The following is a 144179-nucleotide window of genomic DNA, read 5'->3' on the forward strand; positions in this document are numbered from 1 at the left end:
TTTGGTTTTAGTTTTACTCAAGCCACTTTCCCCCACTACAATCGCCTTCTTTTCTCGGTAGCTGCACATTTTTATGGCGAAAACAATTTAATTGGCTTGAGACAAGCGCTTTTCCCGTCCCCATTCGCTTACAATGTCACCAAAAATTCGTTGGATAAGAGTTTGATAACATTTGAATTCCGGATGAGTCATCTATCGGATTGACTTCAGTGTAGGCGGAAGAAATAAAATCACTGCAAAGTAACTAAAAAGTTGCCAAGCCATCTGAGCACTAAAACTAATCTGAAAGAAAATCGAAAAAGTTTTTAAAAACGAAGTGGAATGAAAATTAAAACAGAGGTGAGAAACTGATGGTTGATCAATGAAATGATGAAAAGTTTTAAATGGAAGGGTTTTCTGGACAGGTGTGCATGTTAGTTTAAAACTACTGTTTAATACTTTTTTTAAAGTAAATTAAAAAATCCAAACATTTCTATCTATATGCGTAAAATGTGTTTCGTACCCTCCCTATTCAACTGCGTAGCATTTATTCAACAGCTAAAATCCAATGGATTTTCAACAATATTTGGAATACTCTACATATTATTTAATAGATGTGAAGTAAATTATCCAAACATTAGTAAATTACTTGGCATTCCTACCTCCGATTTCTGAATGCCCAAATCTAAACTAAAGTGCACCTTAAATCCTTTTCAATATTCACATCCATCTGCTTTTTGTGCACCCCTCCGATGAGTCAGATGTCGAGTCTTAACTTTTTCTTCGGGACTCATGTCCTCTTCCCTTAACCCTTTTGAGATCTTGACGTTGTCGTCGCTCCTGCGATCCAATGGCACTTAAGACGCCAGAACTTATTTCCATTTGGTTGGGCAATTATAATATTTTGTGTGTCTCCCTCTGTCTTCGGCGAGGAGCAGAAATGCGTTTACCTTTTTTACTGCTGATTTGTGTGTTTTGCCTCTTGAATTTTTCGCAACCGGCTGTGAGGGGGAAAAACGTGGAGACCCAACGACGTCTTAAATATAATATTGACATTTCTTTTGCAACGCTTTTTATTTGCGGGTGGTTCGGCTGGTTTGGGTGGTTTGGGTGGCGAAATATGGAGGGTGGTGGTGGGTGGTGGGTGGCTACTTCAGTGGTTCCCAGCGGTCTGCAAACTTTGACTTACACAGTGCAAATAATTATAGACATTTTTGGTGGGGAAAGTAAAAAGGGTTAAGTGCTTACCCAAACGTTTTTTGGTCTGCACATTTTAATTTTTTTTTTTTTTTTCTTTATTTGGCTCTTTGCGGGAACTGTCGCATAATTTGCTTTGAATTATTTAAGAGCTCTCTGGACCAGGACCAGCCGTCCATGCCTAATTAAAAATGCCATGCGGCACTTATAGCTGTGCTGGTTCTGGTTTTGGCTTTTTTTTCCGGCTGCCTTGGTTTTCGTTTTGTGGGCATGTCTTTCATACTTTTGGGTTACTCACCAGCTCGTGCAATCAATCAATTAGCAGATTCCTGGACCAGCGACCATGGACCCAGAAACCGCATAAAGGTACACAAGCCCTGACTCATCGAACACTTTCTGTCAATAAGTCTGTCAGCGAGTGATCCGCTACATTCGCGAAATTCGATAAGAGTTTCGCAAACGTACGACTTTAACACGGTTTTCTCACCAGCTTCGTTATACTTTATTCAATCGATAATTAGCCTGAATGGGTCCGCAAATTTATGCATGGAATGCAAAATGATTTTATTGTTTCGCTGGAAAACTTGTCCCCAGCCTCGGCAGCACTTCAATGAATAAGCCCCCACATCGACTGCTCTTAAGTTGCTTCGCACTCAGATCTTGAATTATTGTTATGATAATTGTGACTCGGAGCTGCGAAGTGGAATTGTCCAGCTGCGTGTGTTAATTTAATAAACACATTCGTTTGCTTTATTTATTTCACATTTACTTTAACGGCGGAAATGCCTTTTTGCAGAGCAAAGCTCATAGATTTGAAAGCCATGGTGAATCACAAAAATTGTGCGAACCTGTACCACTAAGAACTTTTTTCATTGCAAAGATCTTAAAATATAGTACACATATTTCATATTAATAACAATATACACACCAATTACATCGTACATAAATTTCAAGTTTTACCCGAACAAAGATGTTGCTTTTAGTTTTTGAGCTCCTTATTATTTTTAAGGATAAGGGAAAGTGCCTTGAAAAATCCTTGCTATGAAATACATACATTTCCCCTTTATTTTATTTCTAGCAGTGGCTAGATAGTGAAACCGTTTCTGTTGCTTCAATTAAATTGAGTGAGTTTCCTGCCAGCTGTCCAGCTGCATACAGCTGTCCTGCTGACCAGCTTTGCTCATCCCAACCCCATCCCCATTCCAATCCCCATCCCCACATCCCCGCCAGAAAGAGTCACCAGCTGTCCAGCTGGTCGAAAGCTCCATTCCCAGCCGTGCTTACGATGTTAGCCCTGTCGTCTGCGACTTGTGTTTTGATTTTGACAAGCCTTCTGCCAGGACTCTCCTCGAACTACGGCTGTTTGTTTAGCCGGTCATCTGGGTGGGGTGGGGTGTGGTTCTGGGATGTCCTCCGGCCCATCGGATCCAACATTCTGTCAATGGTGAGGAACAGCCAGTGAACCAAAGCCAATTGTCAGGATGACAGACATGTTTCTGTTCCTGTTCCTGTTTTGCTTGTTTGCCTGCCTGTTTGTATGTTGTTTGCTGGCTGTTGCTAATCCCCGAATGCAATATACCCGTTCCATTGTTTGCCGGGGTGTCATGTAGCAGATTGCGTTGGCCAGAAATTATTTACAAATATTTGTAAAAATTCTTTGATAAATTATGCGACTCTCGCCATTCCCTCCAGCTGCTGGTGTCCCGCAAATATGATTGATTTATGGGGGATGAAAAGAGAGGTCCTTTTTGGGGACATTGCTGTGTGTGTGTGTGTTTTTGTGTGTGGACCATGTTCCCCAGTTGATTTGTTCTAATACCAGGACCAAGGTTCCCTTAAAACGACCAGACGCGCTTGAATGGATCCCATTCGATTTTCAGTTCGATTTGGATGCCCATTCAGCAAGGAACAGTCCAGTCCAGTCCAATTTTCGTCCCGAATCCGGAGACCAGAGCCCGATGACGAGAACGACTCCAACACTCCGGCACTGTTGACAGCAATCGTATGTTTAAAAAGCATAATCCCAGACGAATGATGATGAATGGTCCCCGGCCAGGGTTCCGAAACCAAACCCAAACCCAAAGCCCAGTCGCCGCTGGGAAACGCTCTCCGCTCGACGTCGTTTAACTAAATCCTTGATGAATGATGTTGCCCCTCCCCTTCCCCGGCACAAATCTCCAATCCCCTCCAGCGCCAGAAGTTCCTTCGGTGGCTGCGTTTTCATATTTGCACGAAAAATTCCAAAATGCCAGCGACATTAGCAGAGGTTCGGGGTTGGAGTGAACGCAATTTTCATTTACGCTTCATTTTAATGATGTTAAGTGATTGTGCAGAAAATGTCGAGCCACAGCCGAAACTCTGAGATGCAGAGAGAAAAAAAAAACAAATTTTATGAGAAAGAGAATGGCTTTTAATTACTTAAGTTACAAGTATTTACATACGTTAAAGTTAAATGTACTATTTTTAGAATAACAAAGAACTACTAGTCTAAAAATTTCTAAAAATTCAACTTAAGCTTGATCCGTAAGCTGAGTCAAGCGTGAGTTAGTAGCACGTAAGCCTCGAGTAGCACCTTCCAATATTTTTTCCCAGTGCACAACCATTGCGATCTCCTGTTTCGCCTACAGTTTTTGCATTCAGCGAACGAAAGTTTTGCGTAAATAGATTTCTGCCCTGGCTGCTGCTGATGATGCCGCCTGATGATGCTGATGCTGATGATGAAAGCAGCTTGTAATCCATTTCAAATCATTTTTCACTTCTGTATTTGCTTCTCTGCCAGGCTGCCAGTACTATGGGGGCTCCATGTGTTTGCCATGGTTTTAGTTTTCGGGCAGCGCGGCATCGTTTTGATTTGTTTGGTTAGTTGATAAATGATGTCTGCACCGCAGCCTAGACAGGTCTGCCTTGGAACCCAAGGCTCTGTCCCGTAATTGGTTGGCGTTGGGGGTTGATTGGGATGGCTTTGGGTTGACTATGCCCCCAGGGTTTTCCATTTTCCATTGGGACTCCTTGTTTCGTAAACAGCGAGCCAGCTCTTAAAAGCGTGCATAATTGCAAAGAGCTGAAAGCCATGTGAGACTAGTTGCGCTAGTAAAGTGAAAATGGGGTGTATCCCATATGTATAAGAAAATTAAGAATGTCTAAGAAAAGTTACATTTTGAAAATATCCATAATTATAATAGGTAGTATAGGTCCTTATCCTATTCTTTACTTTCTGAAAATCACCCTAAATTTTAAGAAAAAGGAAATGTTTCCAAAGTTATTAGATTTCATTAAAAGATTCCAGGTTCAAATATCTCCCAGAAATTCTCCGTTCACAACCCGTTTCTTTATCATGCCTGAATTCCACAGTTTGTATATAGCAAACCCCAGAGGAACACAATAAATATTTCAATTTCCTGGTTTTTCATGTTTGGTTGACTTGACACCGTTTTGTGCGAAATTACTTATCGTTTTAATGTGCTCCTTGGCCATAATGAATTTGCTGGAAATTAATTTCGGAGACACAGACTAAGGCAAAGACTGATCGCACGACTGCGATTAGACCAGAGGCAGTTATCGTTTTGGGTTTCGTTCGGGGTGCTATCAATTTTCATGGGAGTGTGCCGCGCACTGGCCGATAAAAGTAATATCCTGTGAACGACACGTGACCAACTGAGGTTCACTGGGGTGTATATACATATATCCGGACATGTTCGTACCCTCGACAGATTCCCGAGCGAGTTAAATCATTATGGTTCTTTTGGTTCCACATCTAATTGCAGTGGTGCAGTGTGAACTGCAACTGGAATTTGTTCCTATTTAGAGGGTTCCTGTTCTCACTTGGCCAAATGGAAAACGAGCAGTCGCTCTACATATTCACCTTCTACCCTTCGTATTCCTATGTTTTTTGTGGACATCCCACACCCCTCGATTGAGTGCATCTACGTGAATTTATGAGCCATGGCTAAGAGTGCAATGTTCGTTGGTTCGCTTGGGGAACTCCACTTCATCCCTGTCCTATATACGTTTTTTATCCACTCGGGGTCCTTCTTGGTTTCACTTGTCACTGAGCCGTGTTTACTCTATTGTCGCTAATTGTCTGATATATAGGCTTGTTTGTTGTCCATAAGGTATTGTTGTTATGGTGATTAATTCGTTGTGAAAACTTGTCAGGGGTGGCACTTGTTTAAAAGCCTGAACTCGCTTTCAGTTTGCCAGGTTTTTGGGCCTTGTAACTCACCGAGCTAATGGGGCTGAAAACAGGTGTAAGGCTTAAAGGGGGTGCTCTGGCCACAAACTAAAGTTGGAATGTTACCCAAAAAATTAGGGAAATATCTAGTTAAAAATAAAGTTCTTTTTAAAGTTCTCTTGCAGACAACTTTATCTAACATAATCCTAATTAATTTGTCATACCGACTTCGTCTGCATTAAGTACAGTGTTAGTATATACTTAGAAATAAAGAAATAGGCATATTAGGAAACTAAATATATAATGTGAACAAAAAAACTGAATGAATGAAATATACGTTGAACAAACCTTCAAAGAACAATAAACTGAAACGGAAATAAACAGAATTTTATTATCAAATACAAATTAAATGTGTACATGAAACAATGGTAGAACTATGAATTTAATAATATTTTTTGAATGTCATTATTTATTTTCACATGTGCATTTTGAATTCACCCTCAGGCTACCTCATCGTTCAAAACTCGAATGTAATTTTCTGTGCTGGCCCCAGGACCTTTTTGAGGCCTTTTCTAGTTGCCTAAATATTATTACCAAAGTTCTGCCCTCCCCGGCGATTAAACCCATTCAAAGTTCACCTTTGACTTACATGACAGGTGCATGGCAGCTCTATGCCTCAACCAGTCCCCTTTCAACCAATCAAATTAACTACTTATAAAGTAATTTCGTTCAAGTTTGAGTGACTCCACACAATGCCAATGCGTCCTCAGAGCTCATGAAAAATTCTATTAACAGCCAGGGCGAGAATGGAGGCCAAGACCCCCTTTTTGGCCAAAAGCCTTGGCCAGCCGGAGGCAAATAAACGGCTGGCTGTATGTACGAACGACTAGGTGTGTATGCATTTTTAAGTCAATCAAGTCGCAGGCCATGTTTGCTCAGCCACCAAACTCCAGCCCATGCCCATGGTCCTCCTTCTGCTCCTGCTCCCGCCTAATGCTCCTGCTCCTGGTTCTGGTCCTGCTCCCGTTCCTGGTTCTGGAGCTCCCGTTCCGGTTTCCTGTCAAGTTTGCTTTTGACACACCTGCTTTCATTTGAAACTTGCCGCGGGGCAATAATTGCAACGTCGAAGCGAAACCCGCCACAGCAGCAACAATAAACAAATGAAAACTTTTGAGTTGCTTGTTGGTGTGTGTAAGTGTGTGTGTGTGTGTGTGGGCCAGGCCTGAAATGCAGTTGTTGGCCAAGAAAAAGCCGGCGCTCCTGATTGAGCCCACGAGCTGTTTGTGCAGCGCGAAAGGGGGCGGTTTGGATGGGAGTTGGGTGATGGGTGCTGGGTGCTGGGTGATGGAAGGCTGGTGGATGAGCGTGCGCCTTAAATAAACAATTCACATTTAATTACGTCTAAATTTGGTTGCGCGAACAAACAGCGACGACAGCAGGAATAGGTCCGCATTCTGGGTGGTTTACATGGCTGGCACACGTACATACCCAACCTTCCACCCACTGAAGATCCTGGCCAGCTACTGGAAATGTCCTGGGCAGAGCCGAGCCAAACGTCGTCAATGAATGAGTGACTGAATGCCGACAAATTGGCAACACACGCGATGAGGCGACGTCCAGGAATAATAAGCATGAACGGGAGCAGTCCGAGGGGATAGGAATTATGGCTTCTTTAAATTACTTTGCGCCAAAGGATCTCCGGCTGTCCTGTCCATTCAGCACGGCCCTTTTGCCGAGGGTATTTTGGCAGTGATGAATTATTTGCTGGGCAATGAAATAGTGTGCTAATTTTGTTTAGCTTCTTTCCAAAACATAATATAGTAAGAAGAGAAGCATACCGTCCTCATGTTCTTGATTTTTCACATGCTCTCCAAAGTTGAGTAAGTCATTTAATTATTTTTTAAATATACGTTAAAATTTTGGAATCCTAATATAAAATTTAAAAAAAAAACGCACTTTGCTTTTAAATCTTAGAGTTTTAAATCATTGTGTTTTAAGATGTACCTATATTTTCTATTATGAAATATGCTATTGATTACCACCTGGGTATTGAGAGCTTCGATCCTTCAACTCTATTCCTTTCAGATCCCATTCCCACTTTCCTGCCCCCTTCCTCAGAGTGTTCCTGCTTTTGAGTTGGAGGCGAGCCAGTTGCTGATTGCATGCAATTGAACGGGCAAAGTTTTGCTAACAAAAGTCTCTGGGTGGCCCTGGCTTCTGGCTTTGGATGGACTCGCCTCGTTCCGATAGTTGGTAATGCACCCTCAAATCGATAGTAATGGCGGTCTGCTTGGGGAGTTCCCACCCCCCAAATGCTCCTTCGATGGTGCTGAGCTGTGCCAAAGCACTAAATAATTGCCCATATGTGCCCCAGGAGCAGCAGCAGAATCAGGAGTGAAGCCACCCTTTCCAGCAGCTACACGGCAACATTTAGTTTATAATCAACAAGTATTATTAGCAGATTATTAGAGTTATTTAGGTATTTATCAATAAAGTACATAAATCTATTTAAAAGGAATTTTAGCTTAGAACACTAAAAGCTTTCAGTGGCACCTGTATTAAGGTTAGCCAATGTTATATGACACAACATAGATTTTTGCAGTGTAGGCCAGGGGTTGTTTGGGCGGTTCACACACCCCCATTCGTGCCTTGTTTCATCGATATTTCTTTTTTCAATTTATGCTCATTTATTCTATCAATTTAACGAAACTTTCGCACACACTCGCACATGCAGATGGAAAATCTTTTGGGACACAAAAAGATTGCAACTCGTGCGTGAAGAAAAGGGAACTGGGCAGTCAGCAGCAGCAGCAGCAGCAGCAGGGTCGCAATCGGAGTGGTTGTATTTGGAAAGCAAATATTTTCTGACAAGTGGAAGTCAGATGTCATATATATGCCAGGGGACTGGAATCTGGTTTTGGATCGGCAACGGGATAGGGATCGGGGGATTGCGGCGCTCCCAAAATGCCAAATGCTCGTCTCAATTGCTACTTGACATGCACACACACACACACCACACACACTCGCAGTCGGCGAGGTTGTCAAAAAAAAAAAAATGAAACCCCCTCAGGAGTTGGAGAAATCTTTGACATTAGAGCGAGAATACAACTGACAATTATTGGCTGACAGCTGACAAGGCCGATGGGGTGGGAGTTCAGAGGTCACCGGAAGAATCCCCTGACAGTTCTGCTCAGCTGCCAACCTGCTAAATGAGTAAATAACCTGTGCAATCAATCAGGCCTCTCTTTATTTTGGCATAATTACTTGGAATGGTACTTAAGAATATTCGGTATAAGAGTATATCAGTATTTGCTTTTGAATTCATTTATTTTTTTCGCGCATGTATATGTATCGGAAGCACAATATTATTTAACTTGAAAACCAAGTCATGTTGGTTGAATATTATTTAATTTAGCTTAGTAGAAATTCACCATTTCAGTTTCAGTTTTTGTACTCGAATACTCTAAAAACCCATCTTTAAATATGGATTCCGAATATTCCAAAATACCCCAAAAATCATAGTTAAAAATTTTGAAAATAATACAAACTCATATACCGTTGATATTCTAAAAACAACACTTTATAGAAACAGAAATATCTCTAGAGAGTGTATGAAATAACTCATTAGTCTTGAATAACATGGCAATGGAAGTAGAACGAGACGAGAAACCACCCCAGGAATGTCAACGCTCGGAAGACTTCTTGTATGATGTTTAATAATTTATGTATTTCCGATTTATGTCCGCGCATTTTTCGTTACACCACCCACTTCCTGTTTACCTCGGCATCAGGCCGTGCATTTTATTTCGCCCATCCCACCCCCTCGAATTGGTCCCTATCAAGTCTGGTTCTTTGGGGGTTCTTGGGCTCATTTGTATGCGTGCAGCGTTGCGAAGCGCACTTATTGCGACCGGGGGACACTTGGGTATTAAAAAATGCCAGACTACGGGGCACTCGCCATTCACCCAGCTCCCCCAACCGCTCCCACCCGCCCCAAGGCCAACCCAGTACCACCCACCAGCTCCCTCCCCCTCGTCTATTGGCACCAGTCAACGAAGCATTACTACTGCCACGACCCACCATACCCGATCCACTCCTCCGTCCTCTGTCAGTCAAAAATTGTATTATGCACAAGTTGTTTTGGTTCCATTCTGCGCGAAGTAAGCATGCTTATGGTACCCCCATCTCACCCGAAGAGCAGCTTTTTATTAAGAAATCATCGTTGATTGTGTGGAAGGAAATAATGTTGATTTTACATTTTGCAAGTGCGTCGTAGACCTCGGCTTTTCGTTGGGGTGACTTCCCACTTCCCAACTCCCATATTCTACTTGTTCTTGTCGCGTTGCGGTGGCAAGTTTATTATAATAATAGGAGGCACACTTTCGAGTACTTTGGGGAATTCCTCGGAGATTGGGGGGAATACGAGCAAGTACAGTCTATTAAATTTATGACTAATGCATGATGTCTTTTCGATTTAATGGGCTTTTCAATAGACAGCCGATTCTCTAAGACTGGCTCGGTTCAGAAAACAAAGACGTTGTTTGTAAGGCAAGCAAGTATTTAAAAGACGTTTTAAATGCTATACTTTTCTACAACTAATTAAAAGAAATTAAAAACAACCTAATGATTTACGGTGTGGTTTCACTCTTGCAAAGGTTGTATCCCAAATACTTTAAGGGTATCCGCCAAAAGTTTCTTTAACCATGACCGATTTCCCCCAAAGGTTCAGTCAACTGCCTTGCATAGAAACGATGAATGACTCTTGAGAAACGTGTATAAATCTTGTGCCAGACATTAGTGCAAAAACAGTGGGCTACAGAAGTATGTGCCCTCGACTTGGGTTTGGTTTTTCGCCAAAACGAAATTAACACAAATTGTGTGAGGCAAATTGCTGTTATGGATGTTGCTGTTTTTGTTTCTGTTTCTGTTCCTGTTTCTGCTGGGGTGTTGTGCATAATCGTTAATGAATTATAGTGTGTATAAATGCCTGCCCCAACCCACATTTAGCCTATTGGAGAACCCCTTGCGTGTAGCATGTGTTTATGGCCATATGACTCTGGCCTAGTTCTCTGGGTCCTGCGTCCTGGGTCCTGGATCCCTTCAGCTCGGGGCTCTAATGAAATTTTCACGCTGCCTTTTGTTTTAATGCATTCCACACACCCAAGAAACACTCACAATCCCAAAAACCCCCCCAACATGTTTCCCTTTGTTTGTCGGGGTTTCCGTGTTTGTGCATTAGGTTTGTCGTTTTTCTAATTTCCAACCCTCGACTTTTGGTTTTTGGCAGTGCTATCCATTAGTCACGCGCCATATCAAGGTGCTGCCATCTTGTGTTCCCAATTTCGACCGATGACCACACCTCCGCCACACCGCCGCCCCCAGCACAACGTTATCCTTCGGCATTAATTGCTGTTTCATAACAATAATTTTTCTTCATTTAGGTTTTATAACAAATGCGATATTGTTAGCCGCAATTAAGGAACACGGAATACACTGTCAAGATAAGAGATTTCTGAAATATGTATTTAAATGCTTGCAATAATGGTAAATTGTATTTAAAAAACCAGAAAGTACGCTTTAGTCAAGTCAGATAACGTTACTTAGCTGGAAATCGACAAAAAAAAAATAATAAAATATAATGATCCTAATAAAGAATATAGGTATTTACTTTATGTTTGCCGACTACATCTTTCCCCTTTTCTATAAATTTTTTTAAAATTTTATAAATTCAAATTTCAAATTGCAAGAGCCTAAAACAGTTTTTTTTTAACTCTGCAAGTCTTTGAACCCAGTTTTAATCCTTTTTCATGGCTGGAAGTGAGCATTATGTGGAATACTTTGACTTCCTCCACGCCTCCATTTTCTTGACTTGGCCCCTGCGCATCATTCACACTTTGTTTGCCACTCTTTCCTTGGAAAACCCCTCCAACCATCGACATGCATAAAACATTTTTGCCTTCGTTTTTCATTCATTTGAATTGAAAAGCTTTTCGCAGCGATTTGTTATGCAAGCTTAGAAAACAAGCACAAAACAAACAAAATGTTAAAAAAAACACAAAAAAAAGGGTAAAGAAAGGAGCAGTTGAACAGGGCAGATAGATGGAAAGGAGCAGTCGAAATGAAACCTGACGCTGAAAATTTGTTGAATGCCTTGCGAAGAATCCCCCATTTTCCCCATTTCCAACCCCCACAACAACTCCCCACTTTTGGTGCCCGTTTGTTTGTTATCAACTTTGTTGCTGTAAAATGTAATTGCATATGCAGCCACGCTTCAAAGCTCGCTCACAGAAAAAAACCAGACGAATGGCAGCGAGGCCGGCAAACATTTTTCGCAATGGAGCTCCCCCATTTTCCCGCTTTTCCTCGGCTTCGCATGCCTTTGTCCCATTGCTCCGACTGAGGTTATTAGTATTTTTGATGGTGCTTTCCGTTTGAACAATTTCTGGTGTGAATTCCCACCAAGCCATTCAAGCAAAATAGCTGAAAGCGGGAATGGCAATTGGTTTAGACACATTGGGTCAATCGCGAGACGACCCTCGATGAGCTACGGTTTTTTATTAATTCCAAAAAATGTCACAAATCAATATTTGGAAACCTAGAGAGCAGTACTTGAGTCTTGGGCTAAAGAATGCAGCCAAAAATACAGGTTTTACCAACGTAAAACCTCATATCATATGTATATCCTTACCCTAAAATATTCTACATAATTGAGACATATTATACTATAATTTATTATTATAGTATTATTATTCTTATCATGACATTAAATCCTAATTCTATATGAATGATAAGCCACCATTATGTTTATCATAGATCTTAGTTTTCAGGGCATATATAAAAATTAGTCTTTAAACACCTCTTAAAGTTTGAAAATTCTACGTTCCGCACATTTTGCACTCAACCCAATTTTCGCCTCCAACTAAACCCCTTAACCGTATCAACAAGTTCCCCAAAAAAAAGGACCACACTCCAAAGCCCCAATTGCGTCCCTGCCCCCCGAAAAAGTTGCACAATTTGTTGTCAGTTTTTCTTGTTATTGCCGTTCAGCCATTTGGGGGGCTTCTGAGCCAAAACTATTTTTGGAACACATCTATTTTTTCAGCTTCCATTTAATCCTTTGAATGTTTTATTGCTTGCGACGAGCGGTGGTAGGGGGGGAGTGGCAAACAAGGATTCTGGGAATATCATAGCAAGTTTAATTTTTTTACGGCGCTGACTGCCAAAATAAACTATTTACACGATAGATACTACGTAATACCCACGCGCATAGTTTCAACAATCGCATAAAGCTGAACAAACAAAAGTGGAAATCTCTAAATAATAAATTTGATACAACGTAACAAATTTTCAATGCGTCGTTTAAAAACTTGTTCACTGTCATGTTTTCCTGGTCCCATTGTTTTGGTATTCGGTATTCGGGATGCCAGGGAATAGAGGGTTATGGAGGGTTTTTGGGTTTGGGGATTTGTTTTTCGGCATACCGAAAATGTCTGGACTTCTGCCGAATTCCGGTTCGCAAGTATTTGGGGATAGGAAATAGTTAGCTTAAAGCGAATGCCCGCTCATTGTCGATATATATTTGTAACTTTAAAACTTTAAAGTACAATGTTGTGAAGGGCGGCCTGAGCTCAACAAGTAGTTGGCATCAATTATGTTCAATCTGGCAAACAGATCTTATCCACTCGCACATATTTGGGGCCGTAATCCCGCGTCCAACTGTTCCGCACATAAATTCCAGTCTCGACTGGCATTACACGTTGTTATCCGCTGCATTTACGTTTTCAGGCGCGATTTTTCCCTGTCGATAATTAAGCTTAAAATATACTCGTCTATGGGATTATGTTTTTAATATTTTATGATTTTTAATGGCACACTTGTTTCACGTGTTCGATGTTGAATATTTAAAGGCCAGAGCAGGAGAGCAGCACGCACATAAAAATAAACCATACTCATTCGGCGTTCGTGTCAAAATATGAAATTCGAAAATATCATCAGTGTTTTTGTGTGGCGCGAAGCATTTTTAAATGCATTTCGTGTCAGCCATCGAATGCTGCGTTGGAAAATCCACACGGCTTAAGGCACTCAAACCAATGCAAAGAGTCTGTTTATTTCCCTGAAATCAGCTGGGGTAAATACAACTATCAAAAAATCAGAGTAATATTCACGCAGCCTGGGTTTTCCGTGCTCGAGAACCCAAATTAAACCCTTGCGATTTCATCAGCTGTCGTCGTCAGGACTTTAATCCCAAACTCGCCCGATGGCCGCCCCAAAAACGTATAATTAAGTTCGTGGAAAATCATGACCCAACCCAATGGAAATTCTGGTCAATCGGTGGCATCATAGCTCAGTCAGTCAATTCTCGAACAGTTGACACAATTTTGCCCCCTTTCTTGCTTTTTGTGTGTTGTATACAAATATTTGAAAAATGTATTTTTAATTGCACAAAGTCAAAAGTTTCGCTAAGCCTTTTTTGGCATAATTACCAACGACAAGGGAATGTCAATAATTGAAGTCTGCTCCTGCTCCTGCTCCTTCTTCTTCTACTCCTTGAGTCCTGGAACAGGTCCTGATTTGAGCTCCTGTTCCTTGACTTCCTGCCTCTGACAGGCACTCCTTGCGGCGACTGTTGATGCATATTCAGCAGGCAGGCAGCAAGGATCCTTGAGTCGAAAATATTACATAATTATTCAGCCAAGGAGACGAAGCCCCAGCTCGCTTCGCTCCTCGGCGTTTTTGGGTGTTTGATGACCCTGTTTATGAATACGTTAGCATTAATTAACTTTGATTTAATTAAACGAGCCACCGAGTCAGGGCCAGACATCAAACCAGTCGGGACCTTGGTCATTTTCCGTGTCAGCCGCCATCTCCTGCCTGCCCCCCCCCCACTTGACATGACTTTGCCATACCCCATCCGCCGGCCTCATCCAGTTTGTTAATCTCTTAACCCGCCGTCGTCGTGGTTTTGGGCTCCTTTTGCGGCTTGGCGCCGCCGATTTCGCACCACCCAAGGCAGCCAACTGGAAGAGCAGTCTCAAAAGACGGAGCGGACCGGAAAGGAGGAACTGAGGAACGGAGGAACGGAGGAGCTGCCACCGCTGACTGCTCTTTTTCCTAACGCTGCAGCTTGGCACTCCTCAAGTGGAAAATCCTTTTCGCCTATTTACGTGGCCTTAACAAGTCAACATGCCGTACATACAGTCCTGGCCAAGGTGGGAGGCTGGGTGTTGTCTTTGAGTTGGCCTGAAAGCGAAATGACTACTTGGTTGCTGCCGCTTTAGCTGGCGCCACCAGTGGGCTTTTGATTAATAAAATTATATGGCATTTAAGAGCTCTGATGCTCTTTCCCTGAATTATGTACACAGAAATATAAGTTTGGTAAAATCACATCAGGCTTAAACTGAAGCAATTAACTAGTAATAATGCAAACAAGACAGTCTTTGAAACCTATTGCAAGCTTTTTCAGATGAAATGATGTAAATATATATTCAAGCAATAAATGTCTTTAATAACATTAACAGGAACTTAATGGAAGAAGAATGTGCCATTTCTTGGATAGATAGTTTGATTAATTCAGGTAAATTTTCTATATAAGTTAATAAACTTAAATTAGGGCTGGTTACAAAAACGATCTTGATTTGAGGCTAGTAATCTTATTTTGCGATTTTCCAGTTTTCGGTTCTAGTTCTCAGCGTCCTACCTCATTTCATATGCGCTTTGATTGTGCTTTCATTTGTTCCATCTGCCTGCGCCTTTGTTTATTTGCGTTAATAAATTAATTAATTGCCTTGCGGCTAGTCAACAACAGAGGCAGCAGCAGCGGCAGCGAGAAAGAACCAAAATAAATAAGCAAAATATTTGCTTTAATTTACAAGCACGGCGAGGGAAAGGGAAAGAGACAGAGGACAGAGGAGGGAAAGAGAGGCAAGGATACACCATTCTGGTGGAGGTGCCATACCATACCATACCATACCATCCTTTGTGGGCCCGTTTTCGTTTCCATTTACAAATTGCATTAGATTAAAGCGCGATAAACGCGAAGCGCGTTCACTTGGCATGATTTCTACTTATTTGCACTTACAAAAAGGCCAAGCAAAGTGGCAAAAGCCCCCGATGCTCGGCTATATTTTCCACACCATGCACATTTTTATGAAACTGGCAACTGGGAACTGGCGGCCATGTAGAACATGCTTAATTAGCAATTAATGAAGCGATAATGAAGCCAAGATAAACGACAAACCAGTCGGCGAACACGATGATGACGCCCAGTGTTGGCACCCTAATCTCGCAGGCATTAAGAATGGAGTTCAAGAAACTAAAGTAAGTGGGTCTTGAAGATGAAAATATGTATGTATTATATACATATATGTAATAAGTATCCTTCGGATGCATAAATAGGGTACACATTTTCAGAAGTTCAAACAAATTCACATTTTGTGCTTACGTTGAAGTAATGTGCTCTACAAACTGACCTTTGCATTAGCTATGTATCTACCTTCCGTTCTGCCCATCTCTGGATCGTCCAGTGGCCTTGGAAAAGAAAAAGGACAAAAGGATGAGGATACGAGAGGATGCCCTGATGCCACTTCAGCTTGGTCACTTCAGATGCTTATCCTATCACAACAATACTCCGCATAGCAGAGGGCAGTATGTTCGGAGTGAATGCGCCTCAAAGAAATGTATTTCTATATATTACTACCAACTTTTATAACATAATGGTTGACAATATCCCTTAATATCTATCATACATTTTATTATTTAAAAGTCGATGAAACATTGAAAAGTGTTTGGCAATTAGTTCCATACTTATTTCCCTCTGGTTAATTATCATCTACACTGACCTTGGCCATCTCTGGATTTGCGAACCTACGCTTGTTTGGCTGCTGTTTATTTTTTGTACTTTTTTCCAGCTATCCTCCTTTAAATTAAAATTTTTGTTTTTTCAGTTGCGAGTGCTCGACGGTCTCCTACTGTCCGGAATACCTCCACCACTCTCCTCACCCAGGATCCATTTTCAAGCGCGCGAAATTGTATCATTTCCTCGGAAAAAAACGTATCTTTTTGGTCCATTTTTTCCTGTGTGTGTTGGTTTTATTTTAAGGCTAATTAGTTTGCCGGTGCCGCTTGGCCTGAAAGTTTGCTGTCACTTGCAGTGGCAAAAGGCGTTGCCAATTAGGTCTTGCTGCTTCTGCGGACAGACAGTTTTGACCTTGGCGCTGTCGATTGGCTTGGGGAGTTTTCGCTTTTTTTTTGTTCGATTTTTTCCCTGTGTGAGCGCGGACTTGGGGCCTCCAAATTAGCTGGAAATTAAAAGCGTGCCGACCCAGAGTTTGGGCCAAGATGTGTGTCAGCTTGCGGCTTATGAAATTCGCATTCAAGTGGGCTTAAATTCTAAAAGCCTGAACTCCTGTAACTCCAGTCCAAGTTTCTTGATTCTGGCATAGAAAATACAGTCAATGTTTAAATAAAACTTAGTATAAGCATGAAGTCCATGTTTAATGCAAGCCAGACTTCCTTGTTTGCATTCCCATATAATCAAAAGCGATAGCCAGCAACATTACCAAGTCAACGGAACCACATCGATCAACTACACCATCTCCACTCCCCAAATTCCCCACTTCAAACTTTACAATGGCTTTGGATATCTGCTGGTTGGGTTGCTTCCTCTTCCTTATGACAGCATTACCCGATCTAATTTTCATGTTGTTTGATAGAAAAGTCTTGTACTGCAGTCGCTACAAGGCTGGAATTTATCACACAGCGCACTGCATCTGCACTCCCTCGACATCCGATGCTGCAGTTTCAGATGCCGATGTTGCATTGGCTGCATTTGCTGCATTTGCTGCCCTGGCTCCGACACTCTTGCCTGCTTAAATATTATCAAAAACGGTGTATCTCGGGGCTAGGAAGCTTCCTGATTCTGTCGGGGCTTGTTGGATCGGCTGGGCATAGCAAACATGCTCACAGTTGTTGCCGCAGGGACGCTTCACTGGCGATCGCAGCAACAGGAAAGGAGATCGCGAGTCCTAGGAGACCACGAACTTGTAAATACCCTGCGGCACTTCAGCTGTTCAAATAATATTTTAGGAAGTTGCAAATATAAGGAGTTATCACAAAGCTAAGGAATAAATCTCGTGCTTATTGTTTATTTTTCAAATTTCTTAATAACACCAAATACTACACAATACTGAGATCTATTATTCGAATGTGTTTTTGTTTTGAGATTCTAGAACAAAGCTTTGTTCAGAACTCTGTACCTACATTAGGTGGCCTTAGGTTAATGGCTCAGTAAAGATACCTTATGATTGGGTATGACAACTGCAACATCCCCAACTGTTGCTGCTGCTGTTGTTGCTGCTGCTGTTGTTGCTGCGGCGCTGTTCGAGATTAAACAATGATTGCATTTTCATTTGCATTTTAAGTCACGGTGCAAGCAAAGCAAAGCAAAGCAAGGCACCAGAAGTCAGAGGGGTCGAGATCTCACTTGGCAAGTGTTGTTGCTGCTCCCAACTGGCAACAGCAGCAGCAACTGCAACAGCAGCAGCAACAGCAACAGCAGCAACTGCAGCAGCAGCAAAATTCACAACAGCAGCAGCTGTTGCGGCGATGGCTTCCCCCATTCAGCGAACAGGTTTGCTTGGCCGAAACTAAACACATGCCGCCAAGATTGAAATGCAAATCAGTTAATGTTTTGGGGCTGCTCAGAAATCCTTGGCGAATAGAGAGGATTGAAAAGTACTATATATTGGTGTATCAGCTAAGTGATTTAACCTAGAGGTTATTTATGATAAACCCATAAATATGCAACCCAATGCATAGTTCCCAAATTTAAATGTACGTTTAATTATATTAAACTTTTAGGGGCATTCTTCGCTTGACGAATGGCTAATACGACCCTTGCTAGCTGATTTTATGTAATTGGCTAAGCCTGCGGCACCAGGCAGTTTTATTTATTTTTGGGCCGACTTCTCGCCTCTGCAATAATTCAAAGGCAAACAAATACCGGACCTTAATGCCTTCGCGGCTGCGGCTCGTAAAAATGAAAATTTGTGCGACAGATTTTTTGCGAGGGACTAATCTTGGACAACAGCTGCTAGGGGTCGTTTGGCCCTCGGCGAGTGTCCTGTGTCCACTCATCTCGATTACGAGGTGTAAATTTACTGACGCACATAAAGCCATTTGGCCGTCCGCTGTTCTCCTTTCTCGGTTCTCGGTTCTCGGCTCCCCAGTTCTCCTAATCCCCGGCAGCTCAAAGTCCAATTCATATATTTACCGCTCCACGAGGGGAGACATTGGCATTATGAGCGTTAAGCCATCCTGGCCATTTTACGCTTCGGCTGGGGGTAAAGCTTTATAAATTTTGATGATATGTGTGAGGATTGCTGCTCATTTGTGCCCGGCTTCGTGGCGCAACGTGTTGCCGCTTAATGTGCGGGATTTGCTGGACTTCGCACTCGATGATTGTGGCAGTGGGTATGGTAGGGTTCTTGAGACCCCAAAAGCAGTTGGTGTCCCAAAAAAAAGCTAAACGATGGCAAAAGTGGAATCCACACAGCTGGACAGTTCGTTTAAGTGCAGTTTTAAATTGTCTAATGAACTAGACATAGGTGTACCATTTTAACATATAAAATACATTCAAATAAAAATAATGATTGCCATTATTTAATCTTTTTAGGCCAATTGTTACTTAATATATTATTCAATTCAAGCTTTATAAATTAAGGTAATGAAATGAGAAACATTTTGTCACAATGAAAGATAACTGTAGAACGTCAAAATAAACATTTTTAAAATTCTTGAATAATTCGCTGAACATGACATAATCGCATTTCACTTTCCCCAGATTCTCGAAGCACTACCTCCACTTCTCCACCGGCTTATTGCGCACAAAGCCACCCATTGAGCCACTCGCAGTGTCTTGGCTCCTCGAAAAAGATTGCAACATTAACACTTACTGCACACGTCCTCGACCAAGCACTGTCCTCCTTCTCCACCTCCTCCTCCGGGGGCAACCTTTGGCCCCTGGCATCACACGTTGCGATGTGTGGCAGCTCCAGCTCCAGCTCCAGCCTCAGCTCCTCCATCATCATTATTATCATCATCATCGGCATCATCAACGCCCGGCGTCATCTGCGGCCTTTATCAATTCACCTTCCTTTGGAGAGCCTCCTCTTCTGGCTGTTTACATAACCAAGGCGGCATGCCACTTTAGTGGGCGTGCCACAAAACGTAAAAGAAAATACTATTAATGCAAAAAATGAGAAAAAAGTGAAAAATTTGTGTTAAAATTAATGCACGACTAGTAGAGAAGGCTGTGCCTTCCCTTCCCCTCCCCACGCTAAGTAAACTGGCCTTTCATCGGCTTTTTGGCCATATATTTCCATTCGCCAGCCACCAATGTCGATCATCGAGCCCGAGATGCTGGTGTAGATTTTTCGAACCCATAATTACCGGGCTGTGTGTGCAAATATGTATATATATAGAAAATTGTTGAGGGCAGGCAGGCGTGCGGAGATCTAGCCACGTTTTCTGGCAGATCCGAGCATGATTTAAAGGGCAGACGACGGCCCAGTCCTGTCTGTTGGCTTTGTTGTTGAAAGTGATTGTACTTTATAGATTGTGAGCCTTTGTTGACTCGCATTCTGCAGCACTGTAGTTGCAGTCTCCTCATTTGCCAACGTTGTGCAACGTGTCGGGCATGTTTGCCTTAGAAGCCGCCACTCTGGTGGCTTTTGGCCACGGGATGCAGAGCTTGGCAGATGCCTCGGGAGGTGGTTGAGTCATGCATGACAGCGGGTAGGAAATTTGGAGGAGGCCAGGTCTTTGGAAAAATTAGTTCGAAATGCAGGTTGGTACCAGAGGAATTTCAGGTAATAAAAGTTTGTATTTTGTTGTAGGTTGGTTACTAGGAACTTACTTTGAAAATGTATATATATTTATTAAAATATATTTTAATAGTCCTACTACAGAACTCCGGCTTCCCGAATCATTTATCCTATTCAGCGACCTGCCTTAGACAAATCCCATGATAAATCCATTAGGTCTGGGCTTGGCATAGACCATTTAAGCATTTAATATATAATTACGTCATCATTATTAAGTCTCTTCTGGCTCTGGGACGGAAATCCCCCAGTGACTTGGACCATTAAAATGCCGCGGAGCTGTCACCTACAGGGCACCGGGATGATCAACATCAACCCTTAAACCAAATGCGCAGTTTCCACCGAATGAAAAGTACACGCTTTTCCATGAAAACGACTCATTGAAGAGTAAAATTGCAATAGAATAAAGCTCTAGAAAACCTAATGAATTCAAATGAGCCAGCGAAGTTCACGGCCCCAAGGCTTTCACTTACTGCGATTGAGGATATCGTGCCGTATTAATTAGGGGAACCACTTGCATCGTTTCTGATGGTCCGCAGTTAAAACAAGGCAGCGCTAAAATCATAACAGCTGTGACGTAACAAATGGCAACAACGGGGGGTTCCAGGGCAGCCCAGAAATCAACCACTTGAAATTCTTTTTTATGCCAGCCAGAATTAAGACATAAAACATTCCCGTGCGGGTTTCCGGCGACCCCGTCAACCCCTAATGAAGCCATCAACTCACGTAACTTGCCACAGTTGCCACCGAAAGTTTCCTCCATCGCTGTTTTGCTGCTTGCGAGTGTGTTTTTGACCATATAAGGATAACGAGAAGAGGCTTTTGATGTTGCCTAAGCATTTTGGCAAATATTTGCCCGGAGATCCAATCCATTCAGGGTGGTTCTCAAGGTACAAATTGAAAGAAAAAGGGCTGCAAAAGACGGAGAAAAATCCGAAAAATCAATGCGGGTCACCCCTGTTAAAATAAAAAGCAACAGCTATCCGTAAAAAAATAAAAGACCAATGCACTTTGTGAGTAGAGACCACAACAAATAATGTTAACGAGCCCGCGGTTCGTGCGATTACAATCAGTGACAGAAGGCAAACCCAACCCCGAAAACGATCTAATCTCCCAGAAACCCAGAGAGATTTGCAAAGTCCAGTCCCTGACCCGTTGGCGGATTTTTTTCAGGGTCCACCACCATATGTCCATAAGCAATCAACGAAAATGTACTTGGGCATATGTTGGATAAAGTGCATTGAGGCAAGGGTTCCTAATAAATCGGCGAGGAGGGTAACACGAGCTATTAACAGTTAATTGAGTACATTTATGGCCAGCTAAAAGCCACTATAAACTGAGTGACAATAGGGGACTTGTGAGCTGGCCATTAATGAGCCCTCCTAAACTTCACATTATACACTAAACCAGTTTAAGTAACAAAACTTTCGCTTTTTAACTTAAGACCACCAAACGTTGCATATCACGTTTTGGGCACAATTAAACTCGAAATCGAATTTCGAACATTCCATTTATAAAAAGTACTTTCGCGGGCGACGTTCAACTGGCTCGTTGGTCTAGGGGTATGATTTCCGCTTAGGGTGCGGGAGGTCCCGGGTTCAAATCCCGGACGAGCCCAAGTGCAGTACATATTTTGCAAGTGTTTAGTTTACTTGTATTTTGATTACCTATTAAATTTTAAATTGCTGTGATCATTATTCAGTTTGATTTTTAGCTAAGTATTTATGTAGGTGTCGGTGTAAATATTAAGGTCACTTTTATATTAAGCCTTTGCTTATGCTTATGCAAATTAGATAATGTTTCAAAATAAACTTGATTATATTGTTTTGGTTTGTTTTCCAAAACTGATAAAGACTAGTTTTGCCTCTGATTTTCAACTGGCTCGTTGGTCTAGGGGTATGATTTCCGCTTAGGGTGCGGGAGGTCCCGGGTTCAAATCCCGGACGAGCCCAAGGAAATAAATATTTTTTAGCGTAATATATTTTACAATAAAAGCTTACTATTTGTTCATAATTTATGAAAGAATACATTAATGTGTATTTGCTATAAAGAATAATATATATAAATAAGTAAGAAAATGCTTAAAGTTCATTTTTTTTTAAATTGCTACAACTTTTTCAAGGCTTGCGCCTTTTTCAAAGTCATCGAGGCTGCAACGATATTCGATCCTTTAAATAATAACAATTACTCGGTTCAGACCAAATTGGTTGAAAGGTAAGCCGAGTCGGCTCGATTACAGTTTCATTCCAGAAGGAGAGAACACAATGCAGTAGACGGATTGTCAGACGGGAGCCACAGAAATTGCAGACTGAAGCATTAAATGCATGTGTCTGTGACTCTTTCAGCTCTCAATGGAATACCGTTGACCTTTGGAAAAGGGTGCGAGATACACTACAAGTTTTCAATTATTTTAAGCCTTTAGGGAAAAATTATGTTAAATGTTAAAAATGTTTTTTAGTTAAAATTTTTTGTTTATGTCAGTATTTGAAAAGTAACCTTGCAATGCAAGTCATTATACAGTAAACCCGTTTGAAGACCAAAGCTATTAGTCCACAGCCACATGCAACTCACATTTTAACCAGTCCAACAGCGAAGATCGAATTTCGAACATTTCTTTGATAAACAGTAGTTTGGCCGCCGATATTCACCTGGCTCGTTGGTCTAGGGGTATGATTTCCGCTTAGGGTGCGGGAGGTCCCGGGTTCAAATCCCGGACGAGCCCAAGATTGTTTACTTTTTTGCTGCTAATTGCGCTACGAAATTGTATGAAATTCTTGTAGTTGGTAGCGCACTTTTCTCCGTGTACAGACTGCCAGTGCCCAGTGCCAGTGGCGAATGAATTTTATGCATTGGAAATTAACACAACAAACTTTTCGGCTTGGCTGACCATGCAGACACCGGCAGACCAAGAGCTCATGGCTGTCATTACCCGAAATCCATTTGCGCCCCCTGGAGCTGGAGGGGTTTTGGCTGGGCCAGATCTCTTTGCATTGTAATAATATAGCACTCAGCCCGGCCCCTTCTCATTCGCCGTGCCATGTATCCGATTGCAGTCCATAACAGCTGGAAGCACGTAAATCTCATTGTTTCGATGCGTTTTGCATGCGTTTGAAGTGTCTGGTTGTCGATTCCGATTTCGATTTCAATGCCGGCGTCTGCCCCAATCCTCTCCCCCCCTCACCCATCTCACATCCCCCTGCCCCAAGAAGCCTGCATTTGATAGCCTGCCTCCGCATGAGGAGTTACTTTTCGTAATCCATATTGAGATATCCAGATACCCATTGTGCAGAAGAGGGCAAGTGCTCGGGTGAATGTTTCAAAAACAAGTCGCACACTAAAATCATCTTTAAATAAGTTTTTTAAGTTAATGCCTGAAGTTTGATTAATAAGTAACGAGAAATGTGTTTATTAATTATTATTATTATTATTATTATTATTATTTTATTTTATTATTATTATTTTATAACAATTGACAACATAAAATGTAAGTATAAATATTAAAAAAGAAAATGTAGAGTAATAGATTATGTTTATTTAGTAAACACTACACTATAAAATGCTGTGATAATTATATACCTTTACCTTTTATACCATTATATACCTTTTTCAATTAATCGGTATTTTCGTATTCGTTCCCTTCAAAGTTTTAACTCTTATATGATGTTTTACTGACGAATATGTACATCACAGCAGATGGCGAGGGGCTGAATAAAGTCTGTGGTTTCAGCACCCGGCGACAAAGAGGAACAACTCGCTTCACTCCTTAGCCGCAGCCAGCGGGCTCTGCAATTGACTTGAACTCGTGGCGCATCAATCGAGTGTGTGTATATTGGGTGCACTGAGAGAAACTAGGGCCAAATATGATGAGGCGATAGACGAAAAATGTTAATGCACAAGAAATACGATTACTCCCTTACCTTAAAGATTTCTTTGTATTTACATTAAACAATTTTGATACTCGTGTTGATATTGGGTTTTAAGTAAATAATAATTTAATAATATAGACCCATATTCTCAATTTCCCTACAGTCTTCTTTTCATGTGCACGAGTTTGTCGAGTGTGGTTTTTTGTTGTTGCTGGGCTGCGGTTTGGGTGATTTTTATGATGAGGCCCCCGGGCAACAGAGGACAAGGCTCGATTCGGTTTTGATTGCCCTGCCGGAAACGGTGCTCAGGTTACGATTTAGCAGCGATTTAGCCGAGCGTGAAATGGCAACTGCAGCACTTAACCACATAGCAACCGGCAACAGTGACACCAGCACAAACACCAGATGCCGCCCAGCTTTTATCACCTTTTTTGGCCGAATGTGTGGATGGCATTTCCATTTTCCATTTCCTATTTCCCATTTCCCCGCATTTGATAATATTTTTGTATATTTTTTGTTGGTTGTCGGTTGCTTATCTAATTGCTGTTCTATAAATAGCCCGCAGTTCAACAGGATAAATTGTCGCCTGATTGCCAATGTCAGGATGGCCGAGCGGTCTAAGGCGCCAGACTCAAGAGCGAAAGTCTCTTACCCTTCGCAGCAGGGTTCGATTGAGCGTTCTGGTCCTCTCTGAGGGCGTGGGTTCGAATCCCACTTCTGACAAATTATTTTTTACAAATTTCACATTTTGCGCAATTTCTAAACAAGTAAGTTGATATGATAGTAATCGAAATACTCAATTACTCCACTTAATTTGATTGAAATTAAATATAACCATTCTCTGCGGAAAATCTAATTTAACGAGCACTTTTGACTAACTTTCAAGTATCAAACATTTACAAAATATCAATTATTAAAAGTGCGGAAATTTAAATATACAAAAGTCGTAAAATATTTCCATACTCATTAGAGCAGCTATTTCCCTCATTCTTTGCTTTAAATAGCCTATTTTGCTCTATTCTTTTGGATTGTATAGACAATTATGTCCGTTTCCCCATTTTATACCATCCCCTCTCCTAAGTAATGGTTCATCCTTGGTCCAAGTGCTCTTCGCCTGATTTAATTCAGCTGTCTTTGGTTATCCCCACTAAGCCTTAAGTCTGCATCTGCACCTCATAAACCCGAGTTGCATTGAATCCCCATCATTCTCCCCCGCAGCATGTCTGCTGGTAATTAGGTTTTCGTTTTTATATATTTCTTTATGGTTTTTCCAACACGTGTTTGGGCCTCCTTCCTCGATTTTCATGCCCTTAATTTCCCCTGCCCGCTGACTGCACTTGAATGCACTTGTCAAAGTTCTGGGCCGTCGCCTACGCTGGTCCGATGCATTTTACTTTCGCAGCCACAGACAACATCGAACAACGGGGAATCCGAACCGTAAGCCACGCGTGCCACAATAGGCAGGCACCACTGTGCCCCTCCGCACTCACCCCCCCGCTGCCTGTCTTTGATGGCCAACTGGAAACTCGATTTAAATCCAGTGCATATGCAAAGTGTCACGTAATTTCAATTACAAAGACAGAGACAGTTTCACTGCGAAGAATTTTCTATGGCAGTTAAAAAATTCCGAGAATTTTAAATCTAATTATAAAATATAATACCTATAAATTAAAATAACTTTTTCAATTATGCCTACGTAGGTGCAACTTTAGGAAGCCTAGAAACCTTAGAAAAGATTATCGTTACCTATATTATTCTATTTTTAATGTATGTTGCATTTTCATAAAAAACATTTAAATATTTTCTCAAGTGTTCCCTCGAGAATGGTAGAGAAAAAAATGTTTTTTCATTCTCCCTCGGCGATAACAAGTTTTATAAACTAAGCCAAGCGACAACGGTGCGTGCCACGCCCCCAGACGCCGCAGCGCCCCCCCGAAAGTCCGGAAAGTGGGCGGCCGAACGCGTGTTGCATGTCAATCGCGGAATGCACTTGTTAAGGGGCAGAGTGGAGAAACCAGGCGGAGGATACAGAAAGAGTGGGAGTTGGGAAGGGGGAAGTGACAAAGCCAACGTCTGACAATGGCCGTGCGGCTTAGTGACCCATAATGCGTTTGCCAAGAGACCAATTGAGTTAGCCCACTTCCTAGGCTTCGTCGTTCCTTTTCCAGTTTTCTCCTTCCTCTGGCCAAGTGCTCCAGCTCCACCAGCTCTTGCCTCCTCCTCAGTGCTAACCCTGTAATCTCCATCTTCAACGTCGCCTACGCGTTCTCTCGTTCTTGCGCTCGACTTTTCCTGTTCCACTTATTGGCCTTGGATCTTGAAGTACCCTTTCGATGGGCATTGGGATTTTTAAAGAAAGTTCAACAGAACTCTACTTCGTAAATATTCGTTAATAGTTTCACAATTCATTCATTCTATCAGCAACTTTAAAACTTAGGAAGCATTTAGCATGTGGTATAAGATTCTTATGTATTCTATATATTTCTTCTCCAATCGCTTGGAATGATCTTTTTTAAGAGGGTATGCCGTACTGCCCATTCGACAAATGCACTTACCTTCTGAATTTTTTGTTTGCCACCTGCAGTTGGCTTCTTTTCATTCTTTTTTGTTCCTAGCGTGAATAATTGGTTGGCGTTACAAATCCGTTTTAAATGTGACTCGTGTTGCTGTTGTTGCTTGGTTAACTGGGCAGGCAAATTGATTTTGTCTCGTTTGAGCCGTTGTTGCTGCTAAGTCCCTTGACATATGGACTTTCATTGACAACGACCGCAGTACAGCAACGGCCATAACCGACATGACCGGCGGCATGTTACCAACGGCCAGCGACCGCAAGCCTTTTGTTCCGCTTCCATCGACCGCCGGACATCGTCGCACGTGTCCGTAGTCGTCGAAAAACATCACAGGGCCAAAAACACCTGCCTCGCACCTCAATTTGAAGGCCATGATACTACAAAGTGGAATAACAGGTGAGAGGAGGTGCTCTGCTGCAGTTCGGGGTATTTAGCGGTTTGCACTGCATCATTAACTTTGATGCGCTGCTGTTGCCGATGTTGTTGCACTTGTCTGTGTTGCCCATGAAGAGAGCTCCTTTTTGCATACGTAGAAACACAATTTCAGCGCCTTTTATATGCAGCACTTTAAAAAGGTACAAAACCGATACCTACTCATCACTATTTTTGCTAATTTTGCTGCCCGGACTTAAACGCCACTCAACTGAATTGTAGCTGTTGCGGTTTGGGTTGATGAACTTTTTGCAAGGTTAAGTAATGGGCGATGGGTTGAAAGTGTCAGTCGACAAGGGTCATCTAGAGCTTTGTGGTTTTAGGAATCCTTCAGCAGGGAGTGAGTTATAGGTTATAAAAGTTCAATTCTATAATTCTTTACTTGCAGTTCGTAACCCACAACATTTTTAAAATCGAGTTTATCTTTTTCAGTATCAGTGCCAAATCCAATTATTTGTTATTTATCCAATTAAACGCAGCCCCATCGATTCACCTAAAACCCTCAGCTATTTCCCCATCCCAGTGAGCAGCCAGCCAAATCACTGACAATTTCATCAATTTGCCAGACACGATTCTGCCATGCCAAAGCATTCGATCGGGGAATGAATCAAAGCCAGCCCGCAATCTTGCCACCAGTTCCAATTTTTGCCTTATCACCCGGCACAAAAGGCGGTTCTCTAATTAGCTGCTGACTGGCTGACTCCCAGACGTCGCCCGACTGGTCATCCCAGATTCCCCGTTTCACCGATTCACAGATTCACCCAATCCCAATCCCCATACCCAATACCCAATCGTCGAAAAACTTTTCAGAGAAGGCGGCGATGGGAAAGGCATGCAATTGGCATGACATTGCCATGTTCCAGCTGTGACAAAGCCCGAAAACCGAATTGAAAGCCAAGGAGTGGGGCTGCAAGCTAGTGCTGATGGAATAGTTCAGCCATGGCGTTGGGATCTGACTCGGAGTTGGAGTCGGAGTCGCCACCGGTGTGGCATGTGGATGCCATGTTGATGCCAGCACGTAATGAGCGCATTACGCACTTCGAGGCGGTCGAGGGGACCGAGCCAGGAGCTGCCCGATAACAAGGCAGCCCTTACAAGCTGCCTTATTTGCCACTTTTGCACAGGGAGAAATACGCATGTGGAAAAGCCAGGAAATACAAAGAAAAGAATAGTATATAGGTCTATAAAACTATACATATTTTTAATGATTTGCTTTTTGTATCCGTAGTTTGTTGCTCATTTAACAAACTGCGTTTACATTCTATGTGCTTTAGTAAGAAAAGATTTTCTGCTTAAAATATAGATTAACTACATCCTTAATTTGCGAGTGCAGCACTCCGCCGTCCGAATGCCTTGTTATCCTTGCCACATTATCGCCTCAGCCGAATACCTGGCGCATCTTGAGTGTGCAACATTGTTACAATCAAGTCCAAGTCCCTGTCTATTACCCTCACTTTTTCGCCTTGTTGCGGCGTCTCGCTGGCGATTGTTGTTGTGCACGCTCCGCTTTTCAGCCTGCGGTGAGGCTAAGGACAATGCCCCTCCTCACCTCTTTCTTCATGGGAAGGAGGGGGCAGGGGGGGGGGAGCTGCCACTGCTGCAACTGCTGCAGCCGCCCTCGTTCCACTTACGCGTGTGTGTGCTCAAGTAGCGAAAGGCCCCGGGCAAGAAAATCAAGCGGTGCAACATTTGTTTTTTTCCATTTGGCGGTGGTACTCACGAACAGGGTATCACAATTATTTCAGACACATCAGTTAACATACGCCTGCGAAATGAAATGTAAATTCATTTAAACTTAATAATATTTAAGTAATTCATTTTTGAGAAAGAAACTTACAGTATTTATAATAACAAGACAATTTGTCAGATTTAAATGACTTTCAAGTTGTTAAGCTTAAATTCAGCTTATTATACAACGAATTCTAAACCCTTTATTTGAATGCTTTAAAGGGTATTCTATGGTTCCCTAGACCACCTGTTACTCACTTTTTTTTCCTATTGGATCCCCGGCGAATGGCGAAGACCTCTTTTGCTACTTCAAGTCGGCTAGTTTGGCGCTCTGCCAGCTTCCAGGGAAGGAGGTAGGAACATACACATGTCGGGGGATTTTTTCGAGTCGGCGGAGGAGGCCAATGTGTTGCACCAGTTTTAAGGCCACGACGCACAGCTGAGCTGCATTTTGCAACATGTTTCGGTGTCCCGAATGCAATGCCATGCCTCAAGCCGCAATTCCCCCTTCCCCCACCTGCGTTCCCCTTCACCGATCTGGTTTTCAGTTTTCGGATTGCGGTCTCTCGGAGTCTCGAAATCTCGAAATCTTGAAATCCGTCGCTTGGCGCTTGACTCTTGTTGCAGGTGTGCTTCACACGACTTGTCAGTGTCAGCGCCAATTTTTTCATATGTTCCGCGCTCTATTTCTTTGAGTTTTGTGGCATGGACAAAGCAAAGCAGGCATTTTTTCTATGTTTGTGAAAATATTTTTGGGTTGAACATTGATGGAGCTCCCAGGAATTCGCGTGGCCGGGATGTGGGGCAACAGGGAAATTATAAAAGTATTTGGAGAGCATATATTATAACCAAAACAGGCAAAACTTTACAGATCAAATGCGCCCCTCTTAGTGTACCAATGATACCAAAACTCTAAAGCTATGATTGGGCAAAGATCAGAAATGCTCTCTAGTATGTTTTCCCTCACTGCCAAGGGCCTTGACCCCTAACCTTTGCTACACACCCCTGCTGCCCTTCTGAGGTCACCGACCCTCGACGAACAAGTGTCGTTGCACACATGACACGAGATCGCTTGGCCCTTTTTTTTCCAACTCGATCTGCATGTGTATGAAGAGTCAGGCGGCCAATTAACTAAACTGCGCCTAATTGAATACTTAATCGAGCTTGAAACTGCAGCTAAGAAGGCGGCACACTCATCAAGTGGCAGGCAGCTAGCTGCCTTAATTAGCTGCACTCTCACAGTCAAAAGTCGAAAGTTCCGCGCTCATAAATTGATGTAATTTGACAAAACAGAAAACAAAAAACGAGGGAAAAAATCGCACATAATTTCTAATGTGAGATAAAAATCGCAAAATCAAAGGCTGGAGCAGCGCTTCCTGAAGAACCGAGTCTATTAATTTGAAATGGCCCGAGATAAATTACTAAACGACTGTCGCTTACGTGTGATCCATCCATCAATGCCATCATTAAGCCAAACATTTGACAGAGCGGCAATGGAACGGCCACAGGATTGGAGCCACTGGGTCTAACTTCCTCCCTCAGCCCCCTTTCCATATCGCTGCCTACTTCGAGTTGTAGTATATCTTTTCCCTTTCGCAATTCCCCAGCTTGAACGGCAAAGTTCCCAATCTCAATCCCAGCCCCGGACAACAGCTCACTTCTGGTTTGGCTGAGCTCAGCTCCGGAGACCCCACAGTCGGTCTTTCAGCGCTTGTCGGGATCTCAGAATCGAAGGCGACGTCTTCGTCTACGCCGCTGTCACTCGAAACTATGGCTTTGGGATGTCTTTGGGTCCGGACCTCTTGGGGTTCGCTTTTTGCGGGAATGGTACCCTGGAACGAAGGGTTCGAAAGGTAGCTCCACATATAGCTCAAGAGGAGGAGCTTTGTACTTACACCTCTAATATATCATATAAACGTAAAAACAATACCTCTTAGCTCCTTATAAAATGAATGGATGCTTGAAAGTAACTGCATGATTTCTGAGTTTCCTATGATCAACCAGCACTTGGAGGTATCTGATAGGCGACCCCTGAGCCCTGGCAAAAAATGCCTAGGGTGCAGTCAATAGGAGGCCCTCGCAAAGGCGAACCGCTGGCACTCAGCCGTGTCCAGGTATTTGTTGTTGATCATGTTGATAAGTGGCCGCCACATATTTTCCAACTGCACTTGTAATAATTTGTTTGCCATTCCTTCACTCTGCATCGCTGTAATCAATGCCGCCAAAAGTGGGTGGGGAGGTGGGAAGCCGGGAAAATCAGGGGACAGACACGAGAAGTGGCATTCCTCAAGACGAAAATGAAAATGTGCCTCTGTGGGAGCCGTTTTTTTTCTCTTGCTTTTTTTTATGCTGCTTCCTTTCTGCTACTGCCATCGCCACTTCCTGGAACCAAAAGTATTTGGCGTGCGGGTTTATCTTTTTGATTTCGTTTCGTTACTTCTGGTATTTTAATGAGTTTTAGCTTTAAGATAAAACAGCAAAAAGCCAGCAAAAAGCCAGCCAAAAGGTCTCCTCTCACATCAAAAGTTTATGAAACTGTTGCCATTAGCAGCAGCGTTTCCCATCCGAGCTTTGATGTGAATCCAGCTGAACGCACGTGTGCCTCGAGATTGCCAATATCCGTCGATACTTCCAGTTCTCGATGCCAGTGGAGACAATGGCAAAATATGCAGATATGTTAATGAAGCATGTTCCAAGCGCCGTTCCAAAACGAAACTATAAAGCCAAGGCAAACCCAAAGACTTGTGAACGGCTGGTTGGCTGCCTCGTAAATTAAATTATGGTGTACTGAGTGCTGGGACCAGAAAAGTGATAGCTAGTTATGTAAAATCGGTGGGAAAAGGAGTAGATAAGGGATATAAGGATTCCTTGGCAAGCGGAGCATAGATAGTGGCGCTTCAAACATCTACATAATAAGTATTTCAAAGAACAGAGATATTCATAGATATGCGATGTTTTAGTAAATGTGATGCTTACATTAGGGATAAAATATGTGCTCATGGCTTTATGCCCATTAAATATCAAATGTTTTAAGGATTCTATAGCGTATCTATATCTTCTTATTTATATCATTTATTTTTGTAGTATACAATCACAGCCTTTCCTTTTTGGCATTTGAGTTATTTCGAGGCTTTCGAGCGGCGGGCTCCTTTGAAATTTGCCATTTTCATTGAACCGCATTAAAATTCGCCATGCCCTCCCATCGAACGACTGACCCACCCAGAAAAGTGCAGTCCACATGCAGTCCAACTTTCGCCGGTCCTAGATCGAGGCACATTCAACATTCAAAATTCAACAAGCAACAACCAACAACCAACAAGCAACATTCAACAACAACATTCGACAACCGACATTCACCCAGGGAAAGGGCGGCTTTGATTGCAATTATTTTGTGTGCTCTCGGTCTTTCACTTTCCCAAAGCCAAAGACAAAAAGCCGAAAGCATAAAAAAGAACTTCGCATAATTTAGTCGCTTTGCCATTTAAATGGAGCACAAGTGTAACTAATCTCCAAGCGACATCCAGTAGATATTTTTTTTCGCTCGTTTTTTCAATGCCTTTCACAAACGAAAAACCGAAAAACGAGTAACCTGAATGGAGTACGTGGCCAAAAAGACTCCAGTCAGCCGAGGTTTTTTGCCTTAGCCTCCTTTTTCTAGGTTAGCCACATGAACTGGCTGAGTTTTTTGGGGGGGAGGGGATAAAGGCACCTGCGGCCAACAACCAGGCCAACAGAAATATGCCAAAAGCGTTGACATTTCGTGCGGTTCCATTGCAATTAGAAGCACTTGAAGCCAAGCCAGTGAACTTCGATCTGAAACCGAGACTGCACTGGTAAAAAATCATATAAAAAAAAGGGATTATACTACTAACATAACATTTATGCCATTTTTAAAACAGTTAATGGGATCATTTCACAGATAAAGCTTGGACTTGAGGAATCTTAACTGCTTTTCGCTGAGTGAAACTAGTTTTTGGGGCACTTCTTTGTAATTGATTTGCCATGTAGGTGGGTAAATAAAAGCTGCCCAAAATTGAATTAAACATTGGCTCAGCCTTCTCGGCACATACGAACAGCAGTGAAGCTGCCGGCAGGCCAGCATTTAAATTTCTTATAAACAAATCTTTTCCATTATCTGGCCAGCTCGCAGGAGAGTAGCACGTGCAAACACGTGTCTTCTGTGGGTCAGCGGAGGTCAGACTCGGGCCATCCATAAAGTCTTCTTTGGGAGGAGGGGAGAAGAGAGGGGAACTCACCGGCAAGAGCATGGCAAACTATTAAAAACTTTGACCCAAATATAATAAAACAGAAACTTACTTAGAGCAAGAAAGCAGCATAGTGCGGTGCGGCACCTCACTCGAAAAGTATTTTTAAAAAATGCAAAATTGCATAAACTACTTATGTATACAGTTCAAGGCAAAGAATGCAATATTTTGTATCTAGGTATTAACACAAAAAGATTTTTCTTGCGGCTAACAAACTTTATCTTTATTCTTACTTATCTTCTAGATAATTTTTAGTTAAGCATGTATTTAAATGTCTTATTCAATATTCTTTATAAAATATATATAAAATTGTTCTATATACATTACATTTACCTTTTCCTTTTCAAAGATTTTGCAATATTTTTGAAACTTAACAATCCTTTTCCACATTCAATTCTAGTGGAATTGGAAAGCCCTTTTATAGGGTGTAAATAGCTTTTCCTCTTCCATGCCGAGTAGATTGTAAGTTAGTGCAAGTTGGAGGAGGGAAAGGCAGCCCCCAACCCCTAACATAAGTACATACATATATGATGGCTCCCCATCTGTTAACTGCCCCCCGCATACCCCAAATCTGACTGGGGAGCAGTCAACCCTTTAAAAACTCTACGGCAAAGTAGGGCAGAAAAAAGTTATGATTTAGAAATTAAAGTTTGCAAAGCAAAGGCAATCTTTTAGTTCTAATAGTTTCATATGGGAAAGTTGCACGGCAAAGGGGCGGGATTTAAAGCTGCCGTAAAAAAGAAGCTTGCTAATGACAAAAGTATAAAGATTGTCAGGCTGTTCCGGCTAATCCATATGGAATGCACTCGACGCAAAGTACGGAATCGCATAAAAGTTCCCTACAAGTTGGGAATCGAGAACTTTTTGGGGCAGCAGGTGCTGTCGTTCTGCAGTTTAAGCAAACCAGAAACAATGTTGTTCAAAATCTAAAGGTATAGTTTAAAATGATTGCTGAAAATGTTGAACATGGCTATGTTTTGAAATCACCATCACTTCTTGCACAGATATAAACAGGCAATAAACCGATAGATACATTATTTTTAATTGAAAACTAAAGGTGATTGAAAATTATACCACCCGAGTAACAAGCAAATATTTACAATTCCTCTAATTTACTGTCGCTATTTGCCATCGTACATAAGTTTTTGCGCCGTACACTGAAAAGTGCCATTAAATCAACGGAGCTGGTCAAACCCTCCTCGAAATAGTAACGAAAGCCACTCGACATTAAAACAATTGTGAATGCATTTGGAGCCCATTTCAATGCCAAAATTAATATGCTCCCATAAACTACATGAATGGGGCCGACTGTGCACTATATTACCCTGCTCGCACAATGATGCACTGTGAGAAATGGGATGGAAGAGGGTAGAAAGATATTTTTATAGTTTTTGATATATTTTCAAAATGAAATTTTTTAATATAAAATTAAACTATTATATTTTTATATTAACAGATATGTTATGCATAAATGCAAGGCCATAAAGTTGCGTTATTATTTTTCGCTCAGTGCACTTAGAAAAGAAAGGAGCAGGATCCCTCCAGTAACCACAGAAGAATATTCCCCAGGTGAAAGTATGTGAAAGCATGCCATAAATCGCCCGCCTTGTTTGTGTGCAAGTGTGTGTGTATGTGTGAGCCTGTGCTGGGCAGCGTGATAGTGTTGGTGTGGGGGCGTGGTGTTGGGTTGGCGAGTGGAGAGTGGTGAAGGGGGCGGGGGTACTGTATTCGGCTTCAAGAGATTAGAATTGATGTGGGTTACTAAGCAAACATGAAAGGCTATTACGTTAAGCGTTGCGTTACGTTTTGTTATGTTCGGCTACGTCGAAAGTGAAATAGTTTTCTTTTCACTTCTAACTTTCCCATTTTGTCAGGGTCTAATTAAATATTTTGCCAAATGACAGCAAAAGTCAAAGCTGGAATTCGGTTGATTGATCTACGGTTAACTAAATATAAAAATAAATAAAAATATTCAACGCACTTTTAAATGTGATTTACACAAAGTTTATTATTCATTTAAGCTGTTCTCTTTGATGGCATATGTATATACATATATTACTTCGAGGATCACACACCTGCAACCTTTTTAAATGAATATATCTATGCTTAAATAATATTTAAATGATTTTAGCGCTTAAACTGAGACAGTCAGAAAGTGGTTTTCAAAACAATGTCTCAATGACTCAGAGCCATATTTCAGAATTGGCTGATCCCATCAACCGAATTCCCTTAACCCGGCTTTAAGCACACGATGTGGTCCCGAAAAATATTAATTACACATTATTAATTTGCCAGCTCTTGCGGACGTAGCGCGATGAACACGAAGGATATGAAAAATGATTTGTTTCCTACTGTTCAGGCAAAGTGGTTCAGATATTATTTAAATGAATTGTTTTTAGCCACCAACGATGGCGATAAAAACACTTTTTTCGCCGCACGGACGAAAAAGTTCTGTTTCTGCGTGGGCGCACAAAATTCGATGGGTTACAACATCGCAGATTCGGTGAAAACTCCTCCTTCTTTTTTTTGTTTTTTTTCTTTCTGATCTGACCGGAGGCCTATCTCGATTATTGTTTAATACGCTGTCATTAATCAATTTGTTTGCCATTGTTTGGGGCCGCTTGTGTGTATATCTTCTGGCCGTTCTTGTTTGGCCAAATTAATTATGGCCCCAAACTCGGTTCTGGGCTGATAAGCAACAGCAACAACAATCAGTGCAGAATAGTGACAAATTTTTTTGGCCAGCATAATAAATGACTTTGTTTTTGGCCTGTCCATTCGGAGTAATTGATTATGCCATGCACAAAACTAGGTGAAATAGGTGAAAGATGTGGAGCAATAAACAAAGTGGTGCAGGGATCTCTGCGGAGTTTAATTTCACACTTCAAGGTCGAAATTGGATATATTCATTCACCTGCTAGCTAATTGAAATCGTAGATTTCTGAATTATGCCTATGTTAAGTAATACGTAATGGGTAATTAGGAAATACCGTGTTAATAGCATACATTTTACCTAGCTAATAAAAATCACGAATCTAAAATGGTAGTTTTAATTTAATTATGTATTTAATCAAACTGCAAATAAAATCAGTAAGACTGCCATCAATTAGGTTGTTGTGATAAATGAATTATTGTTTGCTCAGCAAATACATTAAAAATCCATCATAAACTCGGAAAGAAAGAAACTAAGATATCACATTCTTTAATAAATATTCACAGACCAAAACAATGCAGGCACTAAGTAAACAAAGAAAAGTTTCCAAGTACTAATATTGAATTTAACATTTATGACCTATGCACTTCATCGACTCAACGAGCTGATGCATTTGCTTTGCATATTTCGAATGCAAATATTTACATCAATTAAAACGATTTATTTACGAAATGAATAGGCGAATCCAGTGCCAGACACAAATAATCGCACATGTGAACGCAACGGAAACTAACTCAATTAAATTCGCCATCATTGAAGTGCATCCAACACCCGAAGAGTCCTTGAAAGAGCTTTGAGCTCTGGCAGATCCATTTTGGTTTTTTTTCCCCGCTCGATTGATTGCGTTTACCTCAAATGCACTTTATAAATGCAAATCAGTAGCGAGCAGCATTGGAAAAGCATTGAGATACTTGTGCATATCCAACGGATACACATGCCCACCGTCGAGTATCTTTGAGGTTGCCGTGCCGTGCTGCAGGCCGAGATTTCAACTTCTTTTGGCCATTTACAAATTGCTCAATGTCTGCTGTAATAAATTATTTATGTTATTGCGGCGTTGTCAATAAAGACATAAGTGCGCACAATCAAAAGCGAAACCCCAAGCGGATTGACACCGGGCGGGGGATCAAATTGCTGCGGGGAATCGGGTCGAGCAATTACTATATGCTATATGCTATATGTTATGTGCTATATGCCCGATGGTCTACCAGCTGGAACAACAACAATGCTGCCATAAAAGCGCAGTCCAAGTGCAGGCCATAAAAAGTGGAAATAACAAAACACACACAGCACACACAAAAGGCCGAAGGAAAAAACTCCCATTTGACACCGAAATCAAATTAACATACAAAACTTACATTCCACATTACAATCCGGCAAACAGACGTAGCCTTTTGTAAGCGAACAACAAGCCATTCAGTTGGGTAAAAATCCAAAATCTGAAATCTGAAATCCGAAAATCACAGTTGGATGTCGGAGACCTGTCATATAACACTTGTTCGCCTCACTTGTTGGGCATTTTCTTGCCTGCATGGCCGCATACACAACACACAAATGTTGCTTGTTTTCCACATTTTCAGTTTCAGTTTCATTTTCATGTTGGTTTCGTGTTTTGTGCGCCTTTTTTTGGCATTTACCAAATTCTTGTAGCTGTCACGTGTCGCAGCGACAAATTGGCATTGATGTGGGCGGTGGAGTGGGTGGCAGGTACTCGGCTCGTAGGTGCATTCCAACAGGTGTTCGCATTAGATGGCACTTACCAACACTGCCTATTTCGGGGAAATACAAATTTCTACCATTTGCAGTTGAAGTTTTAAGTTGTTGAACTTCAAGTCTCATTATTTACCTAAAGATACTAATATCCTGAATATATTTGTTTGTTAGCTAACTTTTTCTTCGAAATGAATTTAATATTAGAAATTTTATTTTTACAACTGCTATGAAATAACCCCTTCAAGTACAATTTTACCTAAAATACAAAAGATGAAAACCTATACATAATCTTTGCAAAAATGTCTCGTTAGCAGTTCATTTTCGAGCTTAGTGTGAAGTGGTGTGAATGCTTCACTTTCTAAGCTATTTGCTCATGCGATCGGTGGAGTGCATCCCCCAGAAATGTGGCACTGCAACGGCAGCGTATCAAAAACGCCTTCAAGGACCTTCTCCAGTGGCACTCAAACTGTAATTAAAGCCAACGCTGCCCATCGACTCTTGAAGCCTTTTGCAATCCGTTCGCCATTCGCTCAACAATGGGAGTTTAATGGGAGTGCGGGCCCGGGGCATTTTCATCGCATAATCATTTTTTGTGCCCGAACAGGGATAATAAATATGTCGCAGGCACTTGAGGCAGCCTCTCGCATTTATGTCGCTGCACACGGAGGAAAACCACCCCGTGCCACCCCCTTCCACTGCCGTTTTCGTTGCAGGTTCTTGGGTGTACGTGTCCGTGTACGATGCCTGCACTCTCAATTATGTCTTAATTCGTATCTAATGGATATTTTCTGTGTGAATTTTCGTGATTAATCGCCGCCTGAGGGTGCAAGGGGACAGCCAGCACACTGCAACAAAAACTGCATTTGCCACCCTAACTACTTTTACTAACAGTGTACTGATCTTATCCTAGCTTTCCTCTCATTTTCTTGTATCATTTATTAATTATTTATGTATTAAAAGAAAAGCTTATTGGTATCTAAATTTGCTAACTTCTAAATTTACTTCGTCATGTAGTATAAAAATTGAAATATTTTTACAAGCTTCATTGAAATACAGTTTCCACCCCTTAGATAAAATTGCAGAACTGCTCCGATTATGTTCTCAGTGTAAGCAAAAGGGTGGTTTGCCGACTGCAGTTGTTCACACATGTTCACAAAAAGAGTGCAAATGTGGGGGGTGTTGGGGGGCGGACAATGGAAATGCGAGCGATAACTCAACTCCACCGAAGGTTCCCAACTTTCTTTCCCCTCGATTTTCTTTCTTTTTTTTTTTTTGAAAATTTGCAAGGCGGTGGAGTGGGTGGAAATTTGCAATTGCTGGGGTGTGGCAGTTCGGCATTAACGGCATATGCAGCGTATGTAGGGTTTTACGTTTGTGTGCGTAGACGGCGACGTGTTGCAACTTCCGGTGACGTCGGCGTAGTCGCAAAAACTGATTACGCGGCATTTGTGGCAGCAGCAAACCGGCGACGGTTTTTGCAAACATTTCCAAGAATGCAACCGCATTGCCGCCACCTCGCCACCGCGCCCCCGCCCTTTCTACCCACAAACAGCGCCCACTTTTTCGTTGGTAAACAAAAAGCATCTGAAATGCAATTCGCACTTCGGCAGCACATGGGCGCCATCTAGCCGCGCTTAGGCAAACTACGCCAGAGAGTCAGATAACGCGGGTGTTTTCCCGAGAGAGAGAGAGCAAGGGAGAGAAAATTGGTGGAAAACCACTCTAGTTGGGAATTTTATCTAAGAGCGGTTCTCAGCTGAGTTTTCCTCTCTGTTTATCTTCAACTGCCACATTTGCATTCTTTTTAGGCGTTCTTGGTGTCTCTGCTGCAACCGCTCCCAAAAAATCAGATTTACATGTCGTTGTTGTTGGTTCTTTTTTATTTATTAATTTTACTTAGCATCGAATCTGATAAGAATGCAGTGTGTGCTGGGCGAGCATTGAACTTATTGGAGGCTCTGTGGGCAGGTCTAATTGGGACCGGTCAATGCAAGCGGTGAAGGCTAATTAGCAGTGGGCGGCGGAAGTACGACATCTTATTGGATGGGAAATTGGGAGATAGCACTAATGGAAAATGCAAGATTTCCTTTTGTTTACGGTTTGATAAGCAATTGTATTATGCCCTTTTGTGCACTTTTATCCACTGAAGGTTTTCATATGTATTTTCCTATTTCTTTCTTTAGTTTTTTATTATAATATAGAAAACCGTTTAATGTTTTAATATTATATCAAGTTTATTTTGATGATAATACCAATAGTATTTCACTTTGTATCCCTTCAAATCTCAAACATTTGCATGCTGTATTGCAAGGAGCTGATATTTCAGTTAGCTTGGTTTCAAACCATCCAGCCGCACATTATCTGACTCAATGAGAATCCAACTCGAGAGTTGCCGGCTCAGATAATTATCTGAGATCTCTCTCCTGCTCAGCGAGAGTATTTTTGCACAAAAAGCCGAAGTGTGCGCTCGTGCCTCGGCTGTTGCACACATTCACACTTACTTCGTGCGCGGCATGCTGTTAGCTCGCTTCGGCACTTAACAGCGGCTGAGAATCGACTTTTGAAGTTCGTGGCGTACACAGATACAATACAGCGTTAGTTCGAAAAAAATCGTGAACGTGTTTGGACACGTTGTGGAGCGCACCGTTACTTCCTATAGCAGACAGCTCAGCAGATTCGCGCGTGCAAATTCTCACCCTTCTCTTCTTTCTCCTCTCCCACCCACCACCGCCATCGGTCGCTGTTCTAGCTGTTGTAGCTGTAGTTGTTGTTGTTGTGCGGGCAACTTGCTTTTGGGGGCGGGGCACGCGGGTCATCGCAAATAGCAAAATCGTCAATCGTCAATCGTCATCGGCGAAACGTGTGTGCAGAATTAATGAAATGCCCGCGCCGCTTCATCAATGAAAACAAAAAAGCGAGAAGACTATCCGCCAAATAGTATCTCAAAGATTTGTAGCTGTGCTTTCGGTTAACGTTGTGTTTGGGCCAACAATTTTGTTTTGACAACAGTGCGTGCTAACGAACCAGCCCCGAATTGCCAAAATTATCGCGGTAAGTCCTCCCTTTGGGGCTTAATCCTAGTGTGTTGTGGTGCTGCTTAGCTTAGTACTGGTATCGATTATTTTAATTAATTGGTTATGTTTATTTTTTGTATTTGGTGCGTAAATACTATAGGCTTAGTCACGTGTACTAATAACCATTTGTGTTTATTAAAAAACTTGTTTTTAGTGACGAAATAGCTTGATAACAATCTAATTTTAATCAATTATCTAATGTATCTTTAGTTCTATTAAACTTGAATGTTTTACTTTTACTAAGAAAATACTGTTTAAATTGGGGAACTAACGTTACTAAAGTTGGCCCTTATCAGATAAAACCGTTACACTTTATGAAGAGCCCCTTTAAGGCCGAAAAACGCCTTGACAGCAGCATGACATTCTCTTTTCCTTCATCTCTGTTGTTTCAATGTGCGATCGATAAGTTTTATGAGTTTTCGTTGTGAAATTTTGAAATCATTAATTATGTCTCGGGCCGCAGACTCGGTCGGAGTTTCCGACCAGGTCCCCAGCTCCCCAGCCCCCCAGCCGTCGTCTCATTTTGGGGTTTCTGTCTGGGGAACAGGTTTCGTTAGAGCGAAAAACTTAAAGAACTTTTCGAGGTTCGAGGTGTGCGATTCCGGGAACTTGTTAGGTGCTGCCTGGACTCGTGTTTGCTCGCCCCCTTTATGGAGATGTGGATCTTTATGAATGAACGAGGTGGGGCTCAGTTCGGGCGCTTGGGCAGCTGAGCGGCTGAGTGGCTGGGCGGTTAGAATGTCTCGTGTTGTGGGCCTTTCTCGTTGACACTTTTGAGGAATGTCGGCTTGGCCCCACTGGCCTGGCTTGGTCAACTGGGAATGGGTTAGACGTGAGCTGGCATAAGTCTAGGAAGCTGGGATGTACTAAAGTTCGAAGAATTCGAAAGGGGAAAATAGTTTGGGCAGAACTCAAGATGATTTCAAAGGAAATGTAGTAGGAGAACAAACATGCGTTGACTTTAATGTGTTTTAAAGGATGTAGAGTTAGAATTTTTTGTTTAAGAATTTTATAAACAATATTCCGAACTTATATTCCGAACTTATATCTTCAAGATGATCTCCCAAAGAAGCAACCTCTTCTAAAAACACGCTTATCTTTATGTTGCGTCTTCTATTCCGTTTTGCCCATCTACTGGTGACCTTCATTATCTCCATCCGAGAACAACCTCGAGGCGAAATCTTAAAGCAAATCCCCACTCATTAAAGCTGCCAGCCTCCGTTGTTATCAGAAGGCCCCAAAATCCCCCCACAAACGCCAAGGCCGAAGCAGAAAACTTCCAACCTGCATTAGCTAAGCTGGCTCTGAAACAGAAAACTTTTTAATTACCAACAGGAAAAAACATTTAAGATAAAAGCCAGGTAATATGGGGGCAGGTGGGACGCCCACCACCCTCTTTTACATAAATTGAAATTATGGCCACTGTTCGACTCGAGACCATCCGTTTTGGTTGAAGAAGAACAAGAAGGTGAGTCCGAGCCAAAATCGAAACTTTTACTTCTCTTTCACTGACCCGAAGGAATTCGTATTTATGACCTTCGTAAATAAAAAAAACCGAAGGAATAAGCAGCAGCTTTTAGCCATCTCAGAGCTACACATTTTGCCGCTTAAATATTTTCTAACCATTAGATAAACAAATAGAACGGGGAGATGAAGATGGATACAGCAAGAACCAGAGGTAGAAAATAAAAGAAAAGAAACGATAAGAACGAAAATATCTTTCAAGTACAATGTTAGGTAAATATAAACAAAACTTTACGTCTTTGGGTCCCACACTTCTTTTTACAACCTTCTCGACTCTCAGATGCTGCACTTTGGCTGTTGCTGCTGTTATTTTGGTTCTCTTTTTTAGCTACTTAAAGCTTTTAGAGCGGCAGCAAGATGTAATATAAATTACATTAGCTAAGTGCCAGGCGGCAATTAAAAACAAAAAATACTCGTGAAGTTTTCCTCCGCCTTTGTTGTTGCTGATAATGTTGTTAATGATGTTGCGGCAGCATCTTCAGCAGCCAGCCTCATCCCATCCCCATTCCCACTCTCATTCCCCTCCGCATCCCATCGGCATCATCATCAGTGGCATCATCATTAAGAACATCATTGCCACCATTAGCAGCATCATTAGAACGTCAACTTAATCAAGGTTAAAAAGCATGTGGCGTGCCTGCCCCAAAAATCGAGGAAAACTCAAGAGATGCGGGAGCTGATATCTCTCTTTCTCTTTTTTTATGTGGGGTATATGTACATATATATATATCTTCGATTCTGTAATTATTGACGCTGACGATGTCTTCCACGTTAGACATACGTAAACATAAACATATTGCGATGACTGAGATTCGGTAAGAGTTTTCCGTTTAATGCGATTAGGAAAAGTTATGCAAGGATTGGGCAAATTATGTTGGCTAACATGGGGTAATATTTTTTGGAGCTTTTGTGCGATGAGGTAATTGTAGGGATAAACATAAATGGGAGCTAATTGGACGGCGAAATATTAGGAGTGAAAATGTTGATTAATGCAATACTCATTTATAGCTGGGGAATAGAAAAGGAACCACTTTATAATGACCAGTATAATCTACCACAAAAAAATAAAAACGTAATACCCCGATGAATCAATATTATCTTTTTTAGCAAATCTTACCACTGGCATATTTATAACCCTCCTTGATTTTTCACTTTTCAATTCAACCACCAAACACAAACATTTTATCGTCCAACCCTATCCTATCATCAAGATACAATCGAGATTTTGCTGCCTTGACATTTATAATGCCAAGCGAATACTTGAAACTCTAATAACCCCAGAAAATCACCCCAAATTACAAGTACGAAAATAAGTTCCCCCGAATGACCACCATTAGGCCTGAAATCAAAACATTTTACAACAGCAATTATGTGATTTTTTTCAGAGCCAAAGTCAAAGTAATTTCTATTTTAATAACTAATAACTAGACCCCGTGGCCAAGCCAAGTCCATTAAAAATAAATATCTCTAGAGATATACTTTGCAATTAAATCGGCAACAAACTGCAAATGAACCGAGCCGAATCGAATCGAAATGCGAGAGATGGAGCAGGCTCCATTATATGGGCATTATCTGGCTGCCCATAACTATCGGCTCCATCATAAATTTAATTAGCATAATTGACTCTGCGAACGGATGTTCTTTTTCGATTTGTGTTTTCAAAATTTCGCTCACGTAGCGGCAATTAAAAATGGGCTGGCAGCTTTCGGGTGCCATATGCGCGGTTTCGCCCACCTCATCAGCCCAAAATATTGAAGATCAGGTGCGGGAAAAGCGAGGAGAAAGGTGTGAGAAAAGCTGGCAACAGCTGGTGAAACGTGCCATTGACACTTTCGAGAGCCAGTTTATGAATATGCCCAGTACTTGCCACTCAAATCGAAATCAAAATAAACTATACCCGTACCCGTTTTCACCTAGTTCTGAATTCTATTCTATTCTGAATTTTATTCTATTCGTTGTTGCTTATATTTAGCCTTTGCTCGGCTGATGAACCATACACACAGTATTTCAATTTCCAGTTTCACTTCCTCTGCCCCAGTAATATTCTATGCGTCATTTGGCAAATGAGTGTGGAGTCGCTGTGGAGTGGAACGCCGGTTATCTTGTGTTTACCTTTGGGCGATAAGGCGCCAGCCGATAAGATAGAGCCACTCTGGATCTATGCCTCGATAGGGTGTGACTTGGCTTCGATTTCTGATTTTCCACACAAAAGGAATTCGCTGCATTCGTGATATGAATGTGTTGTGTTGTGCTGTTGTGCAAGCTGCTGCTGCTGCTGCTGCCATGGAAATGGAACGGCTTGGGGAGTTGTGGAACTAATGGACTGTTTACGTATTTATGGGCCCTGAATGTTGGTCAATATTTGTGGTTTTCGTGGGCGTTGAGGGGCCAAAGGGAACAAAGCCAACTCACTGGGAGGAGCTCAATGGAAAGACGTCAAAGCTTACTTACTGTTCTTGATGGCGAGTGGAGTGGGGCACATAATGTGTAAATAATTTATAGATAGGATAAGCCCATAAAGAAAGAATTCGTTGATTAAGAGTTCTTCGACAGTGAGGGTTGATGATTTAGGTATTTCATTTTCTATTTCGAAAACACAATTGTGCCACTGCAGTTCATTGCAGTCATTGCAGTCATTGCAGTCATTGCAGTATTAATAAACTAATGTCACAAGTCCCCACACTCATTTGCTTATATTTTGGTTTCTTAATATATTTATTATAAGGTATAAATGTATAAAAATAATTCTAGGTAAAATAAACACATTTTCCAACAGTACAATTTGGTTCCCAGACATAGCTTCCATAGCTGATTAATGAACTCATTGCTCAAGAGATAATCGTTCAGCTAATTTCGCATTAACTAAACTCACATGTTGTTGAAAATTTCAGGGCCAGAAAGGCCAAGTTCCGCCAGAAACATCTGTGCCGAGTGTCAAAATGTAAACTTTGCTGAAAAAATATGTACATAATGACTCGCTATGGCCAAACACAACGGAAAACACAAAACAGCCAAAATCCATTAATATAACGCGGAACCATTTAATAGTCCGAAAAACTAGCATGACGACAAACAGAACATGATCCATAAAATCGAGAAGCGAGCAAGTTACGACAAATATGCAAAATTTAAAACTTAGAAGACACCAGATCCAGATGTGAGGTACAGATAGATGACTGCCAAGATAGATAGATAGATAGATTGTGTTTCGGCCGCATTGGAGACGCCCACAAAAAAGTCGGGGCATAAATAAGAGAAAACGTCACATGAAATGTGAGGCAGAGCTGGGAAATAAATATGAAAATGGGCTGACAACAACAAATTTATATGTATTTACATTTGTTTTGTGCTGTGCGGTTCTCTTTTAAATTTATGGGCTTATTGATACTCTCGGGGGCGAGAGGAATCCAAAATTTGCTTTATCAGCACGTCAGAAAGGCGAGCAAGAAGCCCCAAACCGCAATCTGTAAAAATGTTCTCAGCGAAATGATTTAGCTTTCTATCTGTATCTCTGTGTGCACTGTGTCTCTCAGATTTCCATTGTGTTTTCCCTCGGTGTTTTGAACAATTCTGCCTAGTTGAGCAAAAATATGTCAAAACAAATTGCCTGAATTTGTGTGGAATAGGTGGAGCAGACGTCGAGAAATTTACGTGATAATGAAAAATATATTTTCTTTTTCACATGCATTCAAAACTCATAAGCTTGTTAACCAATAGTTTTATACAAACAAATACGAGTGCAAGGGCAAATAAAAATATGTCCTATATTTTTGTACTGGCTGCAGATTTAGGCTATTCAATTAACTTTCATTTGTGCGTAATGTATTGTGACACTCCCCTCTGCAAGTTCAACGAACTGTGGCCTGGATTCCTTGGATAACCCGTGAAACCTTCACCTGGCATGGCACTTCTGCGTAATTCTTTGGTTCGCACCATTTAGTGGCCATTTGATTTTGCATATCAATTAACGAGATTGAGCTGCCTCGGGGGCAGTATTTTAGTATTTTGGGTCTGTTCGGTTAATCAGAGTTGTTGGCGATACAACGATTAATTAAAGTCTCAAGTCTCTGAATGGCTCGTTTACGGTTTCGACCTTGCTGACTGCCTAGACAAAAAGATCATTAGTTAGAGCATCAAATAAAACTGTTTGATTACCCATAATTATAGCTTACCGAAAGTGGGGGCAAAAAATGACGGTGGTAAACATTTTGTCGCCTTCGGATTTGATGCCTTCATTAGGAGCCAGAATAGAATAGACAGAAACTTTGGCTGATTATGTTGTGCCACACGGCGTATGCATAATCGTATAATTAATTGCCATAAATGTTAATTGCGCATACGCCACGTTGCGGCACTTTATCCTTTTAATAAAAGGGTTCCCACGCCCACATTTCCCCCACCTCCATCTCTGTGTCCTTTCTGCCGAAAGTTTTGCCAGTTAATTAAGCAAGTATTTCCCGGTTCTTTTCGTGTTTACCCAGTTAATTTCTGTTAAGTTTTGTTGACATGTTCGTTGTTTACCTATAAGCTAGTTTCCTAGCTGCGACAAATTAACTTGCTTCGTGTTAAAGTTTCTGCGGTTAAAGTTGTTTCTGAGAAGTTGAACAACTTATTGGATTAGGCAGGTGTTTGAAGACGAATTAATGAGATTAGAGACGTTACAAGTTGAAACAAGAAAAGGCAGTTCAATGGGGATAACTTAAAGTAAAAAGAAAGAATGGCCTATATTTATTACAAGTTTTATGACTTACTTAAGAATTCTATTGATTTAAAGGAGACTACAGTCCGTTAAATTTAAGCACTCTTTTTGTACATAATTTGCATTCAAGTTTCGAACTTTGCACTTCCCCAATGAAACTTGGAATTTCATAACTTTATGAAAGAAACTTCCATACCAGGAAGCAATTTCGGAAAATATCAGTGCTTCAATCCCATTTGAAGTCTTTTCTACGAGCTTCGACTATTGCATTGATTGCCTGTTGCTGTTGGTTTAACCCAAATAATTTTCGAGTCAAGCAAACAGAAAATCAACAAACAAGCAAACAGACAAGCAAGCGCAGGCCAAACAAACAAAATGATCAACAAATCAGCAAAAACTCGAATGTAAGTAAAATCAATAGTACGTTTAGGGTAACGCCCCCTCTTCTATAGATTTTCCCCCTTTCTTGAACTACGAGTATCTATCTTTATCTATCTCTGGATTGTGGAACCCCTTTTAAAGCGAGAGAGTGAAATTTTTTCTATGCGAAGCTTGGAGTTCGAACTGTTTGCTTTTAATCAAGTTTCACAACATTTATCTAATGTGTGCTCAAGTCGGGCTAATTAATGGGTTAGGGCGGTCTGGATAGTTCATTTGAATATTTAACGATTGGCGGGCAGCGGTCGCCAAGGGGGCGTGGTCGCTCGGGGGGCGCCACCTGTCCGCCAAAATTATTAATCAATTATGCAAAGTTCTCTGGGGTAAACTGCTAGCTCAGCGCGGAACTTCAGCTGTTGAAATATTTGAGATTCGTCCAACTCACCTTGTGAAACAACAACGAGAAATGAAGTCATTAGATGGGCCAAGATTCAGACTACAGCGAGTATTTGAATGGCACTTTGCAAAACAAGTTTAGCTTTGTGTGCTGGAACGAGCGATCAACACGTAAATGTGAAGCGTAACAAAACGCTAAAAAAAATGAAATAAATAAATATGTGAGAAGAAAAATGAAACGTTAAATGCAAATGCGCCTGGCATTATTTTTTAGCTAGAAGGTTGTGAGAGAATTTGAATGATGTAATTCGTGGATGGGTGAGCTCAACTTGCAAAGTGACTAACGAAAGTCAGTTAAACTGGCAACTTTACCTGGGAGACTTTATAACCCCCAACTGTTCGTGCTAATTTCATAGTTATATAGTAGATAGTAGTAAGTTCTATAAGATTTTACTTCCTTTACAGATATTTTTCTCCATGTACCTAAGCTCCGCAATAAAGGCAATTAAAGCTGCAGCCAAAGGCGAACTTAAAGTGTCTCCCAAGTCAAGCATAAATGTGCTAAAAGGTTAGAGTGCGGGCCGGAAATCCCTAGAAGCAACATACATAGAAGCTACACACATTGCGCCATGTGAAATAAAATGCTAAAGTTATTCATTTTGCAAATAAGCAGGGTAAATATTTAATTAACAACTCAGCAGGCAAACAAAAGGGCGAGGGGCGGGAGATGTGTCTCGCATTTGCGACGCGGGTCTAAGGTTTCCTGCTCACTGAGGGTAATATAATATTTATTTATATGCCGCACAGCCAAAGTCACCTACAAAACGAGACGACAACGGCGATGACGACGCCCTAGAAATTGCGGCAAATTTTATGTTTCTCTACCATTCCGGACTGTCTCTCTCTCTTTCTCTCACTTAGTCTCTGTCTCTTTCCTTGGGTGTGAGTCAATGACATGTACGAAAAGAACTAGCTTCCTCGGGGGATCTTGGGTCTTAAGGTGTGCGCCATAGATAAAAGTCTCAGGATATATAAGTATTTGTGAATGCGAAATGCATTGCAATGCAGATACAGGTGTTTTAGATATATTTCAATTTATCAGTTGATATAAAATCCAAAAATTGTCAAAGTATATAAATTATATTTTTAAATCTTGCATAAATATGTATAAATATAAAATATGTGTATGCTAATAATATGAATTATTCATTAAATTTATATAGTGTGTTACATATATTTCGCGCACCTTTTGAGCTCGCTGTGCGTGCTCCCTTTGTGCAGGGCAATATTAAACATTGTATCGCTTGAAGTCTGATTTCATTTGGCGGCTCTAACTGAGGAAAGGAGCCCCAGACAGGGACTAAATAGCTTACTACAGCCCCAACCTGAACTAATTAAATTAGTTTAGTCTGCAGAAAAAGGTTTTTCCAGTGGCGGCAGTTGTTGGTGGGCCTTTAATTGCTTTTGTGATGAGTCTTTAAAGCTGAACTGTGGACTCGGTCGATAAGGTGGCTAGCAAAATGAAGCAATTAATGGGGAATTTGTTTATGGTTCCACAGGGTCCTACACATCCTTACACATGCACGGGCAAAGAAATACAAACAGGAAAAGTGTTGGGCTTTCGTCATTGTTTCAATGTTTTATGAGTGCTCGTAAACGTACGGGAAATGCTCTTATTGCTTTCTTTTTTTTTTTTTTGCCTCCTTGAGGATTGGGCTAGCTATTAAAATGTCATCATGCATCGGCCAGGATGGAAAATGGGAGTTGTGTAGGGCAAGTGAACTGTAAGTCAGGACACGCAATTCTTGGGGCCTCCGAGACGCCCGGTTTTATCGACTGGGAGAGAGCGATTCCTGGGCGTATTTATTATTTAACACCTAGAAACCTAAGCGGGAAATGGCTATAAAATTGTTGACCTTTTTTTTCCCCTACTCATCATACTTTCTTTTTTGGCACACGCGTCTCGTAACTCATGCAAAAGTTTCCCAGCCCATCTTGGGAGGTCCAAAAAAGTCTTTGCTTTTACGACCTAGTCGGTACTCCTGTTCGTTTTATGATTCAAGCAAACACACACAACATAGGTCGAAATATTTAAAAGTGCGCTTAATTATGCCCGCAAAAACGAAGGAGAAATAAACTTCGCATTAATGCCGAAAAAACTGCCAGAAATTCTAAAACGGCACACGGCCATTGGGTAATAAACTTTATTTGCCTTTGCTTCTGGGGTAATCAACAAAGTCTTCTATGTTATATTGTACAAGAAGTGTTCGCGTTGGGTGGTATTCTCAGAAAAATATCGGCACAGCAAAAGGCGAGCATTTAAACCAAGTTAATAGGGCTAAGGTGGTGCCAACTTTTGTGGTTCAAAGTGACTTTCAACTGCAGAGAATGTGTTTACTCTAAGTTGTAAGAACATAAGCCACGTTTATATTATATTTTAAAAATAAAACTCATTTTCTTTAATATTTAATAGCTATTTTATTAACTTTTATCACTTTTACATTTTTACAGATAACAAACTTCTCGCCACATAAGCCGAAACACCTGCCGCATAAATAAGGGTAAGTTAATTCCCAGCCATCTAATGGCATCTCAGTCGTCCAAGGCTGTTGTCGAACAAGTTGGCCGTTTGCCGGGGGGGATTAAGCTACATATTCTACATATTCCCTGGTAGACCGCACCGTTGTCCATTGGCCATTCAGGCCACCGATCATAGCGAACACATTTGGAAAAGTGGGGACATGACAGGCCGAATGGTTGAGTCTGAGATCGTTGTGGAAATGTTCATACTTGCGAGTATACGAGTATGTATGTAGAAATTCTGCAAGTGCAGTTAGACGCGAGACTCAGGTGATATATCTCACGACTCACGAAACTAGTTTACGCAACATGTGGCAATTTTGCATGCCACAAGAGGCCACAGAGGACGTGCCACACAGCGCACTGGGGAAAAGAAACCGAAACAAAAATTGACATTTTGACATGCGGCTTGTACCGGGCGGTACTTCAAGATTCGCCTCCGATAAACTACAAATGGTTGCACAGCAAAGAAGTTGGGCAGCATAGCGACCGGTTTGCCGGCGCTCAAAAGCAATCCGTAAAGTGTCTTTTAAATACAAATGTTATCTACCAAGAACCAAGAACCGAGAATCTAGAAGCGAGTAGTCCAGACCAAGAAATAAAACCGTACGTGCCGCATTTGATGGTGCTGTTTTTGTTGTCGCCGGTACGATTTTTAATGGATTGACGGCAGACAACGAATACACATTAGAAATCCAATCCTGCTCCAGGTTTTGGGTCCAGTTCAGTGCAGTCCTGGAGATCGCGGGTCTCCCAAGTCATGCACACACATGGGTCCATCCATGTACCCGTCTGCATTTTCGCCCAACCCCCCAGTTTTCCCGCCCCGCTTTGCGTGCCAGGAAAATTGTCTTCGCTACTGCAATTTTCCTTTCTGGCTTTTGGCTTTTGCATTTCAATAACTGGATGGGTCAGTGGCTGTGGAGTTTTGTTTGGCACGTACGGCATAAAGTATCTGTCTGGGCTATCGCTTACCACCACCCTGCCACGCCCCCTGACAGCAAGGGGCGTGTGCGCCATTTCTTTTGAGGCAGTGTCTGCATATATTTGCTTAAATTGCATCGAGTGTTTGAGTGTTTGCCAGTTACTTGATAAAACAAACTTCGTATTGGTTTCAGGTTCGGTCAACTAATTGGCGACTCCAGCAAAAGGTGGTTGAAGTAATTGCCAGGGGTGGAGCAATCGGAATGGGGTAATTGGATTACAACTAAACCTTAAAATAATGTTTATTTTTATGTAACTTCTATAAAAAAAAGAAACCCTAAAAGTCCATAACAAATATTAAAATTATCAATGAATTTATTTAAATTAGATTCTGCAACTCCAATACTTAAATTTATATGTTGTAACCGATTGTCATGTAATACTAAGGGTGAAAAATATTTTTTCTTTCTTTCTTCTAATACTTAATGGGACTGATTTCGTTACACATTTTCCAATTAATTTGCAATGGTTAACCTTCCCCTACCACATTCTACGTAAAATTTCCTCAGCTGAAGAATATCTGCCCAAATCAAAGTAGCGAAGGTTGAATGGGAGTCGAATTTCCGTCGTTTAATGGGCGCTAATAGAAACAACCTTCATCAAATCGAATCAAATGGGACAAAACGCCACTGACAAAATGCAAGTCAATATGTCAGGCGAGCAATCAACACTCGTAAACGAGAATGAAACGAAAATCAATGCTAAACCGGAAAATTGTACAACGCCTGAACTGTCATAAATTCTTTTGATGACACTAATAAATAAATAAATAATAAAAGGGCTGCCGCTCGCCGTTGCCGTTCGATTCATTTTCAAATTCAAATTAGCGACATATCACAAATGTGTCATCAGCAACGAAGACGGACTGACCATCACTAAAGAGGGGGTGTAGTTGGGTATATAGGGCTAGGGAGCCATAAAAGTTGAACAAAAGCTTTGCGAAACCGACTGCCAACCAACCTAGAGCCGGATAACAATCACACACCATAAAGTGTGTTGAAAAAATATTTGCATACAGCCATAAAAAAAGTTGGATGCTGCTGCAGGCCAGTTGGAGTCATTAAAAGAAGCCAGCGACTATCAAAAACTAACTGGCCAGGGGACACTTTTTGCTCAAATGGGTAACCGTACTATACTGATAAGCCTGTTTTTCCTAGTATGCTATTCCATATAGTAGGCACTGCTTTAAAATATTTTGTTTATTCTTCAAGAATTAATGTCAAACTTTATTTATAAAATGTATAAAATGCGCTTCAACTGGTAATTACCATTTATTATTATCATTTGCCTGTTTAACCTATTAATATTAACGATCACATTAAAGTCGCTGAAGCCTGAAGTTTGATAGAACAATGTTTATACTATAAACTTGGCAGCTAGGTGCTTAAAACTCGATGGTAAAAAACTACACTTTATGTTGTATATTTGTCATAAGCTGTCAGATTGAATCATCATTTAAGCAGCATAAATCAAAATAAAATGGCAATAAAAAATGGTAATGAAAGTAGGAATATTATTTCAATTCAATTGGTTAGCAAATTCGCAGAGCCACTTTACCACTTTAAAAATAGGGTATTTTTAAGGCTCGGCTTAATCAATTGCTCGTTTCCTACTCGTCTTATTTCAGCGTTTTTTATGTTCATTTTTGCACTGTCGTTCGGGTTGTAATTAAAACTTGTTGGCAGACTGTCAGGCAGCGAGTTAACAAGTCGGCGGCTCCACAGACGAGATGGTGGCACTGGGGCGTGGGGATGAGCTGTGAGCTGCGAGTTGTGAGTTGGCGAAAATATTATTTAATTGTCAGGCCAGGCGCTAATTAAAGTCCAAGCCGGGCCGCCAAGTCTCTCGCCCATTTTGGCCATAAAGCCAAACACTTAACGATGCTCCACGACCATCTTCAGCCCGATATTTATGTTTATTGACTGGTGAGGCTGCTGCTTCTGCTGGCAACTGACATCATCATCAGCAGATGGAGCACTGCGTCCGTTGGAGAGAGAGCCAAGTTAGTCATAACACTTGGGAGCAATGTGGCAGAAGGTCTGCCTAGTGGAGATGTCAGACCGAGTTATGGAAATTGTTGCAAATTATTTATTTATTTATGCACGTGGCATCCACAGCCGCGTTTGTCGCCTGATTATGTGCTTATTTATAAGAGCCAGGTACACATAAGAATAAATGCGGGATTCAGCGACTGCCACTAATGAGATGCAAGCAAACGGCATCCGCGCTGCATATGAATATCAATTATGAGAGGAGGGGCGCAGCCCAGGCCATGATCCTTATGGCCATAATCGCAATTCAAGGGGGCTGCCACGCCCCCAGCTCTGGCAGCTGCCTCCTCCGCTCGGCTTTCGGGCCAAATTGAAGTGGCAGAACAGACGTCTAGACCAAGTACGCGATGCTATTCGGCGGTGGTCGTAACAAAGCTTTTAAGCCAAAATGTTTGCCCATTTGCATAGTAACAAAGGCCCGAAAGTGTCGGGGAATTTGAGTGCAGATAGTGCGGACAGCGAGCAGATAACTGATTCAAATGATTTCACAGCGAGTCTCTGGAAAGCACTTGGGTTTCTCCCAAATGGAAAGATTCTGCGCTGAGCTAAAAAATATATATACATTTTAAAACTATTTTAAATAAAAATGTAGTTTAATATTTGTCTGGTTAGACTAGCAAACAAATTTAAAGCCACTATTTTGTAGTCCTTCGAGTTGATATTACATTCCATTACTTTCATGTTTTAAGCTTTCGATTTAAATAACCTTCTTTGGGCCCAACTCAATTGACTTGATTGCAGATATCAAACGTCAAACCTCTTGGGTCATTTCGACACTTGACGACAACGCCCTTCACAGGACCTGCTCCTTCAGATCCCTTAACCGGCCACGCCCTTTGGCCCAACGCCCCCTTTCGCAGTCCTGCTTATTTACAACTTGACATTTCACTTGCGATTCGCGGGGCACTTTTATGCGCTCCAATTGCATTTTATGACAGACAAAACTGACCTACTTAAGGCTCTCTCCTACGCACACACACACACTTACACACATATACACTCAAGCATCAGGGACACAGCTGCCACGCCCATTTCGTCCTTACTGGGTTTCTGTTTCTCTCTCCAGCGCATTATAAATTTAATGGGCTTGACCTTTTTTCCCTCGATGCTCGACCGCAATTCCAATAGATTGGCAAACTGAAATCTGAGTCCAGCGGAAATCGACATAAAATTTAACTAAAATGTCCTTAAGTAGCTCAAGTGCTCAAAGGGGGCGAACAGGGCGGAGGGGCGGTGTGAGTGCGTAAGGGATGGGGTGAGTAAGTAAAGGATCCACAAGTGGGAGAAGTAAATTTGAAACTTTTCTATGGCTGAAGAAGATGCGCTTTAAATGGCTGGCAACTCTTTTATCTCGCTTTGTTCGCCGGCCAGGGTTGTCGCATTTCACGGTGGATGCACAGCGGCCATGGCCACGCCCCGGCCGCCTCTGCCATTGTCAATATCCTGGCAGCCATTTCCTGCTTTGTTTTGCTGGAAAGGTCGTAGCGAACGCTTTTTGCCGCCACTGTTGTCCAGTCATGGGTAAAAATTTTTGTGACTGAAACTCTCAAGTAACTTGGCTCAAAGTGTGCGCTTTCTTTTTTCTTTATTTTCATTTTATCCGCCCACCGATGGCATTGAATAAGGCGTCCCCAACTAGAAGCAAAAACATTGAAAATTGTTTTCTTTTTCTTTTGCCACTTTTCCCAGGACTGTCTGTATTTGCTTTTATTTTTTTAAAATTCTCCTTGGCTGTCATCTTTTTCCTCGAACGATGCTGCTGCACTTGAGGAACTTTTTGCACTCGCCAAATGTTGTTTCAATGCCTGGGCCACTTTTTTGTATGAAAGAAAGCCCTCTGTTTCTATCTGGGTGGATGGTATTGATATAGGGGTCCCGAGATGCGCTTGAATGATTTTTGGTTCGTGCAAATATTTTATTGACTATTATTCTGCCTGCTCTTGATTTCCGTTCAGTTTCGTCCTTGTCCTTATTGTTCTGTGTGCGAATCCTTCAGGGTCTCCGACTATTTTCCTCTCAAGGGTTTATTTTGGCTGTGTTTTTCCCGATACACCATACACCATACATGCGTACATATTTTTGTTGCGCAATTTCTCACTGCCGGATAAATATGAAGAAAAGCCGAGGAAAAACTCAGAATGGCATTTATATTCTCTTAGAGCTGAGTTTGCTTGTGCAAACGTAGCAGGAAATTCAATAGGAAGGGCGCTGGAAATTGCCAAATTATGAGAAAATTTATGGCTGAATTTAAATTACTTGCAAGGCATCATTTTAAAGTTGGAACACTTGAAAGCTTTGTCATGCTGCTACGCTGGTACCTCTCTCAAATTTCGCTAAATTCGAACAGTATGTTTAACCTTTTAAATTAACGAAATTGCCACTCATTCAAAGCGTTTCAAATGTTTTGCACATGCCTCGTACCCTTCGTTTTTCCTCAACTCGTGTGCCCCAATGAATGGCGGCAATTATACCGTTTAGCACGCATTTCTGTTCGGCTAACGCCACAGCTCATTTATCATCATGACGGCATGTCTATCTGTACACAGTAAAAATGGAAATATTTGTGCAAGACCAGTATTTACTGTGAAACATGTATTAAGACTGCGGAATATTTAAGCGAAGTTCAAGGGAAAACTAGGAATTTGTGACCTCATGTTCATTTTACTAAATTGGGGTTTATTACAAGACAAACTAAAAATATATATAAAAAGAAGCAAAAAATATTCTATGTGTACTTATTGCTTTTTCTATTAGTTCTTGTGGAAATGTCGGAATATTTTTTAATATTGAACGTCGTCTCTTTCTATTTTAATTGGCGCCCTCAAACGGCGCGAAACTAATGAAAAAATCATCATCAAAGAACCTAGAAAAAAAGGCAATGAATGGATACATCGAACGTGGAGGTGGTGGAGTGCTGGAAAACATGGCGTTTTAAAGTCATTGCTACTAATTTTATGAGACTTTCCTTTTGGCACTTTTCCTTTTTGGCCCGCTTCCTTTTTCCCTTTTGTGCTTCCGCTTCCTTTGCTCGCCAAATGATTATTGCAAGCCGTAAAAGGAGAAATGAAAATGAAACACAAATGGACGCAGCTGAAATGAAACCATCCTTGAAATCTATTGTCTGTCTGGCCGTCCAGACAATTGCAGAATAAACAAACATGAAAACTGCCTAAAAAACAGCTAAGAGTAAAAACAAAATCGTGCCAACAAATGATGCCAGGCGCGACGGGGTGGGAATATCACCGAAGTGGCAGGACCCTTAACAAAATTGAAAAACATCAAATCGAAATGAAAATCAAAGTACATGGCTGTCAGATAGGCAATCGAATGCATCCCAACTGACATCTTCGAAATTTAAGTACACTTTTAAGCGCCCAAGTAGCATAAAAATCAGCATAAATATTTGTTGTTATTCTCGCCATAATGACGGTGTCGTATTCGTATTCCCCCCCGCTTTTTATCCCTTTTTACATGGCACGACTGCAAATGAAATGAAAACATGCAAAACAATTAAAAACAAACAACAAAATGACCAACAACAACAAGAACAACAACAACGGCAATGGAAACCTTGGCAGCTTGTTATTGAAAATCCACCAAGGGGTTAAGGTGGCTTCAGTGGGCGGACTTCGAGGCGGGGGGGAAGGGGGGCAGGGATTAAAACAACAGGACCATGTCGAACACCTAGCCAAAGGTATACAACCCATCAACATCAACATCAGCCGCTGGCAACAACAATGCACTGCCACAACAACACACAGCACACAATACACACAGCACACAACACACACAACTCCATTTGCTGCGTTGCAATGGTAAAATAAATAAATATTCATGTTGGAAATTTACTTGTAAACACGCAAATTGTGAAGCAGCCGCCGCCAATGAAGGACTTTTGGGATATACTATATCAGGGTGGATTCGCAGTCGATTGCTTTGTTTTCCCACTTTTCAAGTGCAGGTCAAAGTCGGGGTCCTAAAATGTGGCGATTTCGAGAGAGGTTCGCAAATGAAACAAGCAAATAAAAACAAATAATAATGAAAACATAATTGGCAACTGCAAGCGAACTAAGAGTATGTAAAACACTTGCAAAGGGGTAGATTAAATCATTAAAAGTAACAGAGTATCGATGTTGGAATATATCATTATCAAGATTTGCTTATTTTTAAGTGAATTATTAATTGAAAAATAAAAGTTGTAAATTGAGCATATGTTGTAATAATCTGTAAGAGGAATTAAATAATTTAAATTAAAAAACAATATTTAAAAGTTGGCTTTAATAAAGTGACCTTATGAATGCATATTCCATTACCTTATACACCAAACACGTGAACATTAATCCCCGACTCACTATTTTGCGCTGAATTTTCCCGACTCTTGGGTGGAAAAGCCAGAAGCCCACACAACCCACTGAAAATGAAACTGGACTCCGAACATCCCGAACTGCAACGTGGGCCATAAACAAGGACACGTACGCAATTAATTGCAGAATTATTACAAATTTCATTACATGCTAAAATATGCAAATTGTTTGACGTTGCCTCGCCTGCAGCTCCGCACAATCCGCTATCTGCCTCTCGCTCCTTCCGCTGCTGTCTCTTTCTGCCTGCGCCATGCAATTAAATGCATTTGCATACATAATAAATAAATAATGCAGACGCAAAATTGCAGCATTAACTTTGCCGCTGATGTGCGAAAAATGAAAAGAGAGCGAAATTCTTTTAATTATCATTTTAATGTGTTTATGAACATTTAGAATAGTAAGCGAAAATTGCTCCCTAAATTGCTGAGGGGTGGCTTAAAGTGCTGAGGGGGCGGAGGGAAGTGGAGGTGGGACAGCTGCATTCGTTTGCACTGAAATGCCATAAAATGGCAACAATTTGCACACAGCTGTCGCTGGCGAGGGGTGTTCAAGTGGTTCGAATTCGGACCGAGAGTGGCTTTTATTCGCTCTATTCTTTCCTTCCTCCCAGTCGCTGGAAATATTGCATTTCAACTAAAAAAATGCATTTATAAACTTAAATATTAATATTTCAAGAAAACCCCGTTCTTTTTAAAGGAATTCGCAACTTATTCAGAGACAGTAAATGAACTATGAAAAGGACTCGTATAAAGAGAAACAAAACAATTCGACAGCAAAATCGAAAAGAGGAATTCTTTCAGTGCCCTGTCGCTCACTCAGCTGCAAATTGTTTGCAGCCTGTCTACATAAATGTTGCATGTCTACAAAATATTTGGGTTAAAAACATTTGCACAGAGCCGGAAAAAAGAGTATATATTTGTATTTGCATGATTGCACAGGACGGGAAGATCCAAAAGGGCATAGGGGTATGGGCATATACTAGGACATGGGATACGGATGACAGAGGGTGGCGCATCAAGTGCGGGCTCTGGTGGTGGTCAAGGAGTAGCTGGAATTGGAGGTGGACTGCGGCGCGGAGTGGGATATGGAATGGCTTGACCTCTTCTCGGGAACCGCGTAGGTGCTGTTCTTTCCGAAGCGAATCGCCATCCTGCTGCCCGACTCCATCTCCTCCTCATGCGGCACATTGACCCAACCTGGTCGATGGGTGACGTTCTCGGAATGGGTTTGCTTCTCCGCGAACCAGTGCACCCGCTCCCCATCCTCGACCACCATTGGACCCTCAGCTTCCCCTTTAACCGAGTCCACCTCGCGTTTAGCCTTATGCAGCACTGCCCGCCGATAGGATCTTGTGCGTTTTGGGGCAGTCGGCACCTTCGACTCTGGCGGAGGTGGTGGTGGTGGTATCGGATACTGGACACTGGCACACTCTGGGCCACTACGCTGGCTTCCCGGGCAAGTTAACCGCGATCGTTCCCCGTCATCCTCATCCAAACGGCCGAACTCGCAGTACAACTCGTCCAACTTTCGCTGCAGACAGTTGCGCAGATTGTTCTGCCGGCAGAGCATCTCCTCCAGCTCCCGAATCCTTTGACCCTGCGTCTTAATGACCTTTGTGAGCTCACGCCGCACCTGCTGCTCACACTCACAGCCGCAAGGCGGTTGGGTGAAGTACTCCGTGTGGGTTTTCGGACAGCACTCCGGCTGACAGCAGGGTTCGTCATCTTGTGGCACGCTGGAAGGCTTGGTGCACTGCTCACACTTGCAGGGACACTCGTCCGAGGAATGGGGGCCGCGGCCCAGGAGCAGGACATCCGTGCAGCCTGGAAGGCAGTTGTTGCGCCGCTGCCTAAAGTGACGGATGGTAGGAAATAATCGAAACCCAGGCAATGATTTGTCTCACCTGACACTCGGATCCTGCTCCTGCTCCGCATCCTGCAGCGCCTGCATGTCCTCTTCCAGCTGCTCATCCTCCTGCATGGGAGTGCGTAGAACGGTGACCTCGGTGCCATCGATGTCAGGAAAGTTCCGACCTGTGTCCTTGAATTCCGATTCCTGCACAAAGATCTCCGTGTCAGACTCTTTAGAGTCCAGCTTCTTGGTTATCTTTAATTCGGAATCGCCTTCATCCGCCGGCTGTGGCTTCAAATCCACGGTGGACTGTCCCTTGCCGCAATACGTGGGCAACGAAGCTCCGTTCAGGAGGAGAACATTAACCGACGGACGTTCCGGACCCGGTTGGCCATCATCCGGACACTGGCATCCTTCACCACCCTCCCTTTCCTTGCGGCGCTTCTCCTTTTCGCGCTCCTCATTTCGCAGCCTCCGCCCGACTTTCTTGGCCCGCTTCACAAAGTCGGGAATGTGCTGCACGCAGACGCAGCACTGGTTCTGGATGCTCTCCAGGCAGCAGTTCTTGGCCGCCATACTGGACTGCCAGATCCTGGCCTCCTCCTCCGTCTTGGGATACGCATACGCATCGTTGCCCTGCGCATCCTTCGCCGGCGGCTCCTCGCCACAGATGACACACCTTCGCCCAGACATGAGATGGTTTATTTCTCTTATTTTTAACAAATTTAATTTTTTTTTTTGGTATAGGAATTAAAACATCAGAATTTGTAAAGGACAAATATTTCGGAACGGTTGAAAGCTAAAGCAAAGGAAAACATAATAAATAATTATAAAACATAGAAATAAGGAGCTTCAATTATTGAACAACTTTGTCTCACTACCATCCAGTTTAAGCGTTTTAAAAGGAGTTAAGTTTAAGAGTTTGAAAAGGTGTTAAACTATAGACAAAAGTATATGAGGTTGAATAAATTGTTGTGTTGCACGGCTCGTTTTTATTGGTCCTCTTTTTGTATAGAGATAACGAAATAGATCGCGTTGCAATCCATCTTGCTTGCGTAATTGCTTTTCCTTTGTTTTTTTGTGCATGCATTTTTCGCTTTGAATGCTTTTGAGCAACTATAACAACGCACCTTGCGGTTTTTGCGGGAAGTGAATTGGGCTGTGAAAGCCGAACGCGTTGCATGCGGATACGGATTGTGGTGAGGAGGGGAAAAGAGGCAGAGGAGTTTTACCTGGTGGTGGCTGTTATGAGGTGGGAATGATTTCGAAACCGCTGTGGCACAGACCCACTCCCGACTGCACTTCACGGCTGGTCTCTGGGGCCCCAGCAAAAAAAAAAAATAAAGAGAACGCGCTCTGGTATGCCCCATAAAGTGGGGCAGCGCGGCGATTACTATGCTGCAAACGCATTAAAATCAATTGATTGCGGTGGAGAATGCATAAGATATGTGAAATGCGGATCAGTAATTACAACAAAATCCGTAAATTAAATTGTTTAAACTTGTCGCAAGCGAGTGGAGAACGAGCATCTGAAATTGGTTACTTTTTCTATATTAATCTTTTTATTTGTTAGATAAGTAGTGCATTAACCAACATGAATTTCCATTTTGACACGCAAGAATCAGCGTCCTCGATAGTATAGTGGTTAGTATCCCCGCCTGTCACGCGGGAGACCGGGGTTCAATTCCCCGTCGGGGAGAGATGTATTAATATTTTTTTGTCAACCAAATTTGTTTTTTAATATACATATTTTGTTGTTACATCATTAATAATTTATTAGTTAAAAATATACCAAAGCTTAAACAGTAAAATAATTCAACAATTTGAATTAAAGGGCTTGGCAAAACCAAAGCAACATTTTTGAAAAATAATAATAAAACCACCTCGACCACTAGTGGCCAATTCCCATTAAATTCCCCCAGGCATTAGGCCCTAAAAAACGACTAAACTGTCAGAAAGTCGCGCTAACGCCCACTAAATAATAGAGAGTGGAAAAAAGTGCGTTTCGATTCGGTCAAGCCCAGAAATCTGCGCAAAACCGCAAAACAATAGCTACAGTGAGCGGAAAATCTATGTCAACCAGCTACCCTGCAACAAAAACGACCAGCGGCCAGTGGACCACAAAAATCACGTTATTTCAATTTGAATGCCAAACACAATCGGCGGGCGGGCAGTGGCCAGTGGGCACTACTATCAGAAATGGGTCTATCTCTGGCCTGGTTTGGCATTCTCCAAATGCCTTTTTGTGGGTTAACGCCCACGGCCAGATATTTGAATAATCTGCTGCCGTAATATCGCCAATTTATCACTGGACCATTGGGCCCAATCCCAAAACCCGGAGCTCTGTTCGCCAACCCACCAGGTGGACGCATAAAACGAAAGCAAATGTGGGCAGTTCACATTTCACTTTCGTTTCGTTTCGAATTCGGATTCAGCTTCAGACTCAGAAGGGAAGAAAATTGGTGGGGAGCCGGGGCACAGACGCCTCTGCTCTATCGCATTTTCCAATTTATCAATGGCAACACGGAGGCGCGCTGTTAATGAAGAATTATGTTCATAATTTCCAAATTTATTGTCGCACATCTTCGCTTCGAGCGGACTGAGGATCGCATCGGATCGGTTGGGATCCGCTGATGATGGGGGCTGTCCGACACTTAAGTGTGTCAAAATGTTGTTGCTGCCATGTGGCATGCTGGCTCTTCCAAAGATCCCCCGATGGAACCATCATCGTGTCAGTTACGGAGACACATTTCAAATATTTATGATGTTTGCTCGGCCTGGCCGAACAACACACAATCCAAACACTCCAATCCGCGGCACTTCAGGGCCATCGATAACTCCATGTTCACGGTTCACAGTTCAAGAAGTCATTTCAAGTTTCTTGTTTCCAGTGAAAGTTTTCCATTTTTTGACTATTAATTTTCACTTAGTCAGCGTCAGCGTTCTTGGGAAAGTATTCAATTTCCCCTTAATCCTTTAAATCGAAACAGATGCCAAAACATTTTTATTTTGCCATTGGCAACGGTTTTTAAGTGGATTTAATTTGTTTCAGAGATTCCCCGCATCAGTTTTTGCTGTTGTTGTCCGCTATTTTTAGGCTCTCAATTATTTGTCTTTTATTTTTTTGGTAGCTCTCTATCTAATTTAGTGTTCAGCTCGGATGGTTTTTTTTTTGGGGTCCGGCTCTAGTATATAGATTTAAGTGCTCATGAGAGAGCGGAAAATTTATGTGACAGCTTATTAAATTTATATGTTTGCTCTTCATTACAGATTATACCGGCAGAACGTCAGTGGGGCAGAGAGTGATTGGATACACATGTGTTAGCGGGTAAGTGCTCGGATGAATGGGCTTCGGCTGCATCGATGCGATACTAGATGTCGGATTAAAGAGCTTCGAAACGGGGGCTTAGGTTAATTCTTCATGATCTCACATATGTGTCAGCCTGTTTGGAGCATATTGGTCTATTTTCGAGGGATTTAAAAGCTATTTGGCAGGCAAAGTTCTGGTAATGTTGGGAAATATCTGGCCAAGGCTATCAATGCTAATATTGAACGGTTTTTAAGACTTTGTTATTGAAAAACAATGTTAAGTGCGAGGTAATAAAGGCTAAAATACACTTTTAAAAGGCACTAAACGATTCCCTATAATTAAGACATAATATCTTGTTGGTGGACCACTTGCTTCGGCCGCTTTAAAACCATCTAAGTGCCACTAAACGTGCCTTGACTCAAACATAAACACAACGTTAACCCCATTCAATCCGTACTTAAATCAACTGAACATCCGCCCACCTGTCAGCCGGGATGTTGTCACCTTCAGCACGCCAGATAACTCAACTTGGCTCAGCTCGGCTCAACTTGGTGCAATCGCTGAATGCCAGCCAGGCCAAAACTGCAGCTGACTTGATGTGAAAATTCACACTATTCTCGGCGGACACGAAAAAATGTAGAGCCGCATACGTCCCCAAAAATCGTCGGCACTCTGGCACTTCATTAAATAGACGCCGTGGCGGCGCTTTTCCCCACAAAAACACTGTGCAAAAAATAGCAAGTGAAGAAAAATCCAAATGGAAAAAAAATCCTTGACGACCACACCCCCCACATTACTTGGGGGCTCAGCTCGGGAAACTTGCTTATTTTTCACACATGCGCGTCAACAAAAAATGAAAAACAAAAGCGGCGAGAGGCAGAAATTTAAGCAACAAAATCGTGGCTTTTTTTGCTTTACTCACATTGTTTATGATGACAATTTGTCGTTGTTGTTGTTGTTGTCGTCGACATGTGGCCATAAAGTTGTCGGTAAATAACAAACAGGCCTTTCCTCTCATCCAAGGTTTTCCTTTAAAAATACCGAAACTGCCGACGACAACTTTTGGAGTATCCTTTGTAGTCTGTTGAGAGGATTCCGTGGCTGGAAGTCCTGGGGCTAAAAGCCACTCGGTTTAAAAGTATCTTATGGATTGCTACCACAAATGAAACACACAGACCGTACAAATGTGACGAAGCTCGAATGGGAAAAAACAAATGATTATTTAAGTACCTACTTAAAACTTTAATCACTTGCATATGCTGCACTTGATGGATTTTTAGAAAATATTTCATAAATTGCAAAAAATCAATTTAGTAGTCCCTACGTTTTGCATTTTATATTTAAATGTGTACATCTCGCAAAATATTGCATAGTTAAAGCTTCTCGGTAATAACATCGAAATTATTACCTGACATCATAAATAATCAAATATTTTACTTTGCCAAAATCATTATTTCTTATTTGCTCTTTACAAAATTTGTTTTCGGCTGAGCTCATCGTCGACGTAATCCAAGCCTGCACTTGACTAAGTGGAATGAATTATAGCGGCGACCTTGAGGCGCTCGATTTCAGGTGGAAATAATTCCATAATTTGCCATGCTGATTACTTCCAGCAAAAAGCTGACAACGCAATTTGTTTTTTCCAAAATTCTTAACGTGTAATTGTCATGTTGTCGGGCAAACAATGGACTCACGAAAAGGCAGCCCGCAAAGCGCGCTCACAGAAAAACAAACAAACAAACAAAACAGTCCGCCAAAAAGCCAAGTTGGGGCCCCACCCTAAAAAAGCAGAAAGACGTCTATTGTTTGACTTTTTCCAACGGCTTCGGTCGCATAAATAACCAGAAATTAGCAGGCAAATAAGTCAAGTCGCATGTAAACTCGTTTTGGCATTGAAACACCTGCAAAGCGATTCTTTGCATATTCCAAGTGCTAAATCACTGGCGGGCAAGTCTGGAGGTAAAAGTTGAACTGGCTAATTTAAATTTATATACTGTAGATCTAAGCCGCGATGCGGCCCCCTGATTTATGCCCACCAGATTGTCACTGGCGATAGGGGAAATGATATACTATAAATAGGAAATGCGCATCGATGGGAATTCTATGCAAATGCCATCCGCAGATCATCCGATGATGATGATGAGCCGCAGATAAAGATTTGGATGCTGGCATTGATGTAAACAGAAGCCCTCGACAGGTGTAACAGCTCTTAAGAGATCTAGCCAAGTGCCACTAGTTGATCGGATTTGTCATTGGACATTGGTTCTCTATCTGTATCATTTGGTTTTTTGTTACTTTGTTATTTTTTGTAAGCTTGCTTCGATTGAAGGTAAACCGATGATGACGTATTGTGGGGTCTTGTGACAAAGAGCGCTCCATTTCGGATTAGCTGGTGGGCTTAGTGGAGCTGAACTTACCTTGATATTGAACTCGGCTCGTTGCGGCGGAATCAATCAACCGAGTTGCGAGGTAATTGGAGCCACAATCCAGCAGCAGGGGCTGTGCAGAGCGGCAGGCACGTCTAAATCACTTATAAAAAAGAAATTCATCTTCATAAAAACATAAAATACAGCGGTAAAGGCAAAAAGGGAAAACAAAAAAAGACACCGACCGACTGACGCAGAGGTATAAAAACCGGCAGCCAGTTCCCCTCAATAAATGGAAGAGAAAAACATCCAGCTGCGAGAGATAGTTTACTTGCGGTAATCACACCAAACCAATGCCCCTCACTACCCATCATAAACACTTGAAAAACTGTTGGAAATTTCTGTTGTACCACCGACAAGTGGATCGGTATCGGGCTCGAAAGGTTTCCCCATTTTTTGTTCGAAAATTACATTTAATGTGTGTCTGAGATTTCGATAGAGGCGTGAACCTGTTGAGATACTTTCAGAAGTCCCATCGTTGGCTCATCCTCATCAGAAAGCAGCAGAAAGACAGCAGAATCGAAAAACGAAGCATCATTTGTTAGAACCTGTCGATTTGGATTCTGTTGGCAGCTCATCGACCCTAATCGCGTTTGAAAGTTATCGCATCTACGAAAGCTATGCCCCTGTTAATTGTCAGAGAGTTTCGAGTTTCTGCCTTTTTTTTCCCTATTCGGCTTTCTTTTGGCCAAGTTGGCTAATTGCCATATTAACCTTTTGGCCCCCTGCGACGATGATGACGATGATAACCAAAGTCCGGCTGCGTGCTCGAGTTGTAACTGCGCCTCTGACTTTGACTTGGCTTATTTGCAAGTTGGATTTGATGACGGGCCCTGGTCCAGTGAAAGTAATTAGTGGCTGGTTGGTTGGTCGGCTGGAAGGCCACTGAAAACTGGCCTTAGGGTGAAAGCTGAGCTTTTAATTGCGCAGCTGTCGTTGCTGCTGCCGCATAATCAATCAGCTGGTTGTGTAATTGAGGTCTCATGTGTAAACGTGTAGCCACCAAACCGAAAGTGATCTGTTAGAAAATTCTGGTCGAGTCAGAGGTCAGAGAAAGGGTTGTATAGCAGCAGCCAAAAGTGACCTTTAACACCAGAGTTATAATGGTATACCAACCACTGAAAGTTCGGTTGCTTAAAAAGAAAAAGCTATTCAAGGAAGGTTCATTTTATTTCGAATTTGATAATTGCATGGCCTGACGAGCAGTAAGGTATATAACTATTGAATAAAATATCCCTTGAAAGTAATTATATATTCCGCGATCAGCCCAATGCAACCATAATTCCCTACATATCCAAGTCACCCAGAATCGTCATAAGAACTCCCAGAGCATAAAGCTCTCACGCTCCCTATACCTTTTAAAGAACAATCTCCCCCACTTGGAGATGGTTCCCATCCTTGGCGAGCAACCCAAATCAACCCCCAGTGCACGGCATTCCGAAGTGTTTTCAAAAACTGTGCCAAAGATCTTTTACTGCGATCTTTTGGCTTTCCTCTCCCAAGTCGATTATATCGAGAAGTGACCCCATACCAACACACACACTTGCGGATACAAGCGATCTGGATCGGAGATCAGCAGCCGCGGAAAAGAAAACCAAGTCAAGAAATGAACATCAAGCTGAGATGATTGTCATAATTAAGGATGCTGGATGTTGGATGTTGAATGTTGGCATCTGCCAGACGCATGAAGAGGAATGGAGCAGTGCAGAGTCTTCAGCAGCACTCGAGGCACTTGTAAAACCAACAGATAACCGTAAGAACGAGTTATTCTTTTTTTCATTTTTTTTATATTTTACTGCCCGCTCTACTCTGCTCTGCTCTGCTTTTGATTCACAAAAGACCCGCACACAGAAGACGAAGCTTCCGGTGCAGTTCAGGTTTCTCCGCATGTGAGCACCCCTCCGCGGCCAATTCTTGTGGCTCGTTTGGTTCAAGATCAGCACCGCACATCTCATAATTGCAGCTAAGCAAAATTATATAGCCCAAGTCGAGTCGAGATCCAGATCAGCACACAGTGAGAAAAGAGCAGCAGCATGTGTGTGAAGGGGTCTCAACTTGTCTGTGCAAATATTTCCAGGCTATCGGTCTTTGGACTGGACGCACTCCATCCTCCCTTCCAGCTGCAGTCCACAACAATTACCGGCCGACTTGCGGCAATCTCTGTGGCACTGTGGCAGACCAAGGCCTGCGAGAGGGTTAACGCAGGAGGGTATCGAGATCAGGGGCAGCCGCAGGGGGGTTTGGCTCGCACTCGAGACAAATGTATATCATTCATCAAATTAAAAGTTCAACTGCATTGCAGCGTTTTGCCAGCCGGCCTGGTCCAACTCCTCAGCTCTGACTGCCTGTCTGCCAGCCGTGAGTTAAATTGATAAGCGGGTGGCTTCGCAAGTTCTGAGAACAGTGAAGCGAATTGGGGATTGATAACGATATATCACACCATATATATGATGATAAACCAGAGTAGATCTTTGATTTAAACAGTGCTTCATTGGTAAAAAATATATTTCTTTAAAATCTCACAATAATTTTAGCTAACATCTACTAAAGGTTTCTCATATCTTAAGTTATATAAGGTGTTTAACTCTTTCTAGCTGCTCTATAAACTTTTAAGCCAACCCTCGTTTTCTGGCAGCCAGGCTGTCATCTTGAACATGCAACATGACCGCAGCTCTGAGGCAACAACTGTTGCCGCCGACTGTTGACTGTTGCTTTACTTTGCAGCCCGTTCTGCGGCGTTTTCCCCTCTCTCTCGCACCGCTATAGCCGACTCTTTCTGCTGCCAATCATTGGCCGCGGCTTGGGCTGCTCATCTTTCGACTTCATTCACTCAAACATCAGCTGAAGTGGTTTCTCCTTAACCCTGCCACACTCCATTGGGGCCCCTCGTTTTCCACTTGTTGCCGCTGCCTCGAATGCAAGTTTTTATTTTTATTTTTACTTTTCTCGAGTCTGGCAAAAATGCTTATTAAAAGGGCTTTTCAACTCGAATGGTTTTCTTTACGGCGCAACTGAGCAACTTACACTTACACTCACACGTAGTTGGATTATTTTGTGGCCCTAGAACGAACCGGCTGCCCTTTGACCTCAGACCACCGCTGTGGCATGGTTATATCTGTATTTGAAAATAACATTTATGAGCTCAGGAAGGCTTAAGACTTTTTATTGGTTATTAGTTGTTGCCATTTCTGCTGCCAAGCTGTGTGTTTTGAGTCCGGGATTTATGTCTAGAATTTTCGGCTGCAAAGAGTTGGCAGTGGAAGGTCTTGTGGAGCTCCATGTTGCAAAAGAAATCAGGGTTCCTAATAAGCTTAACACGTGCTGGTCATCCATTTCCAGTGACTTTGGTTTTATTTCCCCCCCCCCTTGCAAGACTTTAATCTTTAATTGCTTTTCTAAGGGCTTTTGGGGATGGCTATACACGTTCAAGGATGTGCGTTTGTTTTGGCTTAGTTTATGTTTACCCAAGAGATTTGGGTAGATCAAGGTAAAAAGAAGCAAAGTTGCAGAGAGTTCAGAGTAAGGGGCAGAAACGGATACATAGTAATCGATACTTAAGTTCGGGGAAAATTAAAAAGGACTTTAGTTTTTATGTTGTACAAGCTAATATAGAAAAAAGCTTTAGCTTTCGTTATGTCTTAACCGCGCATTGAACACAACAATTATGCCAAAATGTGGAACCTCCCCTTTGATTGCTGGCCATTAATCCGCAACCAGTTTTCTGCATCTACATCTTTTTGATTTCGAAGCCGGGCAATCCGTGGGATGATTCATCGACGGCAATTATCCCCAACATGGCAATTATGCAATTTTCCACCGATCCCGAGCACTTGTCGCACTTTAATGGCCAGTTGCCAGTGGCCATAAGAGCGTATCCGATGATTCACACGCCTCCCAGGCATTTAGAAATGTAGCGAATTCCACATGCCCCGATGGCGATGCAGATCTACGAGCAGAGCAGAAATCTTTGCACTTCAGACAATGGAAATCCAAAAGTCTCGACTGGCATCCGATAACATTGGCGACCGCACATGACTAACTCAAAGATGGAGATGTGAGCTGTGCGATGTGCGATGCGAGAAGATGACGATGAAGATGAAGATACATACCTGGAGGCGGCCAAGCAGACATCAAACGGAGTGCCGCCGTTCGCATAGCTACTTCAGCTAACTGTAATTGTATCTAACAGCTACGTTTGACAAGCCGGAGAAGCAGAACACCACAAAAAGCCATCCAGAGTTGCAATGGCAACGCGTCGCCCTGGAACTTGTCTGACTTTTTATGGGCAGCACAACGACAACAACGGCATCAACGCGTGCTGGCAGCTTCCAAGCTATAGATTCTATAGACACCGTCTGTCCCCGCAACTTCGAAACTCCGACTCCTCAACGTTGGCGGGGCCACCCAAAAATGGTCAACGTAGCGCCACTCGAACGAGCGAACAAACCCGACAGATACAGATAGTTCGAGCAACCAGCAGATACAACTTCCCTCCGGCCTTGGACAGCACTTGGCTGGGTTAGATACATTTGGCCATCCAGATTCATTTGGCCACGCCAAACTTCGATTTCTGCCGTTTGCCTTTGAATTATGGGTTGGAATCAAAATGAAACCATTATTTAAACCTTAAAAAAGGGGGAGTGTCCTTAGAAAAACAAAAACAAAGCCAAATTCTAGAGAACTTAAATGCAAAAAGTTGGGGGAATTGAACAGTCAAGAATGATTGAAGCTGCTTCTTTGCACAGAGAAAAATATTTTAAATAGTACTAGCCCCATAACTTTATTTTTATTAATACTTGATATTTCATACTAGTTCAGCTTATCGGTACAAATAATTTGGTTATAAATTCTGGGCTTAGCTAGGTTGAATACAGAGATAATATTTAGTATCGATTCTTACTCTGTACGTAAAAATTATACATGAAAAGAACTAGGAACAGCCCTGTGGACTTGAGGGAACTACCAAGTGGAAAACTGAAATGGTGAAGGAGGAGGAACTCGAAAAGGACCGGGAATCGGGAGTGGAATGGAGTGGTGTGGAGTCAGAGGGAGGGAAGAGTCGGTTTGGGAAGCCAAGTCAACACGACAACACTTGGCAGGCCGACAACAGCCCGGGGGAAATTCTGGAGGATGGGCAACGGACTCCATCGAGCGTCAATTGAGTGGCAAACTGGAGCTGGAGCTGGAGATGGAGCTGGAGGAGCTCTTCATCCTGTCCGCCGAACACTCCACTATTGTCAGAGTAAATAATAACTTGTGTTTGGTGTCGGGGCCAAAATGGAGCAGGATGGCCACGGAAATCCTAGCTATGTTCGCTTTTCCTGCCCCCTCAATGGTAGATGGCAAATATAAATGCAAAGATAGTCAAACTTTAACTTCCATTCACGCTCTGGCTGATAGACTTTCATCAGTCGGATATGGATATTTGGATATTTGTAACCAGCGAATGCAGTCAACTCGAACCACAGAGTCAAGCACATAATGTTAAGCCCTCGAACACAAACTTTCTGCCAGAATTTGTCAGCGGAACAGGCAAAACACAAAAAAGAAAGGACTGGGAAAAAATGTTTTATAAAAGGGAATTTTCTATGACAGAAACTGAAACCAGGAACGAGGAACGAGAAACGAGGACCCATCCAGAAACTCTGGCAGTTAAGTGCAAATTATTGGTTCGGAATTAGTAGAGCGAGAGACCCCGAGAGCAGGCGAGATGTGGATATAGAACAGGCGAGATACAGCCAAGCTTTTGTGGTTGCATTTGCTAATGGAAAACTGTGCTGGCCTTTTTCCATTCCCCCCTCCGTTCGTTTCCCTTTTATTTTCTTCTTTTTTTGGTTTGGTTTGGTTTGGTTTGGCCCCCTTTTCTGCAGTGAACCTAAACGGGGCAAACAAAAAGGGAAAAAATTGCATGGCCCTGCAGATAAATTTTCAACACTTCGCAACCAGTTATTCGCAGAAAGCCCTGGGAGTAAACATTTTGCACCCAGCCGACATTTGATTACTCAATGGGAACTGCGTTTGCGAATGCGAATGCAGCAGGATCGAATGTAAACACTCTTATTAAAGCGAAAGAGCAGCTTGTGATTCGCGCGATTCGCTGGAACAATATTTATGTGGAATCGACTTTATCATAGAGTGGTTCAGTTTCCGAATAGACCGAATGGCTAAGCGCCTTAAGAGTTGTAAATAAAATCAATTGATTTCTTATTTATAAAGCGAATTCGAGAACTGCCACCTACTAAGCCCTTGGCAAACATGACAAAAGAAGCCGACTCAGATCCCGAGCCGGAACAAGTAAACAAGCCCATAAATAAATTATTTGCTTAGGAGCACTCGGTACTCGGTACTCGGCAGTTGGAATGGAGCAGTGGGGAATCAGGGAATCAGGAGTCGGAAGTCAGAACTAGGCCTTATTTTAGCAACTGGGGGAGGTGTGCAAATATATATGTATATAAATACCCACTCCCATATATATTTATTTTTTCGTGTTTCCGCTTAGTAAACACAACTGAAATGACAAAAAGGCAGCGATGTCTTGACCAACTTGAGTCCCATTCCCCCCCAGATTCGCCCCTGGAAACATTATCAAGGCAAACAGCGGCCTAATGGAGGAGCGACCAGCCTAAGGACTGAAAAAAGAGAGACGAGCTCGGGAACTATTACGCTGTGTGTGGTCTCCTCGACGGGAATGGAGATGGGGAATAGGGCTGGGAATAGGGCTGGGTCATTGTGATAAATAAGTAAATAGCCGGAGACAGGCTCAGACCTCAGATCGATTTATGCAAAGCTCCACACCGCCCCCCTTGGAGCGAACAGCGCTTTTAGTGACATTAAGGGGCGTGGTCCTAAATGTTTAATGGCCTGCAAATAAAAGTTATGCCACGGCCAGGATGGCAGGCTGCGGACATTAACGAAGCGGAAGATTATATCGAGCAAAAAACGCACAAACATCAGGAGGAAATGGAAATCCGCTGATAAGCCCAGCTCATTTGAGGCTTAGCGGTAATAGTGAGAGGCTATAATTAGCCCAAGTCACATATGACTGGCATAAGTAAGGATCGCTCTTCTACAGTCCCTTAAGATATATACTAGAATTATAATGAAAACAAGTGCCAAACTATAATAACTTAAGCTTCCGAAGCAAGCTGATTTCTTAACTTTTGCTAATGTTTAAGATTATGCAAAGGTGAACTTGAGAAACATTCAACCGAAAAAGATGCAAATTAGCAATGTTTTTGGCACCTGAAAATGTTCAAAGTTAAAATTAATCATTGCTTAACGACAAGCACACCTTAGGATTTCAAAGATTATGCATGATTTCAGTGGAAACGAGAAATTTATAAAGATTAAACTTTGTGTCTTTATATATAAATAAAGATCATTATGTCATCGCCTCGCGCAAACATCAGCAGCCAATTAACCTTAGCAATAAATTTTATAAAAATTCACTTTGCCCTGCTTATCAAGGGAAACATTCCTGCGTGTTTAAATATACTCGTATAGATGCATGTTTACATAGACTCATATGGAGGATTTGCATTGGCTGCCGATCCGTAATTACGCTAAACGTTATGCGCATTTATTTCCCATTTCCCATTGATTTTGCATTTTAAATTTCGTTCGTGATTTTATTTGTTAGCTCCCAATGAAATAGATTGTTGTGTAGGAAATGTGGAGCGTAAATTTATATAGTTCAAAGTTGATTACTCGACATGATTTTGTTTAAATATGCAAATCTGGTGCTTAAAAACTTTAATATGCAGCCGACCAATGAGCCAAAAACTAGTTTATGGTCAACGCTTTTTTTCTTCTTTTCTTTGGGATGCATAATTCGCTCGAAATAGCTGACCAAATGACTTTTTGTTTAGCTCACTCATTTTGTGCTCATAACAAATGAGAGCAAAGTGGGTGGCTGGGATTTTGGTTCACCCTAATGAGGCCCAAAAACGGCACATTTGGTCAGACTCGAATGTTTTTTCGCAGATACTTTAGTGTCGTTCGATGTCAGTGTTTGTTTGCCAGTATGCGAGTATCTCTCTCCCTGTTTGCCAGTTGCCAGTTGCCGGTTGCATTGACCCAATTTGTTTATTTATTGAAATTGCTTTTATGGGTAAGCCGAGACAGAGTGTCTACCTCGCTATCGTCCCCCAATCGTATCTCTTCAATCTACAGTCATTTTCCCGCATTTTCTGGCATTTTGTGGCCTCTGCACACCCGCCTTCAATTATTATTTATCGATTCCAACTCAATTTGTCAAATATATACATATTTTCCTCGGCCACTCTCCAGTGGGTCGGTCGAGTGGTATAATTTGGCATTCGATCCAATGCATGATTCATGGAGGCTGAGATTCCATCGGATTCTAGCTGCAACTTGCTCCACATCAAATGAGGTTAGTAATGTCTGAGCTCCGACTTCGAGGACACTCGCGTGGAAATTAAATTAAAAATTTACACAGATTTATTCTACCAGAGTCCTCTGGGCATGATTTGGTCCGCTTGCCAAATCTCTGACCACCCACAAATCGGTATAAATGACTTTAGTGCCTGGGGGCGTTCGATGTTGAATGCTGGACGTTGGATAATGTTGGATGTATAGAGTGCCATTTTGGGCATCCAAAAACGTGCAGCTCCCTTCGCCACGCCCCCTTGACATTGTCACCTCAGACTGACTGCCTGTTGTTGTAATTGCTTAGTCTAATTTATGCCAGCGGACGGAGCAAAGTCAATGTCGTTGTACCGGGGCAAAATGAAACCGAAATGGAAAAGCGACCAAAAGCAAAAATAAACACAAAAGTGAACACTGAGCACCCAGACAGCGACATGGAAAAGCGTTTATCTAAGCAAAATGTTACCGAAGTCCGTAATTACAATTTATTGCAGGTAATTATGTAATTTTCGTGACGGATTTTGTTGTTTAGAGTTTCAACGAGGGGAGACAAGCTAAGTGCGTGCGTACACAGGGAGAAATAGTTGCAAGTCGTCATCTCAAAATGTTTCTGCTAAATGTTGATTATCGTTAAAAATACCATTTTTTCATTTTTAGTAAGTTGTTCAAATAATAACTTCAAAAACTACGTATTCTATAAGAATTTTATTTTCTGTGTGGGCAAGTACTTAAAATCCCCACACGTCGCTCGATGCGTACCTACTTTAAATGAGTTTTCGGATCGGAAAACTTGTGCGTCCGATTTTTAGGAGCCCCTTGCATGTGGCATGCAACGCTGATTGCTGTTGACCATGGCTGGAAATCTTTGCTGGAGTGGCTCCTTGTTTTTGCTGGCTCGCAAGTGGTTTGATTTCTTGTGTGCTCGGTCAGCTCGTTGTCATTTCCTGTCCCAGGTTAGAAAATGGACATACACTATGTACGCTATGAGGATGCAGCGAGATGATTGATTTTCCAGCCGCTTATTCTTACCCCTTTAAGAGGTTCTCGTTTGGAGCTGAGACACGCACTTCCTGCTGGGATTAACAAGGATTGCGACAAGTCGATCGATTAATCATTGTGGGAAAGAAGTTAAGTAAGTGTTGGGATTAGAGACAATACTTCTTACAAGTCGACGGCTCTTAAGTAAATTGTAATCAGTAATGAGATTTCACTCTCTAAATTTTCCCATTGCCATTGGCGTAAAGCTCTTAACTCATTGTAGCCCATTTTTGATGTTTCTTCCCGCCAATTAAAATCCCAAAGCCATCTAAATCGCATTAGACCCGAAGAATGAAAGAAAGAAATCCCTGTTCAAACCGCATCCGTTCAAAATTGAAATTGAAATTTAATTTGCGAAGCGAGCTGGCGAAAAAAAAACGCCAGCTCATCAACAGCGGCATTAGTTTGCACATATTCAAATCACTTTTTTATTTGCCGAACAAAGGCTGCGAAAGAAACGGGGAAAATCGTTAAAATAAAAACAGCTGAAGAGGTGTTGGGTAAGCGGCGGAAAGACAGGAAATACGTTTGGCCAACTAAACAGGGAAAATGCCGTGGAGAAAAACTGGAAATCATTGTGTGTTCCCCGCTCTCCGCTACTGCGCGGCATCATTAACATATACAGTGGCGTGCAAGTATGAGTACATGTTTGCAACTTTTGACTGTTCGCCTAAATAAAAAAGGTATTAGTTAAGCAAATGAACCCAAATTTTTACTGTTGATTCTTTGATTATTTATTTACAAATTCGTAAAAAAAAATAACAATAATGTAATTCTTTTCGTTAGGAAAAAAATAAAATTTAAATTAACTCGCATGTACTCAATTATGCTCAATTTGAATTTTTCAACAAAAGCTTATCTTTTAGTACTTAGTCCAAAAACCCTTAATTCTGATGACGCTTTTTATTCGATTTGGAATACTTTCCACCAGATTTTGAACAATTTCCTTCGGAATAGCTTTCCATTCTTGCTGGATTCGTTGCCACAACTCGTGTTGGTTTGCTGCAACCGATTCGGATTGTCCCAATCGTCTTTTCACAATCGACCACAAATTTTCGATTGGATTGAGATCAGGACTCTGAGCTGGCCACTCCATTAACTTAAAATCTTGATTTCCGATCCATTCCTTCACGATTTTGGACGTGTGTTTCGGATTTCCATCTTGCAGGAATGTGATATGACTCTCATTATAAACGCATTTGTCAACAAAATCGCAAAGATGGGTCTGCAGAATATCTAAATAGTCCTCTTTTTTCATAGTTCCTTCTATTTTCTTTATTGGTCCAATGCTCCACCAGGTAAAACAGCTCCAGACCATGACATTTCCTCCTCCTTGTTTTACTGTTTCCTGTAGGTGCCGTCTTTGCAGCGACTCTGCAGGCTTTTTCCAACAATATTGTTTTCCGTCCGACTGGTATCGATTGAATTTTGATTTATCAGACCATATAACTTTTTTCCAGTCGTCCACTTGCCAATTTTTATGTGCCTTCGCAAATTTTAGCCGTGCTTTTATATTTTTATCGGACAAGGCCGGTTTCGTTTTTTTTAATTCGGAAACGAATCCAATACGCTTAAGTGCTCGACACGCTGTCCACTGGCTGACAGGCTTGCCTATAGCTGCAGACGCATCCTTGGGTCTACAATTGTTATCCTTTTTAATATTTTGCATCATTAGCCGCGCATCTGCATCGGTCAACAAACGACGTGGACTTCTTCTTTGAATTTTGGGTACCGCGTTTCGCCTTTTTTGAACACGAATGGCTGCTGATTGGCTTATATTTAACTTCCCAGCTATTATACGCGTCGAAAATCCATTTTCAGTAAGGTTTATCACTGAATCTTCAACATTTATTGGCAATCTCTTCATATTATTTGTTTTAATAGTTAAGAGCCAAAAACACGTGGAGATTCGTACCTTTTTGGTTGAAAGCTTTTATATTTATACTTTTATATTAAACTTTCTTAAAAACAAATGGTAAATTCTAAAATTAAACTTTCAGTTGAATGGGCTGTCCAACTTTTGTTGAAAAATTCAAATTGAGCATAATTGAGTACATGCGAGTTAATTTAAATTTTATTTTTTTCCTAACGAAAAGAATTACATTATTGTTATTTTTTTTTACGAATTTGTAAATAAATAATCAAAGAATCAACAGTAAAAATTTGGGTTCATTTGCTTAACTAATACCTTTTTTATTTAGGCGAACAGTCAAAAGTTGCAAACATGTACTCATACTTGCACGCCACTGTATTTGAAAACGCAGAGGAATTCCGCTCTGGCCCTCAGTTGGCGGGCTTAGTGGGTCCTCATGAAAATTTGTAAGTATGTTGGACTTGTCACTTGCACACTTCATGACCATATTTGTCACATTTGCGCCATGTTCGCGTGGCCAAGGAGCCCGCGGGGTTACCATCCAGGGGTCCAGCACTGGGTCCGCATCCTGTACCCACCCCCACCCCCCTCCTGTGGCTCGTAACCCCCAATCCCCCCAGTCCACCGCCCGTTCCATGGCTCTTCCCTCGACGGGCAAATCAGATGCGCAACTAACGAGCAACAACCACGACAACGACAACGACGACGACATGGAAATTCGTTCGCTCTGCGTTTTGCCATTCCGAGTGACCGCGGGGTAGCAAGGGGCATGATGGGACTTAGCAGATTTGAAACTTCAAAAATAAAGCAATAAACATTTTTAGTTAAGAGCCAACTGATATTTACTATAGTAGCTGCCAAGAAAAGCACAAGCTTGAGAACCACTGCTAACTCACTAGTCACATTTACTAATGAAAAAAAAAAGAATATTCTGTCTTCTAACTCATTTTATATTAACAAATGAATTAACAAATAATCATAGGATGTTTCGCATTCGAGAGCCTGTTTAGTTGGAGCATCCACACAACTTGCTTTTATTGTTCTGCCGGCTGCGACTCCAACTGCTCTCGGCTGCTGAAGCTGATGCTGATGCTTTCTGCGGTTGCCGCAGACGCCTTCTGGCCATATTTGTATGAATAAATGCGTATTTAAGCACATACTTACAACACTTGCCATGTATGGAGCCCCAGCCCGAGAGCCAGCAGCCAGCAGCCAGGAGCCCAAAAGACAAGGGACACTGGCTGCTCCAGGAGAAAAGGATCGGGAATCGAGGGGTCGGGCTTCCAGACAAGGGACAGTTTCCCAGTGGCAATAGGCGAGTCCCGGCATTTTGCATTTTCCCTTGTATGTTCCTTGGCTTGCCACATTTTCAGATATATGTATGTATATATATGTTTTTCATGCTGCGGCCGAGGCTCACATTTGCTTTATGGTGCCTCACCTCTGTGGCTCCTTTTGCAGCATATTAAATTGCGGAAATATTTCTGTTGCGAAAACAGTTGCACGGCCAAATTGCACAGCAAACAATTTATTAATTAAGACCGAACAATTTGTTAAACGCTTTTTTACCCACGATTGGCAACTTATTCAAACGCAAAATTGCTGTTTGAGTAATTGAATATTAAATAATTATCTAGAGTTTATCTAGGCGAACCGGGACGGGAGTTAAGGTCGAAACGCGTTAAGGGAAAAAATCTAATTAATGCATGATTTTAAATGTAATTAAGTGTTTCGGGAAATATATGGAAAATCAATACCAACGCTCAATCGAACCATTAAGGCATAAATATAAATAAATAATTAAAATGGAAATTATAAAAGAAAATTGTTGGCATCGCGAGCAAAAAAGAACGCGCAAAAAATATGAATATTATGTAAAAAGTTGGTGTCCCCAGAGCGATTTTACTCGGAAAGCATTTAAATGAATATTTTAAGCAAATCATAAATTGCCGACATGCAAACCTCTTTGCCATATTATTAACAATTTACGATGTTGCTGCAGCTGGATTAAATAATTTATGGTTTTTTGCACATTATTCTCGTTGCAGGCGGCCCTCCATCAACAATATGTTTGACAACAAGTTCCGGCATTGGAATTGAATTTAATAAAATAAATTAAGCCACCAGGCAGTCGGAGTGGGTCAAAAGCACACAGTTTGAATTGTTAATGAGCGGCGGCAAAAAGTGTTAAATGCTGATGACGCTGCCTCTGCCGACGTCGCAGTCGCAGTCGCTGATTCAACGGTGCTGAAAAGTCAATTAAAGGTAATCAAATCGCAACTGATTGCATTACAACACCGGTGACAATAATTTTAATTCGCATTGATGTGGTCACTTATTTCATTTCATTTTCTGCTAAATCCAACAATTAATTGAGCACAGCTCCCTGTCAATCCTTAACCCCCCCTTGACCGTTTTCCAGCCCCTGCTGTCGCATTGCGGTTTAAAACGCGCCGTCTGACGAGTTTGCAGGCACGCGGTTTTTGTCGCCACTGCGTTTTTTGCAGTTTCGTTGCGAATTTTTTGGTTTCGAATTCAGTTTGGTTTTTTAGCAAATGCATTGGAACTTGGGGATTACGGTTAGGATTTGTTATGTTAAGGGGCTTATGAATTAAGCCTGCAGCTTAATATAATACAAATGGTAAACCAGACTGTAATTGGAAAAATAAATAAAAAATTAAATATGTAATAACTTGCCAATATTTCGATATATCACACATAAAAATTATTTTTATGATATTGAAAAATATTGTTAATAAAAAAATAACAAGGTTTAAAACTGAAACAGGGACTAGAAATCTTCTTAGTTACGTTTTTAGTTCTTCCCTAAAGTTGGCTTCCATCCACTAACACCAACTTGATCTTATTGCCCATTTGTAATTCTTTAAAGTAATCCAATACAAGTTTAGCAAACTTTTACCCAACCAATGGGACTTTGACTCCGCAATTACGTGCCTTTTTGGGGTTAACCAGAACTACTTAAATCCAGCGGCAGCAACAACATACATATGCACACTAATTGCAAGTTGTTAATGTTGGCAAAACAGAGCGGGCAACTCAATTGAAAATCGTTGGCGACTGTGAAAACTTGGCAAAGTAATATAAATCACCCAAGGGATCAGGAGAATGACCCGGGGAGAGCTCGAACTCGGGCCCGAACTCTAGAAGTCGAGAACTTGGGCTGAATGGTCGCCGGTTTAATGACGCAAGTAATTGCAACAGCAACAGCAACCGGCAACCGGGAACTTGCAACTGGGAACTTGCAACAAGATCTCAAAGCTGCAAGGGGGCCAGACTTAATGAAAATCAAACAAAACAAGCAGCGCAACAACAATAACTCAAAGTCGGTCAACTGTGCAGGGGAAAGCTCTGTTGATTTTTCCCCCCGTTTTCCGAAAAGCAATAATTGATAAACGAACATGGGAGAACAGATGTACAAGTGTTCAAATGAATGAATCAAGCTCAATGACGATGATATAGAAGACATGCGAGCCAAATCAATTGATTTATGCAGCTGCAGTTGCCTTTGCGGATGGCATTTCGTTCGCATTTCGTTCGCATTTAATTGAAAGCAGTAATTAAATTAATGACTCGCCGTCCGGCGAAAAGTCTGGTTTTAATTAAGTCAAGGAATGACGGACTTGCAGATCTAACTAGACAACAGTAGACACTCTGGCATGTGCAACATAATTGTCACGCAATCGTTCTTCTTTTGTCCAGGCCAATGCACTCACTCATTCAATTCAGAATGCGGAAGTTAATGTGCACTTTTTGTATTGCAACTTGAAACGCACCAAAAAAACTAAATACTGAGCCATGGCAACGCGCTTAAAACAGCCCCTGAAACCCGCTCATCGAATTTAGCTGACAAAACAGCCACGAACGTGACTTTTGTGTAGACTGGTTACAATGCAGCTATCACTGTATACATGATAAATAATTACGGCGTGTTTAGTCTTATCGTTAAATATTGAGTGCTAAAGCTTCAGTCCTGAAACATCGACTTATATTTATATTTTAAATAAATTAAGAACTGGGTGAAAAACACTTTCCCTCTTTTGTGATCATAATTTCTGGATCATCATGATTTCTTAAGAAATCTTTGTGGCAACCACCCCTTTCGGTTTTCTGAAAAATGCTAAATGATTTAATCAAATCTGCCATTTTATTGCATTCCTCAGCGACCAAGTAATTTTGCTCTCCGCGTCTTTCTCCACACACATATATCATTCCTCTGGACGTCTTCAGCTTATGTATTCATAATTAAATTAATTAAATTCCTGCGCTTCAATTAAAATCTTATTAAGTTTCCGTATGCCTGCCACACGTTTCCCTTTGAAACAATGGGGGAAAACTGAAAAATTGCCGAGAATGGTGGCGAATGAGAGATGAGATGAGCGGCAGACAAAGAGGAAAAAGTGGGAAATGAAAAACTTCTTACAAAGCTTACTTATTCACACATCACACAGGCAACTGCAGACTTTTCACTCGCAAATACTTTTCCTGTCTCCAGCACACACACAGACGCACACGTTAAACATTATTCACCGGCCAGGAAAAAATGAGGAAAAATATCGTCCTGCTCCCCTGTTGGTCCTTTTTTGGGTGCTGCCAGCCAGCGTACGGGATGCCAAAAACAAACAGGACGAAGAAAAATGCTTGCCGACCATGTGGTTCACTTGATGCTGCTGTTGTTGCTACTGCTGTTGCTGTTGCTGTTGCTGATGCTGCTGCTGTTGCAGAGTTGCTGGTGCTGCTGCTGCCGTTGCACATATTGCTGCTGCATTCTTCGCATAAATTTCGCCATCGCACTTAACTCATGTCTCGGGGTCTCTCTTTAAATGAGTCTGGTTAGCTCTCGCCATTCTTGCACTGAGAGAAAAACAGAGTTAACTCTAATATTTCTGCCCCTCACAAAGGGGCTTAATATTTTATGTATATTTTGAAAGATTTCTTTGAACCAAAAGAACTAATTATACTTGTAGATCTACTTAGACAGAATGACGATATAAATTCGGTTATCAAATTACCTATCATCGAAATCAGTATCTTTTCTTCTAACAACTTTTCTTATTTTAAGTAAAGTTCTATATATATTAACATTTATATATTTCCTTTTCTCTGTGTGTAGTTATCTACTTCTCGTTCCCGCTCGCTTTGAGCTCTGAGCATAAACAATGGTGCTGCTTAAAGCAAAAAACCACGCTGCCCCTTGCCCCTTCCCCTTTCGACCCCTCACCTTCCGTTTCAGCCACGTTCAGCTCTGCACACATGTGACGCTGTCCCGCTTTCCCGCTGCACCCACCGAGCACCGAACCCCGCCCACCGAGACCCACCTCCCAACGGCCTTGCCTCATGTTAAATTCACCAGGGAACGCAGCGCCGACGGGGAGGGGGAAGGGGAAGAGCGGGGCAGGGGCAGGGGCAGCGGCAGTAGGCAAAAAGTTGAGACTTATTTTATACTTTTTTCGTACTTCATGGTCGTACAATGTTGAGCGGGGAAATTTAAAAGCAAATGCAAACAATATGGAACATTTTAAATGCACAGTGGAATGGAGAGCGAAAAACTAGTGGGTCAAATTTCCACTCCTATCTCTGGTTTAACTTAAAATGTTACTTTTGGCCATAAAGGATTATAACCAACATACCAACTGAAACTTGAGGGTTTCTAGACCAGGCCCACTAATATATTATTTACTAATTATTTTCGTACTTTTGCCACACTGTGCATCTTCGTAGGACAGCAGCGGCCGAGTAAATCACCGCAACTGTGAAACTAAATTTCCAGGGCACTAAATTTACGCACAGCCAACTAAACCCGAGCGAAACTGAGAGCAGAACCCCAGTTAACCCCAAACCGAGTGGAACAGTGTAAGCTGCCCGCTTAGATCCTTGTCTCGCTCCTCTTCTCCGGCTGTCTCTTTCTTTCCCCCCCTCCCCCGTTGCTTATATCCTTGCCGTGCAATTTTCACCATTTTGTGGTGCACTTTGCGCCTGGCCGCGATTTGGAAAAGATTTATGGGCCACGACATGGAAGCGGAAGCGCTGCTGTCCAGGCCACTAAGTCCAGCTGCAGGTATGCACCGAACACCACCCACCCACCAGTGGTGCGACCCAAGCACCACCCACCACCACTTCTGCTTGTTGAGTCAGCAACAAAGGGGCTGAGGAGGGGGAGGCATTGTCGCGAATAGTCCTTTCCTAATGCCTGTCAGCAAATGCCGTTGTAAAGGAGCTCAAGTCCCTTTACTCCTTAGCGACAAATCCTTTATGCAGCGGAAAATGTTAGAAACTAAATTACCAACAATTCCCGAAAATGGTTGACAATTCAGAAGCTTATCCCAAATATCATTTCAACAGCTAATATGCAATAATGAATATCTAAACATGAATGAGAGTTTAAAATACTCTTTTAAAATTACCTTTACAAAAGGAGTAGAGAATTTTCTCAAGTGCATTCATTTTTGGCCTTATCCAGTTGGCTCGTTTTCATTTAGCGCCCTTTACCTTTTCACTATTTAATGCTTAATTTAAATACAAATCCGATCTGTTTGCTGACTTTTGTCGATAAGCGGCAGCAGAAATGATGGCGAAAGTTGGCCAACTTTATCCCATCTAATGGAGAAAAGAAACGAAAGCGGCAGCAGAAAAAATCATTTTGCCTTGGCAATGGCAATTTAATTTGTTTTGGCCTAGAGCTCGGCAAACTTTTCGGCACTTGAAATGAGAGTTTGGCCAAAAGGATCTGGGTTCTAGAGTTACGAGGCTCCCTAATGGTTATAAGTCCTGTGCACACAACATCAGAATAAAAGTGGGTATTGTAGTGAAGGCAGTGAATTGAGAAACATTAAATTACCTCTGGTAATAATCTAATTTATAATAGTTTGTCATAAAAAACAGTTTTTACATAATGTACGGGTTATCCTGTCGCAATGTTATCAAATCATCTTTCCACAGTATTTAAAAGAACTGAACTTTCCTACCCTCTTCCAGGTATAACACTCTAAACACTCATTCTTGAACTCGCCGCTATCGAAGCAATTTTATTTGCTCAGTCTCCGCCCAAAGTGCTCCTTTAACCCGCCATTTTCTGGCAACCTCAGTGAACGTCCTTCCAACTCCATTCCCCATGCACAGAATTTATGTCTCAACTTGCCTAAGCCGTGTTTGTAGTAAAACCTCCACTATCGCGCCTTAATTTTAAAGCCCTCGACGCTAAATGGTCTGCCGGAACCTAGAACCCAGAACCCAGAACCTAGAGACCGAGTCCAAAGCCCCCTTTTTTGTGCGGCTTCTCGCCATCTGCATTCGCTGGCAAAGTTTATGTTCGACATGCTGTAATGGCGCCATATGCGCGTTTATCAAACAAAAAAAAGGAAGAAGGCACACCCCACTCTGCTCTAGATTCCTGAATAAGTCTGGGATATATGGGTTAGTTTTCCGGTTGCCGTATAAATTTGTTTAAGACATATAGCAAGGATCAATAGCTGGGGATTTATTGTCTGCCACATATAACTTTGTCTTGGCTTTAAACTCCCAGACACGGAAGTGCTAAAAGGGCGTGCCACTGCTGGATGGCAAGGTCGATGGGCGGAACTTTTTTACCTACTTTTGGCTGTCGCCGCCGCTTTCTGGGCAGAAAGCCAAGGGAGAGAAAAGCCACGGCAACGAGATGGCTAGAAAATTATGGCTAAAATGGCGACGTCGTCTGGGGCCGAGGAAAAATGCTCCACGACGACGTCGTCTTGCGGTCGTTTATATGTAAAATATTTGGTTTACTTTATGACTGCTTTGGGTATTACTCTTTACTTTCTTGCAGTGCCAATTCTCGCTCGTTCTCTTCCTCTTTGGGCCAACTTTTTGGCCAGGCTGTAAAAACAAACAGAGATGCGAGAAACGGCGATGGAGATGGAGGTGGAGGTGCTAGGAATTATGCCATAAAAGCATCGTCGTAGTTCCAACTTTGCCAAATTCTTGGCTTGTCGTCGACATCATCCTCTTTGTCATCCTCCGTTTTTTCCTCCAACACCCGCGGTCTTCAACTCCGTCGCCTAGTCTCAATGTTCAAGGGGGCCATAAAATACTTTTTGAATCCAAAGCGCCGCATTGCTCCTGTTGTTTGGCGGATATTCTGGTGGGCAGAGGAGATTACCGGCGAGGGACTCCTCCGTACCATCCCCGAACCAGAACAGAACCAACAAATGAGCCAGCTCACTGGGGCGCCTCTTTAACCGCTCATTTCGGGGTGTTGAACTTGCAATGGATTACATTCGGAGAATGCCAAGTGGGGGGATTCCCTGGAGGTGTGGCAGTGACCACAAGACATTTTTGTAAATTTAGAAAGTGGAGTACAACGTTTGCATAATAACCTAGTGGAGGTTTAAACAACGTATTAAGGCATATCATGTTTTGGACCTATAATATATATGAACCATCATAGCTTAACATGTTTTTATGATACTTGTGGTTCCCAAAGAAACATTGAGTCTTACAATAATCTAATCTACTCTTTACCTAACTCTGGGTATAAGAAATTAACACATGTACTCTGATTGAGGTCACCTCCCCGATGTGCATCTTACCACTACTAATAGCAAGTTCTTTTGCAGCATTTGAAAGTGGCTTCGCACACATGTAGCCATTAAGCCTGACTCCCCCTAAAATTAGCTTTTCCGAGCTGATTATAGTGTGCCCCTTTTCCCAATCACATCCACTCCATATCCGTGTAGCTTTTGCGGTTCATAAACACAAATCAGCTGCAGAAATGGAGAAGCAGAAAGCATTCAGTTCGTGCGCCAAATTCCGAATCGAAATCCAAATCCAAACCCAAGCCCAATCCCAAGTCCGATTCAATTGCTGATTGGGTGAGTGGGGGGGGTGCGAGTGGGGCAGATTGGAACTGAAACTTGCGCCCGATTACCATTACTGAGAATTGAAGTAACATGTGTGACGATGCGCAATTGGCAAGCGCCCCCTGGCGGCCACTCTCTGTAACTCCGTAAGCAGTTACGCCCCACCCACCCACTCAAATACTGAAACCACCCACTCAAATACTGAAACCACCCACCCGTCTATTGTTTCGTTTTCTATTTCACAGACGAGTGGCTGTTGCCGCGGCGACTTTCACTGGCACACAGCCTTCAGCTTTGGCCGCCACTGGGGAAGTAGGTGGTTGGGTGGTTCAGTGGTGCAGTGGGTGGTGCCGAATGCTGGTAGCTGGTTGCTGAATGCTAGTTGCCACGGTGGTGCCCCAAATACCGCTTCCAATTTGGAGCTGGCTGTGCGTGAGCCTGCCATGTCTTTGTTTTGTATTCCTGCGATGGCAAATATTTGGTCTGCCCGCGCTGGCAGGAAAAAGTATCTTGCAGATGCACACAAAAAGTATCTCGCCAAGTCGAAGAAGCTGAAACAGTAAACTGTAAACTGTAAACTGTGCAAATAGTGCAAATCGGGCGGAGGCAGCTCGGTACATGTCTCGAGCGGAAACTGTGCCAAAAGACGTATGGCACAAAGCAGGATAAATTTGCCAAGTTTATCATAGCAAACGGATGGGGGCGTGGCGCGACAGGACTTCCATGTACGTGGGAAAGGGGCAGGGGGTGAAGGAGCAGGGGCAGGGGGCTGTTGGCAAAACATGAGCCAAGGCATTGAGCATAAAATATGGTCGGCGATATTTTAACGCGCGCTCAAGCGAAATTGTCATATAAATAACGCCCAGGGAAGGGGTTTTTCGCTGTGGGGCCCTGGGGTTTCTGGTTTAAGGTTTTAGGATATTGGCTGGCGTTACTTTGAAATATTAAACATTTGGCAAACAGGCAAAGTTGAAGTTTATTGCCGACGTTGATGGCTCGAGTTGAGCAAGTTTTTTTTTTGTTTTTTTGCTGCAAAGGGGGCCCGTGGAAAATTGAAGGAAAAAGGAAATTGGGCCAGGCCAGCTGAAACCTGGAAACCATTATGGACCCGTCGATTCCGATGCTATTTTTAAGCACCGTCAAACTTTTTCCGCTCGCCACAGATAAAAGGGGGAAAACTGAGTTCGCCACGGGCACAACTGTACTTGCCAACTCTTTTCCATTTTCCCCCCTCACTTTTTTTGTTTTTGTCTACCATTAAATCAGAAACATGCATTTATTTAGCAATTTCCACCAACTGCAACAGAAAAGTTGTGGCAAATGATTCTTTTTTCTGCTGGCAAATTTTCAAAAAGCAAAAAAAAAAACAATCTCTAGACTAAACAAAAAGCAACAACAGAAAGTGTTAAAAGGGGGTGGTCGGTGGACTGTGGGCGGGGCAGTGGGGCGGAAGTCATAGCGCTGGGCCAAAGCAATAGCAAACCAAAATCCGGGGACCAAAAACCGACAAAAGACGGACCAGAAAACGGCACCAGACAGATACAATAAAAAGAGGTTTGTCCACCCGCAAACTCTCCCTCTTTTTGGGCCATGGTCACAAGGCTGTTGGACTCGCAGCCACTCGAAGAAACTCAATGCTGTATTCAGACGCATATAAATAGAATTCTTTAAGTGCGTATGAATTCCACCAATTAAATTGTTAAATTTGTTATCAATACTCTTTGAATTTATACATATAAAATATGACGTATATATGTTATATCGATATAACTTTGTAGAACAAAATTAACTGTAACAGGCTTATTTTAAAAATATAAGAAAATCAAGTAAAGTATATGGACTAATTAGTAGTGCTGCGTTGTTATTTTTGTTCACTGTACAAAGTTCCAACGGCAAACATTTCGCAACAATGGCCGAAAAGATATAGCCATGGGTGGGGACAAGTGACCGAGTGCAAGTCGGACACGAACGGAACTAATAAATGAGTTCAGCAACAGCAGCAAACCAAATAAAAATGTCCTGAAAAGGCAACAAAAGCCACCGAATAAAATCTCAGCGCCAGACCATAAAATATTAAGGGCATACTTTCAATGGATGGGGATTGAAAGGTTCGAAGGGAAAGAGGGAAGCTTTGGGTGACAATTTAAATAGCTGCATGCATGGGGTAGTTCGACCATTGCTATTTAGTTGATAAAAGCGTGCTGCAAGTCTATAGAGCTCTGTAAAGAATTTGATTAAAAAACAGCTAAAGGAGTAGTCAAAACCGTTTTTATACAACCGCAATCGGCACCTAAACTAATTCGTTAGTTAACACTCACTTTTTGGCACATAGTTTAACGTGAATTGTAATGACCCGTCGTAAAGATAAGCCATGCAAAAATGTGTTCAAAATTCTAAAGTGTAACCCAACTAGTGCGCTCTCAGAGTTTTTCCCTTCCAAAAAACCAACTCAACTCATATCCTTCGGGGCCGAAAAACACCAAACCCATCCTAACCCCACTGATAACTTCTGAACTTCTCGACAGGTCGTGGCTGCAAGCTCATTGAAAACCAGGCCTGCGGTATCGCGTTGGCCATTTAACAGGATTTTAGCAATTTAAATATGATTTCTACCCATACCCATCATCAGCCATATGCATTTCAAGCAGCTGGGCGGGCGTACAAAGGAAAAACTTGGCAGTTTTTGTTTTTATTCGCCCGAAAATGTTGTCGGCTGTTTGTTCTTCGAGGCGGAGATCCCTGCCTCAACAAGTTGCTTTATGGCATATGCATGATAATGATGAGGAGTCGGAACTGGGACCAGAACCAGGATAAGGCCAGGAAGGACCCTCCACGAGTGGCGTTTTTTGCGGCCCTCGTTCATATGATGGCTGCTCCCGGGTGTTTATGTGATATTTACACAATAAAAAGCGAGAGTTCCAAGGGATGGAAGTCACATCCTTTTGGTCGGTGGAGGACCAAGACCCAAGACCGCTCCCCGCTCCCCAGCGCTCTGAAGTTCTGACCCACATCTATGATTACTTTCATAGCGCCTTTGGGGCCCAGCCACGCCCACACTGCGTAAAGTTGAAAAATATGAAAAAGGGGGACGATACATCCTTTGTCTTTTTCAGCCTTCCCCCTTCCTTTGAAACACAACAAAGAAAAAAAAGAATTTCGCCTTTGTTTTATTTATTTTATAGCCCGTTTGGGGGAGCCCAGTGCCGATATCCTTTTTCTGGGCCCCATCCTTGAACTTCTCGCAGTTGCCGCGCTAAATTAAGTTTTGTTTTGCCAGTTGTCCCCAGATCCCAGCTCCACCAGCTCCTCCATCTCCGCCACCACCACCTCATCCCCAATGTTGCCCATCAGCCCCGGAGCTGATAAATGTCCCCAAAGCAAACAAAGTGCAAGTTGTTTTTTAAGTTTGGCCCCAACTATGCGGCATATCTTTGGCCTGTTCGGAGTTCCATTGGGAGGTGGTAGCTTTAAGGGCAGCGGACTTAAATGGGGGTTGTGTTTTGGGGCCAGGGTCTGACTTTGGGGACCTGCCAGTTGACACAAAGGGTTGCTGACGTTGGTCCTTTGTCTTTCATGTGTGCCGACTTGGCCAAGCTACATGGATGGGGTCTTCAAAGGGAGTCAAATGACTTCAATAATATTAAAGCCATTTCCAAGCAGCTAAAACAGAAGCTTTTTGTTTCCACTATTGAAATTCATAGGCAACTGTAGAAAAAGTAACCAGATCTCGCTGTAGTAAATCATGGACTCAGTACTTCTGATTCAATGAAGAATTCCTGGGCAAGTCGTGCGGTGGCGTTCAATCTGCTTCCATCCATCCAATCGATAGCCCAGCCCCAGAGTTCCGATCCAATTTAAGCTAAACTGCCTGGCAACCATTAGGTCTGCAACAGACTGGCAGGCAACTGTTAAAGTGAAACTCGAAACAACTTCCATTTGCTTTTAGCCAGTCGCTAATTCCGTTCCTAATGTCCAGGCCGTGGCCATTTAAATTGTCTTCATTTGTTTACTGCCCGACAGTCAAATGGGGGTATATGGAGGGCTGGAGCTGAAAGTAATCCACAAAACTACCGATTAACTCCCGACGGGGGCAATGCGATTGCTCTGCAGCTTTGCAGCACTGCAGCACTGCAGCTGCCAAATCCAATGGAAATCCAAAAGCCAAGCAATTTTGAACTCTAATGGAAAATCAATTTAAAGCGAAACCCGACTAACCCCGCACCTTTCTGCTTCCTTCCTCTATTTGCAGGCGAATGCCGGAGTCTGGACTAGAAAGCCATTGGCGAACTTGGCCAGAACGTAGTTAACGTAGAAAAGGAGAGCGGCACAAACGAAGCGACGACGAGTGCAAAAAGCCAAAAGACAGTGAGCGTGTAATGAGCAGACGACGGGCAATTACCATGTCGTTGGCTCCCCATCTTGGCCAGGCTTTTAGCCTGTGCATGGGCCTGTGCCTGGTTTTGGCCACATTACCAGTGGCCCTGGGATTGGCCAACTGCCCCAATGGCTGCGAGTGCGACGACGACACCCTGATGGTCAACTGCGGCGAGGGCACGCTGGACGTCCTGCCCATCGCACTGAATCCCGCCATCCAGCGACTGGTGATCAAGAACAACAAACTAAAGACCATCGACTCATCCATGCAGTTCTATGCGCAGCTCACTTTCCTGGATCTGTCATTTAACGACATGCTCAACATACCGGAACGATCGTTTACGTTTCACGCCAAATTGCAGGAGCTGCACCTGGACCACAATAAGATTGGCCAGGTGTCGAACAAGACCTTCCTGGGACTCTCCACCATCAGTGTTTTGAATCTGAGAGGCAACTTGATTGCCGAGCTGGAGTACCGCACTTTTTCGCCCATGACCAAGCTTGCCGAGCTTAATCTCGGCCAGAATCGCATCAGTCACATCGATCCACATGCCTTGGATGGCTTGGACAACCTGAGGGTGCTCTATCTGGATGATAATACACTGACCACAGTGCCGGGAGCACTTACCTTCCAGGCACTCCACTCCCTGGCAGAATTATACTTGGGCACCAACTCCTTTATGACGATTCCCGGTGGAGCTTTCCAGGATCTCAACGGACTAACCCGACTGGATCTGCGCGGAGCTGGCTTGCACAACATCTCGGGAGAAGCTCTCAAGGGTCTGGAGTCCCTTCGCTACTTGGATCTGTCAGATAATCGCCTTCCTGCAATACCCACAGCTGCCCTGCAGCGATTGGGACGCCTGGAACAGCTAAACATTGGTCAGAATGACTTTGAGGTCATCTCCTCGGGCGCCTTTTCCGGTCTCCGGGAGCTGAGGCACTTGGAGCTGACGGGTGCCCAGCGACTGAGACGCGTGGAGAGCGGTGCCTTCAGTGGAAACAGCAACCTGGAGCACCTAAACCTTTCCAGTAACAAGCAGTTGAACGAATTATCCTCCATCGCCTTGGGTGGCCTGCCCCATCTGAGCACAGTGGTGCTGAAGGCCAATCAATTGAGCAGTCTGGATGAGGGTCTGGTGCCCTGGGCTGATCTGCAAACCCTTGATCTCTCGGAGAATCCATTCGAATGTGACTGCCGACTTCTGTGGCTGCGCCATTTGCTGGTCAGCAGGAATGCCAGTGGCCAGTATGCGCCCGTCATCTGTGCCTATCCAACGGCTCTGCGGGATTTGCCACTGGCCCATTTGGCAGAGCCACTTCTAGGCTGTGCCCATGGAGCCGCCAGTAAGCAGGCGATCATCGGAATGCTGGTGGTGGGCTGTGCCGCTTTGATAACCACCTTGGCCCTGGTTCTCTACACCTGCCGTCGCAGGATTCGGGAGATGCTGAAGGGACATTCGGCGTTGGGGCGAAAGGAGCGCGAGTACCAGAAGACCTTCTCCGACGAGGAGTACATGTCGAGGCCACCACCCGGTGGGGGTGGAGTTCATCCCGCAGCTGGAGGCTATCCCTATTTCGCCGGCAGCAGTCGGCCGATACCGGTCACCGAGCTATAGCTAGAAGCACCACCCCCGCCTCAGCTGCGTGGTCGGGGTGGTGGCGCCAGCACCGCCAGCGGCGCCGTACAGCAGCTCCAAGTGCCCAGTGCCGTGGACCAAGCCTCCAACTCCTTTGCCCAGCTCAGCCACATTCACTACATGACTAACAATGGCCAGCAGCAACTGGCGCAGCCACAATCGACCTCGAAGATGCACCACTCGCAGCAGGATATGCGCTTGTTGGCCTGCAACGGTGGGAAGCCACTGAATGCTACCTCGCTGCCGCGCCACCGACCACCGGTGGTGCAGGAGAGCACCCTGTCGCACTATAGCCAGCCGCTTGCCAACGGGATTCGTCTCACCCAGGACCACTTTAACCACAACCAGAACCAGAGCCAGAGCCACAACCAGCACTACGGAGGAGTCTATGCCAAGCCGTGCGATGCGATGTCCGAACCGGGATACATCCACAACAACTCGCATTACTCGCTGCCATTGGATCACGACTTGCCACCCAGCCCCACGCCCACACCACCGCCCCCCGCTCTGCCGCTGAGGAATGGGGTGGGCATGGCCCTGATCCATGGCAACACCACCGGGCGCAGATCCTTCAACAACAACAACAACAACGTGTCCACCCTGTCCAACAACAATCACCATGGCATTGGCGGCGGAGTGGGCGTGGCAGTCGGCGGTGCTGGGGGCAACAACAACGGCAGTCTCAGGCGATACCACTGATATCCGGCCAAGACGTGCGGCACTCTGGGCCGCACCATCATCAAAACCAGGCCGGATCCGGATATCGAGCTGCATTACTTCTACAAGGGTTAAAGAGGAAACTGGAAGCGCAAGGGAATCGATCTAATTTAATCGGGTTTGCTTCGGTTCTCACTTTTGGAGAGAGTTTTCAGCAGTAAGTTAATAAAATAAAAAAAAGGGATGCAAACTTATTCGCTTTCATTTACTTTATTCAAAAGTGAAAATCGTAGCCAACCTGCATATTCATACTCTAGTTGTATATTCCTATGTTACGTGTATTCAAGCGAAAGCATTTTGTATAAATTAGGATTTAGTTCGAAAGGTTGTCGACCAGGAAAAGCGCAGGAAAATCGCAGGTGTATATAAGAAAATCTTGCGCACAATTTGGCGGACAGTGTGGATTGGGCAAAGAAAAACTTGAATACAGTTGACCAACCTGCTGATCGGCCATTTCATTTGCATACAGTGATCTTAATATTTAAGTTATGCTTAAAAGCATTTCAATTATTGTAAATAATTAAAAGCTTCGTATAAATACATTATAACAAAATTAATTCAATTTCTATACAACAAACAGATAAGTAAGCAATTAATTTACTTTATTAAATAACAAATAAGCTACGCGCTTAAGCACCAGTCATTAAAACTATGTATGTATTTAGCCTAAAGCTATCACAAAATATTCCAAAAAAAAAACCCATGCAAGAGCCTAAAAATAAAACGGAAGAAAATATGCAAAAACTAAAAAGAATACAGCAGATTTTTATAGTTAATAGACTCAGAAAAGAATAAACTACTCATCGGAATAATAAACAAAGATAATGTAAAATGAAAATAGCAAAACTATTGAAAACTCCGAAATATTCATGTAGATTCCACGCCGCATTCACAAATATGAATAAGCAATTTATGCAACATACAAAAATAGAAAGTAAATCTATATATACGAATTATGCGTGTAAATAAAAAGTAACTGTGCTGGAAAAAAAACATACATTTTATATTGTTTTAATTTCGAATTTATCATTTATTTCAGCCTTTGAGTTCATTTTCTCATTTGACTGCAACAAGTCGGCCACAATTTTGATCAATTGTACATATTTAACAACTTAATGGAACAAATTGCAAAACCAATACAAGGGAGTTAAAAGTAACCTACGAATAAACAAAAATCTAAGATTACCATATATAATTGAAAACTTATTCAAACGCAAATCTCATATTCATATTTCATAACGAAGCAGATCTTTCATCTAGTTATACGACAACGCAACTATAAATAAATTAAATCAATTTGAACTACACTTTAAGCAAATTACAAGGGACAAGCATAGTTAAACAAGCGAAAACACAAAATCGTAAATAAATATATGAGCCAGATATAGGGTGTAGCCGAAAGCAAGAAATATTTGTGGATCAGCGTCTAATCGTATCACTAAAACAAGAAGTCAAAAAACAAGTCATGCAAGGAATTCTCTTAATGTAATGGATAATCGCAAACGCGAGTAAATTGAAAATTCAACAGTGTTCAAGAACTAGAGATAAAATCAAATAAAGAACAAATTTAACAATAAATTAGTTGTGGTTTTTATTAAAAACTTTTTAATTATTGGGGTTTTTTTTGTTGGCTGTTCGCATTTGAATGACAATTTTATCCCGTCGCACATGCAGGGTAGCGTGGCCGAGCGGTCTAAGGCGCTGGTTTAAGGCACCAGTCTCCTCGGAGGCGTGGGTTCGAATCCCACCGCTGCCAACTGGTAGAATTTTTTTTTCAATTTCAAATTTCTCCAAAATTTGCAACTTGTTCAGCAATCTGTTAACGATTCCGGACGCCAGTACTTTGGGAAAAGCAGCGTGGGCCTGGCAACTGTTTGTCGGTGTCAAATGCAAATACCTAAAAACACTTTTCCATGGCAGTTTAGTTAATGCCGCAGCGACAGAGTTGAAGCTGCAGTGGGAGCGCTTGGCGCTCATCTGCATAATTTAATTACATTTAACAATAACAAAAACACGGGCTCACGCACACATGCCCCAACGTGCAGCGTTTTGCGCTAATAAGCGACGCCCTTTGCCGCCCCCTTTGCTGCTGCTGCAACACGAGCTGTCAAGCGAGGCGACACTACGCTGAAATCTCGAACGAACTGGTGGAGCAGAGACCGTGTCACGAGCTCAGATCATTCATAAAACAATTTCATATAAAATGTATTTGTATTGAAAGAAACAAATACATAAAAATTTTTATTGCCATTAATAGTCACATTATATTGAACTCTTTTTAAGCAAAATATAAGAAGCTCTTTTTAGAATGTTTTAAATATTAAATCAGGTATATTTCATAGACTAAGAAAATGGCCGACTGAACTTGGTTCATCATGAACTGGAAGCCACCATAACCCATATACATTATAAAGTTCCAAGGGATTCGCTCACGATACCATCGCCAGATGCTCCAGTGCGAGATGCAGAGCTTGCCCCGGCATAAACAGTTGCGCATTTGCATGCCCCTCCTGCCACAGGACGCCTGCAGCTGGTGCTGCTGATGTTGTTGCTGCTTGTGCATATGCGACATTAGTGCACGCAAACAACGTACACACAATTAGAAGAATTAACAGTAGTTAAGGCAACAACAACACGCTCAACTTGTTGGCAAGATGTGCATCGGTGAGCAAGGACGCCGGGGGGAAAGGTGGGCGTAAGTGGGCAAAAGTGGGCGTAAGTGGGTGTTCGAAGGACGAAGGGAATGGAATGGGGGATCTATTCCGCTGCCGGCGGCTGTTGTTGCTGCTGAACTTGTAATTTAGTTTCGAAACGAGTTCCGCTGCATGTCCGCTGCTGTTGCCGCAACTTATTGGCCACAACATGCCAACTTATTAGGCAAAAGCGCAAAAGTTATAAATTGTTTCACAAGGCGCACATTGTTGCGGCCGTAAATATGTGGATACCGAGCTAAGGACAACGGGAAGCCAGCAAGTTGCCAAGGATGTGCGTTTATCGCTTTAAAATTAAGGTGTGCTTGAGATCAAAGTTGAGTAGCTTCGAGGCAAGCATAAAGACATAATATTTAAGTAAAAATATTCAATTTCAATAAAGCTTTCACAAAGATGTATATAGAATATAAACAAATAAACCAACGAGAGCAGCTGAAAAATCTTTACAAAAGCTTACAGTACTAATCCCATCGCTTCCTTACTTTGTATCAAATTTAATTTAAGTTGTACCCTATTTTCATTCAGTTCTCATATTCAGCAACGAAGAATAACGAAATAATTTTAATTGCCAGCCCGAAAATTTATGCCACGAAAATTGTTTTCAAAACAAAAGGAGTCTTTCCCTTCAAACCTTCGCCCCAAACATTTTGTCTGCTTTGCTAATTTATATGATAATTTTTTTCCCATATTTCCATACACAGACTGGATAATATTTTTGTGCTATTTCATATTTCGTTGATGCGGTCGCTTTATTTCGAATACAAAAACGGGAAAGGATGGCAAAAGCCCCAAAAACAACATAATGCCATCGTCTATTCAAAAAGGCGTTTTCGGTTTGGCTCTTCCTTTTTTCCCTCAGTTTTTTGGGGTTTATTTTGCATGAAATTTTCGCTGAACTGGCACAAAAACACGTCGGCAAGGGGATTGAGGTTGGGGTTTGGGGTTGGTCAGGGGCTCATAGGCAGCTTTTTAATTTTCAGCATGAATTAGAATAATAGTCAACGGATATTACACAATGGCAGGCCGGGGGCGTGGCTGCAGGGGGGCGGCTGGTGCTGTTGGGGATTTCCGGTCAGCTCGGTTCGCTTGGATTTGGTTTTTCGCCTTGGGGCGAAGGGCTGCTGGCCATTAAGGGAATTGCCGATGGAGAAATCTTTAATGAGAAACTAACAGCTAATAGCATTCCCTCTTCTTTCAGGGGATTAACGAAAGAGTTGACCGAAATTATTTATGAGTTATTAAAAGTTGAGAATTATAAACTGTAATTTATAATAATAAGCTTGCTTTTCGAGGATTTCCAGGAAAACATTTAAATCTTTTTTGTTGCACTCGACATCAACATCTTATTTGTGCTGGGACAAATGCAAAATTTGCAAAGTATTTAAAATAAAGTCACCCACTTCTTGGAAATGCTTAAAACAAGCGAGAAACAAACAAAGCACAAAAACGACAAAAAAATAAAAAACAAGAAGGTAAAAAGTGCTGACACCTTTGAAAAATTTTCACGCTAATAAAACACAAAACATGCCAGGGCAATGTGAAAAGCGTGAAAAGCGTCGAGGAGTCCGCAGTTCCCGGCAAGGAGACCACCGAGATGGATGGCGATAAAGTCAGGGAGGGTCCAGGACTTCTCCTTTTCCAGTGAGGCGGGGTGTCAGTGGGAGTTGGGCCGGAAAACCCAACAAAAGGAGCAGCCGCAAGCAACCGCAATGGGGGAAAAGATGGGAAAACGCAGGGAGCCCAGCAGGACTTGTTTTGTATTTGTCCCGAAAAAAGAGGAGAGCAAAAATTTGTTTTAATGCCACGCTCTTTTTATGCTTTTCTTTATAACTTCTTTTCAGCTTTTTTGTCATGTTACAATTCTGCAGCGACAGCAGTAAAAAATAATACCCCCACCCCCGCCCCCACCGGCAAGCGGCAACTGGCAACCGCAACTTGTGCAACATCATAAACCCATTTGCGTTTTTAATTAGTAACAACGCAACTTGGCGGACTGAAGCGGTCGGCCGAGGGCGAAAAGTAAATGACCATGCACAAAATGTTGCACAGATAACAAGTCCTGGCCTCACAAGCCCCAAAAAAAAAAAATAAAAAATGAAAACTGGAGCAAATAAGGTAAAAATTTTTAATTGCCGCAGAAGCAAAAATTATTAAGTTGCGGTTTCATTTCAAGTAGTGCGAACGCAACTGTGCAATGAGCACTGGAAACTGGGAACAGGGAGCCGCCGGTGGTCAGTTCATCCTCATCACCGTCAAAAGAGTCCGCCGCCAACAAAGTTGAAAAAGCGCAGCTCAAGTGGAGCAGCCTCCAGTCCTGCAATCCTCCAGTCGGCGGAAATGGTTTCGGTTTCGGGTTTCGTGGCTCACTTTTTATTATTTTCAAACATTTTTTTCAGTTCGTATATGGGGCAACGACCCTGGGTCACTGCGACTGACCAGTGAAGAGGATTCCGTGAGGGAGGTGCCGACAGGTGTAGTGTCCTTCAAGTGGCGGGCATAATCCCCCGGAACACCAGCGCTAATTAAAGACAGTGAAAGAAGTTATTGTAAAAGCATATTAAAACAATAAGGAGGCATTTTTCTCTGCGATATAAATGATATACAAATAGGCGATTGACAATGAAATGAATTACTTAAACAACATATCAACATTGTTATATACATTAGTTGCATTGAATATTTCTTGAGTTGTTAAAATAAATGTCGACTACTTTAACCATTTTAAACTCAAGGCGATGGGAAGCATCTGTGGAAGGTCTCAGCGTCCAGTTTCCTTGCTGCTTCGCCAGTTAAATCCAAAAGTTTATGGCGCATCGAGCACTAAACGCTTTCCCGAAAATGCTTAACCCCCAGCCACCCGAAGTTTATGTGTGCGCTGTCCCATGTGCTCGGTCCAGTCATATTTTATTTCCGAGTTTTCTTTGCAGCTTTTCCGCTTTTCCGCCGGCCCCACGTACAAGTGGCCAAGTCGAATGGACAGAAGTCACAGCAGAGCAGTTGCCACAATTAACACGTAGGGGGTGGGCCCCGGGTGAAATGTGCCCGCCAAATGTCCTGCAGTGGGTTAGTCGAAGGACGTGAAGGACGTGAGTGCGCGGCCAAATCCGTGGAGCGATGCATGCGTCATGCGTCACACCAGATATACTCCGATGTACATCCCAACCCCCATAATTTCTTTTTTTTTCAGTGCCGATGTATTATGAGCTCTGCAGAGGAATACTTTGAAAAAAATTTATTGATTAAATTTTTTCTTCTTATATATTATAGTTAACAAGCCATAAGTACTCTCTAACCATAAGTGCCCCTCAAACCAATTTATTTTAAAATTAAAAATAACACGTAGAATGATGGATAAATGGTCTTTATTACAATAGATATGTACCTCTGCCTCCCTCCTACATTTTGAGAATAATACATTTTTACAAATTTTACATCATCGTTTTACGGCCTGGGGTTGCTCTTGAACAACTGACAATAATAAATTATACTTTGGCAAATACTCGTAACCCCTCTCAACGATCGTAAAATGCGTACCGCTCTTGGCCCCCGATGGCGGCTATTAAAAATGACATAATTGCTCAGCTGCAGCAGATTCGGCAGTGAAGCACAAAAGGTCTTTCCTTGAGTTTTATTTTTTGCGTAGCAAATTGCATTATTTACAGGGGAGAACGAGTGAGTAGAGGGGGTTACGACGGACAACTTGAACAAATTTGTTTATGAAAATTAATGAAATCGACCGTGACTAATCGATTATATAACCGGACAAGTCGGAAAGGCTACGCGAGTAATATGCCAAAATATTGCGAATTTTCTGATGTGATGCGGAGAACGATGCGAAATAATGGCATAGAATTAAAAGCAATTATTTATACTTGCTTCTTAGCAGCTTTTAAAGAGATTAAAGAGATATAAAATTGTTCAATTGATTCGCAGAAAGGTAAAAATAATGATGTTGAAATACAAATAATAATATTACATCCGTTATCTAAACATTTTTCTGAATAATTAATATCAAATATTTAGTTGTTATTATTTATTCTCGGCTTGATAAGTTTTTTTTAGATATAAATAATATTAAATATTGATTATCATCACAGAAGTAATGTTATTTTGCGAACGGTATTTTTTAATAAAAATAAAAATCAAATGCTATGTCCACATGTTTGTAAACTAGCAAAAAATATGAAGGCAAAAACGCAGAGAGTAAACAGATTGCTTAAATTGCTTATATATAATTAAAACAAACAAGCGCCAACAACAATGACCAGCAGTATGAGTGTAGAGTGTAATTTGGACTTGTTTTTCTTGTTGGCCGATAAACTTGTAACTGTTTGAATTTTTACTGGCCAGCCAAAAGGGTGAGGGGCTTGGCGAAGGAGCAGCAGCAGTAGCATTTACACAGCAATTGAACCCTAAAGTGCCAAAGGGCTATGCCCTTAACCCCCCGGAGGTCGATAAAATGCGTTTGGAGCTAGAGGAGCATTGGGCGGAAAAAAAATGTGAGCCAGTCAGTTTTATCGGCCGAGTTGGAGACGACGCTGCAAAAATTGCATTTTATTACACGTTCGATTGATTCCAGCGGGGCCAGATGGGGTTAATGTTGGGGCATGGGGCAGGGGCATGGTGCATGGGGGCAGGGGGCGTGGCAGGGCACTCGCCTTTATTAAGTGGAGAGTTTATGTTTATATTTACAGCCAGGGAGTCATGTGCGAAGTTTCCGAGTGCTGCAGTCTCTGGGGAAAACCCCCCACACTCCCCGCCTCAAATTGAAATTGTCGATTTAACATTTTGAATTATCGTTTAGCAAATGGTCAATATTTTCCACTACCCCTTCCCCTTCTCGCTGCGCTCGATGTTGTGGCACACATAAATTGTACGACCATAAACAATCAATTACTTTGTGTTGGCCCCACACTCTGCCTTCTGGTTTTTCGTCCCAGGGGTCTGGGTTGGCGTTGGCAATCCCTTTATGTTTATCAAACAAAATCGAGTTCTTGTTGGCCGTCATAGTTGATATGTGCTGTATGGATTACTGTTATGGCACACTCAGAACTTAAAATGTGACTATAACATATAAAGCTCATGATTGTGTTGGGCAGCAGGGAATGAGAAAAGTCATTAAACTCTGTTCAAAGTACAAGAGATGCACGGTAAGGAGTCACTGTCGTACTACTTGTATGAATTTTAAAAAATTCTTCATTATTGGGAAGATATTTTATAATCATTTCTTTTCAATCAAAACGTTTTTCCCATAACCCATCCATACTGACTAATTATCAACTCAAACGTCTTAATCTCTCTGCTAGCCACCAATATGTTAATGGCGTTCACACGCTGCTGAAAAAGAAGCAATGTGATTTGCAAAAAAAAGCAAAAACAGTTTGTGCTTCCACGCTTAATTAAGCGTAATTAAAGCTCAATTAAAACCGCTCAAATACCATTTCTGTAGCCTTCGACGCACCCACCACGAAAACCTGGCCACAAGAAAACACCTGAAGAAATATATGAAGAAATATATACCTCCGCGCCCCACTTACTGGGATTTTTTGGCAAATAATTATTGTTTAATTTTGATTAATGATTGGAGCGATATGTACGGCGATTAGAACGTGACTTTTGCCGACTCGAAGGCGAAAGCTGAATGCTGAAGCAAAAATTGCTCAACTGTGACTCCCTGGTGGTCGCGTCCATAGAATTCTGGAGAATAGGAGCTCGAATCGATACGATATGTTTGCCCGCTTTTCGTTTGACTCGTTCTGTTGACTCGTTCGTCTATATAAAGTCTATAAAACGCTTTCTGATTGTAAACAATACAGACGATTTAATATTGCGCGCTCGTTGGCTCTATCCGCCCCTCACTTTCCGTAATACCCCCTGGAACTCCCCTGGAACTCCCCTGAAAGAGCCCAGGAACTCCCCGCACAGCTCAGCTCTCAACTGAACTCAACCCGACTGAACCGAAAACTCAGCTCCCTGCGGAAACTTCAAATAAGCAAACAACGCGCTGAGCACGCGGCATACCAGGAATCAGACCCAGCAGCTACAAAAAATACATACAACCGAAATACAACAAGAAAAAATGAAAATGAAAATGGAATGGAAAAAAATCGGAATTGAAACGCATGTGCGCAGCAGAATCCATCCACGGGTCCGGGTCGGGAGTTTTTCTATGTGTGCTGAATGGAAATGAAAAAAGTTTAAGTTTAATTTGAAAACGCTGAAGCCAGCGGATGGAGGAGGTTAAGTGATGGCAGTGAAACCGGGAAACCGGGTGTCATGTGTGCCGACAGTGTAAGGACTTATTGACAGTTGCCAGCTCCACGAAAATACCGAAATATGTATGGCAATCAATGGCCACAAGAATCCTTTAAAGTCTAGCAATGGCATGTAAACAAAATTAATGCTTCGCTTTCCAGGAAGGTCTTGGTATCGGTATCATTCCTTAGCCACACATTTTGTGTAATTTTAGGCTAAAAGAATCTGTTGGGGAATCTCTTTTCCAAATCCGTTGACATCCAACATCTTTGATCGCTCTTTAAGTGCCATCCCATAAAGCTGTTCCAGAATGGCCTGCAACATTCCGACCTTAATCTTGGCCAGAAACTGTCTTACATTTGCTGCCTCCATTACAGGCCATAAATGGTTCAACTCTCAGCGAAGGAGTCATAAAACGAAGAAACTATTTGATTTACGTTCTTCTAATGATGCCTCACAACAATCAGCCACAATTGAGACCTAGAACAGAAATACAGAAATTCAGAAATACCCAATGCCAGCCGCCAACAGCAATAAACAGAGGAAATCGAAGACGCAGAGCTGAAGCCAAAACCAAAGCCTAAGTCCGCAAATCAACATCGGGGAATCGAAGAAAAAACGGCATTATCACAGCCAGTTCGTGGCCTAAGTCTCGGTTTGATTGCCACAAAAAGGGGCAGGAAGGAAGGCGGCGAGGGCACATAAGTACAGAAACAGAATGAAAATAAAAAACTGAAAATCCAGCGGTATTCAATACTCTTGGCACTATAAATTACATGGCCGGGCAAGAAATCGAAATCATGACCAGAGCTCCTCGTCTCGTCTTTGATTATGAGACTTAAATTGAGCGAGCCGGTGGAGGGAGCGATCGCATTTCGAGTCATAAATAATCATAGTTGTGCCATTTATTATGACAAAATATCATTTGGACATTTGTTTGCCGCTCTGGGTTTTGCTCCCGGATCCCTGGGCCATCTCCTCCTGGCTGCTCCTCCTGGCTTATCTGGATGGCCGGATCTCCCTGGCATCTCTTCGCCTGCTTTTTTCTGGACTCGAATTGTTTGCACAATTTTCATTGCAATGTCTTTTTGTGCTGCGTTTTAATATAAATTATTTTTAACAATTTGCTGTGTGGCTCCTTTCTTGCCTCGTTCTTTTCCCGCTCTCAATTTCTTCTTTTTTTCTTGTATATTTCTGAGGGCTCTTATTGCGCAATCCGAGACTGGAACTTAAACTGCTGTTGAGGTCGACAACAAGGCCCAAAAAAAGAGCAAGAAAGCTGAGATGTGCAGGGAAGTAAAGACATTGGGATACCCTTTTCCCAAAGTACCTACAAAGATATATGGTTTGTTAGAAAGTCAAAGATGTTATTGATATACCTACTGTATCATACTTACAAACTTACTAATATTGAATAATATTCTGAAGTTCTTTATACTGTGGTTTTAGAAAAGATTGAAATTCTCCGCAACTTTAGATCGTACATGTGCATCCACTCAACTTCAGTTTTGTTTGTTTACTTAGTTATAAATTAATTGAGTAGTAGGCTTCTGGGAAGAACTTTATCGCCACCACGTGGTCTCCGCACAGCCCTTGAACTCTGATTTGTTTAGAGTATAGGCCAGAACTTCTTGCGGCCCAGACGCCTCAGAACTCAGACCTCAGACCTCGGGCCCTTGACCTGCCCTCGTCGACTTGGCGGCTTGGCGGCTGCAACCAAAGGAGCATTAATCTCAGCCAACGAATGTCAGGAATTGTGGCTATGCCGACATTTCGGAGGGGGTCGGGCCCATGGATCCGTGGACCCACTGAAAAGTGTAAGTTTCATTTTGTTTCGTTTATTGCCGCCAAGGCGCAGTCGAACAATGTTCTTACCTAGCATTCCCAGCCTGCTGCAATGCCATGCAATTTTTGATAAGCCGGCTAAAAGCGGGGGGAGTGCCCAGAACCCCAAGATGAGCCAGTGATGAGGAGGGAACTCGTAAAAAAGCTGTACCCAAATATAAAACTCCGATTGTGGGACAACAGAAACAGCAGAGAATGTTACCTATTAAACGATTAAAGTGATTATAGCGTTATAAGCCTCGTTATAAACCTTTTATTACGGTCAGCAAGGAATGAGAATAAATGTTTACTTTAACATTTATATTTTACATTTCGAATTTACTAGCCCAAAAAGGGAATAGCTAGATCTTGGCCACAACTGGCTCCTAGACATCCAGCCAATGTCAACAGAATTCCCTGCAGTTTGCTGAGAGCGGCAAACAAAAAACAAAGGAGGCCTCGAGAGCCGCGATTCATTTTGAATCGCCTGGCATCAAATCGAGCTGAGTTGCACTCAACTTTCGGTTCCAGAGTCTCTGGTCTCGGGTCTTTGTGCGAAAAGTTCACATTGCCCGGGGATAAATATTGTCATGATTATTATTTATGGCCAACTCTGACGGAGACCAAAGAGTTTTGGCATTGAAACTTCTCTGGGGTCTTTGGCAGTTGATACCAGGAAGTTGATGGTAGTCAATAATTAAAATGGTCGGTATTATGTGGCTGTCATTTAGTAGATATATCTATATATTAAGAGGTTCTATGTAAACTCCTTTCTTCCGTTTTGTATGTAAACCTACCTAATTGATAAGATTCAAATCTCCTTAATTACTTATCGTTATCTTTATTCGGATATTTAGCAGCGGAATCCCGTAGCACATTCCTCGGCTTGCGCCCTCCAAATTCGGAGTGCGAGCATCTCGTCTAATTAAAATTTACAGCATTTTAAATGCTCGAGGAGCAGATGCAGCCTCCTGCTGGGAAAGCCTTTCCCCCTCGCCCTCACTCGTCTTTGATCTCTTAATGCAGCAATGCAATGCAGTTTAATTTATGCTACAGACGCAACTTTCCTCGGCATTTCCCTTACGACTCTCCTTGTTTTATTTTTAAATTTGTTTGCACTGCTGCACGCGCAACATTTCAATGTCAGTCCTCCGATTCCACGCTTCCATTATCCGGCACTATCACCCTCTTCAGCATCTGCCTTATGTAATAGACGAGTGGAGTTTTCCCCAGCCCGGGTTTTCACGAGTTTTCCTCCTTGCCGGCGAGCTCGCTTCGTCACCTTTTGATTGTGCGGCGCTATTTTCGTAGCACTTGAAATACGCTTAATTGGTTCCTCAACACAGCTCGAAATAGTGGCCCCCTCATTCCGACGACCCTATTCCTCTATTTCGGGGATTCCGGCGCTGCACCCTTTGGTTATTAATATTTACAGCGTGGCCAAGTAATTTACAACAGTTATGAGCCAGCTCGGCAGCAGGGCGTTGATAAATATTTGAAATTCCTTTTGAAGTGATTGTTCAGCGGAATGGGAAGGTGAGTCAGCTGCCAAATGATTTGGAGCTGGAAGATTGTTGTGATGTGCACTTATGTCAAATTCAATCGATTAGAGTTGAACACTTAAATCAGCAACCAACCAAGCAGAACATCCGAAAGATACATCAATTGGACTGAGAATTACTGTTTTGGTATCTAAATGTCTTTTATTAGTTACTAAGTCACATAAACTTTGTAGTTGACATGGACAAAATATATCATACAGATGGCTTCAAAGAGGGCTCATTGAAACTCTAGCCAGAAGAATACATCAAACTGTGGTTCTGGTGATTCTGGCGATTCCGGGAGATTAGAGAAAGTCAAAATATGGCAGAAAGCAGTTTCCCATGGGTGGACAAGAAAGAGGCAGCAGGCTGGAGCAAGCTAAATTTATAATATCACGTCGGTCAGCTCGGCTGCCCCCTCTCTCTCTCTCTCTGTGGAAAAAGCATGGAAAATTCTAAAGAAAAACTTGGAAAACTTAAGCATGGCATGCCAATTGCAATAAGGGAACGGGCTGGGAGGAAAATGCAGAACTCGAGGATGCGGGTGGGGCATAGATTTGGAAACCGAACTGCACGACTTTAGCGTTTTTTGATGAATGCGCCGACAACAAAGTGGGACCAGTGGGGTTCTGGGGGGCACATTGGCTGCAGTCTCCAGAGTTTTCAGCTGCGACTTTGCAACTTCCACGGGCCTTGCCTGATTGCTAAAATTCACGCGACTCGATTGTCCAACGAAGCAGACAGAGCCGCCTGTCGGTTGGCCAGAGTTATGAGCTTTAGTTTTAGTTAAAAGGTCTGCGCTGGCCCTCATAAACAAATTTCAGCCAATTCTCCTGGCCAACTCAATGGGAAAGTAATTTAAATGCAACGCCGTCCGGCAAATTGTGGCCGTTTAATGAGCGATTAGAGCGTCTGCGCACCAGGATGATTACGATGATGGCATGGAGGCACGATACTTTCGGAGGAGCAACTCCAGACTGCAGACTGCAGTCCGTGGACCCGTTATGATTGCAAGGGGATTGGATGCAAATACATATCGAGATGCCAGCCAGGTGTCAGTATACTGCAATAAACACTCACACTATTTTTATGTAATCAGCAAAATCAAATGCATATAACACTTTGTTGCATGGGTTTGACCAATTCGGATCAAGAAATCAGTTAGGAGTGCAGAAATTTTCGTGCACGATCTTTTTCCTTATATAAACTTCCAAAATGAAGAAAATTATCAAGTAAATTTAAAATAAACATACGCCCATGTAACTAATGCCTTTAATTTATGCCATCATATACACACTTTTCGCGGTACTTTATTCTTTAAATAGAAGGTATCTGGTAGGTAAAAGTGTTTACTTTTAACATGCCAAAAAGTTTTGAAATTTCTTCCTCGAGTTGAAACTGCTATCTGCTAGTCAAGAATAGTCGAAAGTGGCGTTATTCCCAGTTTTAGAACAGCCATCCTTGAATATTAAATAGCATAAATACCATTGTAATTAAGGTAAAATTATATTAATTACCCCGTTGCTGTTCAAATGAGATCTCTAAGAATTGCATACAATGTCAGAATTCCGCGCCTCTTCAGAATTTTGCATGAATACTTGACGGCCCTTTGCAACTCTTTCACGCCACTCGCTCATTATGCTAATCGCGAGTGCAAACCCAATTGAACTTAAATGGAAACTCATAAAATGCACTCCAGACCCCTTCTTCCCCCGTTTCCCTGCCAGGAAACTGTGTTTACAGCCAAGCTCATTGAAGCCGCCACTTTGCCGGCTGACAAGTCGGGCTAAGCCCACGCGATTAGTCGGGAGGAAAAAAAGGAGGAGAAGGAGGAGGACCGTGGGTAAGTAGAACCAGAACGAGCCCAAAACGCCACTCGAGTTCACAACTCAACTGGAGTGTCAATTAAATTAATATCAATTAAAAGCGGCTGCAACTTGTTGCATCAACTCTTCAGTCTCGTCAGTCTTTCTTTCGCTGCACTCGAGCCGGGAAATTATGCACACGCCATCGGTGCCACCGCCTCCGCTTTTCAAACAAAAAATCTAAAAAAATAGAGAACTTAATGAAAGGTTGACTAGCAGCTTCGCTGGAAACTAAATCAACTATTTCCTGGAAAACTGATTAAGTCACATAGCTGCGCAGTTGAAGTCGGTCAATCTCTTTGAATTAATTATGAAATATATCTAGCAGTTACCATTTTCAATTTCATCAAGCATAGCATTTATTTTAAAGTAGTAACAACTCCCCTATTCCATCTGTTGTAGTTTTAAGTTATATCGTTATCGAACCTAAAGCTACCTACTTTGCAGCCAAAGAACATGCATTTGTTTGTGTAATGTTTACGGTGTACCTGTCGTACTTTGTCAGGATTAATAGAGCGAAGGAGCAGTGCAGAAGGCGGAGTGGAGAGCCCAGATCGACGCTCAGCTGCCAAAGTTGCAAAAAACGCTCCCGTGGGTGAAGTGTTTGCACGCAAACGCGGAAAGCCACATGGCAGCAGATACGTCGAGTGTGTGGATACCGAATCGCAGATACAGATTCAGATATATAGATACTACACAGGAGCCAAAGTTGAAGTCGGTGTTAGACCTGCGGCGAGGAGCAGAGCCCGAGTGATGGCTGCGAAATAACAGTAGGATGACAGTCACTGCCGGCGGTGACTCGTTATTCATTGCAGTTGGGAACTGGCCATTAGTTTGGCTTTAAACAATAATTAATTGGGGTTATTAATGGCACAGCATTTGGTCATGCTCCCCAATATCCCAGCTTAGAGGCCTTGCTTATGCTGTTCCACTTTTGAGTTAGTCATTCAAATATTTACCATATATCTGTGTTGAAGAAATATAAATTTCTTAGTAATATTTATAGTGTTTTAATAAAAAAAATAATTTTTTGAATAACAATCTTGTATACAAGCTAAAGAAATGTTTTAAAAAGGGGAGTCAAATTTTAATTTATTTTATTAATTAATTTAAACTTTGTATAAAGATTTGATATATACCATTTTACACTTCACATTTTTTTAATGTTGTATATTCTGTATAGTAATTAGTAAACTGTAGTCACTGTGATCACTGGGATGCAAAGTCTTTCCCCCCTTCCCCCTTCTGGCGGAAGACAGAGATGCCGTCGGGTGGCGCACATGTCAGCGAGTATTGAATGTCGCCGCTGGCTGGTCTAGCTATATCAGCTGCCAAGGTTGGCGCTGGGAAGGAAACACCATTCGAGGCAGAAGCACTCCCAGTTTCCATCTCACAGCTCCCATCTGTCTCCGAGTATCTTTCGCACGCACACGCATTGCATCGCATCTCGGCATCCAGCATCTCCACATCCCAGCATCTCCGCATCCCAGCTCCTCCTCAGAATCCAACGCCCCAGCAGCCAGCATCCAACATCCGTGGCAGAGTCAAGGAAATGTGCGAAACTTGGGCACTGGCAAATTTATAGCGACAAATGTTGACTTGAGATACGACATCGGGCGGGGGACTGACTTTAGTCGGGCGGGGGAAGCTGCCTGCTCAAATTGAATGTCAATCGATTTTAGTTTTTAATTTAAAAAACCATGCCTCGTCTTCGATCCCTTGTAATTTGGTCTGGCGTGAGTGTACTTGCGCTTAGTGCTGGCAGAAACTAGTCATAGCGAAAAAGTCAGCAAGCACATATAATATATTTATGTAAAATATATATATAAAATATAATATGTATTTAGCAAATTAAGTATGTTGAAAGCTTAAAATGGAAAAATCATAAGAACTTAGTTTTGTAGATTATAATTAAACTGAAAATTCTGTCTTGAATAGTACCTACTTTTTACAACTTTTAAGAGCACTTAACATAATTATCATTGTTCATGTCGAGGCACGACTAACGGAACTGTAACTATGCCATCACCATTGGAAAAAGAGGTGCATCTTTGAGATACTCGAAGGCAAGCGCTTGATTGCAAGTTGTGGGCGTGGCAATCAGGGTCTCCCGAGGTTTTCCGCCCGAGAGCCAACGGTAAATGACAGTCGGGGAAACACAATCGCGATGTGTGAGAAATGTTTATTCGACAAGCGAACGAGTGGGAGCTGTGATTCCCAGGGAAAGGACGGGGCGGGGAAATGGGTGGGGGGGGGGGGCACCCAGGCACTCTCTATACGAGCCTATTCAAATAATGGTCCGCTAATTGTTTAATTGATAACCAGCCAAATCCCACCACAAGCTTGTCTCGCATCCTCGATGCGGTCCGTCTGCATTTTGTGCAAATTGCACGCACATAGAAACCAATCATGGCCCATTCACCGCCTATTCCCCACCGACTTCCCCCACCGAAGACCCCGCCCATTAGGCACTCTGTAAACATATCAACACCTGTTATGGCGCATGGGCCTGTGCCCAGGTAAGCCCGCTGCAAATATTGAAAATCACTGGTCTGTTGGTCTGTTCGCCCCTGCAACCTAAATAAGTTTTATTTGCTTCAATATCCCGGCTCGGTTTTATGCAAAAATGTCGGCCGCTGATGTGTGCAGGTGTCCGTACCAGTCAATCAATGGGGCACGTCGCCAGTGGACATTGGACATCGGCATACAGGAACGGCATGCGGACACAGGACATTTTCATGAAGGAAGGCCGGACCACGGTGCGCCAGGTCCTTAATCCCGCACGTTGGTCGTTTGTCGCGTGCAGAAATGTTCTCCCTACACTGCAAAACTAAATTCAGAGCTCTTTCATGTATTGTACTTCCACTCAAAAGTTGCCAATGAAAAATGCACATTTAATTTATTGCAATTAACTACAAAAATTATACATTATTGCTTCGATTCCAGTCCATGGATATCTTAGATGATTTGCATGTTTATTCTTAGCCATATTTTGATTAAATATATGTGTTTAGATTTGAATTAATGTATTAGTGCGTTTTGTAGTTTAAGGCTAGCAATTTGTATTTTGTCAGTGTTCAATGATCCCAAATGCCTCCATGCCCCTTGCTTCCTTCCTCCCCCTGCAGCTGCATTGTCAATTTCACACGCCAGTTGGTCTGCCCCCCCTCCACCCGTCGTTGTCCTGGTCCTTGGTCCTTTCTCGCCCCCTGCCCCTCTTAGCACCCGCCAAGCCAGCAGAGTGTATTTTGTTATTGCTAACCATTCGTGGCACGTTCAATTGATTGAATTGAAGTCGCATCGCAGCGCTTCTCATCGCAGCGAAATGGAACGAGGCACTGAGAAAAAAATCTACTTGTTTGTAATATGATTTGGTAATTTATTTCGTGTAACAAACGACAATTGAATAATCGTCTCTCATGTAAGAATACATCTGTGTAGGTCTTGGACATTTGGTGAAACAGTGAAGTTGGTTTTTATTAGAAAAATGTTCTCAGTGCAGGGAACGATTGCACGGACATATGGAAAGTGCGAAGAGGATGGAGGACGCTGATGTCCTTTCAATGTTATTGTTATTGTTGCCTAGGCTTGTTAGGCAGCGTTTGTTTTTGCTGCTGCTCGATCATACGTCGCTGCCAACTGTCTCTTTCCTTCCTAGGAGATGGGAGGCCATCTCCCTCGCTCTTCGTGTAACAATTATTCAATTTGATTTACTCCTGCTCATCCCATCTCGCTCGCTCCCTTTGTTGTCCTGCGCCGTGTCCCTTTTCTATTGGGCTTGGCACATTGTTGTTATCACACTTGAATAGCTGCCAAATGTGTCGCCCGTTGGCGGCGTGACAGTTTACACCTGTTCTCCCCTCTGCTCCCCTGGCCACCTGTCCCTTTGGCATCTCCCTCCAAAGCGGAAGTCGGTGTTCCTGCAGCGGAAGTAAATTTAATGCGAGTGCAATTTGGACAACCACCTAAGTAGACGGCCATTAGCACCGTTCGATGGGGATTTTGCAATTTCGCCATTTAATCCTTGCATAATTATTTCCACTGTTTTTCTTTAAACTAATAGAAGGTCGTTTGTATATTTGATATATTTAAATTTCAACATGGTAGATTCTTGTATATGTCTCTGAAGTCTGCATGCTTAATCCCAACTTTCTAGCTTTCATAGTTACTAAGTTCTCGACGTTCATACGGACAGAAAAACGGACAGGGCCAGATCTGCTCGGCTATTGATCCTGATAAAGAAAATATATACATTATACGTAACGAAAACGCTTTCTGCTGTCTATTACTACATACATACTACATACTTAAAGATTTAATTATCATAATCTCTTCGACACCAGGGATCACTCGGCTGACAATGTCTTGTTCCTGGTGGATTGTGCTTGGGTCGTACCCAAAATTCAGCCCCTCTTTTCCTGCGTCTTTGGCAAGCAGCCATTCCTATTAGGACAAGAACGACTAGTAGTAGATTCAGTAACTTCATTATTGTGCCCACAACAAAGTCTATACTCTTTTTATAGCGTAAAATGTTGAGTTTCAAACAGGTGCTAAACGGATTGGTTATGCCAACTTATTGGTGTTCTAGAGTATTTTAAAACTCTTAATACGTTTTCTGAGTCTTAATTCGGTTGTTTTTGCTCTTGCAACAATGCAGACAGTTTGCTCGTATTGCAATCAATCGATTTATCCTGCCGTTTACTACATATTTTACAACATTAGCAACCAGACGAGAGTCCCTTTTGGTTGCTAGTTGCAACCTCTTCTGAACCTTAACAAATAGCGACGAAAATTGCAACAAATGTGTTACGAATGGTTCGTGATCGTGGCATGACAGAATGTCGCCGGCAACAACAGCAAAAGCGAGCTGAACTGAGCTGAGCTGAGCTGGAGAATTGTAGACCAATGAGGAAATCGTTACCTTGGCTTAAACCACTTAAACATCACGAGTTGAACTCTTAACAGCCTGGGACTCCAGTCCAAACTTTGGGCCGTTGCTGGGAGAAGACTTTTGCCGCGCTCCACTGATGTTGATGAGGAGGAGATGACGACGACGACAACAAAGAAGTTGACATCAGCAGCAGTCTAACAGCAACTGCAGTTGCACCGAGAGAAAAGTTAGTGTGATATCGATGAACTAAAAACTTATTCTTCGAAAACAAACATTTATCCCCTGATCATGCAAACAGAACTTGAACACAAAACGAATACTTATAATAATTAAAGCAGTAGAGTGTGAGGATCGTTATGATTGTATAAGAAATTCGGCACAGTGCAGATTAGCCACGTTGATGAGATACTGGGATCGGAATCGGGAACGAGAATGGGCAATTGGGGTTTTGCTTTTTGGTAGCTACGGGCTGCTCAGGATGCTTGTTTGTGGTTGTTGGCATAGTATCTGTATAGTATCTGTATAGTATCTGTATCTGCAGCTCTGGCCGTTTACAACGTAACCAAGTGTCTGTCGCCGAGTTGTTTTTGGTGGGAGCTGATGCAATAAATCGCTGACAATGTCCGAGGTTGTTGAGGCGATTGTGATAAAAGTAAATCGCTGCAAATGCCAGTACACGATCTTCGGGCCCTAGAGGTAGTCTAGTTTGGGGCTTAACTAATGCCACAGCATCGCTTCATTGATATCGAATTACATCGCATTTAAATTACGCAATAGGCAGCCTGGCCTTGTCCCACTTGGCGAGTCCTGCTCCTGCTGTCTTTTCTTATCAGTTTCATATGGGCAACACGTAGGAAAAGTTAGCAAACACACACACACACACTCACCCAACAAACGAACTCGTTCCAATTCGCGTTTGTTGGGAAGGGAAAAAGTTCTTCAAACCACTACTCCAGTTCGCTGGCAAAATCCCCAAAAGCGTTGCGTTGGCGTATTCTAAACTTTGCGCTACTTTTTGCCGAAGCTAAAGTCATTATCATTAAAGCCATACTTTGCTGCCGAAACTTTCACTTGGCTGGGCGGGGCGAGCAGGACGAAGCGGAGCGGAAAATATTGTAAATTGTATCTAACAGATACTTTATCGAGCCGAAACAGAAACTTCTGCCATTGTCCGCGAGCGACAAAACTGACACACATGTGGGGATATTCGCAGGACTGAGGGGCTGAAGTTCGGAAGGGCTGGGAATTACATGCCAAGATAATGAGAGTATAACTGGGCGTGGCGGCAACTTATTCTTCGACTGCGCAGACCAGAAGTTTTCTGGAAAGTTTTGCGAATCTGCAGCATGCTAAATTTGGGGAGAAAAGGGTTGTAAAAAGTAAATGTAGATCTCAACGATGCACACTTGCAAATGGTGGTCCGATTGAAAAATGTTCTCTTGAGAACTAATAAACGTGCAATAACTGAAATATATTCAATATTTTTATTCTTAAAAATTTCAATTGAAGAAATTTAGTTTGTGCTTATAAATTGAAAAAAATATTTAATTGGTCGACGTAACTTTTATCTAAGAAAAAAATCGCGGATTATTTATCCGTAATCAAAAACGTTTCCCATTTTGGCTAAACCAAAGAGCCCTCTCCATTTAGTCTCATTATCGTTTAAAGCCCCATAAATAGATCGGTACTTTTCACGACAAAGTAAGTTTTAATGTAATACATTTTTTAACAATTATAGATAGTCAGATAGTTTTTCCTTTTGCAATAGAGGTGATATAAGTTTATTCGCCCTTATTGACACACTGGATCCAATGATCATTTTTCGCATCCTCCATAGTTGCAATTGTTGTTGTTTGGGTATTGATCTGGTCGGACCCAAATCTCAACATCTCTCCTTCTCCGGGCTGGGGTCACTCCGGTCAGGAAGAGGATGGCCAACAGAAGAAATAGCAGTGACTTCATTTTTGTGCCAAGTCGACGATATTTCCCTTTTTATAGCTGATACATATATAGGTGTCACGAATGGATGCATTAATTAGCCACGCACTGATATACTTTTGAGAATTTTAAATCGCCAATGAAGACGATAAGTAGAATATGATATACCTATTGAACTGACCATCTTCATTATCATAGCTGTATGGATCATTAAATCCTAATGTAATTTCGTGTTTCGCATAGCTGCTTTTTTTTTTAAGAAAAATATTGAATGGATTTCTATAAATTTGAAATTATCACTGCTATAAAATATAGGGTACGATTTAAAACATATTGTAATAAAATAGTGTTGATTATTTATGGATATCACCATGACCAATTTTGACATTTTTCATAACCATACATTATTTAAACATTAAATGAAATGTCAAAGATTTCCAAGGGCTTGTTACATAAGACAATGGCCTTTTTCTGTTTATCATAAAACGTAATTAACAACAAAGTTCCATAAAAATTATTATGCAATGGATAATATATATATATAATATATAATATAATATATAATTTAATAATATAATATAATATATTTATAATAAATATATATAAAACATAAATATAGATATACATATATAATGTGAATACTTGTGAAAATTTGTTATTTGACTTATGAAGAAAAGTGAGAAAACAAATAAAATAAAAAAATAAAATGTACTAAAATGTTTAGGCTTGCTTGAAAGCATTAAATAAAGTTGTTGGTGGTTAATACCATCTTTTGAATAGGACGATATGTAAAGGTTATTATGTCAAAGACAAATTTTATTTAATAATAACATAAATACCATTTATTAGTTTCAGATATAATTTTAACAAATCCTCAGCCCTTAAATGTCAGTTTTTTTACCCACAGCTTGTATGTTCCCACTTGACCTTTTCCAATTATACGAATGGTTTTCTTATTGTAGAAAGGAAAGAATCGCTCTACAAAATAGTTTTAAGCAACTGTTAATGTTGTATAGTATCCGAGTTAGCAGAGGCGGATATACTAACTACTACTATTTACCCCACAACATAATATATCTGTTTAACTTAAACCTATGGGCTATAAAAATAACACAAAACGGTTTAAAATGGTGGGGCCATTTTATTAGTAAAAAATGATGTCGTTATTATTTATACCAAGACCAAGAAAAAGACGATTGGTGTACCAATTGATTTAATAGGGCTCTGGTTGTGGTATGTCCATAGGCTTCGGTCTTATCCAGATCTCAATATTTTTTTTTTTGCCTTTTGCTGGAAGGGCCGAGGCCACTGCCAAAAAACCAAGAAGTCCTACTAGCAATACCTGTAGCTTCATTGTTGTGCCAAAATCTCAGCGTATTCCCTTTTTATAGAAAAAATATATAATATATGTACATAATTCCAAGGTGACATGACAAATTAATTTTTTCTCGCCTTAAAAGCATTTATACTTTACTTCACACAATAGATTTGTAAAATCTTAGGGGGGGTGTAACTATATAAAATACCGTCCATCTTTCTAAAATTTTAGATGTGTATTGGAACTGAACTTTTAAACGATTAAGAATCTATTATCACTACTTACAGTTTTGCTTATATGTAAACCCAAATTATTACTGCTGATTGAATGTAGTTCTTAAAAAACTTTACAGCTACAAAATTTCTCCTTTTACGATTAAGGTGACGCGATTAATGCATTTGGAAATTTATAGATCCCTAACGAACGCAAAACGATTATTCTCTAGGCGCTTTTGAGACATTTTTCCAATTTGTAATAAAACAATTGCGGCCAACGGCTAAGCCTTTAGAAAGTATTGCCATACAAGAAAAAGGTTGGCTGCTGTTCAATCGAGTTTTTGCCTTTTGTTGGCCAAAAAAAGTGGCAAAAGGAAAGGCCCACATACAACTTAAATAAGTTGGGAGGCCGAGGAAGTGATGGATTTTCAGGCTCATTGAATCAGGTTAGCAATTCAAAGACCAGAGCACAGCAGAAACCAGCTGCAAGTTCTTGGCCCGCCTTTCACTCTTCCAGCTGCGGTTGCCGGACCATCGAATTGCAACCATAAAGCCATGGCCCGAAGCGTGGTGATTACCCCTGCATGTTAATGTCGGTTCCCGGCCAAAGAAGACATATTGTGGTCACCTAATGGCGATTTTCGGGCTCTGCTAATCTCGGGTGAATCTAATTTCATCCCGCAGAGTAAAGCTGTTCCAAGATTTTAGTTTACGTAGCTATCGAAACATTTAATATACATTTTCTTTAAAGCCCCAATTTATATTTGCTTTACCATTTCAAAAACACGGATGTCAAGGTCATACAAAGCCGCAAACTATCGTAATATCAACGTATTTTAATATTCTAGTTGTTTCTATTCCAACTGAAAAATGTAACTTTGTTCACGTGGGTTAGATGATAAATAACACGCAAAAAGTATTTTAGGCATGTTAAATGAACTATATAATATTTATTACAATATTTATTCTTTTTAAAATAACTAAAACATGTCCTCTAAATGTCAAAGGTTCGATTTGACTTGGATATTGGATAACCCAAAAGTGTGACAAACCTAAACCGTGACATTCGTAATCTTATTACGCCCCTACACCTTTTTTTTAAGTGTTCGGACCTATAAAAAGCCGATTGGCTTGAATATCGGTGTAAGAATGAACACAGTAGCTCTCCTCTTGGTTCTCCTTTGCATCGTCAGCTTGGTCCAGTCTTGGACTTGGCCGTGGCAAAAGAAGAAGCCAAAGTTTCCAATTCCAAGCCCCAATCCTCGTAAGTTGTATCCCCTTTAGTTTCGAGTGTAGTCTAACCCATTCTTTTGCAGGTGATAAGTGGTGTCGTCTTAACTTGGGGCCCGGCTGGGGAGGAAGATGCTAAGATATGAGTAATTGAGCCTAATATAAAATAAACCCAAAACAATGTCTTGACGTTTTCTTTTACATTTTACACTTGTAAAATATGTTTAAATGTAGATGCATGTAGATGATTGGTGCATCATGTTTTTAGTGCCTACTCTCGGAGCTCCATTACAAATGATCAACTTTTCTCAAAAGTATGTGACGTTTACTGGCGTTTAATAAATATATGGCGTCAAAGTCATTATCGTGCAGGACGAAGCGGAGCGGAAAATATTGTAAATTGTATCTTACAGATACTTTATCGAGCCGAAACAGAATCTTCTGTCTATTTATAGTCCGTAATCAAAAACGTTTCCCATTTTGGCTAAACCATAGAGCCCACTCCATTTTGTCTCATTATCGTTTAAAGCCCCATAAATGGAATAGGTACTTTTGTTAGCAATTTAAATTAAAATTGCCCAGTCAGATAATTTTTTCCTTTTGCAATACAGTCGATATAAGTTTATTCGCCCTTATTGACACACTGGATCCAATGATCATTGTTCGCATCCACCATACTCGTACTGGCAATTGCGGTTTCTCGAGTGATCTGGTCGGATCCAAATCCCAACATCTCTCCTTTTCCGGGCTGGGGTCACTCCGGTCAGGAAGAGGATGGCCAACAGAAGAAATAGCAGTGACTTCATTTTTGTGCCAAGTCGACGATATTTCCCTTTTTATAGCTGATACATATATAGGTGTCACGAATGGATGCATTAATTAGCCACGCACTGATATACTTTTGAGAATTTTAAATCGCCAATGAAAACGATATAGAATATGATATACCTATCGAACTGACCATCTTCATTATCATAGCTGTATAGATCATTATATCCTAATGTAATTTCGTGTTTCGCATAGCTGCTTTTTTTTTAACGATAAATATTGAATGGATTTCTATAAATTTGATATTAGCAATTTCAGCTTGGTCCAGTGTTGGAGTTGGCCGTGGCAAAAGAAGAAGCCAAAGTTTCCAATTCCAAGCCCCAATCCTCGTAAGTTGTATCCCCCTTAGTTTCGAGTGTAGTCTAATCCCATCTTTTGCTGGGGAGGAAGATGCTAAGATATGAGTAATTGAGCTTAATATAAAATAAACCCAAACCAATGTCTTGACGTTTTCTTTTACATTTTATATTTGTAAAATTTGTTTAAATGTAGATGCATGTAGATAATTGGTGCAACAAATTTTTATTGCCTATTTTCGGAGCTCCATGACAAATGATCAACTTTGCTCAAAAGTATGTGACGTTTACTGGCGTTAAATAAATAGATGGTGCAGGAAAAGTTAAGACTCCATCACAATTAATCCAGGAATTAATTATTTAGGAGTCCATATCGATTTACTATGCTGACACACTTTCCATAGGCCTTCCCCTCTTTACTTCTTTTGCAGCTGTTGCAGACTTATGCGAAACAAAGAGAGACAACACTGAAAACAATGAATACACTTTATACTAACCTAAAGTATTTGTATATAATTTCTACTAAGATGTTTATAACGAAATGACCAAGTAAATCGTTTTTTTTAATTACAAAATTCGGTAAGTATATGTTCTCTGTGCATGCAACTCTCCGATTGTGCGGCATGTGTACGTTTGCAATTAGCAGCGCTTTATGTGTTGATGTTGCAGCAGTTGCAAGCTGCTGACAAATGCAAAGTCATGTGATGCCGGCTGGCCTGTGTCGTCGTACAATGACCCACATTGTGATGCGCTTTTATTAGACACGCGAGGCGCAAAAACAAAGGGCCAACAATGAGTCCGGAGTTCGGAGTCCAGAGATAGGAGATAGGAGTCCGGGGCTTGGAGTCCGGACAATGGCCCAACAAGGAGACTATGACGACAACAGTGCTGTCGTCATCACCGCGCAAACAAATGAAGACAATGCAAATGTGGAACACACTAGGACATTAAACTCGCACTTGGATATCTTAACTTGGGGAAGGGCAAAATTCCAACGAATTTTAATATGTATTTTACTATATTTCTCACTGAAACCTTTCTACAAACTTAGTATTGTAAATTTTTCAATTAAACTTTACAGATTTGTAGAATCTCCGTAGCATCTATATGATTAATCTTAACTCTGTAGAAGGTATCTATTTTAGAGGAGGTTATGCTTGACGATTGGAGTGCCAACTAATTTGGCACGTTGGTTTTGGTATGTCCACAGGCTTTGGTCTTATCCAGATCTCAATATTTTTATACCCGTTACTCGTAGAGTAAAAGGGTATACTAGATTCGTTGAAAAGTATGTAACAGGCAGAAGGAAGCGTTTCCGACCATATAAAGTATATATATTCTTGATCAGGATCAGTAGCCGAGTCGATCTGGCCATGTCCGTCTGTCCGTCCGTCTGTCCGTCTGTCCGTCTGTCCGTCCGTCTGTCCGTCTGTCCGTCTGTCCGTCTGTCCGTCTGTCCGTCTGTCCGTCCGTATGAACGTCGAGATCTCAGGAACTACAAAAGCTAGAAAGTTGAGATTAAGTATACAGACTCCAGGGACATAGACGCAGCGCAAGTTTGTCGATTCAGGTTGCCACGCCCACTCTAACGCCCACAAACCGCCCAAAACTGCCACGCCCACATTTTTGAAAAATGTTTTAATATTTTTTCATTTTTGCATTGGTCTTGTAAATTTCTATCGATTTGCAAAAAAACTTTTTGCCACGCCCACTCTAACGCCCACAAACCGCCCAAAGCTGCCACGCCCACACTTTTGAAAAATGTTTTGATATTTTTTCATTTTTGTATTAGTCTTGTAAATTTCTATCTATTTGCCAAAAAACTTTTGGCCACGCCCACTCTAACGCCCACAAACCGCCAAAAACTGTCCTTCGCACTTACACTAGCTGAGTAACGGGTATCAGATAGTCGGGGAACTCGACTATAGCGTTCTCTCTTGTTTTTGTTGTCAACAGACTAAACAATACAACGCGCAGTACATGAGGCTTCATTGGGCTGTCCACAAAATAGAGTCACGTGTTTTTATATAAGCAATGTATTATGTAATTCATCTTTGAAACGCGAAATTATTTTATTCTCGCCTTAACAGCATTAATAATACTTCGGATCGATGTAGATAATACCATCTATATCCTTAATTTATTTTATCCAATTATAATATAAATCGATATTTTTTCAATAGAAAGGATTTTTCTTATATACATGTGGAGATCCATTTTGATCCGTTATTCCAGTAAGGCCCATTCTCTTGTAATATTACTCCATTCTGCCAGCTCCAAGGGCTGTGTCATTTGGCCTTATAATTGCATTTCAGATTAGGTGGCTCCCAGACCCTTCGAGTTCTGCAGCTCGGAATGATGGAGGCTCCAAGGGAGCCAAGGGTGGCAGGTGGTTAGGTCGAGGACGTTGGCCAAGCCTTTAACCAATGAGACAGTTAGTCAGTTCCTGTTAGCCACAGCAACAATCGCCATCAGCATCATCATCATCATCATCGTCAGCAGGTGCAGAAGGAGGAGGGGAGGCGGAACCACAGACGTTAACAACAAGCGGCACATGCAACAAAGTGGGCCAGTTTACACCTGCAGTTAGTGTTCAGGTGATAGGGGAAAACAGGGGCACTACACAGTTTCACCTCTGCCATGGCCTTGCTACGTAATTATTTGTAATTTGTTTGCCCAAGTGCAGGGAAGCGGAGATTCGGTTGTTGCTAATGCAAACCAATTGTCCTAGTTGGTCCTGCCGCTTCACTCGCTCTACATCCCTTTTGTGTCCTTTGAGTGGGGAAGTACTTGGTTATGGCTGTTATTGCAGCTAATACAATATAGAGGCAGTGGGAACATGTTGGTTGTCGTAAATCCAAAATGCCAACAGCTTCTTAAAGGACTTTCCATTTGAAATATTGGACAATGCCTGGCAAAATGTCCGGGAAATGTCCGAAGTATGGGGATTATTCAGCTGCTTTCGCCATTCTTTTAGTTATATAGATTGATGATGGCGACGACTGACAGCGGAAACGGAAATGCCTTCGCCTCTCACAGTCGGGCATTAGGAAATAATTAACCCGAGATAGGCAGCAAATCTGGGAGAAAGCCGAAATCTTATTGCGTAATTGTCCACTGGCAGAGACAAAAAAAACAAAACGTCAAGGGATCCATAAATTATCGGGCTCCAGATGGAGGGGTTGTCGTTGGTAATCCTAATTCACAGTACAACATATAAGCGACGGATCTTACATAACTCACAAAAATGTATTCGACATCGGATTGAAAAATACCTGTAAAGGTGACGTTGAAGTATAGTAAGATCTATCCAAATACTTTCTTTATTTCAGTATATTTAAAATGTTATTTGGTAAGTTAAGTGTGTCTCTAATATTAATGTTTTCAGATATTGATGTGGTGTCACCACACATATATGGTTTGTACTTACATATAACAAGATTGTGTAATATTTGGCTTGATTTTTTCCCCGGGTCCTTTGAAAAGCAATGGGGGCAGTCTGAGTCTGTCTGCCAGCCAGCCACCCTTAGTGGAATATTTCAATTACGCCCCAAACCCAAAAGCGAACCACAAAAGAATTGAACCCAAGCCCGAAGGCATATGCTCGCGGGCTGCGTTCCTTTGAGTTGAATACATTTCGATTAATACAAATTTGCTTATTTCCCTCTTTGAATGCAAATCGAATTATGCGCAGAATTTAAGTGGAATTTTGGCGCTGGGGTGTGAGCGGGAATTCGGCGAAAATTTGCATCAATTTTTCTTGGCATTAACAAACCGGGCGTGGGGATGATGCTGAGCTATCTGTGCCATTATTGAGTTAATAAATCACATGCCAGCTTCAATTACCACAGCCCGTGGTCCATGGCAGTGCTTACCTCAAAAATTCCGACGACTGACAACTCGCAACTTGGAGCTAAAATGTCATTACCAGCCACTTGAAATATTCGATTTTCTATTCAGATGCTAAATTTGCGTAATAACTCAGCCGATTCAGTCCTGTTTCGTCTCGTCTTTCGGCAATCTCGAATTGCGCTTGCTTGCCATTTGGCCGGGTGAATCGAAAAAAAGTGAAAAAGGGGAAGTGGGGAAGTGGGCGTTTTAACCACTCTTTGGATGGATGAATAGTGACTTCGATGGGCGTCTCAAGGATGCTGGGCTTAATAGAAATCGCAATGGAATTGAATTAGACATGCGAGGGTGACACACAGGCGGTTGGTTTCAAGTGTAAATAACCATTGAAGTGACTTTTCTTCAGATATTTTAACCCCAAAAAACACTTTTTGGGCTGGCTTCTTATGCTACTGTGCCATTTTTCATCGTTGTTGTGCATAACTTTGTGATGATGCGCAAATCTCAAGTGACTTGAAATCGTTGCGCTGTAATAAATGGTACATTAAATAAATGACATAGATTGAATGACATTAGATTGAACAGCAGACTTTGCAATGCATCCCAATTCTATATTTATTATATTTTACTTATAATACTTTCACTATCTTTGTAATTACTCCTTGTCAAGTAATCTTTTAACTACAGCCTCAAATGGTTATTTATTATTTTATACTCAAGCCTTTCTTTGGCTTTAAGTTTGCATCTGCTGTTTATCTCGCAATTTAATGAACGCCATTCAAAGCAGCAAGAGGAGAAATTAATATTTATTCCCCTGAGCCGCACAGGACCTCTGAAACAGGACAGCGTGAACGTGCGAACAAACCGGATATCCGTTTATGGAGCGGATGTTGCCTGATTTCCGCCCCTTTGACAGGGCAACCAATAGCCCAATAGGCCACCAGCCCAACAGCCCACAAGCGCACCGCCAACCCGGATTGTTTGCAATAATTTATCTCTCACTCGCATTAAATGACAAAAATGCTGTATTGTTGCGCCAGACGACGTCGTCGGTCTCATAAATCAGAGATCAAGCCTCAAGTACGGTAATTGCTTTGGAAATGCGGCCAAAGTGGGTTAAGCTGAAATTAGTTGCTTAGAGTCGGACTAGCTGGCAAACATTTTTGATTTAGCTTTTCGATTGGCCGCTTTTCCTGCAATTGTAGTTCAGTTCTCAGTTGTTGGCCAAACTTTTGCCCAACGCTCTCACACACACACACACACATACACACATAAATAACTGGCACAAACAATATTTTAGGACGGGAAAAAAGAAGTCGTTCTGCAGTTTTATGCTTGCAAAGGGTACTATTTACATATTTAGGCGAAAGTTTGCAGTGCTGCAATGATAAGTCAATATAGTGGAAAAAGCTGAAAGTTCCTACATCACATTTATTATTGAAAGATCTAACATCTGTTCAATTTAAAAAATTCCAATAATATACTCTATTTATATCACTTGAATAAATTAAATCCCAAAAAGCTTACTTTTTAAACTCTTTACTATCATTAGAGTGGTATTTACTTTAAGGTATCTCCGAGTTCGGTATCTCGAAGTCCTGGCTTCTTTCTTCTTCGTCTCCGATTCCGGTTGGCTCTCTGGCTGTGGATATATTTCTGGTTCTGCTTCTGGCAGGGGCAACATGCACAGTAAATTTTCATTTGCAAGACAGTTGGTGGTGTTCGAGGGAGGAGAGAGTTGAGGGCCGAGGATATGCATTTAAATACGTGTTGAATTATTGTCCTGCAGGAGGAGCAGCAGAGTGCGCAGAGGATATGCTATGCTCCAGTTCCAGTTCCAGTTGCAGTTGCATGTCCCCCTCCCCCTCCCGCTCCTCGTGCCTATTAAATTAAATTGCTTAATTTTCTGCAACTGCAAGCAGCGGGAGTCGAGAGAGATGGGAGATGGGAGATGGGGGCTCCTGAAGGAACATCAAACATTACAAAACTTTCATCATTGTGTGACATGGAATTATTTGTTTGCTCGTTCTTGCCGTTCCGTTGGTATTTCTGGTGCTGTTGCCATTTCAGTTGCCTGGCAACATTCATTTCAGTTGTTTAGATTTTATGCTTTGCAGTTTTATTTATCGCAGACTCCTCGCCAACTTCTCGTGTGTTATTTACGTTCATGTAGTTGCATCTGTGCACTTCCCCAGCACTGCTCATTGTTGTTTAGTTGGTCAGCATGACAATAATAGCAATAATAATTAAAATAAATGGACTGTTATGCGGTGCCATGTGCGGGGATCCGATTGTTTATGAAGCCTGCGGGAAGGAAGTGTTGGGTATGCAGAGCACTCCAGTGTTGTGCGATCAACAGCAATGAATTTGAATGGGAATCACAAGCCAGAGGAGTTCATAAACAGCAAGCTCTAAGCACTGGAATATTGATTTGATTTTGTCTGAAAAACAGTTAAAAGATATTAATTATTATATCTTACTGTATGATTATGACCTGGAATAAACCAAGTTTTCACACACCCTCCGATAATATGGATCATTGATCTTATACAAAACATATAAAGTTACAGCCTATCTACAACGAGCAGTGATTAAAGCGAAACACAAACCCAGGCCAGGTAATATAATCATTTATATAATAATTTACAATCAAGGCATCCAACTGGCTTACCTCCGCCGCCGTAATCACAGCCATCATCGGCCGCAAACCCAGATGGGCTCGTCCGCAGGCGGACTGAATCCTTGAAGGAACTTTGGTCCTGCGAGCTGCCAGTGCGCAGACAACAGACAACAGACGAGACATCAGACGAGACAGGACCCGGCAACATTGGGCTCATAATTCATTAAGACTTTTCTGAGTTATACACAAGTTTTTACGTTCCTTCCTTTTATTTTGCTGTAGCAACTCCGTCTGCTGCCGGAGGACAAAACCGATAAGGACCAATGGCAGTGGGCGAGGTGAGGAAAAGGCTTCTGCTCCCGGATGATAACTGGCTACCGTTAATTTTCCCTCTGCCCCCAGAGCCCCATTTCCCACACCGGGCTGTAAAAAAAATATATAAGAATGAAGCTGCTCGCACTGTCAGTTCTTTAAGGTGTAAATTCTGAAAGCCATAAACAAAAGGCGGCTTCGCTTCGTCCTTTTACCCCTGCTTCTCGCCACCTCACAATTCCTAGTCCTGATTTCTTGCAACATCTTCCTTCAATTCTTCCAAGTCAGCTGCTACTGCTGCGCTTTTGTTTGCTCGCCTTGGAAACTGCTGCATTGTGTGCAGAAGTTAGCCCGATTGGTCAACACAGTGGGCTTGCTACATTGGAAAAATATATACATTGAAATAAAATTTATTAAAATATGGCTTTAAATAAATACAAATACTGTTGCAGCTTGATTACAACATAATTATTGATCTACAATGCCAACTAATGGCTACCTTTACAAGGTTTGCATTACACAATTTTGTAAATGTAATAGGCACTCATAAATCTATAATTATATTCATTATTTGTTATTTTTAACAATGCAATGCAAATTCTAACAATGAATTTCACTAAAGCAAACTAACATATAAAATATCCACATCCAGTTTGAATTACCATTCACTTTCAAAGCTTTAGCAGTCGGCTGTGTTAGTTTAAGCTCGTAAAGTCAAGGACCTCTAGGCCTGACTCCTGAGGACTCTGTAACCACGGTGCAGTGTCCTTCATCTGATGGCCACGTTTATGGCGCTTTGTGCCGCACAGCAGCTGAGCAGCTCCTTTCGCCATTCCAGCCCATAAGTTCACTCAGCCGGCTGTGCACAAAATGAAATTGTTTTGCTCAGCGTCGCCGGCATCGCTTTGCTCTTTACCCGGCGTCTTTTTTAGTATGCCGAACAGCAGCTGCTACTCCTTGGCTCCTTGGATCCTGTGCTGCTGTGCTCCTGTGTGTCCTGTGTCCTGTTCCAACCCCCGGGTCCCAGTCCAGGGTTTTGCTCTCGCCGCGCTGCACAGAATTTGTAATTGCAATGTCGGTTAATTAAATACAGTTTTACTTTATGTAGCTCGCTCGCACTCGGCCGTGTTGTTTATCTTGTGTAGCCGTCATTTTTCTCTATTTTTCACTTAGGGCTTGTTACACTCTCAACCGAGCCTGGTTGTTCCCAGAAAATTTATAGTCCCTGCCCGGCCAAGGAGCTGTAAGCCTTACTGAAAGGATTATGAGTTACACATTGTGAGAAGAGCTGAACACGTAGGTATGGGACCTGAGATCAATGCCAAGAACAGTATAAGGCATTCGCTTGGGTAAAAACTCTTGGAAAGGATAGTTCTATGAAGTAGATGTAAAATAATGTCTCAGACAATAAAATAAAAAAGCTTACGAAACTTATCATATGCAATAACTCATTTTAAGTAATAATATCTTTACTATTATTTTCTTTTACTATTTAAAGTTAAATACATTGGAAGAAAACACTTCTCCGTAAGTGAAGTGTCCTCTTACGGATTGTTTTCTTAGTCCTCTTTTCCCACTGGAATTCTAAACTGTTGCAGCAATTACTTGAACATATGTGAAGCAATTAAAAAATGTTCCACATACGCACTGTGTGACACGTTTTTTTCGCTCAGCCATTTTTCTCAGTATTTTCATTCTTTCCGGGTTAATTTCTCTTCTCGCTCGTACTTCTTGTGGTGTGCTTCCCATTTCATGTTGCTTTTATTGGGTTTTCCACACTCATTTGTTTTTCCACTCTTTTAACTTTTATTTAAGAGAATTTCCATTTGGTTCCTAGACAGAATCGCTTTAGATTCGTCAGAAAAATGCTCTATATTGAATTCGATTTATTGCTCGGTGAGATGCGTAGAAGTTGATTAGTTTCCCAAACATTTGCCATCTGAATTTAGAGCAATTTTCATTGGAAAAACAAGGAGAATGTTTGCTTGCTGCTCAAGGAATATAAAAACGACCATTAGAATTCTAAACAGCAAGTTAAACAATAATTCAGAGGGCTAAATTATGGCGACCCCCGCACCGCCCACCATTACAGTAATCAAATATTATTTATTTGCTGTTTACACATATAACATGTCCGCGCCCTCATTCCCTGACCCTCTTCCAACTGACTTGCCAAAATTTATGCAAATTGTGAATGGAGTGGGGGGAGTGTACGAACATGGGGCATAAATTGGCTTATTGCGCTATAAATTGTATTTATTTTGATGAAATTTACACAGCGCTATATATATACATATATATATACATATGGCTGCACATACATTTTCCCTAGATCTTAAGGCTTTAACTCATGGTCGCTGGGATATTTTCGGTTCTCTGTATAATGAACCGCAATGCCGAAGATGCCTTGATAAGGAATTAAATGTATAAAATGCGTGGGAACAACATTTTGGCTTGGGTTTGAGGCAAAAGCGGAAATGAGATCCGTGTAAAATTTCCATGCACTCGGAAAATTAATAAATGTTATGTTTTATAAACAAATGGAATTTTCATACGATTCTGCCATTGAAATTATTATTTTTTTACAGTAAAGTCCTGTTGGGTGGACCAATTCGCCATTTTAAATCTAAAGTGCCCTATTTTTATTTATAGGTGGACTGCACATAGCACAGATCTTTTCTCAGTGCATTGATTTCGCTGCTTAGCGACATTGATGTTTATGGATTCTGATTGCCCCCGCCCTATCGACATATCACACCCCGGAGCAGAAACGATGGCAGGATAAGCACGCTTCCTTGCACAGAGGCCACATTGTCGCCACGCCCCTCCACCTCCCACACGATTCCGCCTCCCAGTCGGTTCCTCGTTCAACATCGCAACATTTAATGAATATCGAAATTGGCAATTTCAATATTAAAGCGATTTTGCCAAGCTATATGAGCTGTGCCACGCCCGATAAGATTAGCCCAAGATGGGACCCAGTCCGTATCAATGTTCGGATATACATACGCGTATGTATCATATGTGCGTGCCAGTGTACTTAGTCGATTCGAAAGTCATTGGCGTGTAAATTACGCCAGTCATGATGTTTTTTGCATGCTTCGATTTGATGATGCGGAAAAGTAAAACCACAAAATCAGGAAGCCCCATCGGGGCTCTAGCATAAATCCCCACATTGCTACATGACCCTGACTCCGGATATGCAAATGACAATGCAGTTTCACTGGGGATTTCCATCTTTCCTTTTCTAGTATTAATCAAGCAGCCAGGCACTCGAACGGGTAAATTGTTATCCTACTTGCCCCCTCTACGTAAAACTTTCCAATCTAATTGGCCAGCAGCTGCTGGGGACTCACATTCATCTCGGTTGGAAAAGGGCGGGGATTCTTTAGTGTTATGGCTGCCATTTGTAGTTGAGCCAGAACTCATAAAATCCAGTCAGGAGTTGTTACTGTCTGGTTACATTCCAGCCAAATGAAGTTTGGCTAAGCACTGGGGTTGATTTGGGCTAGCCGAGTGGAGGGGGTCCTGGTTCTTGGGCTGGTAAAGATTCTGGTTCTGGTTCCAAATGAAATTTGCAACCACCGAAATAAAAAGTATCAGTAGCTGCCAGAATGTACATAAACGGGAATTAATTTCCAACAAAATGACAAAGCAAACGGCTTAACAACGGAAGGGTGGGGCCCCACGATAGAAGTCAACTGTCGGAATCCAGAGTCTCTGAAAAAGGGGGAGGCATTCAAGGGGTTAAGGATGAAACATCCCGAAGTGAAACAAGGAAAACAACTGAGGTAACCAGAAAATTCCAAAGGGGATCTTCGATGTAAAGCTAAATTAATTAATGAAATGAAAACAGCTTTGAAACGAAAGCAGGAAAATGGATTTTGGAACCCTCTTTGCAAAAGTATTTTATATGTTGTTTGCCACATTTTACAAAGTGGGAAAATTCTTTTGAATGCCTCACATTTTTTGAATACGGCACACAAATTTGTAGTGGTTGTTGGAACTCGAAAAAAAAACAACAAGAAAAACCATTTAGCTGCCTTTTAATATTAGTTTGGACTAAAATAGGATTAATAAATCTAACAAAAAATAAAGTGTGAATAAAAAACGCTTTTAATTACATAAAAAATTGTAATTTCGAAACTCGTTTACAACTTTCAGTACCAATCATCTGGTGGCGAAGGGAAAAAATCAATCAACGTTTTCTATCAACTGCAATCACTTTTAGCTCGTCGAGCAATCAACATCCGTTACACTAATTTGATGTTGAACCCTCGCTTCGCCGCACCATCTTCGGCTAACATTATTAAAATCTTTATCAAATCGAAATTAAAAACCAGTTGGAATTGCTTCCTCCGCCGCCCTTCGATTTCCATTTCCAACTAGACTTCATCTTGGCCCGGCCCGGACCCATAAAACTTTAAATAAATATGCAGCGTGTGCTGGCCTCGTTGCCTTCGGTGTGTGCCTGTGCAACCGATAACATCATTATTGATGAAGCTTTGGCCAGAAGTCACAGCCAGCCAGTCACCCAGCCAACCAACCAGCCATCCAACCAAACCAGCCGGCAAATGGCAGAAATGGCAGAAAAGGCAGAAAGGCAGCTTGAACAGATTGCAGGAATGTGCGCCCAAGGAGCCGCAGCCCCAGACTCCTCCGGAGTCCTTCGGTCTGGGAATCGGAATCGGAATCGGCATCAGACCCGTAGAACCAGAGATATAGATACAGGTCACCATGCCAGTCAAGAACTTCCCCCAATCACCCAATCCCAACCCTTCGCAGGACCCCACTGTGGGATGCATCTGTTGGGGGGTCGGAAAAGGCGAACGGGGGTGGAAAATCGCGCTCGTTTAGAGATTGGAAATCGTAGACATCGTCGCAGTCGTTGTAATAACTGTAATTGATTTTTGATTTGTGATTTAATTTAACACAGTTAAATGAATTGAAGTGAAGTGGAGGGCACAGAGTGCAGAAAAGAGCAGATGCCGAGGTGGTAGAGTGTTGGTCCTTTCGACATTTGTCGAGGCTTAGTTGGTTTGACTTGCTAGCCTAGTCGGAAAATATGCAGATGATCAAATGGAATACCATTTGCGAAGTCTACTGAAAATTTGCATTTAATAGTAGGCACAATTATATGTACACATATAAAACACTATGAATGTTGAACGCCAATTATGTTTTTTTGTGTTTGACAAACATTACAAATAAATGTGCTTACCCTTCAAGCCAAAAATAAATAAACAATCCATTTAGCTTGACAAATAAATGTGCTGAGCCCTGAAGGTAAACCCCTAAGACATCTTGAAATAACCAAAAATATAATTTTTTACGATTTTGCCTTAAGATCTGATGATTTTGGAATTTTGCCGAAAATCGATTTTCTGTGTTTTTGCGATTATAGATATCAGTATTTTGATCAGAGCATAAAAAAATACTTAGCACTTCGTTATTTGTAAGATAGTCATGTTAAGTTTCTCGATAACCAAGTATAAATTTCTCAGAGCCAAATGGCTTTTGCCCGCCCAACAATGTGCTTTATTAATTGTCACTCCCAGCAAGGACACCTTATCCTGCAAGGATTCTCGCCATTGCACGATAAATACCACAGCACACAAAAAGCCGAAAGTTGCCGTGCTCCAGGGAAGTGCGGGTTGCGATGGAGTGCTGCAATGGCAATTACTTGGCGTTGATGATGAGCCAAGATGCAGCCAAGTGCTTTCAGCTCTCACTGTTGTCGCATCCTGACATCGAAAGTGGTGCGAGTGGAGGGGGTGTCGTAAAAGGACAATGCTTTGATTGCCCGTGGAAGATAGAGAGGAAGACGCCAGACGTTGTTAATGTCTGGTCATGAGTTAAACACTCCAATAAAACGTGAGCATGTGTGCTGTCGAGGAGGACTATAAAGCAATTGCATCGCCACGTTTGTTTCTTGTGCGTTTTCACAATTATATTACGTATACGCTTCTTATAAAAATAATTGAAATACCAGAAGATCTGATGAAAGTGAGCAATTGTAATCGAGGCAGACAAAAGCTACTGTATTGTTTTTTAAAAAGAAACGTTCAAAAAGTCTTATGAATATATTTAAAATTGTGTTTATTAACACTTAAAACTCAACCACAACACTGTTAATTTAAGCAGATTATCATTTGTTATTGTAAAAAAAACATTTTCTTAAAAAAAATAAAGAAAGAAAATTAAAACATCTACAAAGCCTTGGTTTGTTATGTTCGTACACAAGGTATTTTTTATTGATAATTTAAGAGTACTTTTGATGGATCTCAGGATGAGCACCACACAATATCGCAAATCGTTGACTCCGGCACAAATTGGCAAGTCAGACACAAAGGAGCTTTGCGAAATGCTCGGACTGTATTTCATTTGCACATTGCATGCGAAATGAGCTCTCGAAAGTTGTCCAAAGAGGCTATAGGCTATAGGCAGTGGTATAGGGTTTTGGCTGAGTTATAAATTATTTCATTCCAGTGTGATTGTGTGCTGGAGAAATCGACGCAATTAAAAATCAACAAAAGTTCCACAGAGCTCTCAAGGCCTGAAGGCGACCAATCAACAAAATGGGGAAAAGGACTTGCAGTTTGTAGGCTCAGGACAAAGAGAATTCTCGAAATGTCCAAAGGAATTTCCCAGTTTTCTCTCTGATCTCCACTCCGCATTCAAAAGGAAAAGCCTGCAGCTGGCAATTTCCAATTTAACAAATGACAAAAATTGTTGAGCAAATTGATTGCATTTCTTGGTTGTCGGTCGGCAGTGGATATGCAAATAGTTTAGGTGAAAGCAGGTAAAGAAGCCCAAAATGAGTGCGGCCTAGTCAAATTTTATCCGCAGTAATCAATTGCACGGTTATTGTGTTCGGAGGCTAGTTTGTTGGGGGGTTTGTTTTTCTTGGGATTATTAATTCAGGGGTTAAATTTTATCATTACCGAAAAAGTTATTTTTTCCAGCATTTCGACAGCATGTGGATGTACATATATCCTGATATTCCTGCAATCAAGCCTCGAAGATTTGCTCCCCGAGAGACTGAAATGCTGGAGATTGACGTTTTCGGCACCTAGCCACACAGTCAAGGCAAAATTAGTTGTCAGTAAATCATGAGCAGGAAGGATAAAGGAATTGGCATTGGAAATTATCATGCGCCCGGTTACCCGCATCGTCGACAAAGTGACGACGATGCGTCCAGACAGGCCATAAAAGGACCTCTCTGCCTGCGGCAATAACTCAGCCGATAATCAGAAGAAAAAACTAAGTAAGTGTGGAGTGCAGAAAATAAAAAGACAAGGAAATCTAAGGCAGACCGCGGCCGGAGAAAGTCAATTTGTTAAGCTGCAGCCAGGAACGGCATCTGAGAAAAAAGGCATCTAGGAAAGGACCTCGGCAGGACAAAGGAAATGCGCGAAATTGGGGCGCAGAAATATGCTTTAATAAAAGGACTAAAACGACAACGTCTTGTCTGCACTGAGAAAATATGTTTTACATAATAATTCAAATGATTTTCTAACATTTTGATTTTTACATATGTAATACTACTTAAGCAAAATTAAAAAAAATCATTACAATATAATGAAACCATAAGATTTACATTTTGCCAAATAAAACATGATAGTTGTGGTAAGTTGATGTGGTCTTAAAACTATGTTTACTTTAAAAAATGCATTTGTTTTTTCTTGACAAAATTTAATTTTAGAGTGTACGGCAAGGATGACGGGGCACTGAAACTTTCCCCTCACTTATTTTATTAGAATTAAATTGATTTCTTGTGGCGGCAAAAAAAAGAAAGAGCCAACTGCGACGACGACAGGCGTTGGCTGGCATCAGAATTAATATAAAATGAAAAGTTTTGAAATTTATTACAAATTGAATTGATTTATGCAGCGCACAGCGTTGGAAAAGTAAGGTGACAAAGTGAAAACTTTTCCTTGGCCCCCAGTTGAGCAAATTAAATCGGAATGGCGGGCATTTTTATGCATCCCATCGCGTTAATCAGATAAAAAGGTTTATTCTCGGCTCGTTCTTCATGCGAGCACATAACTTTGGTCTTGTCCTGCGGTCCGCAACTTATGCGACCTCACGCAGGAACACATACAGTGCACGACATACGCATATGGCCCGCCCCCTTCGACATGTACGCATTACAGCAACAGTCAAAGGTAAATAACAGCAGCTGCAAAAACACCAAGTTGAAACGGTGAAATGTTGTGCATGCAGCAGTTGCACGCAATTAAAATAACACTTGTTAAAATATTTATTTTATGTGGGTGGAAAAGCTACAGAAATGCATGTGCGTGCAATAAAAACGCTGACTATGACAGTTTGAAGTTTCGTTAACTGATTTTAAAGGTTTGTATTACTAAAGTTTCAAAAGCTGTTAGGTTTACTTTATTAATGTTCAGAAATCGACATTATTCAAATTGTTTGCATCTATAAATTCTCATAATAAATATGATAAATATTCTGCTTGTCTAGCACTTAAAATATGTATGTCAGTGCTTAGCACCTAAATTCATTTTTTTTAGAAAAACTATGTGAGTCTTCATTTAAGAACGACCAAACCTAGACTTTTCAGCTGTTCGTTTTTTCATTGTAAAAGTGCACTTTGTCACAAACATCGCTCAACAATAATGAACGACACAAACAGTGAGGACAATATATTATGACCAAAACTATATTGAAAAAGTCGGAAAAACCAAAGGTTTAATTGGCTGAACCCAATGAAAAATTCAATAAAAGTTAATAAAATTGATTTCGCTTAAATAATTTGCTGGGAAAGCCTTTGTGCACAGCGCAATAGAGCATGACAGGATAATAACAAAATAATAGTCGACGACAACAAAGGGAATCTGAAATTCATTAAATTGGAATCACTTTATTTGCACATTCTTGCAGGCTCCCAACTAAACTTGACAAAGCAAGAAGCAAAAAAGTCTACTCGGCCTGGTGAATCAAACAAATTTGGCTTAATTAATTGATTTTAAACATGCATAAAGCAATTTGCAGTATTTGCGTTTAGGTTTTGTGTGCATATTTAAAACGATTGCGACATAATACCCACCTAATAGTTTTGCCCATCCACCGTCGTTGGTCAACAAATGTTTCTCTTTAAAACTGCCAACTCAATAGGGCTGAAGAATGCTTCAGTTTCTGGTCCGCTCGCTCGAGTTTTCAGTCTGGACCGTAACAAACAGGAAATGAATACCCCGTCGATGCAGCGAATTCGATGGAAGCAGTAGGTTCGGAAAAAAAGTATATTCCAAACGGAAATATGTTCAATTTAAAAAATACCCCAAGAACAGGAACACAGACTTTGGCACTCACATCGAATTCAATGCCGTTGAGTGACACATACACGCTGAACTAGAAAAGAAACACGAAATAGTGCAAAATATTTCGGGTATGTGAAAATCGGCATTACCCTACACCAATTTTTTATTCCAATATTTTAAATCAGCTTACACATTAAGGTATAATAGACTTTGCCATAAGCTTTATCAGCTTAAGTACTTAATAAAGTGATGCTCAACAAGTTATAAAATAAATAAATACAAGGTATTTTATCAACATCATAGACTTCACGATTTTGCAAAAATCGGCTTTTCATTTAAATACTGTGAAAAATATAAGCTTATTTTTAGAATAAGCTAATCTTCCTGATTCAGTGTTTTTCCTGGCAGAGTATTGCCAGCAATGGCAGCAGGTAACATCAACGGCTAAAATGGCGCAATGGCAACCAACAAAGCACAAAACAAACTGCAACAAAATACGGCCAAAACAAGGAAGCCAACAAGAAATAAAAGAGCCGGCCAAAACGCCACACACGTACACGAGAAGATCCAGCGAACTGAGCTCGAAAAGTTAACAAAAACAGCGACACAGACAGAGACAGCGAAGTACAGGGATATTGTGGCAAGGGGGACAGGGGAAGGTGGAGGTGGAGGTGGAACTGTAACTGCCATCCTTGTTGGCCAAGTTGGCCATGACAGCGACCAGCCAAGTGGCGGCCATTGTGTGGCTGACTGGTCGGTCGGTTTGGATGGCTGGACGTCCTTCGTCCTTCGTTGTCGTCCTCATCCTGCGGACGTTCACATGAACGCCACCAGCGGAGCATCCGGATCGGATCCCCCTTTCGGTGGCAATGGGAATGTCAATTGAATCATCTTCACCAGCGCTGGAATGTTTTGCATTGCTTCTGCCAATTGAACCCTCGGAAAAGAGCCAGCGCAATTAGAATGCCGCAGGTCAACACATATCCCGGGAAATCCACACACCGCGGAAAAGCGCAATATAATAGCAATGCTAATTCTGTGAAATTTAATACTTATATGCAGTTCAAAATGCATTATCCTAAATACATTGTAATTAATTGTAAAGATATAAAGAAAGGCATACATAAGATATGAGTCTATTAACTTTAAATGCTCCTTACACAATTTCACACATATTTAGGAAACTACTATTGGTTACAAGAGTTTTGAATGTTTTTCCCTGTGCAAAAATATGAAATGTGGGTGGATCGCTGAGGTTTGGGGCCGAGTGTCAGGCGCAGCGCTGATTGTCATTCATTATGCAATCAATATTGATTGCTTCACGGCTCGCGGAAAATGTTGAAAAGTGACTTGCCAATTTTCACAACGCATCGACGAAAATGGGCAACGGCAAGCAGCGAAACCATTCGAGTGTGGGTGCAATGGAGGTTCCCACAATGGAAAAACCTGATGGCGGGTAGCAAGGTAATGGTATTCCCCGTCGAAGTCATCTTCCCATCTTCCTGGACGACAACCAACAGATCGAAACAAAATTTCTCCCTGTCCACGCGTTGATGCTTTCCTCGCTGACATTTTTCATGCAGTGTCGCGTACGCTGATTGATGAATGAATAAACGAATCATGGAATGAATGAGCGCCCGACCCATTCGAGTTTTTCAACCGTAAAAATATGTCAAGTGGACAGGCGATGGAAGTTAACGCCCATAGAAAAGATCCAGACTGCGAAATAAATGACTGTTCGATCGGGTTTCCTAATCAAATCACATGTGTGCTTCAATTCGCAAAGTGCAAAGAAACTAATATTCCAATAATGCTCATGGGAAATGTGTATCTACTTTATGTGCATTCTTCTTGATTTTCACGGTGTCCGGAAAATCCTGGAAATCCAAGTCAGATGGTGCGCACTCTGCTCGATTGATAACTCGTTATTGCTTCGCATGGTTCATTTAGAAATTGCAAATATTTTCAATACAAAGAACAAAAAAGAATTCATATTCTATAATCAACTTTCATTATTATTATTATTAATTTATGATAGTTTCTAAGATGTAACATAAGCAATAAAAATATGCCCGTTTGCCATTACACTTCATTTGGTTTCTGTTTCATAGGGTTCGAGGCGTCACATCGAAATGCATTTGGGAATACACATCCTATCGAATGGCACGGGGGGAATCTATCCATCTGTATACGTCTGTGGGCGGCTTTTGGCCAACAATGACTTGACAGTTGACAAGACACCGCTACACAATACAATGCCACACCGCGTCTTGACCAGACAGCAACTTGATATTTTACATGGGTCGAGGCTCCTGGGGAATTAACCCCTAATTCAATTAGGCCTGTGCCTAAATGATTACACCAATCGTCTTAAGTTTGGTATTTCAAGCATTATGGGAAATTTAATAAGTCACCGTTTGTATTTTTTATAAAACTCCTAATGTGATACATTCCCTTTTAAAATTCGCGTAGATGGGCTAATATCTAAGTCAGGAGTTTGGGCCACGCTAAGACGCTTCCTGTTTCTGCTGCCCGTGGAGAACTTTGATGCAGCTTGGAATTTCTCTTTTAGCCTTCCACTGCATCCTGCTCCCTAGCTTATCACTGCACTTCTCTGCACAGAAAAAATAACTAACAGTTTTGCCATTTAAAATATAGAACCTTACTACTTGTTTATTTGTAATATTATTAGTATTTATAAGAGGTCTCTTTAGTGGATGATTCTGATAAAGCTTTGATTGCTCCGTTTATTTAGTATTTGTAATATACAAAATACTACAGAAAAAAGTCACTTAAGATAAGATATTAATATAATCTTATGACTTGCTAGAATGTTAAATACTGAATATTTTTCTCTGTGTGGCCGGTCACTTTTCGGTTCCGTTCTGTTCCGTCTGTCAAGTCTCCGTGTCCGTTGAGTGCATTAATACGCTTGCATAATACTTTAATGTCGGAGCTCGTTCCCCCTCCCCATTTTCCCGACCCTTTTCCAGCTGACAAACGGAAAAGCTGCTGCCGCTGCTGCTGCTGATGATGATTCTAGCTGGCAGAGCTGGGAAAACTTTTGCCTTTTGCCGGGCTGCAGGAAGTGCAAGAAAATTAAGAAAATACTCATCGTTCTCGGCGCTGGCCAGGCTATTTACGACAGTGAGCATTGAAATTATACGCCCAGCGAGTGCTGCTCTGCGCTCACTTGGCCAAAGTAAAAGTCAACATCCAAAGCGGGTCTAAGCCAAAGGCGAATTGTCCGAAAGAAGTTCCAAGTGTTGTAAAATGGCAACATGGATTGTTAAGCAATTTGCCGGGGACAGGCAGTATGATTGTGAGTGGGAGTGTGTGACTGAGCCCAAAAAAGTTTGGCCACACACAAATGGCCAAATGCAAACTTTGCCACAAGCAGCGAAGCGATCCAGAAGAGTTCTTGAGATATGAGCACAATTAAAACTTGCCGCAAAAGACCAGTTGGCGCTGGCGTTTCTTGGATATCTCACAAGTGCCAGCTTTGAGTGATAAGCCGTAGTGGAAAAGGGGGGATATGCTTTTAATGGACCACGGAAATCGATTTTAGCTCCTAACAGGCTGATGATATTTCAGTACTGGTTGGAGAATCATTCTAAAAGTAACTTCATTCTAAATGTTAAAGTGAACGGTGAACTGCAATATACTTACATATATTTATCATAGTCGTTCCTTACTTATATTGCTGTAGACTAAAACTTCTGACTTCAAAATAAATGCAATTAATCTCGATCATAAAACGATACAAAATTTACACTTAGTGGAATTCCATCTCAAGTAAGTCGCTTTAGTTGTTTCAGTATAGATCAGCTCTAAAGCCCAATAAAATTCAGAGAAGTTTACATGCATTTTCCGCTGCTCGCCATGAAACTCATTCGTTGCGATGAAATCAAAACTTTTGAAAAAGCCCAAGCCAAAGGGGAAGGCAGACAAAGCGAACTGACGAAATCATGGCCATAAACAGAATCAATGAGCAGTAAAGCGGCAATAGATTTGAGTTATGGTTATTAATAATGCTGTGTGAGCTGCCCCAGGCAAAGGACGAGATAACCTCGGAAACGAGACAGGACATGGTACATGCGGCAATGCAGACTTGTCTGGGTCCAAAAACACAATATAATATAGGGGGAGATTCCGGGCCAGCGATGGTTTTGGGCTGGTGGTCTTATGGTGGGGTCGTGTTGGCCAGCCAAACAACAACAGGCAATGAACAAGAGTTAAAATGGCTGGCATCCTTCACAAAACATTGCATCGTGTGAATCCAATATAGGAGGAGAAGCCCCAAACCCCGAGCCCCGTCCTCGCTCTTTTGCTGCCGGAAGTGCCTTTTGTCTGGCTTCATAATATTTTGCTCGTTACTTTTTAATATGACTCACAACAACATCCGAGCCAACAGGCAGACAAGGCTGACTGGAAGGTAGGAAAGGACTACAGGACCCCACCACACAAAACGTTCACTCACAGTCAGTCATATATATTATCTGCACTAAGCGAGACAATGCTAAAATCTATCTGAAGTGAAAATTTTATTACCGCCTTCCGACGGGGGCTGTGCGGGGTCAGTCTGCGACACCGTCGTAATCAGTGCATGTCCTTGTCAGGGTGTCAGAGGATTACTCATAAAATTGCGATATCTTTTGTCACCTTTTCGGGGTTGAACTTCAAGTGTGCAGAGCAGTGCGGACGTCCCCCTCTTGACCGACATAAAGCTCATCCATTAGCGTTTATGGCTCACGATAAGCTGCTCCATGTTTGCCCCAAAAATTGTTCATAAATTCAAGTTGCCTTGCGTATGATGGTGGCTTGTAGCCTTCACAGCTGGCAATTGTACATAGTCCCCACCATCTCAAAAATATTATTTACCCTTACTCATCGAAAAAGGAAAGAAATCTGGGAATCAGCATAAATATTATTACAAAATACTTGACCGCACTTCGAAATGCACAGCCAACTGGTCCACATTTGCCAAGCTGCAAAATGCTTATTCATCGGATATGTTTTCTTAGCTTTACAAGACAGTCTTAAACAACAAGGGCATATAGTTAAAATTTGGCTGTCACGAGACTTTTCCAACGGTATCAGTCAAATAAGGGTAACTCCCTGATGTCACAGTGGTGATGCCGTCCTGCTTTTCATGTGATACTGGTCTTTTGGCCCACAGGACATTATATCAGATCATTTGTATCAATTCGTTGGCCAATCGATTAAAATTGACAAGCCAAATAGTAATAAAGTAAAAAGGCACCAACATCAGCATACTTAGTCTCAACTATCTAGTGTTTAAAGCTCCCAAATTTTTAGACGAACGAACTGACGGTCATGATTCAGAACAAGAATATATATATTTTATATAGTTGAAAAAGCTTTCTTCCACCTTACACTCGCTTTTCAACGAGTTGCGGATATACATATGTATACATATACATTTTGATATAAATGTAAATATAAATATTTTATTGTCCAGTTGATGTTAGATGATTTGTATTGCAGTTTTTAATGCTGGCGCTACCCTCCTTTATAATCATAGCTCTCCAACAAAAGCTTTTCCAAACCTTTGATGTTTCCTTGCAACACCGCAACTCTGCTGATTTTCCGTTTGTGACGCCACCGTTTGTGGCCATTTAGAGTTTGACTAAAATAGTGAAACGGGTGAGCCTTCATAAACTTGGCCAGCTCTACCCACCAAACCCTTTGTAAATAAATATAAATGGGCACAGCGCTGCATATATATATATATATAACTTAAAATATACATATTTTTCCACGCTTTATGCATGCAGCAGAGGGAAACATTTTATATTGCACACATATATTTTTCATAAACCGGAAAATTTAGGTCAGCACCGCGGGGTATATCCGTACAGCTGGCAAGATGGCAGCGCCCAGGACAGCGTCGTCTACTATTAAACGCTAATGCAGAAGCCCCCACCGGCGATTCCCCAGCGGTCAACGAACGGGCGACGTCAAAGCGTCGTCAAAAATGAATATGCGCATAGGATGCGGCGGAAATATTAAGCATACGCCGCGTGTGTGAGTGCCTGCCGTGTCTATGCGGCATGGTGAAAATGACGAAAACGGCCACGCCACCGTTGCAGTCTACTTGATTTGGGGGTGTTCTGGCATCGGATTTCCTACCACTAGAAAACCAAGAACTCCAACTTTTATAGGGCAATATTAATATTACATTTGCGCAATATAGTTTCGCATTCTCAAGTCTGTCACTCTTAAGAATTATTTTAGATTGTTTTCTATTTTGAATTAAAATGTATAAAGAACCAAAGAACTGTTTCTCAGAACTACATATCTGGTCGTATAAGCCACTCTCCATGAGAACCAGTCGCATGTAGCCGGGGGTCTCTAAGGTTTCCAAAGTATGATTGCGTGCCTAAGCGCCATCTTACGGTTGATAGCTTCATTATAGTGCCGTGTTGCAGTTGTCGTTGATGTTGCTGTTGCATATTCGCCTGCTTGGCTAATACACAGAGAACAAAAAAGGGCACTAAAAGAATTTGAAAATCAAACCTTAGCTCCCTGTTGCTCTTTTAAAGAAATGCGCTTTTGAAGATATTTTTAACTAATTTAACGTGTCATCGCTCTTGTTTTTAAGGTTTATATCTGCGGTCTGCATTTTTCAGTGCATGCAGCGCTTGTTTTTCTTGCCAAGTTGCAAGTGCTGATTATGGCCAAAAGGAATAGGGGCTTCGCCTGCATTCAGCTCGTTTGCGTTTTTCTAATTTTAGTTAAAGTGTTTTGCTGCTCCGCTTGGCGCCTCCTCGCCTTAATTTTTAAATTGCCAAGCGGAGTTTTCGCCTGGCCTCCTTTCGCTTGTTGGCGCACCAAGTGAAAGTTGCCATTTCTTTTGAGCCTCGCACTTGAGTGTTATGCGGCCGTTTAAGATTTAAAAATTATGATTGGCGCGCCGTCGGCTATGCTTATTTTTAGTTATAACGGAAGGCTGAAGTGTTTGCAATTGGAATTGTGTAGGGGAAGAAAAACAGTGTGATTTTTTATGTGCGCTTAATGGCAACCATAGACAGTTCTTTTATTCTTTCAAACCAAACAAATCTATTAACTGACCGAAACTAAAGCCAGGCGAAAGTATCTCCGGCTGGCCCACCTCTTCCTGCCTCAGTTAATAAAACAAAAAGAGTTAGGATCCACTTGGCCAGACACTCCCATGCGCATAAATTTCAATAGCAAATCCATAGATGGCCATGGAACTTGCGGGCCCTCTGCTCTCACAGACAGCGGAAATTGTTGAGATTTATGGCGACGGGGTTCCAGAGGGCTGCGCCATATTTATTTGAAAGTAAGTTGCATCCCAGTCAGCCAGATTTCGAAGGACCTGCCTACCAAGCGAACGAGGAGGATGGACGGAGGAGCGAGGCGTTTCAGTTTTCAGCTCGGTCTAAAAACCCCAAAAGGATATTACATATCCTGTTCCTAGTCGTGTAAATGCCATTATAGATTGAATGTTTGCTCGGGGTCGAGAGTTGCGATTGCCTTTTTCCCCGTTTGATTTACGTTTTCCTTGCATCCGCATCCATTTTGTTGTGCGCAGCATTGCATGTTGCCTACTTTGAGGCCATTCTGGTTTGAATACCCTTGTTTGCTCGATTCTGGAGACTAAAATATAAACACGTATTTTGACTTTAGCAAAAAAATGATTCACGGAAGTTCTGTAATTAGATTTATAGCTTAGAATGACCATTGGATAATTGGGGACTGGGTCTTGGTAATCGTCCCCAATCATCTACTTAGGATATCAAATATTCGGCAAATCATTGGGGCCTTATATCCTGTTTTGTTCATTGTCTCTGAGCTCTGAGCTCTTGGCCTTGGTCTTGATTTCGCGTCCTCCGTCCTCCGTTCTAGACTTCCGCTTCCTGCTCCCAGTGAGTTATGTATTGGAGTGCAAAATATGAGGCTATTAGAGGCCTTAAGTCCGTCGTTCATACGTGCAAGCTGCGCTTTTTCACACACTAGCTCTAATATTCCCCGCAAAACACGTTCTGCGCCGGTATGAGAGCATCATCATTATTATTATCCAACAGCTCATGACTGCGGCCATTACGGGGAATGGAGCAGATGGAGAACTGAAAGCGAAAGGCGTTCGAGTCCCAGTGTCCTGGGGAGCTGATCCTCCTGCTCCGATTCCGTCTCAAGTGACTATTCACAGTTGAAGATTTATTGAATGTGCGCGATGCTGCCAGTCGTCTGCCTTTCCCATCGCCTCTGCCACGGATTCTCTGGTGTCTGCCACTGAAAGTTGGCTCCGTCTGCTCTTTGGCATTGGTATTGAGTGTTTATTTATTTTCAAGCATCATAAAAAATACACAGGCATACACAGAACCACCAGACGGAGAAGCATGGCCAGAAAGGAACCTCAAAGATGGCTGGGATGTACACAAATTCCCGTTTATGATATCGCAAAAATAAACACTAAGAATCCAAGAACCTACCTACAACTTCTTACCAAACAGTTAAAAATATCACTTAATAATTAATAAACACATCCCGGAAATTTCAATACAATTTTTATTCCAGTTTTAATAAAAAGCCTGACTATATGAGAATATGATTCTCGGAATGACTGAAACGACAGACAAGAAGCAAGGACATTCAATAATTTTGCCCGCATTCGAGTGGCAGAAACAGCTGCAATTTTTACGCCATTTTATGCTGCCAAACCAAAGTGTAATTTGTGGCCTGGGAACTTTGTCTATTGCCTCGGTTGTGGAGAGTCCTTTTCGAAGGACCCCCTGCAAATAGCTGCCTGCGATGTTGTTCTTGTCGCTGTTAAATGAAGCATTCGCTACCGGAGTTGAAGATGTTTGCAATTTTTATTTCATTTGCCGGTCAATGAACATTGGAAATGTGTTAAGTGGCGCCCACTCTTCAGCCCTCAACTTGTCTTTAATTGTCTACAAGTTGTCGGAATGGCTTTTAATGAAGTGTTAAACGATACTCCGGCTTTCCTGTGACCTCCTGCGGAGTCGTGCCTCCTGGCTTATTATTTGGCACGACCTAAAATATTAATTTCACTTCGGCCAGCTGACACTTTCCCAGCTCGCATTGAATTATTTCTGGCCGTTTCTTAGAGTGTTGACGGGGCTAATTACCATCGATGATGCTTTTGGGTAATTTGTGCAGATGGGAACTTAAGCCGCTTAAAGTTTGCATGGTTTTACTCTTGAATATCGGCAATTTATGGCTTAGTTGGGTGCTTATTTCTGAGACACTTGTGACTTTGATGTATGCTAATAATCAGGATTGAAGTGCCTTCGTACGTCGATAATTGTCTCTGATACTTCAGAATATTTCAAGTGCCGTACATAAATTGCAATAACATTGTAAATTTAATACAAATAATAATTTTATATAGAGCTATGCATGTAAGAAAATAAATTATATACTTGGAATTTTACAATTGAAACATATTTTCTTATTTTTCCAAAGAGACTAAAGATCATTTGGGAGGCACAACCAAAGTGTCCACTCAGCTGGGTGCATTTTGAAAATGAGCCGCTCCCTTGTCCTTATCTTCCACTATCCTTCTCGAGTCCAGTTTCCTTTTGAATCGTCTGTCACATAATATGGACAATCACCCACCACGAAAGTGTCAAACAAACAAAACAAGCCCAAGGCCTGCTCCCCCCTCGAGCTCCACTATTCGCCCCTCACTTTCCATACTCATGTGCAATGGGTTCCGTAAATTTGCAAGCAAATCCTATTTTCGTATAAGAGAAGCGCACTCGAACGGGCGGAGACAAACCAGACCAGAACATTCGAGTGCTGCGGGCACTTCGATGCTTGTGCTCCCTTTTTTTGTGGGTCGCACACCCCAGCACACACATCAATCTCGTCCCAACTTCCCAGATACGAATCTTTCATTTTCGTATTTCCGTTCAAAATTTCGTGTAACTGAACTGGAACTTTAGAAAAAGAAGGACACACAAAAAGCGAATGCTACTGCCACCAGACAGCGCAGATAGAGGGTGGCTGATGGAACTGAAGCGAATGGTGCCACATGGTAAAGCCAGCCAGCACCAATATGTGGGCGGAAGTTGGTAATCGACTGGCTAAATGGCCTCTAAACTAGGATGAACTGCAGCGGAACCAACCAATGCAGATTGGACGTTTTTAATAAATATTAGACATACCACAAAGCTCAATAATTATTTTTATAAGATTTATTCATTTCATATTTGCATTGCAGGATCAAGACATTTTTATATCTTTGAATAAATTTACCATTTTCTGAAAAAGAGTAAAATTATTATTATTACGAGCTTAATTATTATTGATTTTTTATTAAATTTCTTTAGCTTTATTGGCTTGTTGACTTCATCGCCTGCGCCCAATATACCTCTTTCGATTCACAATACGGGGTGTGCAAAGTGGGCATCATTCACATCGTCTGATTGCCCTGGCTGGTATCAAATTTAAATTTCTTCATTTGCCTCTCGGTCCGTGTGCAAGTTCAAGTTTTTTGTCTGTGCCTCGTCTGACTCCTGCTTCCCCTAGGAGCAAAAATTCAGGTCATGTACGACCAAAAGTAAGTGGATGCGTTCTTATCAGAGCATACAAATGTTTTATCTCGCTCGGCGCGTGTGCAAGCCATGTTACACTGGAAAAAGAGTGTGCTTGTTTTTGCAAATAAATAGGTAGCTTGTATCTTTAATGGATACTTCTTGTTATGCTTTAACAGCGATTGATCATTTGCACAATGAGTGGAAAATCTTTTCTTTATCTTGAACATGAGAAGAATAGTAATCCTCTCCCAACAATAGTGACTAGATTTTTTTAAAATTTTTAAATATAAATTATGGTTTCCTATTAACAAAATCTTAACTCCCTATAAGATTATTTCTCTGTGTAAGGAGAACGGCAGGACAAAAAGCAAGACTTGAAAGTCGCCTGCGGTTGCGCTCTCTTTCTGTCCATCTGTGTGTGGGTGTGGGTGAGTGTTGTGTTTTCCCAATTATCGGATGTGCCCGTGGGGGAGGGGTTGTGCCCACTAATACCAACACCAGCACACATGCACAGCCAGTTAGACACTTTCTTTTGCTGCTTGAGCTTCCGTTTCCGCTTCCGCTTCTACTTCCGCCTGCCTGACCCGCTCCTGTATGTCTGCATAGCCTCACTTACTTAT

General features: G+C 41.9%; 4 protein-coding genes, 3 long non-coding RNA genes, 6 other non-coding genes and 1 pseudogene across 17 annotated transcripts; 10 read left to right on the forward strand and 4 right to left on the reverse strand.

The window, feature by feature from the left end:
* The first annotated feature begins 21771 nt into the window (after positions 1-21771).
* On the forward strand, positions 21772-21843 carry Trnap-agg. The gene has a single exon. It is a non-coding gene; the product is annotated as a tRNA-Pro (tRNA).
* A 262-nt stretch (positions 21844-22105) lies between these two features.
* Positions 22106-22177, forward strand: Trnap-agg. The gene has a single exon. It is a non-coding gene; the product is annotated as a tRNA-Pro (tRNA).
* Positions 22178-22876: 699 nt separating this feature from the next.
* Trnap-agg lies at positions 22877-22948 on the forward strand. The gene has a single exon. It is a non-coding gene; the product is annotated as a tRNA-Pro (tRNA).
* Positions 22949-24690: 1742 nt separating this feature from the next.
* Positions 24691-24815, forward strand: Trnal-caa. Its single transcript has 2 exons — positions 24691-24728; positions 24771-24815. It is a non-coding gene; the product is annotated as a tRNA-Leu (tRNA).
* Positions 24816-26831: 2016 nt separating this feature from the next.
* Positions 26832-28414, forward strand: LOC26534490. The gene is made up of 2 exons (XR_005561160.1): positions 26832-27058; positions 27527-28414. It is a non-coding gene; the product is annotated as an uncharacterized LOC26534490 (long non-coding RNA).
* Positions 28415-40103: 11689 nt separating this feature from the next.
* On the forward strand, positions 40104-93610 carry LOC6533991 (protein slit). The gene is made up of 5 exons (XM_002094645.4): positions 40104-40564; positions 50096-50145; positions 62685-62742; positions 78498-78714; positions 89551-93610. The coding sequence occupies exon 5, from the start codon at positions 89678-89680 to the stop codon at positions 91292-91294; it is 1617 nt and encodes a 538-aa protein (XP_002094681.3). The 5' UTR covers positions 40104-40564; positions 50096-50145; positions 62685-62742; positions 78498-78714; positions 89551-89677; the 3' UTR covers positions 91295-93610.
* On the reverse strand, positions 45850-48716 carry LOC120321608. 2 transcript variants are annotated; one of them, XR_005561322.1, is made up of 2 exons: positions 46284-48716; positions 45850-46212 (listed from the first exon to the last, which is right to left on the reverse strand). It is a non-coding gene; the product is annotated as an uncharacterized LOC120321608 (long non-coding RNA). The 2 variants fall into 2 exon arrangements; XR_005561321.1 differs by having other exon boundaries at positions 45850-46216.
* LOC6533988 lies at positions 58449-60213 on the reverse strand. Its single transcript, XM_002094643.3, has 2 exons — positions 59467-60213; positions 58449-59412 (listed from the first exon to the last, which is right to left on the reverse strand). The coding sequence occupies exons 1-2, from the start codon at positions 60105-60107 to the stop codon at positions 58578-58580; spliced, it is 1476 nt and encodes a 491-aa protein (XP_002094679.1). The 5' UTR covers positions 60108-60213; the 3' UTR covers positions 58449-58577.
* Trnad-guc lies at positions 61042-61113 on the forward strand. The gene has a single exon. It is a non-coding gene; the product is annotated as a tRNA-Asp (tRNA).
* A 96-nt stretch (positions 93611-93706) lies between the features above and the next one.
* Positions 93707-93788, forward strand: Trnal-aag. Its single transcript has one exon. It is a non-coding gene; the product is annotated as a tRNA-Leu (tRNA).
* Positions 93789-96919: 3131 nt separating this feature from the next.
* Positions 96920-98205, forward strand: LOC26535544 (annotated as a pseudogene).
* A 3672-nt stretch (positions 98206-101877) lies between these two features.
* On the reverse strand, positions 101878-103127 carry LOC120321530. 2 transcript variants are annotated; one of them, XR_005561173.1, is made up of 3 exons: positions 102874-103127; positions 102396-102708; positions 101878-102328 (listed from the first exon to the last, which is right to left on the reverse strand). It is a non-coding gene; the product is annotated as an uncharacterized LOC120321530 (long non-coding RNA). The 2 variants fall into 2 exon arrangements; XR_005561172.1 differs by having other exon boundaries at positions 102396-102806.
* Positions 103128-110272: 7145 nt separating this feature from the next.
* LOC120321498 lies at positions 110273-110734 on the reverse strand. 3 transcript variants are annotated; one of them, XM_039374093.1, is made up of 2 exons: positions 110529-110734; positions 110273-110460 (listed from the first exon to the last, which is right to left on the reverse strand). In XM_039374093.1, the coding sequence occupies exon 1, from the start codon at positions 110712-110714 to the stop codon at positions 110544-110546; it is 171 nt and encodes a 56-aa protein (XP_039230027.1). In that variant the 5' UTR covers positions 110715-110734; the 3' UTR covers positions 110273-110460; positions 110529-110543. The 3 variants fall into 3 exon arrangements, with proteins under 3 accessions (XP_039230027.1, XP_039230026.1, XP_039230025.1); XM_039374092.1 differs by having other exon boundaries at positions 110525-110734; XM_039374091.1 differs by having other exon boundaries at positions 110536-110732.
* Positions 110735-115719: 4985 nt separating this feature from the next.
* On the forward strand, positions 115720-116001 carry LOC6533993 (accessory gland-specific peptide 70A). The gene is made up of 2 exons (XM_002094646.4): positions 115720-115854; positions 115907-116001. The coding sequence occupies exons 1-2, from the start codon at positions 115740-115742 to the stop codon at positions 115957-115959; spliced, it is 168 nt and encodes a 55-aa protein (XP_002094682.1). The 5' UTR covers positions 115720-115739; the 3' UTR covers positions 115960-116001.
* The last annotated feature ends 28178 nt before the right edge of the window (positions 116002-144179 follow it).

The sequence above is a fragment of the Drosophila yakuba genome, chromosome 3L (assembly GCF_016746365.2).
Source record: "Drosophila yakuba strain Tai18E2 chromosome 3L, Prin_Dyak_Tai18E2_2.1, whole genome shotgun sequence".
Classification (NCBI taxonomy): Eukaryota; Metazoa; Arthropoda; class Insecta; order Diptera; family Drosophilidae; genus Drosophila; species Drosophila yakuba.

Coding starts and splice junctions, on each gene's coding strand:
- LOC120321498 (XM_039374093.1), bottom strand. CDS start 110,714: ATGAAGTTACTGAATCTACTACTAGTCGTTCTTGTCCTAATAGGAATG.
- LOC6533991 (XM_002094645.4), top strand. CDS start 89,678: ATGAGCAGACGACGGGCAATTACCATGTCGTTGGCTCCCCATCTTGGC.
- LOC6533988 (XM_002094643.3), bottom strand. CDS start 60,107: ATGTCTGGGCGAAGGTGTGTCATCTGTGGCGAGGAGCCGCCGGCGAAG. Junction 59,413..59,466: donor GAGCAGGATCCGAGTGTCAG/GTGAGACAAATC, acceptor CCGTCACTTTAG/GCAGCGGCGCAACAACTGCC.
- LOC6533993 (XM_002094646.4), top strand. CDS start 115,740: ATGAACACAGTAGCTCTCCTCTTGGTTCTCCTTTGCATCGTCAGCTTG. Junction 115,855..115,906: donor AATTCCAAGCCCCAATCCTC/GTAAGTTGTATC, acceptor ATTCTTTTGCAG/GTGATAAGTGGTGTCGTCTT.